Here is a 133,871-nt window from a genome sequence, read left to right as displayed (position 1 = left end):
ATTTTGAAAATTTCTTTTAGCTTTTCTATGAATTCTTCTTGGCCTTGTATCCAATTCACATTTTTTCTTTGAGGCTTTGCTTGTAGCTGTTTTGACTTCATTGTCTTCTGAGTTTGTGTCTTGATCTTCCATGTCTCCACAGTAGCTTTTTATGATCAGGTTCTTTTTTTAGTTTGTTCATTTTCCCACCATATTTCTTGATTTTGAAACTTTGTGTTAAAGATGGTCTTTATTTCTGGCATTTGACTTGGATAGCCACTGTCTCAAGTTTCAGGTTTTTTTTTTTTTCAATTGCTGTTTTCATAGCTTGTTCTGGAGTTTTAAAAGTTTTTGGTGTTTCCAAGGTGGTTGTGATCTGGTCTTTTCTAAGGAAGAGCCCCTGATCCCTTAGGATTACAACAGATATTGTTTGGTCCTCAGGGCTCCTGCTCACTCTTCACTGTTCCTCCCCACCCTTGAATTGTGACCTAGAAGTATGTAGAGGCAATGTCGTCGTCAAACAGTTGACCCTCAGGGCTCCCACTCTGTCTTGACTGAAAATGCTCCTCTTTGCCCTTGAACCATAATCCAGGAGTGGATATAGGCAATGGAGTTGCTAACAGTGACTAGTCCTGCATCCAAAGCTAGCACAAGGGTCCCCTATAGTCTCTTTCTGACCATTTCCCAGGTCCCCTTACCATCTCTGGCTTGAGAGCTCCTGAAGTTGCTGCTATTTCTGTTCTTATCACCTGGTCTTATCATTGTTATTCCAGCTATGTATGCTCCAGGCTTACCTCTACCCCCATGTCACAGATTCTTTTCTGACCTTTTAAGTTGTCTTTTGCTGGAAGAATATCTCTCTTTGGCCTTTCTTTGGCTCTGCTCCTCCAGAATTCAATTTGAGGAGTTATTTTAAAATCGTTTGGAGGGGAACATTAAAAGAGCTCTGCTGAGTGCTTTCTCTACTCCACCATCTTGGTTCATCCCCCAGAAGTCAAAATGAGTCTTTCTCTTAATGACCCATATCTGCGCTTTGCTCTCCCCTTGCAGTCCCCATTTGGGTTTTATTCCCTCTTCTGCTGTTACCCTAGAGAGTACCAATTAGAGAACATAGATTGCATTTTTATCAGTACTTCTACATGCTCCCCTCAGATGTTGTCAAATCCAACTCCTTCATTTTATAGATGAAGAAACAGAAACCAAAGGGAGTTCTGTTACTTGCTCAAGGTTATACAGACAGTAAGCACTAGGAGTTGATATAAAACCAGTCTTCTGACTCTAGGGTCAATAATTTTTCTTTTCATTGTACCATAATCAACTTGTCCCTAAGCTTTCAGTCTAGCTCAAACTTTGGCAGAGATATTTTTGGCATAATTTCTCCTTATAAGAAGTTTACTAGTGGCTGAGAATGAGAGAGGAAAAGCTTTGACTAATCTAGGAAAGAAACCATCTCTTCATATAATAGTCTCTCATTGATCTTGCTCTTGGTCCAGTCTCATCTCTCTTGCAATGGCTCCCCCAGTGCACTGCCCAGCAACCAGGAATCTATCACTGTATCCATATACCTCTACTATAATTTCCCAATTTTAAGAGTAAAGCAGCAAAATCTGACAATCTTTCTGTATTCCTTCTTCCTGGGCATAGTTTCTAGTGGTCTAATTTAGACGGTAGAATAGTAACAGAATCCTAAGTTTATAGATACACTGAAGATTTTTGTGGATTTATTTTGAATCGTGCTAATTACCAAACAAATTTTTGTCTCAATTAGTCTCTTTGCTAATTATCTAGGGATATTCTAGATAAAGCAATGAGTAGTCTGCAAACAGGACTAATTTCTTCCCCTCCACCTTTCATGACTTTACTCAGAAAGGACTCCAAGGTTGAAACATTCTAATGAGACATTATATATACATGTGTGTGTGTGAATGTCTATGTATATATGTACATACACATGTATATGTATATATACACATATGTATGTATATGTGTATAGATGCAAAGATGTATGTATATACACACGTATATATGCACATATATATTTTTAGTTATATTTTTTGAGTCTCACAACAGCATTGTGAAATAAGAAGTACAGGTGTTTTAGAGATTAAGGAACCATAAATCATAGAGTTGAAATGAATTACCCAAAGTCATACGGACAATACAAAGTAAAACTGGGATTTGACTCATGGTTCTCTAACAGCTCGTTCCATTCTATTACGCTGCCTCTTGAAGAGAATTCCTCACAACAATGCAATAAAGTGAAATTGATATTATACCCATTTGGCAGGTATCTGTAACTCAAAATGTCCAAAAAAGAACTCATTTATCTTTTCTTGAAATCTTCCCTACATCAAAAATCCCTAATTACTGTTGAGGGTATCAGTTACCTCAGTATGCAACTTTGTTTTATCCTTTACTGTGTGGTGACATTTGCCCTTCACATCCAATCAGTTGCCAGATCTTGTCATTTCTATCTTTACAATATAACTTTTCTATATTCCTTTCTCTCTATTCACCAAGAAAACACAGGTACTCCACCAGTCACCACCACACCATCCATACCTGGCTACAACAAATGGAGAAGTTTTGAATGCTGCGGATAAGTTCACTTACCTTGGTAGTGTACTTTCCAGGATATACATATTGACAATGAGGTTGCTGCCCACATTGCCAGAGTTAACTCAGTATTTGAGAGGCTCCAAAGAAAAGTATGGGAGAGAAGAGGTATTAGACTGACTACCAAACTGAAGGTCTACAGAGCCACTGTGCTGACCTTATTGTTGTATGCCTGTGAAATGTGAACAGTCTACCAGCGCCATGCCAGGAAACTGAATTGCTTCCATTTGAACTGTCTTAGGAAGATTCTGAGGATCACCTGGCAGGATAAGGTACCAGACACTGAGGCCCTTACTGGAACTAAGCTGCCAAGCATTCAAACTATGCTTCAGAGAATGTAACTCTGATGGGCTGGCCACGTTGTTTGAATGCAAAATGTACACTTGACAAAAAAGACTATTTTATAGAGAACTCACACGGGGCAGGTGATCATGGTGGTCAGAAGCAATACAAAGACACTCTCAAGGTCTCTCTCAAGAACTTTGGATTTTATTGTGTGACGTGGGAGACACTGGCACAGGACCTCTCAAGGACTACAGCCAACCAACCAACATAGTTCAGACCCATATCACTTTTAACCTGGTATCTTGTAGCAGCTTTGTAATTATTCTTTCTGCATTAATTCTCTTCATCTTTCCCCCTCCCCAAACTATTTTACAAACCACTGTCAATGTGATTTTCCTGGAGTGTAGTCTAACCATTTCACTGCTCTAATCAAAACCCAGTGGCTTCATATCACCTCGAAGGTTAAATATAAGTCCTTTATTTGTCATTTAAGGCTCTCCATAGCTAGACCCCCTCTTGTACTTTATTCTCTCCAGCACAGTCTAACTACACTGGACTACTTGCAGTTTCTTAAATAGGACATTCCAGCTCCTTACTCCATGTCTTTATGCTAGCTGTCTCTCAGCCTGAAGTGTTTTGCCTCCTCACTCCTGTCTCTCAGAATCTTTGACTTGGTTCAAGAATCATATCAAATGCCACTTTCTATAGGGCTTCCCAGTGGACCCCCTCCCTGCCAAAGCCTTTCCAAACTAATATTAACTTCTATCTATCTACTCATTATCCATCTTGTATTTAGATAGTTATTTATGTGTTATCTCTCCCATTAGAATGTCTGGTTCTTCAGGGCAGGGATGGCATTTTGACCTTTCCTTATCCCTCTGGTGTTTAGCATAGTGCCCTAATACTTGTTGGTTAACTGCCTGTGATGGACAGCTACAATGTTAATGGGAGTTAAAAGATCTTCTCCACTCATGAATGGGCCTCAGGTGAAGCCCATTAAGGGAGCTTGATTAGGGGAGGCTTACTTTGTAGGAAGGCTCAAACCTTTTGTTAATTTCTAATAAGACCCTGGGTCACCAGGGTCATGATGCCCTCTGGTTCTGAAAAGTGTATATATAATCTGAGGTAAGATTGTACTTTGGGGGTTTACTCTTTGGAAGAAGGTTTGTGTACCTGATGAGATTCTGGGTAGCCATTAAGGAGTCTCCCAGCTTTGAAAACCCAGATGGTGGTGCTTCTCTCTCTGATAACTATGTATGTATATGCTGATCAGACAGTTGGATCTGTCTGTTGATCTGTGATGTATGTATTGCTTATGGCCAGATAGAAGCCCTGTTTGTTGGTCTTTATTTCTCTGCTTGTATTTTCTCTTTTGGTACACGTGACTAAAGAGAATTGTTGTCCCTTCAAAAGTTGCTTTCCTTTTAGAAAAGCAGATCTAAGAACAAGTGTTAGCAGGTCATCCTGGTTGTGTCAGGATGTGCTAGAACAGCTGAGGACTGCCTATAAGGAAACTGAGACTGAGAGGCATTAGGCAATTTACCCACAGTCACACTCCTGGAAAAGTCAGAGTTATGATTTGAACCCATCATCTGATTTCATGTCCAGTACTCCTTCTGTAGACTAACTAAAATAAAGGGTAGACATTTGGGAATGTCAAAAAATAAGGCCAGGTGACCATTCTAAGATACAATTATGAAATGGCATGAAATATTTTCTTTTATACATAAAATTTGCTTTTATTCAAAAAATTTACCTCTATGCCTTCTGTTATAACACTCAGAGTTTGAAAAATCCTATGTTTCTTAAAGTTATAAATAATCTTCATTAGAACATGTCACTTTGTATTTAGGCTTAGAGGTCTCAAGAGAAAATTTGGTAAATTTTCTAAATTTTTCCCAAACCAGAAATGCAAATTGTAAGTGAAGAGGACTGTTGTGATTGAATAAAATGCCAATTATTATTTATTAAGAAAATCCTTCCTGATTCTCTTATTTTTTTCTTTTACAAACAGTGACTCAATTCAGTTTTTCAGATTTATTTAGATTGAAATAAGTATTAATTTGCATTTAATGTCATTTCAGAAGTTGCTTTATTGTTATTTTTGTTGTTAATCAAAGTGGATTGGTCTAACTTTCACAGTTCATTTCAGACTGGGGGAAAACAGATTGAACTGTGGTTTTGGCTGCCAGTTGATCTTAACTTGAAGGTATAAAGAAAACACATCATTCAAACTCACAATCCATGAATTAAGGTCTTTCTGTCACCAACCTCTTTTTTTCTTCCCTTCCTCATTGGGTCAAGCACCCCATGCCCTCTCTTTTCCTCCCTGGGGAACTTGGGAAAATAATTTCTTTTTTAAATGTTGTTCCTGAGCTACAAGCACCTGAATTTTCTCAGTGTCTATTTCCATCATGGCCTGTTTGCTTGTTCAAAAAATATTTCCTTAAGAAATTGAGAATTATTTGATTTCTCTGCCCCCAGGAGAAACTATGACATGGCATGGTTTGATCCTCTCTGTAAGACAGTTGGTATCAGAGTGGATTACTGAACTCTTCTAAAATGAGTGAATTCTAATGAAGATCACAAATGGTGACTGGTGTCTTTTGGATACTACTGGAATTATAGGTGTGAGATAGCAGGATCACAGCCCTGAGGATACATTTAGAATTTTTAGACGAATATGAATTAATCATAAATAAAACCAGACCATAGCATATTGGTGTGAATGGGGGGCAGTGAATGTAAATTCAGCTAAATGTATGACAAAAATCTTTGAAAGATTAAAAAAATCTTGTGCTTATCTCTTCATTTATATATAAAATTCTTAATTCCAATGAGAGTTAAAGTGCTTAAAATAAATAAGAAGTAGCAGTGTTTAAATTCATATACTCACTTATTCATTCATTGAACAAAGATATTTTAAGCTTCCAAGGAACAAAACTGATACAAAGGTGACGAGGATAACCAGAAAAATTTTCTTTTTAAAAAAATTTGATGTTTCTATAGCACTTCATTCTTTAAAAATATCTCATGCTATCATTAGAATGATCCTTTAGTGGGGAGAAAGATAGTTTAAACACCATCATCCCTGTTTTACAGATGAAGAAACTGAAATTTCAGAAGGGTGAAGGCTCTATTATATGGCTGTGTCACAGATAACTTGAACCTGAGGTGTATAATGCCAAATCTACTGTGTTTTTCATTACATTATGGTTGTAATTCTATGTGATAAGTGCCCTAAGAGGGGAGGGGGAAAAGGAATTTAATCTAGGGGGAGGGTGCCGGAAGCCAAACTCTTTCTACCACTCTTATTCAGATGCACTTCCATATTTGTTCCCTGCCTTATCCTATTCTGCCTTTGTTTTTCCTTTCTCTTCATTTTCTTAATTTCTTTTCCCCTTTTTATGCCAGCAGGGTGTCAGTGTGCCAGTCTAGTACCATTTAATTCAGTGGCTTGCATGTAAGTTTCCAAAAGTTGGTGACCCCAAAGACCTAAAATAATAACTACCTATAATTCTTTTGTTTGCTTTCTTATAATCTCATAACGAATAAATGATAAAAGTTCTAAGAATTCCTTTATAAATATAAAAAGTACTTTTCCCCCTAAGGAGAAAGAATTCTTGTCCATCCACCAAAATTTAACTCAGATGTCACCTTTTCCAGGAAGTCTTCCTTGATCCCCTCAAGAAAGTAATGATCTTTGCTTTTCATTCTTGAAATAACATTTTTTTGGCAACATGAATATACATCATAAATTCTGTGAATTATAGTTATCTCCTTGTTTCTATCTACCTTCTCACTTATAAACATATCCAAACTGCAGATTTTCTCCAATACGTAACACGATTCTCTACACACAATAGGATTCTTGCTGAATGAATGAATTCAGATGTGCTAATATTAGAAGAATTATAATGTGATTTCAAGTTTAAATTACCAAAAACATTTGCCCTTACTATCTTTCCAAAGGGGGGCAGGGGTAAAACCAGGGATAACTTAACAAAAGCTGAGAAAAATTTCTAGCTTTTTGTAAGGATGGAGAATATCATCCCTTCCATTTAGCTGGAGAGATGACTACAGGAACCATTCACTTCTTTAGATTGGCACACTCCCCACTGGCCAAAGGAGTCAGAAGACCAAGGTATGGGAGGGCAGCAGTATTCATGGAAACTTGAAACTGCAGTAACTCTCTTAGGCCACTAGGGCTCTATCCAGATTACTTAAGCTATTGAAAAGGTTAATAGCATTTCCAAAGGTGATTTTCTTAGGAAGCAGGAATAGTTTAGACACTGAAAATCTGGGATCATTAAACAATACTTGTGTTAAATGTACCACTAGAACACTATACATTAAGGTCTGGCAATCAGAGGATGAAAGATGTCTGCTTAAATTCATTTTAGTAGTATTGGACTGGAGATTTTTCTTTGCTCATCTTTCTATCACAGAGGGTAATCTCCCTGAAGACTTTACTGGCAGCCTCACCCTGCCAAAAGCATTTGCTGCCGGCAGAGCCCTTCACTCTTTTCCATGAGAAAGACAGTCCCGTGAGAAAGCACGTTCTCACTCTTTTTTTCTGTGGGAAACACCATGAAACTGAAGATTCCAAATTCTGCGAGAATGAGCAACTGGAACGAACACTAGCAGCTTCCTTGTTTATGTTATTCTTTGTGAAAATATTGGAAAACCAAAACAAGGCAGAAATATGTTGGGAGCTGAGTTATGACAGTACGAGCATTGGATTCAAAAGAATCTCTGGATTTATTTTAATAGCTGAGAACTCCGAAGACATGTGCAGTCTATTCCGGTTGTCAATTTATGATCTTTAAAAACATTTTTTAAATTGACTGATCCTTAAATACATCCCACCTCATCTTGTATGAGCCAAGTTTTACAGATGCCATCTTAAAAATCAATTCAAAGAGCAGCCATAAACTTGAAAGCTTCCTATTTGAAGTGTATATGGCAGAATGCAATTTTGTTTAATTTTAATTGACAGAGATGTCAGGCTAAGAGAATATTTTAGAATATTAGTAGGAACAGTAAACTTATGCCTTGACATTTTTATGGTATAATGGTATAATTCCCTGGGAAAAAAAAAATCTCTACTGTCAGGATTTACACTAAAGAGATACACGTATTACTTTTTTTTCCCTCCCCTTCAATAAAGGAGTGACAAATGTATTACTAATTACACAATTGCTTTATTATGTAGAGACTGGTGCTAAAAAAGTCTTTCCTTGGCTTGCCAGCAAATTTTAGTTTAGTCTAGTTTTTTTTTTCATTTTGTTTTATCCAACATGACTAATTCTAGCAAATGGGTCTGAGGTAAAATTTTGATTTTGGTTAAAATAAATAGCTTCCTACTACCCTTTAATAAGGGATACAGGGGCAAGGGAGGCTCAAAAAAAAAATGGAAAACATACTTAAGTGATAAATGAAGTTCAATATTAGTAGAACTGTTACTAACAAATGGCACTGAAAGGTTTGTCACTAACCAAGGATTAGCACTGCTTAAAAAGTGGTGGCAGGGGAATTTGGCTTCTAATACTAATGGGAAAGGACTAAGATAGGGGTGGGGAACTGGGTTCTTGAGGTCAAAGATAGCCTTCTAGGTCCTCAAGTGTGGTCCAGTTAAAGAACTGTACTTCAGGACCACAGGTTCCCCCACCCTCACCCCTGACTACTCTAAATAATATTGGCCAGATAGAATTAACCAGAGTGGGAAGTTTTCTATGACCATATCTACCATGGTAGCTCCTTTCCTCTAATTTAGGCAGTACAAGGAACCAACATGCCACATGTCTACTCTGTACCCTTCCCCACCTTTCCCCTAGAGATGTCAAGATTTCTAAAACCTCTCACCTAGTTGAAGCAACAACAAAAGCTATTGATATAAGAAATATTCGGGAAACTTCCTTAGGTAATCTCTTATTAACTTATGCTAAATATAACCAGATTTTTTTTATGTGCTCAAATAACTACAGGAATTAATTATGCAAAAGCATGACCACTGTGTCCGGCAAGAGAAAACCTGGGTTTGAATTCTAGGTGTCCTACTTATAAGTTGGTAAATCCCTAAACCTCTTTGGGACTGGGTTTCCTTATTGGTAAAATGATGTTGGGCTCTAGCCCATAGCTATCTATAGCCTCTAATGGTCTTTCCATTTCTAGATCAATGACCCTAGATGTAAAATATGCACTATTTTTATTTACTTAAACCAAATACAAATCAAACTTTTCAGAAAGGGATATTTAGAAAAGCATTATCTTTATTTTTCCCTAGTGTAACTGATAACGGCTATAGCCTGTTCACAACTTTTGGTTTAACCCAAGGGTGGGGAAACTGCAGCCTAGAGAATGTGTGATCTTCTAGGTCCTTGGGTGGGGCCTTTCCTGAGTCCAAGCTTTACAGAGCAAATCCTTCTTTTAAGGGAATTTGTTCTATGAAGTTTGGATTCATTCGAAGGGCTGCACTTGGGGACCTAGAAGACCACATATGGCCTTGAGGCCCCAGATTCCTCACCCCTGGTTTAATCACTTGGAAATGGCCTGTCTGTAAATTACACAGCTTAATAGCATTAAATATCTTTGGCTTATTTTTGAATTGGTTCCATTTGCCTGTACTGTGATTGGTCTAAACAATACAGTGTTCTCCTTGTAATAGTTTAGGAATTCTTCTGGCTTTACTTGAATTGACCTAAGCTTATCTAATAACATATGTTAAAATGATTTTTAAAATAATTTTGCTAATTTTTTTTCAGTTTCAATTCAAACTCTTATTTTATCTCCCTTTACCTTCCTCTTTTTGAGGGAAAAAAAAGAAAAAAAGCATTTTAACTGATATAGCTGGTCAAACAAAATCAAGTCCTACAATGGCATGTCCAAAACACATATGTCTAATTCTGCTTCTTCAAACTTCCTTCTCTTTGTCAGGAGGTGAAATTAATTGAATTAATCTATAAACAATACTTTCCACATTACATCCTAAGGTCTTATAATTTAAGATTGGTCAGTTATATTGCCCCATTTTAATCATCATATCCAGCATGATTCCTTGAAGTCTTGGGTAGATGATTCACACTGAACTTCAGGATATGAAAATCTGAATTAGCAGCAGATCTTATTGTAACGATTATAGGCATGAACATGAAAGTGAATGTCACTATAGTCACCAATCAGGAGAAGGGATATATTGAAGAGGAAAGAAAGATTTAGGTACCTTTTTTTTCTTCTTTATTTTAAAGTCTTTCATTTATTGAATCCAAGTCAATTTCAAGTATGTTATTTTCTTGAAACTCAGAATTCACTCATCACAAATACCACGTGTTTCTGAAGACTCCTTTCTCCATATGTTCATGGAGATTCTTTCCTTCCTTCCCCCTTTCAACTAACACAGCATTTAGAAAGCAAAAATAAAACCACATTCTCATGGGAAATATATTTTTACAAAAGTTGGAGGGAATTACCTTATCTCCCACTCATTCCTAGGCATACTCTACACCAGTCAGAGTATCCTTCTCACTTTCTCTCAGATACATAGACACCTGTCCAAAGAAGGTTTCCTAAATTGTAGAAACTCCTTCATGTTCTTGTCTTAGAAACTTATGAGTTCTACTGCTTTTAAGGTAAAGGAAATGGAAAATAATAAAAGTTTGCCAACTTTCCTAATCAAAATTATTGTTAAAATGTTGTACCAGTGGAGCCACTCAAGTAGGAATAAAGAGGTTTGCAGAAACTGCTGAGAAGATGGTAAAGTCATGATTAACATGTATAGTGTATAGAGTGTCAGACTTGTAGTCAGGAAGCCCATTTTCAAATCCCACCTGAGCAAATCACCTAACCATTCTGTCTCAGTTTCCTCATCTTTGGAATGAAGGAGTTAGATTTGATGGTCTCTAAGGTACTTTCTAGCTCTCAGCCTATGAATCTGCTTATCAAAGAGGCATGTAGTGGTATAAAAACCCAGAAATTGAGTTCTATGGGCAGGGATAGCCTAAAAGGGAATTAAAAAATTCAGGTAAAAATCCAAAGCTCTTTAAGGCTCAACTCTTATTATTGAAGACACTGACAAACTGTCTCTTTGCGTTTATTCTCTGAACATTCCCATTTATCATCAGTAAAATTCCGATTGTTCCATCCAGCAAGAGGAATGTGTGTGGGGGGTGAGGGCAAAGGAGAGGAAACCAAGGGCAGTGTGGCTGACGGTTTGTGATCTGGGAGCTTTTTAATTTTAGGTCAGCTAAATCAGGACACAAAGCCACAGCTGCTAAGCCACAAAGGCCCACATATAGTTTCCATGGCTCAATTGCTTTCAAGCCTAAAATCTGCTGAAGAGAGCCTTCCATGGGGGGAACCTTCTCCTTTCCCAATTAGAGTCTTTTCACAGCAGCAGGATGGAAAAGGTTTTACTCGGCAACATTACTGAGTATCAGTAATATGCAAAAGATCTTTGAAATCAATTCCCATTATTTCAAAAGACGTTGCATAGTAAAAATAATGCATAGGAAAAACACTGTAATGAAACTACTGCTTAATCTTCTGTGATTATCTAAGATGAACCAGCAACTGTTTTATCCTTATTCCTCAGCATCTGCTCAATGGTACATAAACTGTATGTAACACAGTATTACGGCATACTAGTGACGGCTGAAACTCCCAGGATTCATGGTTTGATGTGGATAGATGCTCATAGCACTTGAATTGTTAGCTAAAGCTGATTGAAACCCTTTGAGATCTCCTTGATCTTCCCTTTCCACTCTCACCTCTTCTATAGTTTTAATACGGTCACTCAGCTGCCTTTCTACCCGAAAAGGAAATACAAAATGAAACTAACAACGCAGGGCAAAAACAGTTCTTGAAAAGGCCATCAAGAACCTCATGTAAATGTGTTCTGTACCCTTCCCCCTGCCTTGCCTCTTGCTAATAACAATAAACCTTGTTTGGCTGAAGCTTGGCAAAACTCTCTGATAATTTTGCCGCTCTATATTTCAGCCATGACTTCTGTCATATTTTGAAGAGGAACCTGCACCTGTCCAACCAACCCAGATGCCAAGTTCTAGCCCACTGAGATTGAAAATGGATTTGAATTGATTGTCCTATGAAATTAAGATTTTATATAAAAGCCACTGCAGTAAAAGACATACCAAGGCCCACTGTATGGCTAAAAGTAAAAAGGGTATTGTAGTAAGTGACTCATGTGTGTGTACATGTGTGTGTGTGTGTGTGAATGTGCATGAGTGAGGAAGCTTTGAAAATATATTTCTTCCAATTATAAAAAGAATGGAAATAAATAGTGGTAGTTTAAATATAGAGGTGGCTTTGTTCAGTGTATAGAGAGCTGGCCTACAAGCCAGGAAAACCTGAGTTCAAGTCCCGCTTCTGACACATGTTTTCTTTGTGACCCTGGGTCAGTCACTCTGCTCCAGGCAACTTTCTAAGACTATATAAATCACATAGTAGGTACCTACCCATCACATTGGCAGGGGAAGCTTCCTCTTGGATCTCTTTACTTATGAAATCACTGGCCCAAGACCAGGCCCAAGCCCTAAAATGCCACATAGGAAAACAATTACCCTATTTTATTGGGAAGTTAAAACCTCAAATATACCAGATAAGTTTTTCTGTTTATGAATGAACTCTCAATCTAATTTGCTAAATAGACCATTAGCTATGGAAGTTTGTTACTGAATATTCACTTTGATTAAGAAATTCAATAAGGAAGGAATCTATGATGACAGTTTCATTAGTACTTTGCCATCCATACAACTACACACCTACCACTGTTCACTGTTGGTACTGTAATCTTATTAGACTGTCTTCATGTTGTAATGTCAATAGACATTCCATGAAAATTCCTGGCCAGTGTTAGCAGAAAAAGGCAGGGGATCTGGGAGACATGCCACCAAAACACTAAAATAGGGAATCTGATGTGTATGCTTGTACTGGATATGTATCCAGGGCCAGTATGGGTCTAATTAAATTTACGACTAGTCCAGAATTGTCTCAGTTACTCTTTGAAGACCTTTGATGACAAGTTTATTTTCTCCTTTTATTCTCAAGGTAGGAGTTGAAGGTATTTAGGGTTCAGATAAAGCTGAGCCTAAATTCTGACAAAAGGAAACTTGAAACCCTAGAAGATCCTGGAGACGAACAGAATTGCCTCAGGGTTATGTGTGGGTGTTGGGGAAAAGAGGATTGGGGAACAAACATTAATTAAGCACCTGATGATTAAACACCAGGGCTGTTTAAGTGCGTTACTAATATTATCTCATTGGATCCTCACAACGACCTTACCAGGTAGAGGATAGTATAATCTCCATTTTATTGTTGAGGAAACTGAGGTGGACAGAGGTTAAGCGATTTGCCCAGGATTATACAACTAGGAGGTATCTGAAGCTGGATTTGATCTCAGATCCTCTTGATTTCAGGCCCAGTTCTCAGTCTGTCATGCCACCAGCTACTTCTGGGTAGCCCAGACCTCTCAGTGTGATATAAAAGAAATGAGATGGTACAGTCAGGTACTCCTGGAAAATTCATTTTTTAAGTCAGGGCATCAAGAAATACTTTTATGCAGTCTAAGCACAGGCTTAAAATGTTGCTGCCACTGATGTCTTCAATTCCTTTCTCACTTGCTAACCCACTAAAAGACAGCTGACTCACTGAAATGTTCCAGAGGTTCTAGCAGGGAAGTTAGAAAGAAGATTTATCAGTATGATGAAAAATTCAACACCAAGGTACAAGAGAAGGAAAGCAATAGTTTCTGTGTCAGTTATTTAATTTGCAATCCTTTATAAAGCACCTATTACTGATAAGGGATAGGTAGGTGGCGGGGAGGGGCAATCAAAAAAAAAAAAATGAAAAACAGACCTTGACCAGAGCTCTGGGCCTGGAGTCAGGAAGACCTGGGTTCCAATTCTACCTTAGATTCTCACTAGCTGTGTGACCTTGGACAAGTCACTTAATCTATTTGCCTCAATTTTCTCAGCTATAAAATGGGAATATTAACAACATAATAATAGCCCCTCCACAAGGTTGTTATAAGCAGTAACTGACATAATATTTGCAAAGCACTTAGCACACTGCCTAGCACATGATGGGGCTATATAAATGTGGACTATTAGTATTAATATTGGTATAAGTACTATTGTGTAACTTCATTTTTCTGGGAAGTTCACCATCTACTACAATATATGTGGAAATACTCCAGGATGAACTTTGGCTTTTCAAATAGCACTGAGTCCAAGAACCCAAATTAGAAATTTTCTGATGGCTAGGCAGAGTGACTGCTTTTTAAAAAAAAATTCTAATTTTAGCCTACTGAAGAATCAAGGTCTTTTATCATCATTACCGTGGGCTACTAGCCACAGGCCTTAAGGCTATTCTTGCTCAGCGACTGTCATGTGCTGGTTAATTTATCAGAGATTGGTCTTCTCCACCTACATAGTCACTCTCTGGTTGTGGCTGACTTCTTAGCCACTGGTTCAAACCAACACTATCACTTGCTAGCTGTTTCTTTCTGACTTCTAGGTCAGGATAAGACTGAGAGTCCAGTGCCAATTAAAACTCTAATTCATCTTCTGACAGTGAAGGGCATAAAAAATGTTGAGTCTAATAGAGCTTCTGCCCACTGATTATAGAGCTTCTGCCCACTGATTTCTTCATTGAACTAAGCTACTTTCTAGCCAGAGGGAAGTTTTAAAACAAATGAAATTTTCATATTTAGGATGAAGTAATGTTGTTGTAACTTTAGTTCAGCATCAGATTAATACTTGTGAGGTAAGAGGTATTTGTCAGATTCATCTTCAAACATACACACACACACACACACACACACACACACACACAAAATGAAAGCCGACAAGGTGTATTTCTAATTCTAACATATATTTTGACGTCTATCCAGAATTAGTGGATATGGAATTAGCTATTATGAGATTTTAGAGGGAGGAAAGGGGGAAGAGACAGAAGGTCTTTTGATGTTTTCAACATTGTGAAATTTTGGAATCAGGGAAGTAAAGGAGGTAAATAGTAAAGTTCGAAAACTTGAGCATGACATGAAAGCAATATTTTCAAACAAAAGGCTACTTGAGGCAGGGCGATGCAATGGAAAGAGCTAAACTGGGAGTCAGAGACACTGGGTTTGAACTCCAGTTCTGCCATCTACTCACTCAGTGACATGGGACTGGTTACCACTTAGGTTTCAGTTTCCTTATTTGAAAAATGAAAGGATGTGGGCTACACGATCTCTAAAGTCCCTTCTAGCTATGAATGTATGATGATTCAAAATGAATATGATATATTATTACAAATTAACACATTCTAAAGAAATTTACAGAAAACCATCTTCCTGCTACATCTCATGCCATTCCCCCAAAGAGAAGTAAATAAAGGAACTAGAATAGCTAAAATATCAAAGTTTCCTTCCATATATATATGTGTATACATATATACACATATATATATGTAAATATATATGTGTGTGTATATATATACAGAGAGAGAAAGGGAGAGATCTATACACATCTATACATATCTATACATACATACACATACACAGACATATATACATATATATATATATATAGGCGGATCCTTGTATCATACCAGCTAAAGTGCAGTGTCCATGGGCAGAATCACCTTTTCATTAAATATTTTAATGGCTGTGTCCAGGATTCACAAACAAGCTTTCAGCTGGCCCATTCCTCCCCACCTGGGCCCCCTTTTTCTTGCACTATTTGTCTGTTCTGTTCTAAGAGTCAAATTAAAATGCCTTTTAAAAAATAAATGAATTCATTTTGGGGAATAAAGGAGGCAATGTATTTAGGCACTTTCTTTGATCATTTTACCAAACTTTTGTTTTGATATGCACAATTTCAAATTACTTACTTACCAATGTTTTTATATGTCACATTCTATATATATCCCCACTGAAAAATTAAGTTCAATGTGAAACAATGACATTAGAAGACTGATCATCAGAAATTATTCTAATGATATGAATACCACTGATATTTGTATAGTTTTAATTAGACATTCAGTGTCAGAGATCCCTGTTAAGCATCCAGAGCACTTCCTTGGTACATAAAAAAAATGAAGAACACCTGGAAAATGATTCTCCAAATGGCAAATACAAACACTTGCCCCTAAGCCTACACTGATGATATACACAATCTCAGCTGGTTTGATTAGGAGAGGGGCATATATTTCCAATCTGGAAACCAGGAACACAAATCAAAAGGATTTTTCTGTCTGATTGTCCTTCACCTCCCTTCTTTGGTTTAAAACAAGCAGTTAAAGAAATAAACATTCCCAAAAAAGCAACCCCAACCCCGGCATTATTAGGACTTCCAAAGTAAATAAAAAGTGCTAGAGCTGAGAGTGAATTGCTGTAGGAATCCCAGGGAGAATCCTGATTTTAGCACCACTGTACCAAATTTGTCATTTAGGAAAGCTCTTGTTCCCTTTATTGAGTTCCACTGTAGCGAACAATTTCTGCCTGCATCCCTCGTGTGTCCTTTTGGTTTATTATCTTTCACTGTGAATTGAGCCTCCACAATCAGTTTCCCAGGAAGCCTAATTTCACTCACTGCTTATACATATGATGAGGCACCCTCTTCCCCCCCTTCCTCTTCCCAATGTTCTTATCAAATGAAGAATTGTGGATAAGGGTTAGGTGCAGATAAACATGAGTGTAGCACTTCCAGAAAGGTCATGACCCCCCCATAAGGTGTTTCTTGTTATGCCTGACCTTCAGATTTTCATCATCAGCCCGCCTGACAACTTAATAATGCAGAGGTGCAGGATTCATTTCTCCCCTCTGAGAGAGCCAGCACGGGACGCCCTTTTCCCTGATTATTTCCCTGCACTCCCGGCTGCCCTTTATAAGCCAACCAGAACAACATCAATCATGCTCCTCTCTTTCCTCTCCTTCTCAGCCCCCAGTCCTTAGAGCTCTTAAGCTGCCGTGTGCCTTTTGTCTGGTGCTGGAATGTGTATACAAAAATACCCAAAAGGGGAAAGGGGAGGGGGGATGCCCTACCTTCAGCAAATAACAATTCACCTTATTTTCAAAGGAAAGAAACGTTCTTAAAAGTTTTCATCTCTGTTTTAATATTGCCATCCCCCTTGATAAGCTCAAAGCAGTGTTATAGCATAGAACTATTATGTCAGAGAGTGTCTTTATTTTTGGTGGTGGTCATTGGGGTTTTATTGTTCTAGAAGTAGTTATTGATGGAGAAAACTGTCTTTTTTTCCCACGGATGATGACTGAAGCATGTATAGATGGCTCAATATTTTCAGGATAATTATTTTGGTTTTATCAAAACAAAGTGGCAAGAAGTTTTGAAGGAAGAAAATAAGTGCTTTTGGAAGGGGAGGATATTGATTGGTATCAAATTTTAAAGGCTGTAATAAACCTGTTCTATAAAATATGTATTGACTTCACCCCTAGCCTTGCAAGTGTTTTCCAGTGAGTAAGAAAGTGATGCCTGGAGTGAGAGCCGGATGGGACCCACTGTAGGCATCGAACCACCATGAAGCACAGTATGCTTTGTGACAGAGTCGGGGCCAATGTCTTATGGCCTGTGGCAGCTGCCATTGCTATCCTGGAGAGGGAAAACATCTCCCTTAAGCCAATATCTCAGCTGGGTATGGGAACTACACTGTATCCAGCCAGCACACTTGGATCCCAGGCTGCCAGTGGCAGCAGGATAGAGGTCTGTGCCCAGCTGGATAGAGAAGTTAATGTGTTAGCCCAGCTCACATTAAGCGGCTGCACTGAATCAGACTTTTTTTTTTTTTTTAAGAGGGGGGTAATGCAGAGAGGAAGGAAGAAAAAAAGGAAATGAAAAAGAATTAGTTACAGGAGGCACAATAGAAGTACTTGTTTGTCTAATAACCCCAACAAAATAAGGAAGGTAGCCTAAGCCCTCTCCATGGAGAAGTAGGCTATCGGCTCCATATAAAAAATCCCTGCCAGCATATCTCATCAAAAATATAAATCCATTCTTTACTTTCCAATAGAAGTTCAAGCCCAGTTTATATTAAAACAACAAGAAGTCAAACCCACTCAGAGTTTTATTGCTTTGGAAAGAGATGGTGGGAATGGATGGAAGCCTCTGAATACTGTCTCCCAATCTGAATTTAATATTAGGTTTTAATTAATGTATTTGCATAAGACTGCCTCTTCTGTGAAGTGGAACCAAAGTTTGGAAGTATATTTTAGGGACAAAAGCACTGTCATGGAAGTAAGGCAATGAGTTCAAGTTCCAGCTCAGCTATCTAGCAACTGTGCAACCTTCTGAAAGTTATTGAATCTCACTAGGCCTGTTTCCTTATGTATAAAATGAATGGGTTGAACTGGATGACCTCTCCTGTTCCTCCCAACTGTAATATTCCATGCATTGCTTTAGATGCCACATTTTGGGAAAACTTTATCAATGCTATAAATATTACACTCCCCACATGCAATCCACAGTGACGATATGATTTGTACTTATAGGATTAAAAAATAAAGACTTCTGATGTTTATGCATCACGTTCTCTGACTATGACACTGAATTACTGACACTGACAAGGTAGGGCATTTACAACACCTTCAGAAATGAGTGAAAATATGCTGGGAGAAGAACAGGAATCACAGAACACAAGCTTCTTATAGAAATGTGGTACAAGAACAAACTAGATTTACCTTGAGGAAAGATTGGAGCTAAAATACAACACTGTTAAGGAACCAATATGGGAGATTTGGGGAATAGCCAATTCACTCACAAGGACAACAAACCTTTTTGTGTCTGACATGGCTGCAAAATTATCCCTAGAGTAAGGCAAATTGGGCAATCACCCAGAACCTCAGAATTTGAGTTACAAGAAATGGAAGAGACAACATAGTCCCAAACCCACTCTGATCCCTTCTACGGAATCCCTACCATCAATTACGGTTCCACTTATCACTCTGGGCCCTTGTTTTCCAAGAAAAAAGGGGCAGATAATTCCAGGCTTCTAAAATAAAATGAGCAGCAGCATATAGTAAATAAGTAAGGGGTGGCATGCTGTGGTGGATAGAGAGCAGGTCTCTAAGTCAGAATGACTCTATTTTCAAATCCCACTTCAAGACAATGGCTGTTTGACTCCAGACAAGTCACTTAACCTCTCATTGTTTTAGGTAATTTTTAAGTCTACAAGTTGTAAAGACAGTACCAATCTTCATTGGGAGAGGAATATTCTTCACCAAAGAGTTTCATATCCTTCTCCCATTTTTTTTAAGGATTAGTTCTCCCTATCTCACTCAGGTTGGAAATGAAGGGGTTACTCACAAGCCCCATCCCATAGCTAATGTGTGGAAGTTTTGATCTGGTCCATTTCTAAACTGGGCCAGCTGGCCCTTCCTTACTCCCCCAGCTCCCAGGGATGGAGGGTTTAGGGGGAGAGGGATAGGCTTATAATAATTCTAGAATTAGTTCAGATACCTCATAGGCTTAACCCACTGCAACTCAAAACTCCTGAGCACAAGAGATCCACCAGCATTAGCCCTTCTGGTAGCTGTGATCACAGGCAAGCACCAACATGCTCTATGGAGTTCCCTAACCCAAGGAAATCACAGGTCTAGTCTCTATCCCTATATGATATATAATTAACACCAGAAGACAAAATCACCCTGCTCTACTTTAAAATCCCTTGAATTGCTGCTTGCCTTTTTTGTGTTCCCCTCCAACTTCCCCACCACAGGGCAACATCTCTTCCCCATTGACTGTCATACCTAATGTTTATGCTCTAGGCTCTGTTGATCAAGGCTGCCCTCCACATTCATTTTAAGCAGCCATCACCTGTATAAAATATTAGACAGTGGCAGCAGGGTCTCATGTACTGTGATTTGCCCCAGGTCCTCAAACCCTCCAGGAATGACCCAGCATAGTAGACAGGATAAGTAGGTGGAATCTCAACAGCTGTGTCAAATCAAATCTGTCCTTTCTCTAAGGGGCAATCTGCCACTGATGGAGATGAACTTTTAGGGCAGCCAATTAGAGTTATTTGGGGGCAGGGCAGCCCAGGCTAGCAAGAGATGCAGAAGAACTGGGGAGAGGGAACAGGCTTTGCCTGCTACCCACCAGGAATGATTTAGACCCCTTAGGCAGTAATATAAAGTAGTCAACAGTGACCTTTGTGCAGTATGTCAATACTGTTATGTCCCTAGCCCCTAGCGTCCACCTAAAGATTTAGGTTCATTACTCTTCTATCAGTTTCCAGATAATTAACAGAATTTTTCTTAAAACAACTAGAAAAATTGTGTCTTCCTTCCCACTAGAGTTGCATGTCCTGTGTCACAGAATCTTTATTCAGATAGGTGTTTCTTGTGATAATTAGGCCTGCAGTATTTCTGCCAGAGAGAGGAAAAAAAGCTTCTCTGTCATACCAGAAATTTTTGGCTTTCTTGTTTTTCCTCTTAAGTGCCTTTTCTCCTCCATCTAAGGTAATGAAATCACATTTGCTCCAAGTTCAGGCTCAAGTCCAGGTCATTAGTTCAAGGATTTAAACCAAATCTAAAACTGGTTTGTTTTGCTCTCGCAGTGAACTAGCTGGTTGACGCACTTGGAGTCACATCAGGCCTTGATGGGTATTTAAAAAGAAATGAAAAGAAGTGTGTGAGTCCTACTCTCCCCTGTTCTTCATTCCCCTAGATTAAACTAAGGGAATCAGTTTCAACCCCTTCCCTCAGGCCTATCAATAAAGGAATGGATTTTAGATACTTGTCAGACTAAAGTTTAGACCACATAACGTGAAATAACTGGTTATTCAAGCAAATTAACCAAAGTGGGATGGGGGACAAGAACGATTTTTGTTTGTTCGTTTTCTTCAATTATATGGACGTTTCAGGCAGAAATAAGGATTTTTATTTGAATGCCCTGGTCACTGTGGCTATGTATGCAGCCTTGAGTATCCACCCTATTTAAATATATTTGCCCTTTTCTCCCCAAGCCAGAATTTATCCCATATATTGGATTTGGAGGTTTTCTATGCTATGGATTATGAATATAACACATGAAATCTGAAAGTGTCTTGTAATTTCTTTAATTCTGTTTTGGCTAATGTTTTCTTAGATGGGCATACTGCTATTAATGAGCATTTGTTTTAACTTAAATAGAAAAAGTTGCTAATATACTCATCATGTCCGGTTAAATGTACTAAAAGGCTTATTGGTATGCCTACAAAATTACAAGAAGGAATGCCCATGTTGAAAATTTAATAAAAATTACACTTGTGAGTTATTTTTATCTTTACTACTAATTGATTGATTTCTTCATAAATGTAGCAAGTAAATAAAAAAATGGAATATCTATTGATTATTTCTGATTGATTTATTATTGTAGGCAACTAGGTGTTGTAGTGAATAGAGAGATGAACTTGGAATCAGGAAGACCTAAATTCAAATTCTGCCTCTGTATGGCCCGGCAAGTCACTTAACCTCTCTGAGACTTAAATTTCCTCATCTGTAAAATGGGCACATTAATAATTCCTAACTACAAGACTATTGAGAGAATCAAATGAGAAAATATTCATAAAGCATTTTGCAAACTATAAAGATCTTTATAAATATTAATTAGCATTATTAACTATTTATAAGAAAGCTAGATTTGGAATGAGAAGAAATGGGTTTATATTCCAGCTCTGGGATCTAATAGTTTTGTAGCATTTAAGGGAAGTCACAAACTCTTTGAATACTAGTTTAGCTGGAAAATGAGGATGTGAACATGCTCAAATCCACATATACCTCAAAGAATTGTCAGGAAGATAAATAAAATGATATATTTGAAATCTCTTTGAAAAGTATAAAGTACTACAGGGATGTGTAATACTGTATTATAATTTTTTCAACTACTGTAACTTATTCCAACATAAATTTGATGTCTAGTTAGTGTAGTCCTTTGATTCTCTTGCTTCTGTGGGGATGGTGGGAGGGAGCAGACATTTAAAAGACACTATTGAATGAATCACATGTGGGATAGAAAATTCATTTTCCAGTCCCTCTCACAGCCAATGACAATACTTTTCATGCCAATCCATCTGCATATTACTGCCAGATTAATTTTCTTAAAGTATTATTTTCATTTCATAACAGCACCTACTTGCAGGGTTGTTGTGAAGATTAAATGAGATAATATTTGTAAAGTACTTAGCACAGTGCCTGAAACATAGCAAGTTCTATGTAAATGCTTTATTTCCTTTCCCCAACCCCATTTCAGATAGATTTTATTAATTTTTGTTTTTGTTTCTATACCAGATTTCCCCCCTCTATCCTTTTGCATCTCCTTTCAGGGAGCCATCCCTTATAATCAAGATTTATTTTAAAGAAAAACAAGAAAAGGGGGAAAATCAGTAAAAAAAAAAACAAACAAAAACAAAAAACACCTGACAACGCTGAGAAAAAACTACTACAGCCCCACTCCCTATGTCTGCAAAGGAGTGGTAGAGTAGGGGCTGAGGAGAATGTCTTTTCGTAACTCTTCTTTGGGACCAGGTCTGTTTTTAAACACTATTATCAGCATTACTTACTCATTACCTGCACGATGAATATCAAAATTCCTCACGTTGGCATTTAAAGCGCCCTGTAATCTGACCCCTATCTTCCTTTCTAAAACTATCTCCCAGTAGTGACCTTAATACATAAAGTTTTCCCTACAGTTGTATTGATAATGCAATTTTGCTTATTGTTAATGTAATTTTACTTCTTAATGGGAAGATCTTTCCCATCCATTAATAGACTCATGTGACCTGCTTAAGTCACATGGAAGCCTGAGTCACAAGAATCAAGTCACATGGAACAGGAAGAGTAGGAAAGAGGGAGCAGGAAGAGGCAGAGCTAGAGCAGAGCTGAGAGGAAGTTAGTCAGAGAGTTTGCCAGTCAGAGCTGGCAAAGGGAGTAATTAATGTGAGTGGGAGCCTGTTTGTGATTTGTTTAAGGGAGCTGGTTTGTAGGAAGCTTGACAGAGGCTTGGGGATGATGTTGCCCCCTGCATTGTTACTGTGTATCCATTTCTTTGTTACTATGATGGATTCGGCTTTCTTGGTGTCTGAGTAAATGTTTTGGTTCTGTCTTCCATGTGGAGAAGTTGCTGTATTTCATGACTCAGAACTGTGCTAGGATATTCATGGCCACTGCAGGTGCTGAGAATATCACATTGGTGCTACAACAGTCAGAGTAACTGGTGCATTAGCCCCCAAACATATCTATAATCCTACTTCTAAACTTTGTTTGTGCCATTTGTCATTCACTCCACCTAGAATTACCTTTCCCCTTCCTCTTTTTCTTTTTAGCTTCAATATTCTTCAAGATGAGTACAATTGCTACATCCTTCATGCAAGGACTTGTCCTTTGTGTCTTGGAAAGGTTCCATGAAGGAACCTTCTGTGGTCACTTCAATTCACATTGATCTCTCTTTCTTAAGAATTTGTAGCACTAGTATAGTCTGTACTCCTCATTAGATTGAGCTCCCGAAGGACAGGGACTGTCTTTAGTGTCTTTTTGTATCCTTAGAACTTAGTGCAGTGCTTAGCACATAGTAGGCACTTAATAAATGCTGATTCATATGCTAATCATTGTCTACTGTCCTTTGATGTATAATGAGTATCATTAATTTATACTGTTATTTAGCTCATACAGGAAAATCCTGATCCATTTCCCCTGTACATGCACATGAACACACACACACATACACGCACATACACACACACAAAATAGCTGGGTTCTCCTCTTCTCCCTATCCTCTGAGTTCATATTCCTTTTGTCATAGGATCTTCACTAGGAGGCACCACCAGTTGTACCACCCTAAAACAATTTGAGACCTAAATATACTGAAGGTGTCCTGTGAATCTCCTATGTGAGCTAGAGATGTTAAAGAAGCTAAGGCACAAGGAGAGGAGGCAGAGGGGTTTTATTTTGGGGTGACAGGAGAATGGAGTTATTACTGAAGTTGTGGGTTCATATGTAGAGGAAAGGAAAAACAGTTTGTGGAAGCTGACGCCAACCTCCTTATGAAGCAACCTTTCTTTTCCCAAAATATCTTCCTCCATTTTGCCTGAAATTTTTCACTGCATTTTGTCTCTATCTTAAAACTCACCAATTATTATTAATATAACATGTGTTAACAATTTATATTGCATTTAAAAATATAAATACTGAAGAGTTAATAGACTATCATACTTTAGTGTGATTTAGTTGAATGCCTTTTCCTTCAAGGCATCTGAGCAAAATCAACCACATTCAGGAAAGTGGAGTTTTTGTTGGGATGTGGGAAATCAGGGCTTTCAATTCAATTCATTGAGTACTGATTACGTGACTACTACGTACTAGGCACTGTGCACATCACGAGAATATAAAGAGAAAACAGAAACACCCTGCTTTCAAGAAGTTTTCATTCAACTGGAATTGGGGGGAAGGGAAGAAGGACAACACATATAGAGATAATTTAATAATTAATAGAAACAATCAGTTTTGGTGGGAGAAATGAAGAGGATTGACAGCAAAAGGTATTAAGAAGTACCTTAGAAGGTGGTTCTTGATCTGAGCTTTGAAGAGAGCTGGTTATTCTAGGCCTCCCGGCAGGATGAAAGGATAAAGGATCTAGAGTTAGGAAGCACCCTACAGGTCATTTAATTAAGCTTCCATTAACAAAGCAGCTACTCCAGGTTTTTGCATAGCAATGTAGTTAACATTTCTCTGGAAAAGGTTGGTTTGTTCATTCCCAATATTGGAAACTTTTCTTCCTACCTGTCCTCCATGCCTTTGATTTTTGCCTGGGTTCTTCAAAAAGATGAATACTCTTATATTGACTATTCTGTGAGAAAGGAAGGAACTTAGGGTCACTCCAACTCTGAAATGGTTAAGGGCTTTTGGATGCATGTGTATATTGCATGCATAAATACATAAATACACATATGTGTATATGTATGTACATGAACAATGGACTACTTATACATATCCATATATAAATAGATGATGTAGGTATGTGTATATATGTACATATATACATGCACATATGTCACGTGTTCAGTTCATGTTTGTTGAATCAATTAATTACTATAAAGGTACTCTTATACCTATAGCATTTCAGTGGCAGAGGAAAATCTGGTTTATTTTTTCTTCTTCTCTGTCATAAGTCTGGCTGGAGGTAAGGCAAAAGGATAAAGAGAATGAATGAAAAATGTAGAGGAGCTAGTCTTTTATCTGCCTGTTAAGAGTACACCTGGACTTTGAGGACAGAATTTACGTCAATATTTTTAAGCCTTAGATTGGTAGAAGCCTCTCTTTTTTCTTATTTCTTTTTCTTCCTTTTTTTTTTTCTTTAGTCTGGGAATCAATCAGTCAGATTGGATTAGGGTGCAAAATATTTACTTCAAATATATTTTAATGAAGAGTTCTTTTATATGCTGCAATACAGAAATGAATCAATGATTACCCTTTTAAAATAAATGCATTCTCATTATTGTGGAATTCATGTTATTTTGGTAACTCAAGCAGTATGACCTAATTAAAACTTGATATAAAAATTCAGCATGGCATATAGTACTTTACCTGTCCAAAGTAAACACAGACAACACAATTTATTTTACTGGAGCATCCCTTATGCAAAATTACTTGTGAGTACTTCACAACCAATTACAATCCACTGTATATGCAAATTATTACTTTTTCAATTATTTATAGGGTGTTATGAGTGTTCATAGCCCTTTATAGAGCACCAAACACACAAAAAAAGGCAAGAGGCCTGAATAAGCAAAACTCTAAGCAGGAAATTTTCACAGGCTTGTGGCATGGTTGAGAAACTAAAAACAGAATGGGAAAGAAGCTGGAGATTGGAAGGAGGTAATTCAAGACTCGGGTTTTATTGTTTTCTTGGGGACAATGTTAAGAATCAGGATCCAAATCAGCAGATGGAAATAACAATGACAATAAGGATGACAAAGATGGCAACAATAAAAATACTCTCCAAATGGGTTAGATCTGAACAGGAATAAATCAGGGAAATAGTTAGCATCAGTAAGGTTGAGTGGACTGAGATAGGGAGCTTCTATGATAGGGGTTATTAACCTTTTTTGTGTGTGTTATGAACCCCTTTGGCAGTCTGGTGAAGTTCATGGAACCCTTCCCAGAATAATGGTTTTAAATGTATAAAACAGGAATACAAAGGAAACCAGTTCTAATTTTAAATATATATATATGTGTGTGCATATATATGTATATACATATATATATACACAAACATATAATCAATTCTATATTATATCATATCATATTATAAATATATTATATATAACCTATCCCAATTATATATATGATATGTATATATTTTATACATAATTAGAATTGGTTTCCTTTGTAATTCCATCTATGCATTTAAAACCATTTTTCTCAGAAGGGGTCCATTATTCTGAGAAGGCTTCACCAGACTGCTAAAAGAGTCCATGACGCAACAATATATAATTATACATATATATGTATATAAAATCATTAATGTAATAATCCACAATATAATTACATATATAAATAAATGTGTGTGGCAGGTATATGTGTGTATATGTATAAAGTTTACAGACTACAGGTTATGAAACCCTACTCTAAAGGAAGGGGAAATGCATGGTTTGGAGGGAAAAAAATGAAAGGAATGAATAGTGCAATAGATGGAATAGAAATACAGATTTAATAAGAACTAACTATAGAGTACTATATAAAAGTGAAGCAATGATGACTGTAGAGATGGTGACAAAAGGGAGGTAACAAAAGACGTCACAATTGACAAAAAAAATTAAAGAACAGAAAGAGAAAGACTACAAAATGAAAAAAAACAAGGTATTCTTACTCGTGGGAATGTAGTCTGTTACTTCCACAAGGTCTTTTGAAGACCGTTATAAGGTCATACCTGCCCCGATATTTCTTCCCCCACCAGTCTGCAGTGGTACCACTCCTCTCTATAATCTATAAATATCCGTAAAGATATCTGTGTGTAGTGTGTGTGTGCGTGTATATATATATGTATATATAGATAGATCGATAGATAGATAGATAGATAGATAGATATAGATATATATAATCAATACATTTTTAGCACTAGATTAACTTTTCAGATCTAGATTACAAATGGAAGGATATTGTCTTCAGATGGCACTCTTAGGCATATCTTTTTCCTTTCTGGAAAATTGGCATGGTTTAATTTGATATTATCCAATTGTCACCTTTCAAAGTAGAGAGAAAACGGCCAGGGGGAGATGGCATTTCCCCCTCGAACCCCTATTGGTCCATCAAACTTGTCATTATAAAAACACACTGATTTCAGCAATTTACCCAAGAACCAAGTTCCTCCTAACTTTCCAGTTTTCTGAGTAAGGAAAAGATGTGCTTGTCTTTATATATTGAGTCTGAAGAGTTGTAATGTAGAAAACAAATACGATGTATTTTAATTAGCCTCAAAGGGTAGCTGCAGGACAAAAAGAACCATGTAGGCACACAATAATTTTTTTGTTGAATTATTGGTGATTGAATGGATTCTGGAACAGGGAAAGAGATTTTAGTTCACCATAAGGGGGAAAAAAATTCCCCATGTGATTGGAGCCAGATTAAAAATAGAATGGGCTGTCCCTGGGCATAGTGAGATTCCTAATATTCTAAGCCTTTCAAGCAGAGGATTCTTGGAATTTGAGCTGAAGGCAACCTCAGAGATCATCCAGGCGCTCTAAACTTTTCATTTTACAGATGAGAATACTGAGGTCATGATACTCCCAAAGGAGATCAAGAATCAGAATCCACATTTTCTGCCTTCAAGCCTAGTGCTTTTTTCCTTTCCTTCCTCAAAGACAGGAAGGCTCAAAACTCTATGGAACTGAGTTTTTATTACAATGTTATTTTAAGTCCTCATTGCCAAGCAAATTGTTTTACACACATATGCTTAACATTTTTTAAAAAAGAATGATCTTGAATACAATAATTTTTAGACACTATAAACTTCACCAAACTGAAATTTTTTTATATCCTTAACAGCTCACAGTCCCTCCAAGAAGTATGCATAGGCAAAGAGATCAGTAATTTTGCTTCTACTCTCTTACCTCTATAACCTTAAGAATTAAAGAGAAAATAAGAAAAGGGCAAATTACCTTCTTTCATTTGTTTAATAAAATGTTTCCAATTTATTTGCATTTTCTTCTTGTTTTCAAGGTAGATTTTTCTATAAAATTAATAAATTTTAATAAGATATATTTATATAATAAAATAAAATATTTAATAAAATAAAGATTTCCTTTAAGATGTTTCTGCCTATTCCTTCTCCCTTCTCCCTATTCCCCAGTCTTCATCCCTAAGAAAAGTCTCTTTGCTATTTGAATTGCTCAGCCCATGGTAAATCAAGTTTCTAGAACTGGCATCACTTCTCTCTTTCTCTCTCCTCTCACCTGCCTATTTCTTAGAAATTTTAATTGGATGCCCTAGCTCTGCCAGGATCTGTCTGTCATCTTCCAAGTCTTTGGCTGGTGGCATTGGCTTTTATCCCCAGTGAAGTACGGGGATAAGCTTTAAGGAATATGAGTGCGTAACCTAACCATGGTTTCACAGAACACTGTATTGATCATAAGATTAAGGTTTAGGAGCTGAAAACGATTCTTAGATTTTAGACTACATTTGAGAAACCTTAAAATTTTAGAAACAGGTCTTCTCCATTTGATATTTGAGGAATACTCTGGAGCCAGACCAAAGGACTATAGAAACATCCAAGACATTGCAAATTGACTTGGCAAGGGGAGATCCTCTAGAGGAGTGAAGAAAACCAGTGAGATGTCGCTTGTGGCAGTAAACACCATATGCTTGACTCAGCATCCGGTGCTAGTGAGGTGACAGAGCCAGAGATACTTACAGATCTGACAAGTAGGGTAATATAGAGTAAATCAAGACATAAACACCTTCTCTTCCTTCCCCAAGGAGTTCCCCAAGACAATGTGTGTGGCACAAAGCCTCACTGAAAACCAGAAGCTTCTGACATTGGAGTGGGGTTTTCCATATGGATTCTGAAATGAAATCTGGGATGTTACTAAAGCAAAGGTTGGATTTAAATTAATTATAAACTCAGCAGAGGAAGATTTTTACAAGGCATCTGAATAAATTGAGATTCATTTCTGTTCTTGAGAAAAGAAAAGAATGAGAAGAGAGGAAGGACAATTGCGTGTAGCCCATCATTGCCAGGAATTTAGAGGGTACAATATGAACTAAAAATAAATCATTGAGGACCAGTTAAAAATGCCCAATGAAATAAAAAACTGTATCTTAGAGAACTTGAGGAAAATAAAAAATAAAGGAAAAATGTTCCACTGAATCCTTAGTTCTAGAAAATAATTTTTAAAAGTGCATGAACTCCAGAAGAAAAGTAAGATTGGAGCTTCATGAGAATATTGATGAAGTAAAAGAGCTTAAGAAAATCCAACTTAAACCCTTCAGGTTCTAATGTAAACAAATATATGGTGATGTTCTCAATCAATCACAAATGTATTATGTCAAGCACTGAGATACACACTGTGTTAAATACATGAAAATGAAAACAGTTCTTGACCTTAGGAAGCTTACAGTCTATGTTGGTAATAGAGAGTTGTAGACAATTTTTACATCTATATGGTAATGCTGAAGCAAAGATAAAGACTAGTTTCTATACTAAGGATCACAGGGATCTAAAAAATAAACAATGAAAGTCCACATGTAAACAAATTACAGTTACTTTACTTAAGCTGGCTATTTTATATTATCTTTAAAAAAAAAAAAAAAGAGCAACATAAAGAAAATTCAAGTAACCAAATCGAAATCTAGGAAGAAAAAACTATCATATATACAACTTTCATATATATAAGTATAAATTATATGATATCATTTACTAATACTGATTAATTAATAATACAATGTATTAATTAATTTAGACTATGTAATTAATTAATATTTTAATAATATAAAATTTAATTAATAATTTAACAAATAAACATAAGCTCCACAATACTGCTTGTTAGTAGGAGGAGAAAAGAGAGAGAAAAAGGAGAAGAAACAGAAGTGAAAAGGAAAGAAAGGAGAAAGAAGAGAGGGGGAGATACATATAGAGGTAATAATAATAATAAAAAATACCATTTATGGAGTACTTTAAAGTTAACAAAGTGTTTTATAACCATTATCTCATTTAGTCCTTACCAGGGTTATGAATTTTAAACATTATCAACTTTTACTGTTATCCTTAAAAAGTACCCAAGTTTGGAACCTTGAAGCAGTCACTACTTCTCCTTCTACCTCTTCACCGTCCAGATCCAATCAGTCGAGTCTTATACATTCTTCTTTCACAATCTTTCAGAAGCTAGATGGAATGGTGGAATCAGGAAGACCCTGAGTATAAATCTGGCCTCAGACACTCACTAACTATGTGACCTTGGCCAAGTCACTTAATCTCTATGTACCTCAGTTTCTTCATTCTGGCATCATAATAACATCTACCTCCCAGAATTCTTAGGAGAATTAAATGAGAAATTTGTAAAGTGCTTTGCAAAACTTTAAGTATTCTATGAATGTTATCTATTATTGTTGGTGTCTATCCTTTGATGTCACTTCAAGCCTTTATCACTTCATGTTTATACTATTAGAATAGCCACGTAAGTCTTCTCTTTATAAACTCTATCTCTCTTGATTTCCAACCATTCTGCACCCTAGATTTTTTGAGAGGAATGAGGGTCCCAACCTATGATTTCATGAGTATAGGGTATTCCAATAAGGATTTCCCCTTTACCAATGCAGATTAGCACCTGTTCTGAAATTCATAGTCTTAGGGAGTTACCTCAAAGGAAAATCAATCTTCCTAAAATCCTTCTTTAATATTTATTGTTGTTGTGGTTACTGAATTCTATTAAATTTCATCATGTGACTTTCTGGCTTAAAGATCTATAGTATGAAGTTTCTATTATTTATAATCAATTAACAAGCATTTATTAAGCACTTACTATACCCTAAGTGATAGAGATACAAGGGCAAAGCTGAAATAGTCCCTCTCTTCAAGGACCTTAAACTCTAATAGAAGAGATATTCATATATAGGTATATATAAGTTATAAACAAAGTAGACAGACATAAGGCAACCTTTGATGGAAGCGCACCAGCTGGTGGGGAGACCAAGAAATTGTTTATGCAGAATTTGGCCCTTTGGCTGAGTCTTGAAGAAACCTCAGGATTCTGAGAGATGTTTTGAAGAGTAAGAACAATCCAGGCAACCAAGGCAAAGATAGAATACAGCCCATAATCCTTAACATGGTTTTCAAAGCCTTCCACAAATTTGGTCCCTCCCTATTTTTCTCCCATCAGCCCCCTACACAAACTTACCTCTCCATCAACACCAATCTATTTGTTATCCACTTTGTACTTTCTGATCTCTGATACACTTAGAATACCAATCCATCATGTCTCTTCTTATAGACATCCAGCCTTCCAAAGCTCAGTTCCACATTTTAGGGAATTTTCATAACTGGCAAATATCTGTCATCCTTAAAAAACTAAGGGGGGGGGGCAGAATAAAGGAGCTTTTTTTTTGTTTGCCATAATATACTGTTGACTCATATCAAACTTACACTTCACTACAATCCCCTGATCTGTCTGAGAAAAACATGTCTAGCCATACCAACCTCATCTTGTATTTCTGAAATTGAATTGTTTGAACCTAAATGTAAGACTTTATCTAGGACTGAACAAAGCATTTAACCAAGTGTCTTGTACTATTCTCATAGACAATATGGACATGTGAGCTAGGAGATAGTAGTCAACAGAACTGGCTGGACTCAAAGTCTTTCCTATGTGATGAGACAGGGTGGATACTTTGAGGTGATTACAGATCTTTCCAGGAGCCTCTAGAATATCTTAGAGCTTGATGCCATCAGCATAATGTCAACAAGAGCATCTGGAGGACCTCCCCATTCACACAAGGAATTCCTTTGTAGTCCGAATTTCTCTCTAGATCTGCTCTATCAAAGTGATGAATACCTTGGCAAACAACTCCTTGTTTTCTGCCTTAAATAGTATTTATTGTCAGAAGATCATCAAATAGGGTTATTTCATTTATCATTATATTTGTTCATTTTCTTCCCTCCAGTGCTTCTACATCTATTTTATGATGACTGTACTGCTCTCTTAACCTGAAACTTTCATAAATACCTAGGACCTTTTCCCTTAACTTAATATCTTCCTACCATGGCCTCCTCAGCATCTCTTAGGAGGCCTCCATTTTGGTGACAGATCTAGGGTGACCAGACTTTATTCCCCTTTCAGTTGTGCTTCTCACTGTATAGAGTTTGCCACCATGTCACAACATGGGTGTTCTCTATTCCCCAATCCACTGTTTTCAAGGTCCTGTCTGTATGTTCTTTGCCCCTATTAGAATCTAAGTTTCCTGAGATCAAAACTCTCTTTCATTTTGCTAGGACTTGTATTCCTAAGGCTTTGCACAATGCCTGGAATACAGGAAGAATCTGATAAATCTTTATTTACTTGTTCCATTATCCAATGAATGTATCTCATCTAACCAGTACGTAATGAAGAACCCATTCCTTTGACAAATCATTGCCTAGCTTTGTTTGAGATCCTCTATTGAGGGAGAACTCATTTTCTGTGATAGATCTGGAATTAGAGGACTTGTGCTTAAAAATCAGCTCCCCTGTTTATTTCCTGAAAGACAGTGACCATGTCACTTAACTTCTCTTGCCACAGTTTCTCCATGTGTCACATCAGGAGGGTGGGCTTAGATGGCTTTTGAAGTCTGATCTATATGTATGACAGCTCTACATGCTCAGAAATGTTTGTTTACATGAATCTAAAATCTGCCTCTATAACTTCCACATGTTTCTCCTGGTTCTACTGTCTGTGATCAAATAGAACAAGTTTAATTTCCCCTCCACATGACAATGCTTCAAAAATTTGAAGAGAAGCTATCAGGTCTGCCAAAGGCTGTCTTCCTTTAATTGATCCATGTATGGCATGTTTTTAGCTTCTTTGATCAGATCCCCACTGATCTGTGCTTGATACCGTATTGTTTAACATTCTTATGGACAGCTAAGACAAAATCATTATTAATGACTTGAATGGCCTGTCACAATCAACTTTGAAGATGATGCAAACCTGGAGGCATAACTAATATACTGAAGGGCAGTTAGGATTGATATAGATATGCATAAGCTATACCATTGCGTTGAATTAAATATGATAAAATTTAATAGGAATATGTAAGACTTTACACAGGTTCAGAAAACCAGATTGACATGAATAAACTGGGAAAAGCAAGACTAGATAGAATTTCAGAAAGAGACAGAAGCCAATCACTTGGACAGAATAGCAATAGCAAGTAGTGTAACTAGCATTTATATACTACTTACTGTGTACCAGGTACTGTGCTAAACACTTTATAATTATTTCATTTCATCCTCACAACAACTCTGGGAGATAGATGCTTTTATTACCCCCATTTTACAGATAACAGAAACTACGCCAAAACGAGGTTAAATGACTTGCCCAGGATGACATAGCTAGTAAGTATCTGAGGTTAAATTTGAACTAAGGTCTTCCTGACTTCTGGCCCAACTCTATCCACTACACCTAGGACAGAAGAGAAGAGTTAAAGAAACAGATCAAAAACCTAACTTGAAGTTATGATCCCGTCATAATGGGAGACTTCAAATATCCACATGTCACTGAAGCTTTCAGCCAAAAAAAAAAGTCTGGAAAAAATTCTTAACTCTTTCAATAATAATTTATTTCTTCTGAAGATGCAGGAAGCAACTAGGGACATGATTCTTCTGGATCTGCTTTTGACCAACAAAGAGGATCTCATTGCTGAAGTTGAAGTTATGAGATCTTTGGGAGAAAATGACCAACTTATGTTAAAATTTGTGATACACGAATAGAAAACTAAGTATAGTCTTAACATTTATCTGAGACTTTGGGGAGAGTAGATTTCAAAAGTTAAAAGAAAGGGTAGATAAGATTTTGTGAAGTTCTCCTGGGGATGTCCAGGAATGTTGGAAATAGCTCAAGAAAAGACTTTTCACAACACACACACACACACACACACACACACACACACACACACACACGATTACAGTTAGAAGAAGAAAAGGAGAATCTATGTGGACGCATAATAATTGACCAATTTGGATTAGATCATGTATAGAAAGTAAAAGCAAGAGCAGGTAGTGAAGGATGAAGGATGAAGATTTGGGTTCAAATCCTGTTTCTATGATCACACCCTATTTGATCATTTGTAAACTATATGACATTGCTGGGGACTCAGTTTCATAATTTGTAAAGAAAGATAACAAGAATTTATTATGCACCTACTATGTAGAAGGCATTGCTAATCTCTTTATAAATATTACCCCATTTGAGTTTTACAATAACCCTGTCAAGTAGGTGGTACTGTCCTCCTTTTACAGCAGAGGAAACTGACACAGAGAGAGGTTAAGTGACTTGTCTTGGGTCACCACAGCTCATGTGCATGAATGTCTTAGTCTGGATTTGAAATCAAGTCCTCTGGACCACTGTGCCAGCTAGCAAAAAATTAGATGGTAAATTCTAAGATCTGTTCTATATCCAAATCTACATTCTCTTTTTTCACAACAATCTTGTAAGGTAAGCACAAATAATTTTATCAGTATTTTACAATTGAGGGAATTGAGGTTTAGTGAGATTATGTGACCCGCTAATATATGCTTGTTTAAGCCTAGACTTGGACCCAAGCCTTTGGATTCCAAGGTTAGGATTCTTTTCATACCCTATTGCATTTTAAAATAAATAATAATGAAAAGAAACTATATTCTTATATTGATAAACTCTGTCATGAGTGCTAAATTTAAAGATATTTTAAAGTACATCTTTTTTAAAAATATCACATGGGACCCATTTTAAATCATGACTTTCAATTCAGACCTTTCTACTTATCTCCACTGCATTCCATTTGCGATTTCACATTATAATTTCTCTATGCCAAAGCAATAGGAAAATCTATATTTTTGCCATTGTATCATTTTAGTATTCATGTTAATGTTATAATATAAAAATTCTACTTTAATAAGAACATCCACAGCATAAATACCCTATAATAAGACATTTTAATTTCAGTAGCAAAATCTGTACTCCTGGAACACTCTAACAAGATAGATAAGAGCTCCCAAATTGGGTTTTTAAAGCAACCTCTGTACTACATTAGCAAAAATAAATATTAACTTATGAAATATATGATGGAAAATCTTTAGTACAATACCAAAAATTAATTCAAAAGGAGATATTGATCTTTAAGCCCCCTAAAATAAAATATATTAGGCAATTCCTAATGTCTTGATAGTCATAACCCTGTGCATTTCATACAATTTGGTTCATTATCAAGAAAAAGAAGACTTGTTACAAAGCTCAGATCCTAAACAATAGAAAAGAACCTCTTCATGATTTGTGTAGAAAATTGCATTCTATTTTATTTTCAACATCAGTTTCTAACACTAGTGCCTTGGAAATTTCATGCATAGTCTGGTATTCAGAGAAGGAAAGTGCATTACTCTTAATGGCTTTCAAGTTACCAGGCTTTCTCTTAAAAGACGTGAGGACTTGGAAAGGAGGGAGGAGAGTGTGCATGGCAGTTCCACTACTGAATGAGTGAGAAAAATTCTCATAAAATGTGCTATCAATTATTGTAGGCATATTTGAAAGAAATAGACAGTTGAAAGGGAATTTGGCCCTTTAAACTTGAATGTGGAGATAAAGAATACTTGGCCTTTCAGGAAATACGCAGTTTGAAGGTGAAAGGTCTAAGAGGAATTTAACACTGACATCCAATTAGCTCTGTCCAAAGTTATGACTCTCACAGAAGTTGTATTCCAGGGACTTTGTTTCCCCATAGTGCATCAAAATCCATCCTTTTAGTTTTAAACATGGCAATTAATTACACAAAATTGCCTGAATAACATTATAGGTGATTTCAAGGGCCCTACAAATTCCTAAATGCAGGTAACCCAATACAATTATTTCTTGAATTATGTGATAGAGATGGAACTGTAAAATCGTGCATATGTTACAACTTTGTAAACTATATCCTACTTTAAATGTGCCAGGAAAGTTCCTTATTTAAAAGAATCCAATGGATGATTTCCTAATTTTAAAAACTTCTTATTTAAAAGAATTTTATTAGAATGCCAACAATTGTCCCATAACTTGTTGAGAATTTTGTTGTTTAATTTTGTTTTTTACATTTTCTAAAATTATAAAGAAACTTGAGTTTGTATAGTACTTAAAGAAATACCAAACATTTTATTCACAACAACACTGAGCTAGGTAATGGTAAGAGTTGACATTTCTATGTAACTTTAATGGCTCTATTTTATATCTAAAGAAATTGGCACTCAAAAAAGCAAAATGACTTGTCCATAGTCACTCTGCCAGTGCTTAGAACTGACTCACATTTTATAGCCCAGTCCAGCTAGACTATTCATTGTCCTTCAAAAATGCTTTCTTCGTCCTCCTCTTTGAACCTTTTCTCAGCCTACTGTCCCTGCCTGGAAGGTCCTCTGAACTATTCTTTCCCTTCTAATTCCTTTTATTTTATTCCTAGGGGCTGATCAAGTCCTACAACATCCATAATATCTTTTCCAGCCTTCCAGTTCAGTTCAATTCATTCAATATAGTAATTGCTACTGTGTATATGTGCACATATGTGCACATGTTAGTATTCATAACTGTGTATGCATATGTGTTTGCATAGATAGTTACTATGTGTTAAATGAATTAAGCTGCCTTTGAGGGTTAGAAAAGACTTTATTGAACATAAAAGGATATAGTGGTAGTACAGCATAGTGTATATGCTTAGAGTCCAGCTTGGAGTCAAGAAGACCTGGGTTCAAGTCCTGTCTCTGACACATCCTGGCTGGCTGACACTGGGTAAATTACTTAGCCTTCTGTGCCTTGCGCAACAATCTAAGATGTTATATGCATCATAGTTGCTGACCTGCTTGGCAGAGGGAATTTAATCTCTGGGAAATGCTTACAAGAATTAAATTACAGGTTTGTATCTATATACAAAAGCTTGGAGCGAGAAAACAATCTATCAGTATCCATATCTATATCTCATATGTCTACCTCTATCGCTAGCCCTATTATATCTATCAATATGTACACCTACTGCTATACCTATGCCTATGTTGATGCTTCTGGGGCAGCTTGGTTGCCTAGTGGCTAGAGTATTAGGCCTGAAATCAGGAAAACAACTTCTGGAGTTCATATCTGGCCTCAAAGTCTTACTAACTGTGTGTCTCTGGACAAGTCACTTAACATCATATGCCTCATTTTCCTCATCTATAAAATGAGCTGGAGAAGGACATGGAAAATCACTGCAGTATCTTTGCAAGGAAAACTTGCAATGGGGTCATGAAGAGTCTACAAATGAAAAACCACTGAACAACAAAAAATAGGTATACTTATAGCAAAATCTATAGTTATAATGATCTTACCTATATATTTCTATATTTATATCTCTTATCTATGTCTATGTCAATGCCCATACATGTGTATTTAGATATTATATATGATATATACATATATGTACATACATATACTTTCTGTTTCTATACTATACACATATATACACAATGCACATGTATATTATATATGCATATGATATATGCATATATCATGTAACGTTACATTATTATTGGGGTGTAGGGTATGTTCAGAAAGGACGAATACCTTCTGGTGTGATGGCTGCCAAACCCTTTTCAGGACTCTTTCCACCCGTGGTGTCCACCTGTTCCACCTAACTCTCACCTGTGGCTCCAAGAAGCTGCAGCATGTGCAGTGGCCACACCCCAGTAAACTGTTTCGACAGACAGACCAAACCAGGTTGAGGGTAACCAAGAAGTCTCAAACCCATTGGTGAGTTAGGGGGATGTCTACCCCAAGCATGTGAAGACTTCATCTGGTGGAATGGGCAGATGAGAACAATTTGTTCCAACAGCCATGAAGGCAGATGAAGCAGGTAATGTGGGGTGCTTAGAGCTTGGTTAGACACTGAAGATGACAAGGTTATCCACTGCATCCTGAGCCATTGCTAGCCATCTTGACTCTGTCCTGCCACTGAACTATGATGGCTCTGGAGGAGAGAGCGAGACTGACAACTTCATGCAACTCTTCCTTACTTAAATCCAATTTACACACAAATCAAAAGACACCATTTCACTACCATTTCCCATACCATTTCACTATTATGCCTCAAAGCCCTGTGGTGAAAGGCAAGTGATGAAGCAGCAGGTGCAGACACACTGGGAGCTGTAGTCATAATCCTACACACAGGAGGCCCAGGCCATAGGGTCATTTCTCACTGGAAGCAGTAGTGGGACTTGGCAGCCCCCTGGGAGCCTGAGAAGCCTTTTAAAGATCACACTTCTCACCTCCTGATGTAAGAAAAGGGGCTAGAAAAGGTGCCCTAAACATTGTCTGCTTACCCAACCTGACCTGATTATCACAGTAGGTAGGGAAATTCACTATGTGGAGGAAACACAAAAAAATGTACAAAATGTATGAAAACATCTGAAAAGATGATTGCACTCACTATTAGCACATGGCACATGTGTACACTAATAGTACAAAATCCAGTAGACCTGAAAGAACTGCTCATATTGTAAGAGAACTCAACAGATATCACATCCAAATAGCAGCCCTGAGTGAAACAAGATTGGCAAATGAAGGCCAACTTACTGAAGCTGGAGCTGAATACACCTTTTTCTGGAGTGGGTGCAGTGAAGCTGGTGTGGGTTTTGCAATCAAAACTAATTTAATCAGCAAGCTGGTATGCCTGCCAAAAGGAGTGAATGACAGTCTCATTACAATGTAATTGCCACCAGCAGGAAAACCTGTGCCTGTGCTCCCATCATGACAAACCCTGATGAAGTCAAAGAAGAACTTTATGAAGACTTAGAGACCATTATCGTCAATGTGCCAAAAGAGGACAAGCTTATAATTCTGGGTGACTGTAATGCTAGAGTGGGCTTAGACTACCAGACTTGGCAAGGAGTCCTAGGGAGGAATGGAGCTGGAAACAGCAATAGCAATGGTCATTTACTGCTGAAGACTTGTGCATCAAATGACCTTCTCATCACTAACACTGTCTTCTATTTACCTAAACATAACAAAACTTCGTGGATGTACCCTCACAGCAAACATTGGCATCTAATAGGTGTGTGTTCTTCCTTCATTGCTGAAGAAGATCATGCCATAAGAGAAATGATGACATGACTTGCACTTGACTTTTGTTTTGAGTGAGGTAGGGCTGTGCAGGTCACCAGCCTCACTTCTCCTCCAGAGCCTTCTGAATCCAGTGACCAGATATTCATCAGGATGACTGGAGATGACACAGAATGAGGCAGAATGATTTGCCCAAGGTCACACAGATAGTGAGTCAAGTGTCTGAGGTGAGATTTGAAGTCAGGTCCTCCTGACTCCTGCACTGGTGCTCTATCTACTGCACCACCTAGCTGCCCCAGCATCTACTAGACTATGCTATTGTAAGAAGAAGACTTAGGCAAGATGTGAGAGTGACGAAGACATTGTGTGGTGCAGAGTGCTGGACTGATCATAGACTTATCCTTTCCAAGCTAAATATTCACATTCATCAAAAGCGCCACCCCAAAAGCTAAATGACTACCAGAAGAATTAATGTCAACAAATTAGATCTCTTCTATAGTATGAATAGTTTGCTGCTGACTTGGAGGAAAAGTTGAGCCAACACACAGTTGGCAACAGTGGAGCATAAAAGGAGTGGGCAGCTTTCAGAGATTTGGTGTATAGCACTGCATTTGCTCATCTGGGTCAGAACACTCACAAACACCAAGACTGGTTTGCTGAAAATGATGGGGAGATTCAGAAGCTGCTAAATGAAAAACAAGAACTCTACAGGATTTACCAGCAGGATAGTTTATTCACCTGTAAGAAGGCAGCATTTAATTCCATCAAAAGCAAAGTACAAGCAAAGCTTAGAGAGATGCAGGATTCCTGACTCAGTAAGAAGGCAGATGAAATTCAGTTTTATGCTGATAGTAACGATCCAAAGCACTTTTATGATACCCTGAAAGCTATTTATGGATCAAAAGCCTATGGTGCATCACAACTACTCAGTGCTGATGGAGTCACATTGGTTAGTGATAAGGACATGATCCTAGAGAGATGGGCTGAACACTTCCTTAGTGTTCTCAACAGACCATCATCAATCAATGCTAAGGTCCATTGACCATTTACCTCAAGTTGAAGTCAATCCCTTCTTAGCTGAACTTCCAACTGAAGAAGAGGTTTTGAGGGTCATTAGTCTCCTTTCATGTGGCAAAGCACTTGGTGCTGATTCTATTACAGCTGAGATGTACAAGGTAGGGGGACCATTGCTCATATAAAAGCTGACTGAAATTTTTCAGCTTATATGGCAAGAAGAGGTTATCCCCAGGAGTTCAAGGATGCCTCCATTGTCCATCTCTATAAAGGTAAAGGGAATAGATTGTCCTGTGACAATCACAGGGGGATCTCTCTCTTAATCATTGCTGGCAAAATTCTTGCTAGAGTCCTCCTTAATAGGCTGATCCTTCACCTGGAAGATGGTCATATACATGAGACCAAGTGTGGCTTCAGAAAGGGCTGAGGAACAGTCAATATGGTGTTTGCTGCCCAACAACTCCAGGAGAAATTCCATGAACAGAACAGAGGTCTGTACACAAAGTTTGTAGATCTGACCAAGGCCTTTGACACTGTTAATCATGAGGGCTTATGGAAAATTATGTCAAAATTTGGTTGCTTGGAGAAGTTCATCAATATTGTACATCAATTTCATGATGGCATGTTTGCCCGGGTTCTAGATAATGGACAATGCTCAGTGAAACAGGGCTGTATGCTTGCTCCCATGCTTTTTAGCATTATGTTTTCAGTCATGTTGAAAAATGCCTTCAGTGAGGATGAACATGGTATCAAGGTCAATTACCGTACTGATGGCAAGTTCTTCAGTTTGAAAAGGCTACAAGCCAAGACCAAAGTGGAGGGAGTGTTGGTGCATGATTTTCTGTTTGCAGATGATTATGCACTCAATGCAGCCTCTGAAGCTGAATTGCAACAAAGTGTAGATTAATTCTCTGCTGCCTGTTCTAATTTTATAATTTAATAAATATATAATTTAATAATTAACAACAAGAAAACACAGGTGTTCGGTCACCACCACACCATCTATATATGGAATCATTGGTTACAACAAATGGAGAACTTTTGAATGCTGCGGATAACTTCACTTACCTTGGTAGTATACTTTCCAGGGATGTACACACTGTCAATGATGTTGATGCATGCATTGCCAGAGCTAGCTCAGTGTTTGGGAGGCTCCAAAGAAAAGTTTGGGAGAGAAGAGGTATTAGGCTGACTACCAAACTGAAGGTCTACAGAGCCATTGTGCTGACCTCATTGTTATATGCTTGTGAAACATGGACAGTATACCGGCGCCATGCCAGAAAACTGAATCCCTTCCATTTGAATTGTCTTAGGAAGATTCTGAGGTTCACCTGGCAGGATAAGGTACTAGACACTGAAGTCCTTGCTCTAGCTGAACTGCTAAGTATTCAAACTGCTTCAGAGAGTACAACTCCAATGGGCTGGTCACATTGTTTGAATGCAAAATGTATGCTTGCCAAAAAGGCTATTTTATGGAGAACTTGCATGGGACAGGCGATCACATAGTGGCCAGAAGAAAAGACACAAGGACACTCTCAAGGTCTCTCTCAAGAACTTTGGATTTGACTGTGCAACATGGGAGACCACTAGCACAGGATCGCTCAGCATGGCATGTCCACATCAGAAAGGGTGCTGTGCTCTTTGAGCAAAGCAGAATTGAGACAGCACAAAGTGAACACAGGATGAGCAAATTTGGGATATCCACCCAAAATATTCAAATGAACTATCTGTGCCCAACCTGTGTTAGAGCATTCTGAGCTCATATTGGTCTAATCAGTCAAATCAGACACACTGAAATTTCACTTTATCATGGTGATGTCATTTTAGTCCTCTTTGAAGACGAAGGACAACAACCAACCATACACATGTATGCATGTATGTATGTAGATAGGGAAACAAATTTGTGTATGTGAATGTATGTCCCATAACCTGTGCTTTAATCATGTTGGAGGACTCCTAATGAAAAAACTATCTATAACAATACAACTTGCCTTTAAAATCCTCAAAGACAGGAATGATTTCATTTTGCTATTCCTGTCTGCAGTGTCTATAATAGTGCCTGCTACACAAGAGGTGTATACTGAGGGCTTGTGCTATGAAGTTCACACTTCAGAGTTTCCCAGGGCACTGACAGGCTCAGGAGCATGCATAGTTACTAAGTGCCCAAGGCAGAATCTTGGTCTCCTTGATTCTCTAGACACTTATCAGAGCTACTTGCTGAATGAATGAATGAATGAATGAATGAATGAATGAATGAATGCATGCATGCATGCATGCATAAATACACATTCCTTCCTCTTTCCACCCCCTTTCTGAATCTCTGAAAGTCTCTGCCTGATAGAGTGGGTAAAGAGCAATAAGCAGCCTTGTGGCCTCACTACCAAAATAATTATTCCTAAGCAAAGACCTAACCTGGTGACTTCCCTACCTAATTAACTCCAGGGACCTCCTATTGCCTCTAGGATAAAGTATAAGTGCCTCTGTCTAGCTTTTAATTCCTTCACAACCTGGTTTCAACCCATCTTTCCAGTCTCAATGGCTGTGCCTTCCTCCCCCAGCCATACTCTAAAATCCAACCAAATTGGCCCTCTATCTGTTCCTTGCGCACAACACTCATCTTCCACGTCTGTGCCTTTGTACTGGGTCTTATCATCCCATGTGCCCGAAATGACCTTTTCCTTCCCTTCACTTCATAGGGCTCTTTTCCTTTAAGATTCAAGTCAAGCACCATCTTCTGGATGAATCTTTCCCTGATCCTTTCAAAACTACCTTGTAGTTAACTGTTTTGCAGGTAAGTGTATTTAATCACTCTATTATATTCTACATAATTATACTCCTACTTTTCTCTCTTCCCCATTAGAATGTAAACTCCTTGACATTAGGGATTATTTAGTCCATTGTACCTATATTCTCAGCACTTAGCATCGTGTGTGGTCCATAGTATTTATAAAAACCTCTCGGTTGACTGATAACAGAGAAAGTTCGGGGCTTAGAATCAGGAGGAACTGTTTTCAAACTCTGCTTTCTATTATTTACTGGCTATAAGATATTTGGTACTTACCTAGGAATTATCATCATGCCTTTGTGTATATACCTGGCATTATATTAGTATGATATGACACAGATTCTCCCCTCAAGGAGCTGCTTTTCTAATGAGAGGAAGCTCATTTACAAAAATAACTATAACACAAAGGAGAAAGTTCTATGAGAAAGTTGAGGAAGAGGCATATCTAGGGGTATGTTGAAAAATTTTAGCAATCAGCTTTCCAGAAAGAAAAGAATTATAGAGAGAACAAATTTCTGAGTCTAATCTACTTTATAACGCTTTCCTTGATCTCTTCCTTAACTCTAGAGTCCCAGGGGTAGGGAACCTGTGGTCTGGAGGACACATGTGACACCAGTCAAAGAGCCACACTTGAGGCCTTGAGGGTCATATATGGCCTCCAATTTGCAGGTTACCCACTCCTGCTCTAGACTATTAGCAAAACAATAAATCAAGCCCTGATTGTACTATTTTTCTGATTTTCAAGGCCTAAAATTAACTCACACTGAAATTTTAATAAAGAGTTCTCAGGAATTGAAATTTGCTTGAGAACTCTCCTGGAATATCACTTTCATCTAGGGGTTGCAGGGAAGGTTTAATAAAATTCTTCAGCAAAGAAAAATGGAGAAGAGCAAGGAATGGAAAACCTCTCTGAGACCTGCTGAATGATGTGAACAAAATCAGAATTGGGAGATACCTAGATGAAATGGCATCAAAGAGTTTTGCTGAAACATAGATTATATATAGATTGGATAGTAGACAGAGTGGAGCCTCAGCAGTTATTTATGAAGTACCTACTATGTGCCTAATTGTTGGAAATACAAAGAACAGAAAATAACAAACAAAAACCAAAATCAAACAAACAAATAAAAGACAGTCCCCTGTTCTCAGGGAGCTCTAGTGGGGAGAGAAAACATGAAAACAACCATATACAAACCAGCTATGGACGAGATATATTGGAGATAATCTCAGAGGAAAGGCTTCAAGAATAAGGAGCACTGGGAAAGATTTCTTTGCAGAAGATAGGATTTTAGCCAAGACTTGAAGGAAACCAGGGAAGCCACAATTAGAGAGTTTTGATTGCCTAGAGAAAGAAAATTGTATTCAGTAGGCAGAGAAAAAACACTAAAGGTTTTTGAGTTGTAGAGTGAACTGATCAGACCAGTTCATTTGGGAGGCTGTAAAGCCACAATATGAATTAAAGATTGGAAAAGGGATAGACTGACTGGAGAATGTTACAACAGTGTACACTTGAGGAAATAAAGAGTTGAATTACAGGGACTACAATGGGAGCAGAAAGGTAAGAGATTGCAATGATAGAAATGATAAAATTTAACAGATATTTGCATATGAATTGCTCTCCCATGGAACTCTTTATTTGGGCTGCAAATTTGCTTCTTAGCAAATGATGTCTCATCTTGTTATTTATCATTTTATCTCTTTATTGTGTCTTCTCAACTAAATCCTAAACTCCATGAAGTCAAGATCATGTGGCACACCTTTCTGCATCTCCAGTGCCCTACATATAATAGGCCCTCAATAAATGTGTGCTATTTAAATAATAATAATAATATTTGACATATATTTATTATTTTAAGGTCTGCAAGGCAACTTACATACATTTTCATATTTGTACCTCACAAAAATATTTAAATAAATACCTGTGAAAAGAGCCATAATTAGTACTCACTGGCAGCATAAACCACACCTGAGCCAAGGGGCACAAAATGTATTTTCATATCGACCTTTTAGGAGAGAAACCTGCGTATCACGGTTAAGGAGTCTACCACATGAACAGGTGATTGAGTCTAGACAGAGCTGGGAGGAAATTGTCTGAAGCATGAGCTATGGCAGAGTTAGGAGGAAGGCTCCTATATTAAATAATGTTTTTCTGATTAAGTACAATAATCTATTGTTGCTACATTGCTGAAGTATTGGAAGCGTTTTCAGTGCTCTATAAATTTGACATCCAGGGGTAAAGTCTCAATTGCTTCTCCCTTTTTAGAACTATACCAGTGAGGTAGGCATCATAATTATTGTTCTCTCCAATTTATTCAAGGAGAAGCTGAGACTCAGAAGTGATTTGCCCATAGTCACACAGTAAGTTCCAGAGGAGGGTTTTCAATTCAGATCTCTGCTGACTCCAAATCCCAGACTCAATATATTGTATATGACCTATAATTTGTTCCTTAGGTATCTAATGATGATAATCAATAACCAAGGTCCTAGCAGACATGAAAGAGAGTAGAAAGTTATATTGTAAAAATTAGAAAGACATACTAATCTATTTATATTCATAATAGGTTTTTGGTCACCTTGGAGAGAAGTGGGATTAGGAACCCATGATCTGATTAAGTAGTAAAGAACTTGTGATTGACAACAGTAAATATAAATGTTTGCCTCCATTGATTCACAATATTTAAAATGTAGATGAAGATAATGATGTTTATCATACAGACAGACCATTCTGATAGTGGCCTGAGACCCTTCTCTAGTTACACAAGCAGTTTCATAGAATGCAGTCTAAAATAGAGAGCAATGTTTTTTTTTAATAAATCAGTTGATAAGATCACACAGGCTTCAAGTATTCCTGTGAAAGATAACCAGGGCTCAAGATGTAAACCTGAGTTTGGTTTGGGACTGTCTGTGGAAGAGACAACTTTTGTTCTTCCCGGGCTGGTGTCTCTTCACTTGTTTCTCATGCTAAGGACTGCTGATAACATTTATGTCAATCTTGTATCCATGTTATCAGGATTCCACACTTGTCTGCATCTGTGGCTTACAGATAAAGTTGGAATTTTTTTGAAATGAGTAGCTGTATCAATCAATTTGCTCCTCAAATAATCAGCCAATGTTTATTTTCTAAGCAAGGGTGCCATAGTAAGAACACATGTGCTTCCAGTTGGCTACAAAATGCATGGGCTCTTGAAAAGGTTAAAGAAACAGAAACAGGAGTATGGGTATGTCTGTAAGGAGTCTGGTTAAGTATCTGAGATTTTAAAATGTCAGCAATGAAGATAAAGTTGCTGTAAAATGGTGGTGTTAAGACAAATTTCAGTTTGGGTTAATGTTTTGGGAAATAGACTTACTTTCCTCTATTAATGTTCCATTAAAAATTCAAAAATAATAAAAAAAGTTACCAATGATAATATTGCCCTTGGAAATTAAAACAAAAATAAAACTAAAAACAACCATTGAAGTTTCAAGTGCAAAAATATAAAATGTTAAACTTATAATTACCTGTTAAGCCTGGGGGTAGAAAAAGAAAGACAAAGTGATAGAAACCACTCTTTTCCTCCATTTTTAAAGCCATTATTTGGCATTTCACAATTATTTTCAAAATGAATTTTACTCACTTTAGTCAAAGTCTGACTTACACAAGTCTTCTTTAAAATATGTTTCTTAAGATTGGTTAAGTCAATATGAAGATGACACAGAGAGTTGCCATTTCTGCTTTACCATCAATTTCCTTAAAATTTACCATAGTGATTGTTTGTCAGGCTTGTGGAAAGCATGTATGATCTCCTGAGTCTATCTTCCTTAGTGCTTATAGTGATAAAATCACAGACCAGTGGCTGTCTTTTATGGTATAACCCCCCACTGAAGACACAATAATTAAACTTGTAATCTGCTTACATACAAAGAAAGAAGAGATTGCCAAAGTTACTTATAAAGATGAAATCTTCAAATGGCACAACTTTTTTATTAGACATGCCTTAATTTTAAATTCATTTCACTCAATTAACTCAGTGTATTATTGAAGATACCTACCATGTTCAAGCACTAAGGTAAACACTAATGAGGAAAAGAGAAAAGTGAGACAATCCCTACCCTCAGGCACCTTATAGTCTACTTTTCATCATTGTAAACATTATTTTGTTTTGTTTATTATTTGGTCTTGATGGAAATTTTCCTCAGCATTTCTTTGGTTCTCCTTTAGCAAGCTGCTGACTCCCTTTTCAAGCTCTTCTATGACTTGAACCCATTTCATATTCATTTTAGAGGTACTGGAGTCAGAAGCCTTGAATTCCTCTGACAGTATGTCTTGTTCTTCCTCATCCAAAAGGACGGAAGGAGATGCTTGTTCACCAAGAAAGTAACCTTCTATGGTCTTATTTTTTTCCCTTTTTTGGGCATTTTCCCAGCCAGTTACTTGACTTCTGAATCCTTTGTCAAGAGGAGGGTCCTACTGCTACTCTCCCCCCTCCCCATGCATGCTCAAGGCTGTGATTCAGATCAGCTGCTCAATTCTCCCAGGGGCTTTAAGCTGAGCTGTCTGGACAATGGACCCAGGTTGCTTCCAAGGCAACTGCAGTCACCTTCTACTGCTGCCACCTCTGCTGGAGGGACCCTGCTCCCCTTTTGCCCCGCTGGAAAAGCCCTCCCACACTGACCTTTGGAGCTTTCTTTGTTGCTTGTGAGTTGAGGGATCTGGGACCCTTCCTGCTGGGAATTTTCTTCTGGAGGTCCGTTCAGGTCCTGTTTCTCCCAGTGCTGCATGACCAAGGCTGGTCGCTACTCCACTCAGCATCCCATAGACCTTTCCTGTCAGTCTTCCAGGTTACCTTTGGAAACCTCTTTCACTCTGCTGTTCTGTGGCTTCTACTGCTGTAGAGTTTGTTGAGAGTCATTTTTTACAAGTATTTTGTGGGCTGTGGGGGAAGTGCAAAAGTATATGAGTCTTTCTACTCTGCCATCTTGGCTCTGCCCCCCCCCCCCCCGATGGAAATTTTAAGTTGAGAAATAGCATAGCTAATAAAAGAATTACATTAGAGACAAGAAGATTTCAATTCAAATCCTGCCTCTGATTCATGCTAGCTGTCTTACCTGGTGCAAATCATTTAATTTTTCAGTGTTCTAGTCACTTAAGATTATAAGATGCAAATCAATTTTTCCACAACCAGTTCCCTACTCTGATGAAATCATAGGTCTAGACACCCCCTTGAGTCCTCCCTACAAAAACACCCACAAAACAAAGGCCAGACTAGGTTCTCGTTTTCCCACTCTTGTTTTTTAACCTTGAGAAAATCATTAGCACTAAATGGTTGCAAATGTTACATACACCCTCATTTGTAAAGGGACACAATTGAACCCACATGGTTGTTAAGGCAAAATGTTTGTGAGCTGGAGCTTAGGCAGAGGGTACAGTTGGGTTCAGAACACTCCAATTTTGCTGATTTGTAAGAGTTACAGCATGCTCAGGTACATGGAAACATTTGAAATAGGAATTATGTTTTCTGTTGTTGTTAAGTCATTTTCAGTCATGTCTAATTCTTTCTGACCCCATTTGGAGTTTTCTTAGCAAAGATCCTGGAGTGGTTTGCTATTTCATTCGGCATTTCGTTTTACAGATGAGGAAACTGAGGCAAACAGGGTTAAATAACTTGCCCAAGTTCACATAGTGAGTGTCTGAGGCTGAGTCTGAACTCAGGAAGATGAGTCTTCCTGACTCCAATCCTGGCACTCCATTCACTGCACCACTTAGCTGCATTGTCTGCTCCCTAAAATAAACATGACCTTGGACATCTTTTTCTAATACTAAGATGAGGCACTCTGTATATGGGATATGTGCATCCTTCAAAATAAAAGTGGCAGAAATACTCCTGCAGTCTTATTTTGACTGTTGTTATGTAAAATCCTAGTTAAGTTCACAAAAAAGAGGCATACTTATTCTCCTTTTGATATCCCTTCCCCTGAAATTTTGGAGGTATAATACAGATATAGATTTAGAGTCAGAAGAAGACTTAGAGGTCATAGAGTAAACTTTATTTGTAAAATGAGAAAATTGAAGCCTTAGAAAAACATAATAGGTGATTAATCCAGTCACACAGAGACAGAGTGTGTCAGAGATAGAATCTGAGTACAGATCTTTTAAGTCTAAACTCATTAATGTTTCCACTGCTGGTCATAGACCAAGCTTCACATCCCAGTTAGCCATACACTTTGACCGTTTTCTTGCCCTCCAAAAGATATGACTGCAACAACCTCCAGAAATGTTGTCCTGAGAGACTTTCCATTCAGCTTTGGAACTATGAGCCTATGGCAAAGATAACTTGATTGGTGGATGGGCAAGCACAGGGTCAAAGAGGCAACCCCACAATTTCTTGCTGTCCCCAGGCAATGTTTCATGTCCCATTCTACCATTCTTCTTCCATGCTTTCCCCTACCCCTGGTCTCCAACTTTTGTTTAAGTCAATACTGCACTGTTGGAAAGAGCATTTCATTCTCCTCTATATCCCTCATGTTTTCCCAGACCAAAACACCCTACCCTAGCTTGTGTTGTCTCTACCTACTAGAATACAAAATGTTTGAAGATAAGAATTGTTTCACTTCAGTACATGCATTCTGAGCACTCTTATTTGTATCTTTAGTAATCAAGCTGATTGTCTTGGTTCAGGGAAACACTATTTTCAAATACATTACCAACCAACATTTCTTAAAGTCCTTCCTACTGAATGTATTCAGTTCTATTGGTACTACCATACTGTTCCTTCTCCTTCCCCTCCTTTTTTCTCTTCTTCCTCCTATTAACACTACTATCATGCTTCTCCCTCTTCCTCCTCCTCCTCCTCTTCCTATCTAATACCTGTGTAGGGCTTTAACATTTGCAAAGTATTTTACAAATATTATCTCATTTTAAGTAAACATTGTCTCAGCATCCTCCTTCTAGCTCAATTCTAAGAAATAAAGTTTCAAAATATTCCTCAACTAGGTAATATTGTATTTGATAAGAATTAATTATACCTCACTACAATATGCCACATCTTTTTTATATGGGTCTCTAAAGGATTTCCCATTTATCAGACTCAATTCTGTAGCCAGAGGTATTAGGAAGTGCAAATTTAAGGACACAATTCATTGGACATGAAGTTGACCATGACACGGGGTTATTTTTAGCTTCAAATAGACAAGCACAGAAGTGAAAATTCACTTGGGTATTATGAGAGGCACTTCAGAAACCCACATCTAATAGATATTCCTAAATACTTTGGGCAGGAAAATTTTTCCAGGAACAGAGTTACCTATTAAAAGATTGTCTCTGTGCAATCTAATTAATCTCTCACAATCTGTCTTCATGAATAGAGTGTTTTAGATAAAAATGAGCAAAAGATAATATCAACTAGGGAACACTGCTCAGTTTATGGGAGTGCATTTTTAGTTTTACTCATCTATATTTAAGGATTTTCAAAATTAATTTCATATTCAATCTGGGGGAAAATGAAAATAATATGTCAATATCAATTCCTATATAAAACAAAAACAAACAAACAAACAAACAAAAAACACTTGAGGGGGGATAAAGGGCAACTCTACTTAATAATAAATAATTACTTTCTCAGAAAAAGAAACAGTTAAATTCAGTAAAAAAAAAAAGTAGTCATTTATTAAGAACTAACTGTTTTAAACATAACTGTCTAACTAATGAATCTAATTTTGTAAACATCTATCTCCGAGCACATATAGGGTTTATATAACAGTCACAATATTAAAGTAATCTAGTTCTCAACATTCTATGAATTTACAGGTATTTCTAAAAATAAGTGACACCCAAGAAGTCTCTATACTATTTTTGTAAATTCATGCCTGTCAGGTTCATAATTAAAGCCTCAACCCTGAGGGAAAAAAAAGCATTGTTTTCAAGTCCCCAGAAAACCAATTTGAGTTTGCAGTTGTCCTGAGTTCTTTGAACTTTCAGAAAGATGGAAGTACAGTCATAGAGAAGATGAACTACTTCCCCTAGAGTGGTCCAACACATATCTGTGCAGATTGATGCAGCCATAAGTCACTAAAAGCTAACCTGGGGACTGCCTGAGGAAAAGCCGCAAGCTAAAATCACTCCAGGTGGTCAGTAGAAGCAGAGAACCCTAGACATTCTCATAGGACGTTATAACTTCTGTTCAACCACAAGCCACATATAAATATGGTAGATTTATATGTTCAAAGCCTAAAGCTTCACCATAAAAATACATTTAGGTTTAGACTTTATGTAGTTAGTAAAGTACCCTGTTCATTCAAAGACTTCAATGAAGCCCCTAACCAATCAGAATCTTTGAATCACACTACATGACTAAAAGATGAAAGCAAAGAAATGATGTCCACATCTGGAAATAATGGATGTCCTCCAGCTGTGGGAAAGAGACCATTGCATTAAACTGATGCTATGCCTACAAAACAAAGTAATGAGGTGAATTTTTTATTTCAATGTTGACAAGTCATATAAACAAGAACTCAATCCAATATGGAACCCATATTATCCATATTTGCGCTATATTGATTGAATTAAGTTGATCACAGTGCAGTTTACAGTTTAGGATGCTCTCTGGTGAAATCTCAGAATGAAAATGCGATGTCTTTTGTTTGTCTGCTCACACTTCATTAAACTGTATGTACATAAGGCAAATATTTCCAAATGGTATCACATATTTTGGTTCCAAATGTTTCCTCTAGTGAAAGTGTGAACAATAAGGGAGGAAGTGAATCTGGCCACGCATGGGCAGAAGGTTTGGAGCGTAGAACATGCTTTCAAATCTCTGTAATGGCTTTTTTGTAATAGTTAATGTCTTCTTAAAATATTGTTTTTATAACAACATGACACAACTGTAAACACACAACTACAACTTTATATAAGAAGAAAAGTGGAGAATTATTGCAGATAAGTCAAAATGAAAAGTAAGTCATTTTTGTCTTGAAAGTGTATATGGTTTTCTTGGTCTGAGTAACCCAGGCAATTGTCTTGTCTTCCATTTTGTATATGTAGTTCAGGTGTAACTATTTTTTTCCCAACACGTTTTTAAAATAGTCCTATGTCCCAAAGTGTAATTTTGAGGGAAAATCATGATTAATAAACATCATAAGATGTAGATTTATTAATAAAGATTAACACAGAATAGATTTTTATTTTGGTTTGGTTTTGGCCATGCTATATTTGAATTACCAGAGCATAAATGGTAGCAACATTAATTAATCAAGAAAGCATTTATTAAATATCTATTATATGCTAGTTACAGTGCTGTACTTTAGGCTTGCAAATACAAAAATGAAACGTAAGAATGTAAGGAGCTTACACTCCAATAAAGAAGAAAGCAAGTACAAATATAAGAATCTTCACAATAAAGAGGACAAACTCAACTTAATGGAAACTAGATAAGTAAAAGATAGATATATATGTTTTAAAAAGACGTTAGTACTAGATTGGGAAGCTGGAAGACTGTGCTGTGGAACTGGTACTGCTATTTCCTTGCTTTTAGAGATTGATCAAGTTATTAAATGCCTTTGGGTCACATTTTCTTTTTCTAAAAAGTAAAGAGGTCAGATAATCTCTGAGGTCTCTTCAATGTATGATGTCAAAAAATAAGGTTACAAGGCAAAAATTAAATACCTTTTCAATGCCAATTAACCAGATGTTTTGTGGACCATGAAACATTTCAAGATGAGTAGGGGTCAAGGTTTGGGTTAAATTTCACTTGAATTATCCCACCTCTAAAAATATCTTCAAATTAATAGCACATATAAAATTAATTTGTGCTATCTTTTACTGTATATTATTTGCTTACCTCACCATTTGCACACACTTTTTTAACATCTAAAATAGATGAGCTCAAATTATTTTTCATTTGTCCTTACTTAACAATCACCAGGCTCAGGTTTTTAAAAACACATTTATCTAAAGCTCAAATTATGCGCATAAACATCCCCAGTGTATTTGCTATTAGATTGCATGACACCTTGTTCCTTTAAGTTTGGAGTCCTTGGACTGGGCTAGCAGTAGTCCCTACGTTCTGAGTAGGCTAGTTAAGATGTATCTTGCTGTTTCGCCATATCTTTAGTATGCAGGGAGCGCAGAGATGGAGATAAAAGGCAAAATGTCTATCTTTGAGTCCTCTGCAATACGGAATAAGTTATCAACCCACTAACATGCATGTCTGAATAGACTCCTTTGGCAACAGTGAGATGTTATCTGCCATGACATGTGAATTCCTCCCTCATGTCAATCCATGAAAGTACTAAAGAATAAACGCTCTAGTAAAATGAATGTGGCAATACTATTGGGACTTTGAGAGCATCATATTTTTCCCCAGCTCCTTTTTTTTTTTTAATTCTCTAGCTGAATCCTCAATATCCATATAAATTAGTCAGTCTGAAGAACTACTTGAAAATCTATTGCTTTAATCTCATAGGCTAGGGGAGGGTGGTATTCTCCACTTAATGCTTAGGAGTCCCTCCTCCCCCCCTTCTCCTCCAACTTTGCAGTGTTCCTTCACATTTAGCCCACACAGAAGTGACTAAGACACATTTTTCCTGGGAGTTTTGCAGCTGTGAAAGCCAAACGAGCAGGCTTCTGTTTTGTTCAATCCAGAAAGGCCTGAATTATAAGACAAGTAGCCAAAATAGGCTATCTAGCATCCACACAATGCATATTCATGCACTACTAAAAAAATGAGGACACTTTCCAGTGAATAAGGCACTGTCTAAATTGGGTTCTCTCTTATTTATGTTTGCATTTATCAATCAGTTCTTAAGTGTCACATGTTCCTTTTTATTCTTGAGCTAGGCCTGAGGTCAAAATAATATTATTTATACCCATTTTATAGATGAGGAAACTGAGGCTTCAAGAAGGCAAAGGCTTTGCATTTCTTACTTCATAAAAGATAAGTGATTTATTCATTTCATCTCCAGTGATAGAAAAGGGGAAAAATGACATTCAAGGAAAGCATTGAAAACTGAAAGAGAATTGATTTAGCAGGGGAAGGGGGACTTTATATGTGTGCTCAAAATGTGAGGAAGTTTTCACTTGTCCTGAATCACTCACTGTGCAAACATTTTGAATTATTCTTGGGATGTGAAGAAGGGGTTACCAATCATTTCTTAATACCCTCCTCCAAACCCCTCTCTTTGGAAAGTCCTAGTAATATGGAGAACAGGATTAACAGGGAGAACAGAATGACAATCCCAAGAGAAAGCAAATAGGGAAGGTACAGGATTTATAGACCATCATTTATATGCTATGAAAGTTCATTCTTCTGATGCTGGTCATTCTGTTTGGCATAAGAGAGTGAGATGGCTCCTGGGTGTGTTTGTGACTAACGCTGAGGTGGAGACTATGAAAGTAATTGTAACTCTGGGTTTTGATTACATGAGGAATAAGGAATAGTGCTCTGGAGAGGCATATGGATGCTGCTTGTGCAGCTAGCCTATGCCTAGGGTCCTAGTGCTAAGCCTCAAGAAACAACATCAGCTATTTAACAGCTAGCAGTTAGCATAGCCAAGTCCTGGCCAATGTATACATGGAACTGAAATTGTTCTATATCCTTAGTTCTCTCTACATCAAAAAGGAGAATGCCCATGGAAATGCCAATGGATTTAGAGCTTGTAAGTAGTTACAAATGGAAGGGACTTATCAGTTTGTATTTAGGTCTTTGGCAGTAGTAATGGTTCAGTGCAAAGGTTGCTGCATTTAGAGTCAGAGGACATAGGTTTGAATTCTAGTTCTGTACTTTAGTATTCACACATCTGTGGGCATGTCATTTAATTTATCTGAGCCTTCATTTTCTCATCTTTAAAATGAGTGAGTTGAAGTAGTTGACCTCTAAGGTCTCTTCCCTTTGTAAATCTATGGTCCTATGATCTTATGACTTAAGACTTACCTGCTTGGAATGAATATACTAGAAGTGACCATGGATGGGAGTAACAAGAGGAAATGTTGCATAGATATTTGAAAGAAGAGGAGTTGAATGCCTTGCATGTGAAACTGTGGGGTTTAATACAAAGAACTGAAAATTTTTTAAAAAGAGGAAAGCATCCAGCCTGCTTATTGGATTTTCTATGAAGGCTGTCTGAGAGCAGAGATAAGAACTACACATGATAAAAATAGAATGTGATCTATAGTAATAGAGAAGGAACACACATTGATGGCATTGTGGAGATGTAGAAGTGTTGATGTACACATCCCTATAACCCATGATTTCTTAGAGCTTTGTGTGAAGAATTCAGGAAATCCCCCAGGAATATCAGATGGAATCTCCACAAGACCTGGCGCATGATTTGTGTTTAGCATTTCTCAGTCCATAGTGTGACTTATGGTGATTCTTGGAAAAAAGAGGCTGGTGCAAGATTTTTAAAGGGGCACCACAGTCTTTGTTAGAATGGCTTGTTGCTATTGAAGAATGTTTTGGATAACCTATGCCACAATGTTAAAATTCCACTTATTCTGAGAATTCCATTGGTGGCTAGATAAGCTCTGAGTTTACAAACAAAACTCTTGTCCTGAAGTCACCTCTAGTGAGGGGACCATACTTATTTTATGTTAACTAATCAACTCCACTAGTCTGACATTTCAAACTTTTGTGTGCAGTTCTTTCTCACTAAACGAAAAATAACATTTCAAAAAGCTGAACTTTTATTTTATGGATCAAAGGATTTCCTATATTCCTACATATTAAGACTTTTCATTTCCAAATATTGAAAATTTCCGATTTCTCTCACAGTGGGAAAAGATGCATGATTAGGACATGGGATAGTAAAAGACATTAGTGGGGAACTTTCTGGAAAAAAAGAGAAAAAGCCAAATAAAAGAACCACTGGATTTCTCAAAATACCAACATTAAGATGAAATAGGAGAATAAACACATAAAAATTAAACAAAATAAATTAAAATGCAATATTTTAAATAGGATTTGATTGTCTCAAACTCAAATGACTGCTAGATACATAACACAACGTAGAGAATGTAAAGCATACAACAGTAATAGACAATAGTCCCCTGGAAGGACTTATAATCTAGTCCTATACAAAAGATGAACAAAATTTTCAATTACAGAAAATCAGTGTTAAGGAGAATAATGTTAAAAATACATATTCAACATGAGAACTGAAGAATCTGAAGATAGGGCATGATGAATAAAGGGTCAGATTTATCAGGAAACTGTTAGATGTCCAATCTCTGATGTATCTATAACTATAGCTACATACACAAAATACATATACCTACCACATATTATATATATATATATATACATATATATGCATATACATACATATACGTGTGTATGTGTGTGTGCAGAAAAATGAAGTTAATTATTACTGCAGCTCCCATGAAAAATCACAGCTGCCAACTTTACATATGAGTTTGAGCGTAGTTGTTTAAAATGTACAAATGTGCTATAAAATCAGCTACTGCTTTTTTCTAAGAATTCAGAATAAATATATTCATAATGGAACATAGAATTAACTAGGCTAAGTTTAAGCCATTGATCCAAGGTCATTATCAGCAGTGATTAATGCTGATGTGTTAAATAGAAAAGAACCCTCTTATCCACTATCTAATAATTTTTACTTTTTCTAAGAAGAGACATAAAATAGAATGTTATGTGAAGCACCATTGTTGAAATCCCAGGTAACATATCTATTTATTTATAACCTGTGTTTCCTGTGCCAATTTTAATACCTTGTAGGGTTCTCTGTGTCAGAGGAGTGCAGAGTCTGGCAGTTCTTACCAAACTAGATCAGCTTTGAGAATAAGCTATAAAGTGATAAGCTTAATAAACTGTTTGTAGTAAGAACCCTGATGTCCAGGAGGGTCTGCTGCACGGTTTCTTTGATCTGCTTTTCTAAAAAGAAAACAACTTTAAGAAGGGTAAACAGTCTTACTTTAATTGCATACACCCACAGAGAAAATACAAGCAGGACCAACAAACAGGGTTTCCAACTGTCTGACCACAGGAAATGCATACATCGTTACCAGAGAAAGAAGCACCAACATCTGAGTTTTCAAAGCCAGGGAACTTCTTAAAACAGCTGCACAGAATCTCATTTGTCACAGTAACCTTCTTCTGTCACCAGAGTGGTCAGAGGGCCTCCTCAGTCAGTCAGAGGGTAAAGGACTATCTGACCCCAGCAAATTTCAAAGATCATTTGTTATATCATAGAGGAATTATGACATGATAAAAATCATCATTCCTGAAAGCTCTGAAAAATACATACATAAGTATTTATGTGCATATGTATACATGTGTGTAGTTACACATGACGGGGTGGATATGGGCATCCTCTGAATTGTTGGATTTAGGCTTGACAGTCATGCTTTGATTCCGCCTCATGGGAGGTCCATTAGTCTAGTAGATTAAAGGATTTCTCTAGTCATTCACATACATCTGTGACTTAAATATGTCAATATTTTAATGCATCTGTGATTCTATTTATGTGTATGTTTCTAGCCTAGTGCAAAACAAATAATACAGCTAAACTTTCTCATGCAATGTAATACTTGTCCAACTATCTCTAGAAGATTTATTTAACACACTGAAAGACTTTCTGTAGATCTCTTGACATTAAGCGGTTACCAGTACAGTCTAGTTTCTACCCATCTGTTATCCCTTTCTCTCACTTACATGAGTGATCCACCTTTATTTCTGGTCATAACTCTCAGATCATATAACTTTGATAATGATTTTTGGTGCAATTTGTTATTAATGATCTATGTTTGCCCACTATATGTTTCTTCACTGATCTCTGAGCCTGTGATTCATAGAATTTTACAATACTAATATTAAAAATAAGATTTGGAACCAAATTGAAGTAAGTGGTAAAGTAGGAAATTAAAAAAAATATATATTGCATTTCACTGCCTATCAACTCAGAAAAAATGAGTAGATAAAGAATTTATCTCATCTGCCATATTTTAAAGGAATTTAGTCGATCCAAAATAATAACTCCTTTAAGAATTAAAAAGATCCCAGAAACCACCTTAACCAGCAAAGATTTGACATCTCTGCCAAGTGAAGAGACATGGCAACGAAAGACAGTACCAGTTTAGATTACAAGTTCATTTGAAGTACAACGGTAGAAGAGAATGGAAGGCCAAGCACAGTCCAACTCATGGAAAAGCTAAGAAGAGCTGAGAAGAAAATGAGTTTGCAGAAACCTTAGTAAAATGCACTCATCCAAGGAAAATGACCTCAAGAACATACGCATATTGTTAATATGGGCTCTAGGATGACCATACTAAGCTCTCAGAGTTACACAACAACTAGCTAATTAGAAAGACTTCTGAAGCCCCAAACTGCTTGACATATCAGTGATCCTTCATGAGTGAACCCTAGCTAAATTTGGAGATACCTATAGCAGCCCGACACTACAGAACCAGCCTTGACCAGCTCAAGGGTAGCCTTGAATAGCAGCTGCATACTCAAGATCTTGCTTGGGATTTTCTAAACAATTTGTTGCCTGGCTTATTGAGTCTACAGATGTCTTCTCTCTTAACCCGCAGGTTCCCACCCAAAAGCTTCTAGAAATTACATTATCTCACCCTATTCCCACTATCCTTTGAGTAGCAGAGAACTCTCTCTCTCTCTCTCTCTCTCTCTCTCTCTCTCTCTCTCTTTCTCTCTCTCTCTCTCTGTCTCTCTCTGTCTCTGTCTCTCTCTCTCTCTGTCTCTCTCTCTCTCTGTCTCTCTGTCTCTGTCTGTCTCTCTCTCTCTCTGTCCCTCTGTCTCTGTCTGTCTGTCTCTCTCTCTGCCCCCTTGCCAGTTTTCTTTTGTAAGCTCTTCTCAGACAACAAACACTTTGAATCAATCTGTGATCACAGTTTCATTTAGGGTCCCTTTTTGGGCCTGGAGTCTTCCTTTAACAATATGAAACCAGAAGAACAAGACACGTATCTGAAATAGAACAGATGATCTATTTTCATCAGCAAGGATAACAGATGCCATATTTGGATGTCTTGGTATTGGATTTTATATATGAGGAAGTGCTAAAAGCACTTAAAAAGTTGAAGTTAGGAATAGTGTCTAAATCTGACTGAGTATAAGACAAGTAATTTCTCTGATAGGAGACATAATATTAAAAGTATTAAGGGATTAATATCTCTAAGGGATGATTACAAAAGAGTCAGCTATAATGCTTATCCCTTCCACTTCCTTTATATAAAAAAACAAAGAGACCAAAAAATATCAGCTGTTCCTAGACTATATTTTCTTCTCTTTAAAAATCTTTATTAATATGATAATAAAGGGCATGTATACTTGATGAAAATAGAAGAGGCAAAATGATACAGTAGGAAAAGTACTAGATTTGGAATCTAAGGATTGGCTTCAAATCCTAGCTCACTTATTAACTTTAAACATCACTTATTTCTATGGGTTTCACCTTTTTTTTGGTCTTTAAATCATAGGTTAGAAGATTTGGATCAAATGGTATCTGAATTTCCTTCTGTCTCTAAGTCTATGATTCAGTGAAAGAGTACATGAGTAGAACACATCCCTTACTAATAAATATTTTAATGATTCTGTTGCATATACTGAATTTTCATTTTTGTACCATGAATATATTTAGGATTTTCCTGGAGTAACTACAGGTAAGTATAATAAGCCAAAGTGAAAAGTTGACCCTCTCTTTGGTCAGGACCCCAAACTGGACCAAGTCCAAATGAATCCAGAGTCTAAATCTTATAAGACTATATGCCATAAATGCTAGTATGCAAGTGACGGTGACTTTGCTCAGTGATCTATTATATATTGCCATCAAGGGAGTTTCATATGATCCTATATTTAGAACTAGAATGGAACTTAGAGGTCATTGAGTTCAACTTTTCATTTTAGAAGTGAAGAGGCACAGAAAGGTCAAGTGACTTTTCCGGGGTTACAAAAGTGAAGCAGAATTTGATCCCAGGTCTTCCTGACTCCAAGTACAATGCTCTGTCCTCTATCCTGGGTTTCATAAACTTTTTTCACTCATAACTCCCTCAATGCTTCTTAAAATGTGGGTTACAACCACATTGCGATCCACAGTTTAAGAACTGCTGAGTCTGTGCCATGTCTTCATGAGGAGACATAAGTTTCCTTGTGGTATTTATGAATATGATGGAGAGATTTTGTACAAAGTTCAAACAAAATTTTAAAAAATAAATGATAAGTTGTAGCCAAATTTTAGGTGACATTTAACTAACTACACTGAATTCTAGAATACTACAAAGTCTTTCAGTTAAATTCACAACAAAAAAAATCAGTCCATTTACAATAGAAAAACAAAGTGAATAAACAACAAAGACACTAGGCAAATAGTCTACACTTGGTTCACTGAGTTAGTTTAACCATAGGTAGCTTGGAAAGGTGCTTTAGATGGACAATGAACTTAGTTCCATATTAAGCAGAAAGAAGATTTCAGATTATATTATATCTGGTAAATTGAACAATGATGTCATTGTCTTCAAACTGTTATTTCAATAGATGATATCTTAAGTATCAATATTTTTTCTATTGATATTATATGAATGAGAACAATGAAACTTCTCAAAACCAAGTTCAAGTAATCCCAAACCAATGGTGGGTATGCTATCAATAATGACTACTGAATATTAATTACAATTCCTGGTGTGTAAAAAAATTGTTTAAAATAATTAACCAAGTGTGTGTGTTCATTCTTCATTGCCCAAAGATGACCATGCCATCAGAGAAATAATGACATGACTTGCACTTGACTTTGTTTTGAGTGAGGGAGGGCTGTGCAGGTCACCAGCCTCACTTCTCCTCCAGAGCCATCGGAATCCAGTGACCAGATATTCATCAGGATGACTGGAGGTGACCCAGAATGAGGCAATTGGGGTTAAGTGACTTGACCAAGGTCACACAGCTAGTGAGTGTCAAGTGTGTGAGGTGAGATTTGAACTCAAGTCCTCCTGACTCCTGCACTGGTGCTCTATCCACTGCACCACCTAGCTGCACAAGACAGGAACAACAAGAAAGACATGTGGTCTATCTTATAACCAAGACAAATAAATGGTCTCAAGAGGGGTGAATGAATGATAAAGCATTTATTAAGTATTTATTATGTGCCAGGAACTGTCATAAGTGCTGGAAATACAAAATGCAAGCAAAAGAGTCCTTATCCTCAAGGAATTTACCTTCCGGTGAGGAAAAATAACCCATCAATAAGAGCTAGAAAGTAGATTTGGGTCATTTGAAATCAGCTGTGAAGTGTTGTAGAAGCCTGATTGGACAAAACTAAGTGAAAGCTCACCTATTGGAACCCAGTGTCATGAGGACAGTCTGAGGTTCCATTGGGAGGGGCATGAGGAGGATAAGTGAAATAGCTGATGTGAGGGCTATAGAGTTCAGAAATGATCAGGAAGTTGCAAGACTTGTATACCTGGTATACCTGAAGTATTGGTAGAATAAGGAGAGGAAGTCTTCCAGTACCTTGGATGAATCCTTCAGAAAGAATTTATGGAAAGACTGACCAGAATTGCATAGGACAAGAAGGTATAGAGGAAGTGAGAACTCTATCAAAGGAATCTGATAAAATCATAGATTCACCAAAGTGTCAGTTTGTCAATAATATTATTATTATGCATCAGAATAGCACTTAACCATCCTTTACTTAACTGATACAGTTAAAGATTTTCATAAATTTGCTTTATTTCCTGGCATCTTGAATGACTTTGGTAAATTCTCATTGAAAAGGGAGATCAGACATGATAACCAAAGAAAAGGAAGGTGGACTTTAAGTGAAATGATATACCAGATCATCTCCTAGTTAAATAAGTTGCTAACACAGAGTATCAGTTGCCTGTACAGAAAAATTAGCACCGATTTGTAATGGTTTGTAATTCTGTTCTATTTGTCTGTGTCTTATTTCCCTACATATACTGCAGGCTATTTGTGACCTGGAAAGAATCCTGGAAAGATATCTTAATGTTCTTTTGCATTCTCTAAAGCTCTTAGAGGAATGCTAAGCATAGAGTAGTATTCTATAAATCCCTGATTGATTGATCAATCAGGTCACAGATTCAGCTAAGAACCAAAGGAATTAGCTCTATTCTCCAAGTTGCCACTGGCCCACCCATTGTTATCGATAGGACTTGCATGTACAATGTATGGCATACAGTTCAACTAGCCTCACTTAGGTGGAGACTGAGTTGAATTAGTGCCATCTGAACCTTCAGCAGTGATTTCTGTGACCTTGTATGTTATGAACCTTTTAAACTCTTTCAGTGATGGAAGCATTAAATTACCTCATTCTTCTTAATAGCAATTATGATTGTTTGAACTGAGAGGCACTCGCATTAATTGACCCCTAGACTTCAGTGAGCTCATTTTCAAACCTGAATTTTTTTTTTTTTTTACCCCATGCAAAAGTTCCCTGAGGGTGGCCCTCATCTAAGGTGACAGTATGATGTAATGATAGTGAGGTCACAATCTCACAAGCCATTGTCCAAAAATGATAACCCCATGTCCACCAATCTACCCTTGAATGCTGAGGTTAGTTTCAATGTGTTCAAATTGAATGTGGCTAGTTGGGCTCAGATATTTGCCCCAAACCATCCTCTCAAAGCTATTAAAGAAACCTGATCAGTATGAAAATCACAGAGCTGCAGACAGAGCTCGATGTGCTACCTTCCTGTGGAATCAATTTCTATTACAGTGACAATTTGTTTGGTATCTTCTGGAGTTGGATACTGCTACTGCTTTAAAAAAAAAAAAAAAGCTGTCACTTTTTTCCCTCCTTCTTCTCCCCTTCTCCCCCGCCCCCATGGGCCTCAGCTTGTGTCTGTGCGTAAGTCCTGGGGTCTTGGGTGTCAAATGTCAGGCCTTGTACTGAGCTGTCAAAGAGGAGAATAGTCTGAGATGATTGATGACTGGAAAGCCTGAAATCCAAACCTCCGCAGCAAATGCTTCTTTTACAAAAAAGCTGGGGCTACCCACAGTGGCTATATTCAAGGTCAGTTCGCATACCATTACACCCACTGCTTTAGGCTTCTAACAAGTCACAGCATTCACAGAAAGGACTTCTGCCCTTCTCAAGCCAGAGCATTCCCTCTGCTTTCCACTCCTTCCTTCACTCTCTACTGGAAACCCTTTGCCAAAATGCTTAAATACTTAATCCTGATTAAAGAAAAATCCACCCCTCCCAATATATACACACTTTCCTCCCCACCCCCACCCCCCCTTTTCTTCAGGCTACATTTGCTAAGAAGAGCCATGGACTGAAGCTTTCTGCTGCACAAGTCAGATGACAAGATTATTAATGGGAGCAGGGCAATGTCATATCTCATTTCATGCATATTCATGAAGGGAGTCACACAGCTGGGACCATGCACTGTGGAGAGAGGGGAAAATAAAGAATGTCTCCCTCCCCCACCCCCACCACTACCCCCATTGAAGGATGTCATTGTGGAAGTGAGGAGACCTACTGGCAAAGTTTAAGAAATTGGACTCTTTATTCTTTGTTTGTTTTGTTTTGTTTTTAAGGAAGGGGGTGGGGCTTTATTTAGAACTTGTGGACCAATGTTCTGCCCAAGGTCTTCTCTTTCTTCACCACTAAATCAGTCAGGAAGTGGAACATCGCAGTACACCCCATCTAGTTGCCACATTAACCAGAATGAGTTCTATAAGAAAACCTTAGCCAATGGTCACAGCGAAGGGTGAGAATGGTGAGAAAAGACAAGAAAAATCCCAACCCAAGTCAGAAAGAAGTCATTCCAATGGAAATATATGTATGAAAGAAAAAAAGAAAGGAAGGAAGGAAGGAACGAAAGAACGAAGGAAGGAAGGAAGGAAGGAAGGAAGGAAGGAAGGAAGGAAGGAAGGAAGGAAGGAAGGAAGGAAGGAAGGAAGAAGTGGAATATTTTCTCCATGAGAGATGGAAATATTATTTGAAGGCTCATCTGGGCAACACTAAAAGTAAACATCTGAAAGGAATAGTATTTGGGAACCATTACAAAATAGTTCAAATGACTTTTCAGTTACAACCAAATAATTTCTAGTCTAAGTTTTAAAATTCTATTTTTGTAAATTAGATATGACAAGATACTACCCAATAACCTTCCAGGGCACCATGTTGTAGTATTACCACAGATGTTCTAATCAATGTGACCCACGCCCCCCCCCCCCCCCGCCAAAATGCAAAGCTACAACAAGTAAAATGCCAATAGAACAGATCTGAGAGAAAACCAGCTAAGAAAGTTAGTCTGAAGAGAGAGTCCTGTACAACTCACAGGAAACAACAAGTCCTTCAGAGGGAGTGCACTTGATAGAGAACAACTGTTGTGAAACCGTTACCCAGCTGCTTGACACAGTTATGTAGAGCACTAGGAAGAAGCATGCCAACAGATGTCTCCAGCCAATAAAGTTGGGTACCTTCAGTATTTTTTCTCTTTTGTTTGCACCACAAATAAACCATTTCTTAGTTAAAATACACACTGCACTCTGGGCTTAAAAGAGGATCTTTCCAGTAGTTTTTATTCAAATATAACTAAAAACCATGCAACCATTGTTTTAATCCGAATGCCCTGAAAACTCCAACTTCTTTACAGATATCTCACATGTTTAAGAATGTGAAAGCAAGAAAAGGAAAAGAAAAGCAAGTATGTGCTAGTAGGATATGGTATTTTTCTTCATCATATCTCAATTCAGTAATAATTCTCCCCTACCCCAACCCCCATTCACCCATCATCTACACAGTTAGATGCCTTAAGATTCACTTTTCTTCAGAGGAAAGAGGTACTGATTCTCACTTCCCAATTAGTCTTCTCACAAAATTCCCCATACACTCTTTCTCATAAAAGGATGACTGGGGCCAAAGGGCTTGAGGGAAAGCAACCCCTCTCCAACCATCCTGCCATATTAATGTGGAGAGAAAGTCAGAGAAATCAGAAACTGATTGATGTTATAGTCTACTAATAATCTCCAAAGTGCAGAATATAGCATGACTCTAAGGGGTCTCAACCCAGGACAGGTTGGGTTGATGAGTTACAATCCCTACCCTTAACACCATAACCAATCACAGGGCTTGTCTCCAACACAACCACACCTACCTTTCATTAATTCTAGCCTAACACTTCTCCACTTCAAACTCCTTTGCTACTGTTCAAGCTCCTAAACTTCCCTTCTAAGCCAGCTGACCAATCCTTCTGGGAATCCAACTCAACTTGAGCACCTATAGTAGCAACTGAATAGTTGCTTTGGGGAGCATTCTCCATCCCTTGTCTCACTCCTGCTTTGTATATTCCCTGAGGTTGAGGGAAAAAGCATTAATAAAGGTGGTGGCACAATCAAACCATTTGGCTTAGACTAGAGAGTTTAGGAGATTAAGGGGATGTACAGAGATAAGAGACTTTCAAAAGCAATCCAATTTTTTTCTTTTTCCCAAATGGAGAATAGTTTGAGCAACGTGAAAGTAAATACATGCTTAGATAATGGCTTAGTTTCAGTGCCCAGAAAAGCATAAGAATTTAAAATAATCCTTCAGAACTCATACTTGGTCATGGGCAGCAACATATCGTAGATGCAAAAAGAAGAAGTATGTCATATGGATTTAGGTATGATTTAAGAGTCAGAGTAAGGTCAAGAAACATAATCAGGTAAGGAAGATGCATTCAATGAGTATAAAGGATAAGGGTGCAGTTAGCAATGGGTTAAAAACTAGGCAAGCCAGATAAATGTCAGAAGAAGATAAAATGCTGTCAAAGAATAAAGCAGGTGGTCAAAAGTCCAAGCAATATGAATCAAAAGAGATGGAGGAGATTGGAAGTAAAGGGCATAATTAATAGATGTAAGGTGCTAATAATAAGGAAAGACCTTGATAACAGACTCCAGTGAGGAAGTTGGGAATAAGAAAGACAACATGGTATAGTGGTTAGAGAGCCAGCCTCAGAATTAGAAAGACTCTAGCTGAAATCCTCACTGTGCTACATATGTGACTCTCATTAGGCTGCTTAACTTCTCAGTGCTTTAGGTAACTTTCTAAAGATAAAAGTTACCTTATATATCTCTCAACTCTTGTATGTCAAATCTTCTATTAAGTTCAGGTATTTTTAGCAAAATCCTGAAATCTGACAATTCATTAAATATCCCTATTTTTTATCCAGGATTATGCTTAGCTTTGCTGGGTATGATATTTTAAGTTGGAACCCCAGTTCTTTTGCTCTTCAATTTATAGTGTTCTTTGATCTGTGGTCTTTTAGTATAGCCAGCTGCTAGGTCTTGTATGATTCTAATTGTGGCACCATCATATTTAAATGTTTTTTCTTGTTGCTAATAATATTTTATCCTTGAGCCTGGGGTTTAAGAATTCAACTATGATATTCCTGTGAGTTTTCCTCATAGAATCTCTTTCAGATGGTAATCAGTGGATTTTTTTCTACTTCTACTTTCCTTTCTTGCTCTAATGCTTCAGGACAAGTTTCTTTAATTATTTCTTGTATTATTGTATCAAGAGTCTTTTTTTGATCATAGCTTTCAGATAGTCTGATTATTCTTATGATTTCTTTTGTTGATCTGTTCTCCAGATAAGTTGTTTTTCTTATGTGATGTTTCGCGTTCTCTTCTACTTTTTCATACATTATATTTTATTATTTCTTGGTCTCTTATGACTTTACTGGCTTTCCTTTGCCCACTCCTGATTTTTAAGGGGTTGTTTTCATCCTTAAGATTCTGAATCTCCAGGGGTAGAGCCAAGATGGAGGAGTAGAAAGACACACATACTCTAGCTCTTCCCTCACAACCCATAAAATACCTGTAAAAAATGACTCTCAACAAATTCTAGAGCAGCAGAAGCCACAGAACAACAGAGTGAAAGAGATTTCTAGCCCAAGGTAACCAGGAAGAACAACAGGAAAGGTCTATCGTACCAGACACAGAGTAGAGCGCAGTCCAGCTTTGACTGCACAGCACCAGGGGGAACAGGACCAGAACAGGTCTCAGAAAGGAATCCCCAATAGCAGTAGAGATTCTCAGATACCTCAATCCACAAATGCCAAAGGCAGCTTCAAATGTTAGTGTTTTTTTACTTCATTGACAAGGGAGCAGGGACCTCCCCTAGTCCTGGTCCCAGGTGGCAGGGGTGGTGACGGCAGTACCAGCAGCTGCGGAAGCGGCAGCAGTGTCCATTTGTGGATCTCTCAGTCTAAAGCCCCTGGGGGAATTGATCAGCTGATCTAAACCTCAGTCCTGAGCACGATCCTAGGACATGGTGTGCTGGAGGTGGTTGTGGAGAGGGAATTATACTACTTGCAGATTCTGAGGAGAAAAACTTTGGTAGCTCCCAGACCAGTGTACAGGCCCTTGATTGTGTTACCTTGGAGGAACTGAGAACTTACAGATCCCTAGAGTATACCCTCCTCCTGACAAAGGACTCAAAAATCAAATAACTGGTTGGGAAAATGCCCCAAAAGGGGGGAAAAGTAAGACTATAGAAGGTTAATTTCTTGGTGAATAGGTATTTTCTTCCACCCTTTCAGATGAGGAAGAACAATGCATACCTTCAGAGAAAGTCAAGGCTTCCATAACTCCAAAGTAAATATGCAATGGTCTCAGGCCATGGAAGAGCTCAAAAAGGATTTTGAAAAACAAATAAGAGAGGTGGAGGAAAAGTTAGGAAGAGAAATGAGAGAGGTGCAAGAAAATCATGAAAAGCAAATCAACAGCTTGCTAAAGGAGACACAAAAAATGCTGAAGAAAATAACTCCTTTAAAATAGGCCAACTCAATTGGCAAAAGAGATCCAAAAAGCCAACGAGGAGAAGAATGCTTCAAAAAGCATTCTTAGCCAAATGGAAAAGGGGGTTAAAAGCTCACTGAAGAAAATAGTTCTTTAAAAATGAGAATGGAGCAGGTGGAAGCTAGTGACTTTAGGAGAAACCAAGAAATTACAAAACAAAACCAAAAGAATGAAAAAATGGAAGATAATTGAAATATCTCACTGGAAAAACAACCGACCTGGAAAATAGATCCAGGAGAGACAATTTAAAAATTATGGGACTATCTGAAAACCATGATCAAAAGAAGAGCCTAGATATCATCTTTCATGAAATTATCAAGGAAAACTGCCCTGATATTCTAGAACCAGAGGGCAAAATAAATATTGAAAGAATCCACCAATCTTCTCCTGAAAGAGATCCCAAAAGGGAAACTCCTAGGAATATTGTAGTCAAATACATACATACATACATACATACATACATGCATACATACATGCATACATACATGCATACATACATACATATATATATATATATATATATATATATACAGAGCATAGGGTGAGTTGAATAGGAAGGGATCATACCTAAAAAATAAAATTAAGGGATGAGAGAAGAATATATTGAGAGGAGAAAGGGAGAAATGGAATCAGGTAAATTATCTCTCATAAAAGACGCAAGAAAAAGCTTTTTCAATGGAGGGGAAAAGGGGAGAGGTGAGAGGGAAAAAGTGAAGCTTACTCTCATCACATTTGGCTCAAGGAAAGAATAGCATGCACACTCAATTTGGTATGAAAACCTATTTTACACTACAGGAAAGTAGGGGAGAGTGGGATAAGCAGGGTAGGGAGGATGATGGAAGGGAGGGCAAATGGGAGAAGGGAGCAATCAGAAGTAAACACTCTTGGGGAGGGACAAGGTCAAAGAAGAGAACAGAAGAAATGGAGGGTCTGGATAAGATGGAGGGAAATATAGTTATTCTTACACAATATGACTATTATGGAAGTTATTTGCAAAACTACACATATGTAGCCTATATTGAATTGCTTGCCTCCTCAGTGGGGATAGGTGGGGAGGGAGGAAGGAAGAGAAGCTGGAACTCAAAGTTTTAGGAACAAATGTTGAGAATTGTTTTTGCATACAGCTGGGAAATAAGAAATACAGGTAATGGGTATAGAAATTTATCTTGCCCTACAAGACAAGAGAGAAGATGGTGATAAGGGAAGTGATAGAAGGGTTGGAAGGGTATGATAGAAGGGAGGGAAGACTGGTGTAAGGGGTAATCAGAATGCAAGGTGTTTTGGAGTGGGGGGAGGGGAGAGATGGGGAGAAAATTTGGAACTCAAAATTTTGTGGAAATGAATGTTGAAAACTAAAAATAAATAAATAAATAAAAAGATTCTGAATCTCCCTTTCTAATTGGTTGACTTTCTTTTCATAATCTTTTTTTATTGTTCCTATGTATTTATTTATCTGTTTGTTCATTCATTCATTTATTCACTTATTTATTTATCTATCTATTTATTTATTTATTTTTGTTTTTCCACAATCTCTTTCATTTAATTTTTAAAGTCTTTTTAAAGTAGACCAAGCTGCCTGAGTAGGGACCCAGCTAGCTGGGTAACACAGCTTATCCTCTCCCTTCTGTCTCCGTCTCCCCTTCCTTTGGGGCTTTGGAGTTTACTGGCTAGATGTCCTTCCTTCCCTCCTTCCCTTCTTTCCTCCTTCCTTTCCTCCTTCCTTTCTTCCTTCCTTCCTTCCTTCCTTCCTTCTTTCCTTCCTTCCTTCCTTCCTTCCTTCCTTCCTTCCTTCCTTCCTTCCTTCCTTCCTTCCTTCCTTCCTTCCTTCCTTCCTTCCTTTTCTCTCTGGTTCCCAAAACCTTAAACCCAGTGGACTGTGAAGTCCATGAGTTGGAAAACAATAGGTCCCTACCAAAGTTTCACTTAATGGCTGGCTTAGAGTGATTATCACTAGTAACGTTTTTTTCTTATGTTCATTAAAAGGGCCACTCCCTGACTACTTCTTAAAGGGACCATAGGCCTATTCAATGAGTGGGCGTTACCTTACCCTAAGTGAGTACCTGAATAAACCTTGGCCTAAAGGGACTAAGGTCTCCCAGTGCATCCTGGGTCATCTCCAGGCATCCTGATGAATATCTGGTCACTGGATTCAGATGGCTCTGGAGGAGAAGTGAGGCTGGTGACCTGCACTGCCCTCCCTCACTCAAAAGAAAGTCAAGTGCAAGTCATGTCATCATTTTTCTGTTATGGTCTTCTTCCAAAACACAAATCCAAAACTAAAAGAGGGATACTGACATCTCCTATTGTTGTATTTCTATGTCTTCTTGTACCTGACACTATGTTTTCTTTATGAATTTAGATGCTAGGGCATTTGCAGTAGATAATTTTATCACTGATGTTGATTTGTTTTTTTTTTGTCAGAAAACATGATTGAAATTCCTGCTTTTCTGGATTTTCTTGATGCAAAGTACATTGATTTTAATTCTATCATTTTTGTTTTGTGTATGTCTGTTTTTTAAATGTCTTTCTTGTAACCAACAGATTTTAGGGTTTTGTTTTCTCATCTAATTTGTCAATCTTTTAAATTTTATTGGATTATTTAACCACTTATATATAAAGTTATAGGAAGTAGATTTATATTTTCTTCCGTCATTCTCTTATATTGGGATTTTATTTCAAGTTTTGACTTTTTTTCTCCATCTTCTGTTAAAAACCTAGTACTATGTTCCCTCATTTACTTTACCTTAATCTTTATTAAGGTGGCCATGTTCCCAGTGGCTCTATTTTCCATGTCCCTGATCCCTTCCTCTCATTTGTAACCCTTTGAGGTTTTGCTTTTTAGTTCCTTTTTCTCTCCTGCTTACATAATCCCCACTACCACCTTTTCCCCTCTCAGTCAAGTAGATTCTTTCTTCTTCTTCTCCTTCCTTCTACTAGTTCTATTCATTAGGGTTTTTGTTTCTCGTCATTTATATCCCTTTCCAAAAAAGATTTCTGTCACTCCCTTCCTCATCCATCCTCTTTTTCTCTCTGCTCTACACCTTCATTTGCTCATTCATGTCCCCTGTAATCATTTGGTGTCTATCTCTTCTCTGTATTCCTTAGGTAATCAAAGCTTCCAAGGTATTCATTGTAGGATCTGTTCTCTAGGTGATTTCTGTAATTACCTTGTTCTATACAATACTCTTTTCCATTGTACCTCACACTCAGAACAATGCCAATTATTGCATGTGACTACTGACCTAGGCCCTGCCTTGGTTATATTTTTGTTTCCATTTGCCTCAAAATAACCTCCCTGGGTCCATGTTCTCTTACTCTCTAAGGTTTCAGATGCCCCCAGAAGCCCTCAGGAATCCCAACTACCCTGTCCTCAGGTAGAACAAATAAACTTTTCAAACACTAAATCCCCAGGGTACATCAAGCACAAGGTCCCCATCTCCTTTCACAGACCATCTCTCTTCATTGATAAGAGTATTATCAGTGGAAGCCTCTCCTACTACCAAAACAAGGCCTCTTTCCTTCCCTAACCCCATTTTCTAGTCTTCTCTCCCTCCTTTCCTACTCCCCTATGTTCTCTCTTTCTGAGAGTACATCACTTTCCCCTCCTTGTTAGCTTTTGATTTGACCCAGCACATCACACATTCCTTTCTGTCTCTGTGCTGTCCCCTCCCTTCAAGTATATTGTAATATAGTCCCACAAAAACTAACAAGAATAAAAAAAAAAAAAACCACTGATTCACCTGTAGGCAAGTGTGTTATCAGATTATATCCTTAAGGACCCTGGGCTTCCTCTTTACTGTTATTTCCACCAGATTTCTGCCTTCACTCATGTCTCCTTGTGTTTATGTAGAAAGAAGTCTCTTAGTAGTCTCTTCTGTGGTAACTTTGTTACTGTCACTATCCTTGGCATTTATTCACTCCTACATTTCTCTTGCTGGGGTGTTCAAAAACTAATAATCTCTTTAATTCTAATTTTCTTTCAAAAATGTTTTGAATGCCTCTTTATTGATGGGGTACAAGCTCTGGGAACCTCCTTAAACTCTCCTTGAATATTCCCACTTAATCTGGCATTTTCTGGAGTCCCAAAAGTTTTTCATTATCACTATGCCCAGATTTCTGTTATACTTCCCATCCTTGATCCTATCAATATCCCATTCTCCAGGATATTGACCACTGCCATCAAGACCAACCCTGGAATTCCCAGATTACTACACCACCCCAGATCCCTCTCACAGTTTTTCTCTATGTAAGATCCTTCTTGTCTCCATGAAGGTGCTCAGATTCAATCTAGCTCAGATTGTATCTGGTCAACTTGTTAATACAAGGGTCACAAATTGGGAGGCTTCTTAAAAGTCAACCCAACATGGCAAATTTTTAATAATAATAATGTTTTACTTTGGCTGAAAGAAGATTTGGGTCAAATTCATTGGAGCAGAACCCAGTGTGTCAGTATTTTGGGGTCCCTAGCAGGCCAAACCTCAACATTTGTGCTGAAAATCTGTCTTTTTTCATCTGTGGTTGAGCTCAGAAAGTCAGGGTTGGTCACTGTGAGTTGCATACTGAATTCTATTGCTGAAAGGAACATATCTTTCCATTCACATTTACATTTTCTGGGGTGCAGAATAATCTTGCATTATTCAAATTTCCTTTCCTTTGAGTTTGAAAGGTTTTCTCTTGATAACTTGCAGAACTTCCTGTTTTCTGAATTAAATTGTTAGATTTAACCACTGAGTGTCTTAAAGTCTGCAGTCTTACTTTTTGTTGTTGTTTTTCCTGGAAGTAATCTGAAAATCCTTTCAATTGATATTTCATTTTCTGTGTTCAGAAGTTCTCTTCTATTATTTCCTGCATGATAGGAAGTTCTTTTCCTGTCTTGTGCAAGGCCTATGATCCTTAGCTTTTCTCCATGCAACTTGGCATTGAGATCAGTATATTTTGCTTGCATAATGAGTATATCTTCTTTTAACGGTAGTGGTTTTTGGTTTTTCTTCTTTTAGATTTTCCTTCACTTCTATATATTTGCATCGAAAATAATCTGTTGTTCTCTTTTTTATCTCTTTCCCAACATTCGTTATTGCAGATTCCAGTTTTTCTATTCTGTCCATTATTTTGCTTGGCAGGCCATAAATTCTGCTCTTATAATTTTCACTTTTCTTTTGAGCCACTTAGAGACAGTGTGTTGTGGTTCCATACTTTCCTCATATTCCACAGGATCTTTTGTCTCATCAAATGTTGGATAATCGTCCCTTTTTCTACAATATTTAGTACTAGATGCCCACAAGGCAGCTAGATGGTACAGATAGAGCACCAGCCCTGGAGTCAGGAGGAGCTAAGTTCAAAACCAGCCTCAGACACTTACTAGCTGTGTGACTCTGGGCAAGTCACTTAACCCCATTGCTTCAAAAAAAAAAATAGATGCATGAACTCATTTACTAGATCTGTAGGCCATATTTCCTTCTGTTAACATTTTCCTAGTTGATTTATCTGCTTATGGTCAAGGTCTTTGAGTTTGCTTCTTTCTGAGACCTTTGGTCATTTTATTCTTTCCCCACAATGTAGCACCAATGTTATATTCACAGTGCCTATGGCAGCTACGAATATGCCAACATAATTCTGAATCACAAAATATAACAGACTCTCCACATGGAAGACAGAACCAAAACATTTATTTAAACATCAGAAAGCCAAATCCATCATAATAACAAAGACATCTATACAAAATAACAATGCAAGAGGCACCACCATCCCCCAGCCTTCTCCTTGCTAGGGCCTTCCCACAAATGAACACTCACAGATGGCTACCTGCTTCCTCTCTCTCCCTCAGCTCTAACTGCTGCGTCCAACTTCCTCTCAGCTCTGCTCTACCCTTTTCTGCTCTACCAGTTTGGCAAGTTCCTCCCACCAGAGACTCATGTGACTCAGGCTTCCACGTAACTCAAGCATGTCACGTGGGCCTATTAATGGATGGGAAAGATCTTCCCATTATGCAAAAATACATTAACAATTCCCCCTCCCCCACTTCTGATTTTCCCCTATTCCCTTTTTCACTCTGTCCCTTGGAGTGGTGTTTTTTTGTAGAGAGCTATATCTCAAGCATCTCATCTTCCTCCCATGCTGGGCAATTCATAGTTCACCAGCTTTGGTCTCTACTCTAAATGACCTTTGGGTAGTCAGAACTGGCCTCAGCTAGATACTGGTCTCTTCTAGATTTAGTGGAGGGTGATATGACACCCCCCACCCCAACACTCCAGTATTCTTGTGTCCTGCCCCACTTTTGTCCCTTGGTTCTCTGACCTCACAACATGTCTGTTCTCTTTCCACTATACTAAATGGCCTCTTTATATTCAGTACTCTCATAGAATTATCCACCTAAAGTATTCTTTACCTTTTTCAATTCCTATTTTTCATCTCAGAACACATATTCCAACCCTGATATTTACTAGTTATGTAACTATGGAATACTGGAAGGAGATATGGGTCCAGACATAGCTGTCCTCTTTTGTATCTTGGTGGCACTGTGCAAGTCACAATCTCTCTGAGGCTCCCTTTGGGTATCTCACCATGAGCTCCCTTCATTGTTCATGAGGCTCCAGGATTACTTCCCTCTAAGACACTTTTTCTGATTCTTTTCTGATTGTTGATTCCCCACTACTTTTCCCCAAATACATTTCACGTTTATTTATTGATGTATATGGGATTCCCCACCTCAATAATTAGCAATTTAAGCTCCTTCAGGGCACAAATTGTTTTATTTTCTACTCTATAACCCCAGCGCCTAGCACAATGACTGGAATATAGTAGGTGTCTAATAAATTTTTGTTGATTTGAACTGAATTGCATTTTTTTAAAAATTAAGTCAATAAGAGCAAATTAAGATTTGAATAAAAGGTCCCCTTAATATGAGCTAGTTCAGTCTTTATACTAATTTTTCTGGTATAGTATGGCAAGTAATATTAAATTAAGACACCATAACAAATAAAACAAACACACAAATAAAATCTTGTCATCATTTCTGCAGGGTCATTCATGTCATATCCTACTGTTTCATTAATAATTTTCATAATTATCCTGTTAGAGAATTAAAAACACTTTTTCATATTTATTCTGGTATTTCTTTTAGACAGGGAGTAAAAATAGAGTGGATATTAAATATTCTTTATGCTAAAAACTCAATCAATTACCATTTATTAAATGGCTATTGTATTCTAGGCATTGGATATGCAAAATCAAAACAAAAGAATCTCACTCTCAAGGACCTGAAATCTTTTGAAGGGGAATGAAAGGTAATATGTATTTGTAGAGTAACTATGATGAGCCAGGCACTCTACTATGTGCTTTACAAACTCAATTTTGAGGGACACAACATATGTATGTGTATGTGTATGTATTTATGTATGTATACAAATATGTGTATTATATATGTATGTGTGTGCATATATATGTATATGTGTGCATATATATGTATATGTATGTGTGTGTATGTATGTATGTATGTGTATATATATATATGTATATATATATATATAGGCACATACACACACAAACACATGGACCATACAGACATACAAAATAAATATTAGTTAAACACGAGGTAGTTAGGAAGGGAGAACACTAGCATCTGGTAGGTTCATGAAAAATTTAGGGACTCAAAAATTCATCATCTTAACCTTCAAATCATTTCCCTACCTCTGTTGGTGGTACCTGGGAATCATTTTTTACTATTCTTTCTCTCACTCCATCTCCTCCCCACAACCTAACATGATGACAGGAATGAGAGAGAGGAAGGCTTGAGCCTCCAAGGTAACTGTAGTCACTGGAGCTGGATGAGCTGTCTATGAGAGTTTACTGATCTTACATAATGGGTTGTTATAATAGAAAGTTAATAGAAAGTTATTTATATACTTTAAGGTGTTGTATAAACACAGAGTGATTTATTTTATAGTCACCCTCAAAGCCAGGATGACGAGGGTTCTAATCCCACCTGTGACAAACATTGGTTGTATTACCTTGGTCAAGTCATTTAACTTCTCAGTACTCTGGAAAATTCTCTAGGAGAAGAGTACTTAATGTGCATGTTTGTGTGTGTGTGTGTGTTTGTGATGGCAATCTGCTTAAGCCAAATAGTTGAAATTAAATACATGGTATTCTGAAGGAAACCAATTATGTTGAAGTACAGCTATAAATTTTTAAAAATTACAAATTCAGGGACTCTAATGTGAAGAACCTCTATTTAAGACTATAAATTGCAGAGAAGGTACTGACCCACATTGACATGGGGAGTTTCCTTATCTAGAAGTTCCCTATACTAATAAAATAACATGTCCAGTCCCTACCTCTATTTTAAAGTATTATGGAAAAGCATGCAATGTTTGTATATATGTGTACAAATTATATATATAGAAGGAATATTATTTTTGGAGTCAGAATACCTGAAATCCCAAAGCTAACCTCTCTACATGTTCAAGTAATCCCATTCCATCCTATTTCCTCCTACAGATTGCCCCCTCTCTCATCTCTGCTCTCACTTATTTTCCATCCTCTCTTCTCTACTGGCTCATGTCCTGCTGCTTACAAACTTACCCAGGCCTCCACTATTCTGGAGAAAACCCTTCATTTGATTCTTTCTTCTCTGTTCACTATCATTCTATTTCTCTTCTGCCCTTTGTAGCCAAACTCCTTGAAAAGCCATTTGCAATAGGTCTGCAGATAGGCTTGTTGGATAGGCCTGCAGATTTCATTTTTACAACATCTTTCTAATATTCTCCTTTTTCTCCTCTGATACTGACATGATTCCAGTACCAGCCCTCATCCCATCCCCTCATGCCTTGACTGTTGCAATAGTCTGATGGTCTGCTCAACAAACTCTGATGTCTTCCTAATGCTTCCATAAGAAAATATAAAATACTCTGTCTGGCAATTAAAACCCTCCATAATCTAGCTCTCTCCTATCTTTCAAGTCTTTTTATACCTTATTCCCCAGAATGTACTTTTCAGTCTAGTGACTCTGACCTCCTGGACTTTCCACAGACAGTCTCTCAGCTCCAGACATTTTCTCTGGCTGCCCCCCATGGCTGGAACCCTCTCCCCTCTCTGCTCTGACTCCTGATTTTCCTTTAAGTTCCACACTCTACAGATAGCTTTCCCTAACTCTTCTTTATTACAGTGCCTTCCCTCTGTTAATTATTTCTCTGTTTACCCTGTACATAACTTGCTTTGTATAAATTCGCTTGCATATTGCCTCCCCTACTATACTGTAAGCTCCTTGAGTGCAAGGACTGTCTTTGCCTCTTTTTGTATCCCCAGAACTTAGCACAATGCCTGGCACATAAAAGGTGCTTAATAAATGTTTATCATACTGTATTGTGCTCTTTTCCTCATCCCAACTCCAACACTTCTTAGCGACCCTCAGAAGGTCATAGAGAAGAACCTTTCTTTGACTAAGCTTCTCATTAGGGAAAGTGGATAATACTAGCAATTTGTTACAGGTTGTTGCAAGGAAAGTGCTTTGTAAGCCCTAATGAACTATATAAATGTGTTATTTTCTTATGATACTGATATAAAAGTGAAGGTCATTACGAATCTGAAACGTACTCAGATGCAAAGAATCTGAGTCATATGATTTTAGAGCATAACCATGTCGTCCAAACCATAGTTAAAAAAGAATCTGCCCATGGCTCTACAGCCAACAAGTGGTCATTTAGCAGCCTTAGCTTCAGAAATGACTGGGTGCAAATTCTGTAAATTCAACTCTGACAGGTTCCTTTCCCCTATATCCTGCTCCTTGTAATATATTCAAAACAGTCATATCAAACATTAAATTTTAAAATTATTAACCTGTAATGATTTGGTTCACATAAAATGAATGAGAGTTTAGTCCAATGTTCCCTCAGAGTCAGCAATGTGAAATTTGTGATATGCTCAATTTCTGAAGCATGGTTCTCAAGCATGAGCTTGATGATACTGCTAACTATAAAAACATATATTAATTCTCTGCATTTTAGATCACTGCATCATTTTAATAACCATTCAAGTAGTAGATAATTTAAAGCACTAAAGAATGCCATTTTTCTACCATAGATAAACCAAAGAAAAATCAAGTGCTAAAGATTAAAACTGAGGGAAGAACATGACAGTGATATCAGACAGAGGAAATAACATGTTAATGACATTCAATATTCTCCTTGTGTCAAGTCATCAGCATTTTTATTGCCACTATTTCTCAGCATACACTATTAGAATTTATTGAGTCAATCTGTCTCCATCACCTGTGATATAATATATTTTATTCAATAAGATATGGAATAATATTTATCTTTCAAATCCAATGGCTGGTTTTAAGGACAATACGTGCTTATCAACCAAGTATTATGAGGATGGTAGGAGTTGTATATTTTAATATCTGACCTAAGGGTAGCAATTTTAAAATTTCACATTATACATTAAGAAGAGTCCAGACTTTTGTGCAAGAGATTGCCAGGATTGAAAGGTTATACAAAAAATGATGTAAGCAACCCTGTCTTTTTGTGTTCCATCTTTCTGAGATAATTAAGTACAGTATTAGAAAGAGAGTATGGATAGAAAGACCTCTTAAAATAGCTTCCAGTACTACTGAAAATAGTCTATGAGCCTATGCAAGAACAGTTGGTGAAAGTCTAGCCCATTACTGATAGGTTTTACATTGTCTGGAATAGGGCAGCAAAGAGATGTAGTGGACCTGAAATCAGGAAAACTGAAGTTCAAACCTGATTGGGATACTAACTATCTTTGTGATCTTGGGCAAGTCACTTAGCTTCTGTCTGCTTCAGTTTCCTTGGCTGTAATATTAGGATATTAGGATAATCATAGCACTTAACTCCCAAGGTTGTTGTGAATCTAAAGTGATCCAGTATTTATAAAATTCTTTGCAAACCTTAAAGGGTTATGTAAATGTTAGCCATTATTATCAAATAATACTTTGGGATATTCTTTGAAAATGTCTCAAAGATTATTAGAAAATGATTAATTTAAAGTTATGAATCAATCTAAAGGTAGTAAGTGCTACAAATTTTACTAGTCCTTTGGCATCCCACAGCTCTAATCTGAAGGTAAATAATGCATCTGGGATGAATGTAGGTGTGTGGCAGGTATTATAACTTTCATTAACTTTGACAGTGTTATTAGCCGAGTTCTCAATTTTGGAACTCAAGTTCCTTTGTAACTTGGGAACTAAATGAAAGAGTTAATTTCCCCCCCTTTACGCTTGATGAATCATGTATTTTCTATGCCCCCCACGCCCGTCTAGTTCTTTCTTTCGATAGTTGCAGACAAAGTGCTGTCACAACATTACTGTGATTGAGTTGGTATTTGGTGGTTTCACCCCAGAGACAAAGGGGTCCAGAACTCCTGCTGGTAAAAAGCACTAATTCATTTGCAGTTAGCTTTGCTCACCAGGAAATCCCCTCTCCCAGCCTCTGAGAGCATCTAACTGTACATGAGCTACTTCCTGGCAGGCAGTTTATTGCTTGATGGTGTGAACTATTGCCGACCTGCATGAGTAGGCTGGGCAGCAGGTAAAATACAGAGAACAACATCTGCTTTCCAACAAACACATGTCACTTCAACATGCATCATGTTAAACCCAAGTGCACCCAGTCACATCCATCTAAAAACCAAGGGTTCTTAACCTCTTTTGTGTCATGGTCCCCTTCGGTAGTCTAATGAAACCTCTGGACTTCTCAGAATAATATTTTTAAAGCATAAAATTGCATAAGATTACAAATAAAATCAATTACATTGAAACATAGCTTGATCAAAACATTAAAAAAAACAGAATAAGTTCACAGTTCTGAGATACAGAATCATTGATGGTTAGTTGGTTGGTCACCCCTCCTTCTCCCACCCCCAACTTTAGGCTAATCTCTACTGTACTAACCAATACTGTAATACTAATCTATACCAACTATAAACATTTCTTTCTTCGTCTTTTACTCTTGACTGTCTTAGCAATTAGTTCCACATCTTTTGTAATGTGCTTCCTCTTTATAGGATTCTCTCAATTTATATTAGGCTCCTGAGTAGTGGTTTATTTATTATTACACAGGACAATGCAAAACTAGAGAAGGAAATGACAGCTGAAGATCATGCATTAGTCGCATCTGGGACTAATAAGTGTATGATTTTACAGAACCTAATTGCATCTTCTTAGAATCTCCTTTTTTTTTTTTTTTTTTAAAGAGCATGCCCCTTCTTTTCTTTGGCACCACAGAAAGGAGTAACCATTGGATTAGAAGGAATGGATTTGGTTTGGGGTTTGTCTTTAAACTTTGCTGAAGCCAAAGGAAGGTGTATTCTTGACTTAGAGAGAGAATGGCTGGTACATGGAAGCTCAGCCTCAAATTTCTGGCTGCTTCCCATAAATCTGAGATTGCTTTGCTGTGTGTGTGTGTGTGTGTGTGTGTGTGTGTGTGTGTGTGTGTGTGTGTGTGTGTGCATGCACATATGGACACATGGGCATTTGATCACACATGCAATGGTGCATGGAGATTGGGGGTAGGTTAAGTAACTAGGAAATAGATGTGTACTGTTTGGATCAGATTTCTCCTGCAAGTGGCCACTTGTATTGTCCACTAAGAGAGCAGCATGTACCTGGCTTGAAGGAAGAATCATAGACTGGGGTCAGGGGGTAATTACCCTCCCCAACCCTCTTGAACTCAAGAGGGAATAAAGCTCTTGTTCTTATGTGTGTTAAGAGGGAGAATCAGACTCAGCATATAGGCTACAATCAACTTTCAATTACCTGCCTGACCAGAAGGCTAAACAGTGGATAATTACGTGTGTGGATAGCTATACATGTATCGTTGACTTCAGAATACTTTTAAAACTGATATTTAAACACGGCTGTGACTGATGTATACATCCCCTTAATCAAAACTATAGGCCAGATGGAAAGAGTTAAAAGCTAACTTCCCCATCTCGACCCTCATTAATTCAGCCATTCTATTAATCAATCAATAAAAATTTATTGAGTTACCTTCTCTGTTCCAGACACTATGGGAAATACTTGGGAGAAAACTTTCAAAAAATTCTAGACCATCATCCCTGCATTCCTGCACTCAAGGAGTTTATAAGCTCATTGTAGGGGTGGTCAGGGGGTAAAGGAAAATACAAATGAAAATATAACTAACAATAGAAGCCAACACACAACAAGGGGCAAATGAATAATAATGTCACACTTTAAAAGAAGGAAGAACTTGTTTTAGCTGGGCTTTATGGAAGGCAGCAGGAATTAACCTGGGTCAAATGAGAGAATATTTGTAAAGCACTTAACTAAGTATCTGACTCATAATAAGAGCTTAATGAATGCTTATTCCTCTTTCCTTATTAAAGAAAAATGTAAGATTCAAATAAGTAGAAACAGAGCCAGGTATGTGCTGATAGTTTAGGCAGTTAGGTAGTATAGGGAATCTAATGCTAGACTTGGAGTTAGGAAAACATGAGTTCAAATCTTGCCTCAGAAAATTACCAGCTGTGTGACCCTGGGAAACTGCATATCTTTTCTGTGTCTCAGTTTCCTCATCTATAAATGAGGATAATAAAGCACCTTTCTCATAGGCTAGTTGTGAGATAATGTAAATGAGTCATATCAAATGAGATAATAAATGTTAAAACACTTCGTAAACCTTAAAGTGTTAAACAAATTAACTATTCTCATCAGAGGACAGTACAGGGTGGAAGATTTGTATAGGGAAATAGTCGAAGTGAATAGTGGAGTGATGGTTTGGGTCTATGTTGTGGAGGGCCTTGGAATAGAGGGCCTTAGACTTTGTATTCAATTCAGACCACTCGTTTTACTTTCTACTGGGGAAAACTTTCAGCAGGTTTTAGTTTCCCTGCATGTGATGCAGTAGTGTGGCACTCCAAAGGCAGTGACAGTTCATCTCAATGACCAGTCTACCACATGCACCTCAGAAATATGACTGTAAAAACTACTAGGAAGTGATCCTAACAAACCTCAATCAATCAATACACAAATAAGTAGATATGAATACACAGACAGATAATAATGAAAGAATTACAGAATAATGATGTGGCCTTATAACATTTCTATTTGAACTTTATTAAAATATGAAAAAATGATAAGCATGATGTCATATTTTTATAGTGCTTCAGATTTGCCTAGAAGACAGAGAGAATCATCAGAACCAAGAGACAGGTGTTAGTGGAACAATCCCTCAGAAACCTAACTGGAAGGAAGAAGTAGAGTGAGGGCATCAAAGGATCAGCCAGGAACTGGAAACAGAATCTACTGTTAGCTGTGTTGATCTCAGGGACTAAAGGGGCATAGGTTTGGGTGATTAGTCAAGTAAATAGATATAGATGGAATGGGAATTAGGCAGTCTTTTTTTTTTTGGTTGATAATTGATTTATACAAAAATTTCCTTTAAAAATCAGCCTGCTACAATCTTTCTAAGGTCTTTAAAGATATATGCCTCAAGAACCAGATAGCTCTGCCCAAATAATTCTCTACTAACTAGGTCTCACAGTGCCTTAATTACCATAATTAGGTATTTACAATTTTGAGTATTTTTATAAATCAAACATTCTGAGAGTAACATAGAATTTGGTCAATAATCCAAGACTGTTTAATTCCTACATTAGGGGGGAATTCTCAGGAATAGGGTATAAATGTTAGGTCACCAACATTTTATTATAAATTAATCAGATTTCTCTCCTTGAAAAGAGAGAGTAGATATGAGATCACCTGATGTCTTTGAACTTGGGGGAGAAGTGGATGTGAATGGAAAATTTGACACCTAAATAGATAGATGGGGGAATGGGGGTGACATGTGACTAGAGAATGGGAAAGATGGCTGAATATTGGAAAGAGAGAATATAGTTAGTGGCTGGGCATGGGGGGGGGGGGGACTAATGAAGACAAACTTTGCTTACTGCTTAGTATTACTAGGAACTGTTTTGTTTCATTTCTATCGCCAGATGAGAGTGTTACTAAAGTGTACTCACTAGTGTGGAGGATGACATTTTTTTTAGATAGAGAGTCAGTAAATAGCTAATAAACGCGTTTCTTTTCTCAAATTCTTGTCAAAGAGAAGGAGGTTAAGACTATCAATGGGATTTCTCTTAATATAAGGAAAGTCTAATAGTTATATGGTACTAGATGTATACATGCACATTTAATACATTTCCTTTCAACTTTTATTTTTGATTATGTAACAAATGGATCTTAATAAAACATAAATTGGAAAGAAATGAAGTGCTTTACTCAATGCAATCAACAGAGCTTTTAAACACAATAATTAAAGACTAACATTTTTGTTGTATTTGTTGATTTTAAATCTATAAAAAGGAAGAAAAGGTCGGAGGTACAAAACTTCCAAGTATTATGATTTCGTTAGCAAGGTTGACTATTGCCAATCAAATCAGGTCATCTGACTCCTTACAGGTCAGAAACAAAGGAGTAATTTATAGAGTTTATTTTTAAAATAACAGACAAGAGAAACTAAAAATTATACCAATCTTAGGAAACTTGTTTTGAACCTAATTCAATTGGAAAAGGCAAGTCATGTGACTTGTGGTTAGGGTAGGTACACCCTGAAGCACACTGAATGTGACCTGATGCTATTGCCAGCATTTGGAGGGCAGGCATATCAGGGGTGTAATGGGAAGTTTCTAGGGTGGAACAATATTGAATGTGATATTCTGTTGGATTAGGGCTCCTGTCTATCAACCCATCTGTCAAACTGAGATTGTCTTAAAAATCTTTGTCCTGCAGCTGTAGCATTTGCAATTAAAAGCTTTACTTTTAAAAGGACTTGTAGATTGACTAGCTTTTACTGGAAAAACACAGCTTTTACTGGAATGAAGGAACTTAACCTTCAGTTCTAGCAAAAAGGGGAACTTATCCTCTACAACTGGAAAGAAGAAATCACATTTAAAACATCTTATAATATTTAACTTAAATCCTATGCTTATTTTATTCCTATAAAGATATATGTATACTCCAAATTATTTATCAATAACTGGTGATTACTATTGGAGCCTTATCAATCTATTAATTTCTTCACATTAGGAAATAAAAAGAAGTAAAAATGATCATCACAATTTATGAAGTTCCTAGGATCAAAGAATTAAAATGGGAAGAACCTTAAAAAGAAGATGGTCCAATACTTTGATTTTAAAAATAAGGAGACTCATGCTTTGAGAACCGATGTGACTTCCTCAGGGTCATTTCTTAGTAAGTAGCAGAGCTAGAATTCAAATAGGGGTAAAATGACTCTAGATTAGGTATTCTTTATTGTATGTCAAAATGCTTCCTTATTTATCTGTTGAGCTATCAAAGTGGCAATCATACTCCAATGGTTCTGTAAGTTCATTAATATAGATATTCCCCAGAATGATAGAGAAAGAATTGACATCAATGAGATAACATATTTTTAAGTATTAGAGGATGATGAATACCATCTCCACATCAGTGGAGAAAAAGGAGGAGAATGGAAAGAGTGCTAAATTTGCAGTTAATTGTATCTTCTCAAAAATTGTATTCCACAAATGTAAAATATTATTCATAAAAACAAAAAACAATAAAATGGGCTATAATAGGTGATTAATGAGTAATGATGAATCTTATGTACTATGATATTCTTTTTTCTCCTTATGATATCAAAGTACTTTATAGATACCAACTCATGAACAATCCAAGTACTTCCATCCAGGTTATCATTCCATTTTCTAACAGAACATTAATCAAAGAAATTAGCTATAACAAGGACATGATACAACTGAGTAACTAAAGAAAATGGTTTTCCAGCATGCACGTCATTTGGGGGGGGGGGGGTCAATACTGTATTTGAATCAGCACATATAAGAAAATATCACTGGATTTTATTTTTTAATTTAATGTTAATGCTGACCTAGAATCCTTCTCATAAGTAGTAGAAAGATTTTTCCAGTATGCATGGATTTTTTTCAACCAAATGACAAGACAAATTTGAGTTATATCTGTTTATATATAGATAGATATACATAGATATATAGATACAGATATAGAACATATATGCATATTAACACTACATATGCACATATTATACACATATAAGGAATCATGGATTTGTTCTCAGATGACTAAAAAATTTGAGATAGGGATGTGTGTATATAGACATATACATACATACATATATGGGTGAAATATGCATATATACAAATGTATATAATAAATATAATTACACATACACATGGAGAGAAAAAGAGAAACATGAAGATACAGAGGAGACAGACAGAGAGAGGGAGAGAAGCAAGAGAGAGAGGAAAAAAGGGACACAGAAGGAGCAGGGAGAAGGAGGGAGGGACGGAGGGAGAGAGACAGAAAGAGAGAGACAGAGAGAGAGATTTATCTGACTGATTATTTTAATGATGTAGGTAACTTGTGATGAGTAAAGACCCTCTCTCAATGCAGATTCTACTTCTGTAATTTGTTGTCTTAAATTGTTGCCCAAGGACCCTACGAGTTAATAATTTATCCAGAGGCACAAAAACTCTGTAAGAGCTGTCGGATGAGGGACTTGAACCCACATCTTCCTAATTTCAAGGCTTGATCTCAATCCATTATTACAAGCTATCTCTGTTGGAATGATATAAGCATGACACATGACAGACAACACAAAATAGTTATATCAAGAGGAAAAAGTCAAATAAGACACTGTTAAAAAATCACCTGAATACAAGTAGGATGTTCATTATGTATATGAGATTAAGCTCAATTACCTTTATAAGCAATACAGATATTTCTGCAGTCTAGCAGTTGTGAAGCAGAAAACTCTACACTGTTTATTAGCTGCTCATCATAAACTGTTACTCAGACAGGGAGAGCAAACTGAGATTCTCCAGGCTGGATTCAATTTTGGGGCAAGTGTTTCACTGCTGCCCCCAATTATTAAATTTTTAAAAAATGACTGTAATACAACTAGTTGGTTTTTGAGAATCAGCCTTATAAGGCAGGTAATTTTCTTACTTATCCCTATTTTATCAGAATGAGTAGTAAAAGAATTAGCAACTTCTAGGTAAATATGTGGCCATTAGTAGTGCAAGAGCAAAAGGTTATCGGTTCCTACAGGTGCCAACTGGCACTAAGGCACCAGAAATTTCATAAATTTGATAATTTTTTTTCCAAAGATGCAAATTGCTAAGTCAATTCTAAAGCCCACTTAGTGGTTTCCCTTCAATGAAAAATCTTTAGATAGTATAGATACCTTAAGGAAGGGGGGAAAAATGATGGAAAAAAACCCGTACTCACCCCTCACACACATACACACACACACACACATTCACAAACCCTCCAATTTTTATAATAGGTTTTACTCTGAATCTCAGGTTTCTGCTTGAATTTCATTTCCAACATTGACTGTAACTTATCAGTTCATCCCCACTCCCTACTCCTATCTACCTAGTTAGTCATTAAAGAAGAAAATTTCATTAATAAGCCATAGCTATAAAACATGAAATCAGAGCTCAGCTCTTGAGGAGTAGAAGCCAAACATCACTTAAAAGGATTATTTTCTTTCACTGTCTAGAAATTTTTCATAGAAGACCTTGGCTGCCCTTTTGATATTAAAACTTCCTAACAAGTACTACATTGGAGTTTTAAATTAGAATTCGCTGTCATTGAGACAGTTATAAACTGTTAAATAGGCCTCTTTTATACTATGCTACTGTAAAATGCATGCTTGACCATGGTCCATGGTCTTTCCTGACAAGTAGCAAAATGATAGAGTGAAATTTGCTGAGTCTGTGGGCTATTGTTTGTATGTATGTGTATGGATGTGTGTGGCTTTGTGTGTGTGTGATGTGTATACACAAGTGGTATAGAGGATAGATCAGGGCTGAACTTGGAATCAATAACACCCAATTTCTAATCTTGTCTCAGCCACTTAGCGGCGTGACCCTAATACATCTCAACCTCAGTTTCTTCATCTATAAAATGGGGAAAATAACACCACCTACCTCGCAGGATTGTTGCTAGGATCAAATGAGATCATCTTTGTAAAGCATTTTGCAAACCATAAAGCACTGCTAGCTATTACTAGTAGTAGTAGTAGTAGTAGTAGTAGTAGTAGTAGTAGTAGTAGTAGTAGTAGTAGTAGTAGTATCTTTTTCTCTTCTCTGAATTTTATAACCCCCATTGAAAGATTATGGCCAAAACACTTAATTAATTTATCTGTTTTTTAAAATGATACCAGTCAAAAAAATCGTCATTTTCAAAATAATAAGCTTGAACAAACATTTTTACTCTTTACCCATTGTATTAATGCAACCATAGTATTTTTACATGTAAGGAAATTAAAACAAAAATCTTTCATTGTCTTTGACTTTTATCCTTCTGTTTCATAAATGTCTCTGCTTATGGATCAATTATCTTTATTCTTAATTCTTTTCCTTCTTGCATCTTCTTCCACAAGAATCAAACCCTCAATGTATCCAACCATTAGCTATATTTGACCAATTGCCCCCCATCACATTTTTTAAAGTAGGTATTTTGTTTATTTTATGTTGTTTTCTAAGAATAATAATACCTTTCAATAGCTTGTTCTGCTAGTCACATAATGGTTCTTGCTTTCAGTTATCTGACCAGCAGAGCCCATAATTAGTACTTAATTATAGTTTATTACGGTCACTTTGGTCAGGGAAAAAAGAGCTGCTTTGTTACAGTCAATGAAGTATTTAAAGTTATGTCCTGGGTAGGGATGGGTTTATTAAACACTTGGGTAAGCAATAATAAACTTACATTGATCTAGCAACTCGATAGCTTTCTTTTATGTGCTGTTCAAAAAAAAAATCCAGATAGAATTTAAAATAGCTTGGCAACACATGCAATATCCTAATGTGAGGCTATCATCAGACTATTATGGGTTTGCATTTTTATAACTCTTTCTCTTCAATAAAACACTATTTTCCCAAAGGCATGGCATATCAGTCTCATACCCTGAAAGGTCAGTAGGAAGGATACACCATTTCTCACATGAGCTATTTGGAACTACAACAAGGAAAGATGATGTTAAGTTTGTCAGTTTCCTGAACTGTGGATGCACATCCTTGGTGCAGACAAGAGAGGGAAGAATTGGCACAAAATCCCCTCACACTGGAATAGAAGTGCAAAGAAATGACTAAAATTATTGTATATTTTGATGATAAATACAGCATAAATAACCCACCATTTCCAATGAAAACAAAGTTAAAAAAGTCAAGCATGAGATTCACAGTGAATTTGTTCTGACTAAAAGTGAATGCAGTATACTAATTATTATGGTATACATAAACAAGATCAAATATTGGTGCATTAAAATGCACAAATAATTGTGCATTAAATCTCATTGTGGACATGATCTGTCAGTGACATACGCTCATGATACAGATGAGTTACGTTTCACATTGCTTGCTACATTTCAATATAAAGTGTGAAAAGTTGAACAATCTATGTGAATTAAGAGTGCGGTAATAGGAGTTATATTTCTCAATGTCATTCATTTTTGTAAGTAAAAGAAAATAAGTATCTTCCCAAAATGAACAAAATCCCTGCAAGCTATAAAAATAGAAATAACTCCAGAATAGTTAAAGATTATAATTTGAAATATTCAACAATTAAATATAAATGTGATTGTTTTAATTTTTATTTTCTGTACTATGTAAAAGCAAAATAATAGCTCTTTGTAATGGATAAAACTGGTTTGAAGAGAAATTCCACTGCAGTAGCTGAAACTAATATATACCAAGACAACAGAGTAAATTTAAGTAATAGAAATACAGAAACAAAAAAAAAATAAGGAGCCCATGTCTGGAATAACGATCTATTATATTTATCACTGAGGTTCAAAAGTACTCATTGATATGCAAGGAAACTGCATTTGTTTTATATGAATGTTTTAGCTGTTAATAGCATGAAACTCAGTCAATTGAAACATCTTGTTAGTATACCTATAGAGTTTAGCAAGAACAGATATTTTTCCAGAGAAAATTTGATGAGAAATTTAAAAATACTTCTCCAAAACCAAGTCTATGACATCAAAAGGATTACTTGCATCATGTATGGTTATTTATAGAATTGCTAAATGTAAAAAAAAAAATTCATTAGGAGAACTATTGGTGCCATCTGCAAGAACTGATAAATTGCAAATAATTTTTGGTAATTTTTTCAAAGTAGTTTCAAAAGGTTCCACCTGCAAAAAATATAGTGGGGAAGAAAAGAATCCCATGTTTGAAGACCACTGTGATCAATTACCTAAGAAGCTAAAATCTTTTTGTTTTGTATTGCATGCGGATGTAGCAAAAGATACAGCTAAAGAAGCTTATTTGTTTGTATACTTAGAATATGCTGTTGAAGCTGATTTTAGGGAAGATTTCTTACTTTGAAAACCTACTTATGGCGGTGACACATCAAGAAAAAATTTCAAAATAACTGATGGATTTTTTAATTAAAAGATATGTGGGAGAATTAAATTGCAGTCTACTATCAGCTGATATAATGACAAAACTCAAGGTCTACAAGCACCTATTATAAATGCAGTTTCTTTTACAATTTGATCTCATTGGATCCTTGACTATTATTTATATCAAGAAATGTGAATGAGGAGCTATACAGTTTTTGAAGTTATTATATGAGTAATCAACTTTATGAAAAACAGTCCATGAAAAGGAAGTGTTGTTTGTATGATGACATCAGGTGTAGAGCTGGGGACACTTCACTATTGCAAAATATTTTAGCTTCTTTTGCCAAAGTATTTTGAAGGATGTTTTAGCTAAAAGAAGAAATTGCCATTTTTTCTTAGTTTTGATAATGAAAATGAACAAGAACAGTTAAATTATTTGCCTTGTGATAATAAATTAAAACAAGAATTTGAATGTGAAAATCTTACTATTCTGTCTACAATTGATTAAGGCATTTTGTGGCTTATAATTTAATCAATCAACAGATGCATGTTAAATATCTATGATGTGTCAAATGCTGTGAGATCAAATACCAAAAAAGACCAAAAAAAAAAAAACAAACCCCAATTCCTATTGTCAGGGAGTTTCCTTTCTATCATGAGATAACGTATAAGTATATAATACATATGAAATAAATATATACAAAATAATTGAAAGATAAATACAAAGGAGGACACAATCATGACATATTTCATGGAAAAGTTGATGCCTGATCAGTATCTTTTTTAAATTTTATATTTTCATTGACCTCATTTATTTTCACTCTTTCCTACCTATATATTATTCCTTACACTATATTATTATATATACCCATTTTATAGTTGAGGAAAATGTACTTAATAAATGCTTGTTATTAATCAATGAAAGCATTGTTCAGTTTTCCAAATGTTGTGCGTCCTAATCTAGGAGAGAGGTGATTAGGTGATGCAGTGGATAAAGTTCCAGGCCTGGAGTCAGGAAGCCCTGAGTTCAATTACAGCCTTTGACACTTAATATCTCTGTGACCTTGAGCAAGTCACTTCACCCAATTTTCTTTAATTTCTTCATTTGCAAAATGAACTGGAGAAGGAAGCTGCAAATCACTCCAGCATCTCTGCCAAGAAAACCCCAAATGGTGTCACAAAGTCAGAGAGGACTGAAGTACCTGAACAATAACAAAAACTTGGAGAGAGTGTGAAATAAGAGAAAAATTACTGGCTCTGTAGTCTGAGATACTGGGTTCAGTTGCCATTTGTGATATGCCCTGTGTAACCTTGGACAAATCAAAGAATTGCTCTGGGCCCTAATTTCTTCATCAGTAAAAGGGAGAGCATGGATCAGATCATCACTGAGGTCCCCTCCACCTCCCATCTATATCTTATGGTCTCTTCCTATTCAGTTATAGCCCCTGGTCACTGCTGATCTTTAGTATTCATCCAACACACATACAGGTAGACATACACAACACACAGACACACACCCACACACACAGATGCATGCCTAACCGCATGCCATCATAATCTTAACAGTTTATATTTTCTTCCATCTTGTTTTTCCAGTTTAGATGATTAAACTGATTTCTTTCAAATTATTGTTAAGTGCACTAACAGACATTTATTTTACCATTCTACCACTTGCCAAAATAAGGATTATATTATAATTATGGGAATATATTATACTTTTGTGAGGGGAGGAGAGAAAGAGACTTCTGGCACTGTAGCACTCTGAAGTATTGAGAAAATTTGAATATAAAACAGGTGACAAGAGAGTTCTAATAGATTGAAGGAATTTTTTTTAGAAGCCTTTCAGACTCCATTTCTTAATCATCTACTATAATGAAAATCTAGATAAAAATCAAATATAGCAGAGCTCCCTAAAATCTAGGGAGGAAAGAATAGGATGTGAAGCCTGTGGTCATAGAACTTCAATATTAATCACAAAACTATCTTTCTTTTCCCAAGCTTATTGTATTTCACTTTCTTTCCCATCCTTTCTCCTACCCTTTTCCATGCTTCATTACTCTTTATTCTTTTTCTTTAGGAAAAATAATGTAATTTATTCTACATTTTCAAGATATGAGTAGAATCTCTTCTTTCAAGGTGAACTAACCTAAGTTAAGCCCTCTCGTTAAGAAAGGCTAGGGACCAAGATCTAGTAAAATACAGATAGATAGACAGACAGACAGATGGATGAATGGACAGACAGATGGATAGCTAGATAGATAGATAGACAGACAGACAGACGGATAGACTACTTACTACTATCATGCCAGCATATTTTGGTACATATACATATATATAATATTCTCATATATGTGCACATTTATATGTATATATATATATGTGTGTGTGTGTGTATACACATACACAAACATATATATAAATACATATATATGTATATATATATACGTATTCATGTTTGTGAATTTTGGATGGCTCTATTAAATAAAGACGCTATTCTGTAACATCATATCCTTCTTATTTAGTTGGAAAGAGCGTAGGCCCTGAAATCGGTAGTGACAATGTCTGATCAATTTGTTTCATTCGAAATTTTATTCTTTATCTGGATGAAGAATTGATCACATATCCACTGAAGTAAATAGCTAAACAGCAAGTTTGTTCACAATACTGGATTGAATGTTAATTATGCCTGACCTTTTCGATACACTTGGTTTAAGTAATTTATATCTAGTATTGTAGAAAGAATTGCTTTTAAGTAGAACTCTGCATTCAATTTAGTTCTCCTTTCACTCTTCCCAGTGTGGAAGTCATTTTGTTATCTACTATATGTGTAACACAGCAAAGTAGTATCACTCTATCTCAGAAAGAACCGAGGGAAATGGAATTTGCACAGGGATGCCTGGGCTGCATGCATAGGCGAATAGAATTGTCCATTATCATTTATATCTAATATGAACCATTCTACACAGCTCCCCTCTAATCCCCATGCTTGTTAAGGCGCTTAAGAGTAAAATTCGTTGATTTCTGGGCCTTTTGGAGTTCAAGGTCAAAGTGATTATTTCCTTTAAGAAAAAACTGAACATGGACTCATCACATTTCCAAAGTTCATTTCTTTTCTGTTTCCCTCATTAGAAGCCAGTCCAAAAGCTTATCTGGAAGCTTTTATACATGATATCAACCCTTTGCCCTCAGACCAATTATAGAAAAATGGTTTTTACATGTCTCTCTCCTTGAATATTGAATATTCATATATGCTCTCATGTTCCACCATGAAACCATACAAAGATAATATAAGCTTGTATTTTACATGGTAATGATGTGATCTCTATTTCAAATAGCAAAAGGAAAATGAATATATTCAAAGTTTATATACCTTAAATATATCATCAAGATATATATATATATATAAAATCCATTCACACATATGCTTGAGTGTGTCTCTGGTATGTAATGCTATCGAAGTCAAGTAGGAATGGATTTTTGAAGGTCACACATTGACTTAGAAAATCACAGATTAACATTATCCATGTTGTATTATATTTTTGTATATTAAACATTTCTCAGTTACATCTTTATCTAGTTCAGATCCTTTTGATCTTGTGTAGTGGATATAGTAATGGTTTTGGAATCATCAATTCTGGATTTACTTCCTACTTCAACCACCTACTAGCTGTGCGAGAATGAACACTTCTTATTCTCTGAGAATTTACTTCCTTAACTATACAAGAAAAATGTAAAAATTTGCATTATTTCACGGGATTACTGTGAGGAAATTGTTTGCAAACTTTACAACATGATATAAATGTGATATAAATAAATTATTATGAATATGCACATGGAGAGGCAACATGTCATGGTGGATAGAAGGCCAGTTTTGTAGTTAGGAAGACCTGGTTTCTAGTCTTACCTTTCTTTCATAGTTCTCTAGGAAATTTTCCGCAACTAAAATTGTCAAGAATTTCTGATCTGCACAAAACAAGGGAATTCACCTTAAGAGCTGACCACAACAATAAAATAATAGGCAAAAATGATTCAAACAAGTGTTTGCACACATTTGTTGTGAATACATGTGTAACTTTGTTCACAAAGAGAGAGTAATACAATCTGGAAGCTGAAAAATATCTTAAAATGTGTCTAGCTGCAACCCTTGTTTAAAAATGAGAAAACTGAAGTCTAGAGGGACTTTCACTTACTCCCTTTTTCTCTGTTTTTCTAAATCTCTCTATGTCTTTCTGTTCCTGTCTTTGTTTTTCTCTGTTTCCATACACAGAGACATACACATGGTGTCCAAAAGTCTTAATGAAGTTTTAGGTGCTAATAGTTTAAATAGCTAGACAGACAGATGTACAAATACTATGAACCTACAACCCATGTATTTATGTCTTTCTAGACGCTGTAACATTAGAGACTCAAAATCTTTAAACAGACAATTATTTTCCTTCAGATACCTTGTGGTATTTGAATTCTTTCCCCCCACAATGTGTGAATTTGGAGGGATATTTTGGAAATCTAATGTCCTTAGACTATGTCATTTAGAGACCCAATAAAGTTGCAGTAACATGGCAATTTTCTTTTCAAATGGCCTCACACCCAACTAAAGTTGCTACTAATCACTGATTAAGGTAGTAGTACTTAGTACTCCTGTTAACATCTAGTTTTGTTTTGTTTTTTTTAATAAGAGGAGACATATCATAAGAGAAAATTTGGTTCTCATATCCATCCTGAGAATCAAAGTAAATCCTGAAAGGCTAAAGGGGAGGTCAAACCATAATAATAAGATGATAATGTCAAAAACAAATTCTAAGAGTTTCTTTTTTTTAAAAAAGGACTAGACTTTCAAAAAAATAGATATCACATAGAAAACCTATTAAGAATTGAAATCCTATGATATGTGAGCCTATCCGCAGATCCACTTTTAAGAAAATCTGAAGTGTAACATTCTATGTACTGCTATTAACGGACTAATGTACAGGCATCTGCTACTTTCATAAGTCATTTTTCAGGAACTTACACTAGACAGGACACTTGAATCCTTTCCTTTAAAAGTTATAATGAAACTCTAATAAGCTTCTCCCATTAATTAGCACGGTAAGGGAGTTTGCAGAAGTCCTTTGATCTTTTGCTCTGGGCCTACTCTATCTAAGGGTATAAAGCACTGGTAATATGCGTTTTCTTCCTCACTTTAATACAAAGCATCCCATAGAAAGGGTTAAGGAAAGGGTGAAAGGGTCATACTTGACTATAATTCTGTACCGGTGCTGAAATATGTATCCAGGGCATATAATAGACTGAAATTCTCAGTTACCAAGCGTTGTACATTTCCCAGTGAAACTGTAAAGCCACACATTTTCAGGGAACTTTTGATGGGAGTTGTCAAGGTTATAAGGCTCACGTCTGACCCCTTTTTATCTCTATTTCACTGTAAAATCTGATATTCCTTGTAAAAACCAAATTTGAACATGGAATGTATTTAGGCAGTTTCCAAATTGGTGGCTTCAGCATAATCTTTGATACAGTGATCTTTCAATAAATGTTACAAGGATTTATATGATTAATTGTTACTCAGTAAGCATGCATTGAGTGCTTAGAAGTTCACTTTGGGGAAGATACAAAATTATTGGAAGATGGATACTTATAAGGATAATTCTTGGAGACACTCCATGAAAACAATCATTTTAAAGTTTTATTACTTTGCTACTTACACCACTATCACACTTCCACATGAGGTTTGTGTTCATGTATCCTTTGCCACTATTGCAAAGATTATTTTGTTTTATACTTCTCTAATGCGTTTTCTAATATGTATAGGCTGAAAATTCTAAAAACGCCCTACCCTATTGTCTCATATGTCATATTTCTTTTAGCTATGCCACTATATCACAAACTAAGGTAGTGTCAACCAATTTGTGAAAGCTTTGAGGAGGGTTCCAGTGCTAACCTATATCTATTTAGTTAGAACCAGGATAGGTAGGGAAAGGGTCATTGCCAGCTGTTGGCCATTATGTGGTCAGTTTTTTAATGGTGATAACAGATGAAACTAAGAAAGATTCACAATAACCCTCAGTCCTATGTGACTTCTTCATGACAATGATAAGATGGCAGAAGTGGGGGCAGAGGGTATGAAGAACCATGTAAATGTTAGCCTATCTATAAAAGAAATTTCAGTGTTGGCACTCCAAATATGGAAATCTTTTCTAATGACTAATGAGTTGATAAATAACTGTAGAAATAAAATCATGTATGTATAGATAGAGAGATAGGTATTTTTGCTCTAAATAAAACTAGAAGTGAAAATTAGAACAAATTTGAAGAATGATTCACAAGTCCTACATGGAAAGGCAAATAAAGGAATTTACAAAGTTGGCTTCATCATGAACCAAAAGGAAGCAAAAAAAGCATAAACTCATGGGATATATGGTTATCTCTTTTTATAATGATCATGATGAGCGAAGCAAAACCCACAATAACTGCAATTTAACCAACAACATCTGTTGCAGGGAATGAAGAGATGACAGAAGTCTTGGAAAACTCAGTAGATTTAGTCTTACGGTGGGTATTAGGACAATACAATGGAAAAATTTATTGGAAAAAAAGTTGAGAAATATGGTTCAGGATTAAAAAAAAGCCCCCAAACTTAAAGACCACTGTACATCATGAATACTTTTTTTGAAAAGATAGTTGGAAGTCACTGGACAGGGTGAGCAATAAAGAACATCACAGAAAATGGAACTGACCATACTTTAATATACTAAAAATGAATGGTTGCCATGTAGGAGTCATTTTTGAATCAGTTATCTGTGTGCAGTCAGACCATAGAGCAAAGATCAAATCAATTAGCAAATTAGCAGAATAAATATGAAAAAAATTCTGTCTGCAATTATAACAGCTTCAATGTAACATATTAAAATTATTTTCAAACCCATAAGCATTTTAAAGCAACTAGTATATGTGAAGCTTTTTGTTAGTAACTGGGTATGTGAATAGGCAAACTGATTCTGACTTCAAAAACATGCTAATCTGAGGAGGTAAAGAATCCTAGTAACTGGAAGGGCAATAAATGATATACGGAGAAATTGGCACCTGAGCTGAGTCTTAAAGGAAGTCCAGAATTATGAGATGTGTGAATGAGGTAGAAGTGCATTCCAGGCCTGGGGTGAATCTTGTAAGAATTCAAAGAGATAGAAGATGGAATGTGGAGATTTGGGAACAGTCAGTGTTGCATTGTCGCTGAAATACAGAATAAATGAAGATTAATAGAAATTGACTGGAAATATAGGTAGAAGGCAATTTGTGAAGGGTCTTGAACATCTAAGTAATTTCTATTTAATCTTATAGGTAATATTATAAATAAAAAAAGGCTTTTGAACTTTGTCAGAGGGTGGGATGTGGGGGAAAGGATATGGTCATATTTGTGCCTTAGGAACTTTATTTTGGTATCTATGAGATGAATGGATTGGAGAAAAACTGGTAGGATGTTATAAATATAGTCTAGACAAGTGGTGGTAAGGGCTTTAACTTGGGTGATGACCATTTGAATTGAAAGAAATAGATAAGAGATGTATTATAGGGATAGAATCAAGAAGACTGGACAGTTGATTGAATATTTGATGATAAGGGTAAGAGAAGAGCCAAAGGTGGCTCCACGGCTATGAAACTAATGGAGTAGAAGGTTGGTGATACATTCTTTTGAAATAGTGGACTTTGAAGACTAATTTATTTGACAACAGTTAATAATAATGCTCAGTGTAGGACTAGATCTTATTCAAGAGTTAAAATAGCTTTGGTTGCTGGTAAGAAGTTGAGAATATATTTAAGAACACATTTTTTCAAGTCCCAGAATTAATGTTAGCCATCATGCCAAATTTTCTATTTTCTATTAAAGATTAATTTTGGGGAAAGTACCAGAGTTTCTACCTTCCTTGCCCCATCAGCCCCCTCACTTCCTCTTTCCTTGGTATATGGATACTCACTTGCCTCAAAGTTGCTTTTTCTTTAGTAGCCTCAACAAGATATTGTACTTTGTTTTCTTCTTCAAAGTAACTCATTCCAACCAACAACATCTGTTCCAAAATATCTTAGTCTTTCAATTTTATATTTTGCCTGCATTCTAAATTTGACTCCCTCTCTCTTGTGGTCTATGATTCTGTACCAGTGGGGGGAAAATGTAAAAGTTAAGTGAGACAACATACCTTGATACTTATGCCATGGGAAATCATGGAAAATGTTTATCTTGTGATAATGGATGGCATACTAGACTCAGAGTTAGAAAGACCTTGACTCAAATTCTCTATTAGAAAATCACTATCTGTATGAATCTGGGAAAAGACATTGAAGTCTCAACTTTCATTTACTCATCTATAAAAACAGAGGGTAGTAATAACCATAATAACTACCTCATATGGTTAGTGTGATCAAATTAAGTAACCTATAGAAAGTGCTTTTGCAAACCCAAAGAGCTATACAAATGTGTGCTGTGATTTTTTTGGGTCCAAACTTAAAATTTCAACCATGTAAGGAACTCCCAGTATAGAAACTCCATCTACTAATGCAGATTGGCAACTCATCTGTAACTAATATTCATAGGGCTTCTGAGGGGTACTGAGAGGTTAATTAATGACTTGCCCAGAGGTCACATAGAAAGTTATGCATTAGAGACTGGAACTGTTGTTAATTCATTAATTATTTTCATAACTTGATATATTCAGTATGTTGGAGTTTTAGCTATAATGCCAGCACCTTCTCAATTTCAGTTTCTGTGACAGGACAAAATGAGGCACTTGTAAATCATTGAATATTTGACAAAGGAGGTTTACTTCACTCCTACAAAGCAATAAATACAACAAGAATACAGAGGCAGGGGGCAGAGCCAAGATGGCAAAGTAGAAAGACACACATACACATAGCTCCGAAACCACAAACCACAGAATGGCTAGAGGGGACCAACCCAGGGTGAATTCTGCACCCAGAGACCACGGAATATTGGAGCGAGGGAGATTTCTGTTCCAGAGAGACCTCCAAACCTCTCGCGGGGGGTCCTTCGCGCCGTGGACTGGGCGCCAGGACAGAGAGCAGAGGGCAGCCCTGCCACGGCCGCGACACCGTGAGGAAAAGATCCGAGCAGGCTACGGGGACGGGATCTCCAGCGGCCACACAGGCCCCTCCACCCACAGAGGGACCTGCAAACCTCTCGCAAAAGGTCCGTCGTGCTGCAGACGCGGAGCCCAGCCCAGACCTGCGGCGGCGGCCACGGCCGCAGCTCCGAGAGGTACAGATCCGAGAAGGCTCCAGAGACGGGATCTCCAGCAGCGGCACAAGCCCCCCCACCAACAGGTGATGGACGGGGGTAGGTGAGAGAGTCTCTTTGGCGGGTCGAGAGGGGAGTGGGGTGCCCCCATGGCTCGGGCCCCCCCAGGAGATAGAAGCTGAGAGGAGGCTGCAGACAGGGGCTCCCCAAACGGGCAGGAGCCTGGATCCATTGTGGAAGGTCTGTGCATAAACCCCCAGAGGGAACTGAGCCAGAGAGGCGGCCCTGCCCCTGACCACCTGAACTTAATTCTCACACTGAATAGCAGCCCTGCCCTGGCCAAAAATCCTAAGGCGGGAAGCAGCATTTGAATCTCAGTTCCCAAACACTGGCTGGGAGGACCAGGAGGCGAGGTGGGTGTGAGGAGAATATTCAAAGGCCAAGCCACTGGCTGGGGAGAATGCCAAGAAAAGGGAAAAGAAATAAAACTATTGAAGGGTACTTTATCGGAGAAAAGACACTTCCTCCCTTCCTTTCTGATGGGGAGGAACAATGCTTGCCATCAGGCAAAGACAGAAATCGAGGACTCTGTGTCCCAGCCCACCCAATGGGCTCGGGCCATGGAAGAGCTCAAGAGGAATTTTGAAAATCAAGTTAGAGAGGTGGAGGAAAGACTGGGAAGAGAAATGAGAGGGATGAGGGAGAAGCATGAAAAGCAGATCAGCTCCCTGCTAAAGGAGAACCAAAAAAATCTTGAAGAAATTGGCACCTTGAGAACTAGCCTAACTCTGTTGGCAAGGGAGGTGCAAGGGGCCAATGAGGAGAAGAATGCTTTCAAAAGCAGAATTAACCAAATGGAAAAGGAGATTTCAAAAGCTCACTGAAGAAAATAGATCTTTCAAAACTGGAATGGTACAGATGGACGCTAAGGACTTTATGAGAAAGACAGATATCTCAGAACATACCGCGCAGATTCGAAAAATGGAAGATAATGTGAAATATCTTATTGGAAAAACAACTGACCTGGAAAATAGAATCAGGAGAGACAATGTAAAAATTCTGGGACTACCTGAAAACCATGATCAAAAGAAGAGCCTAGACATCATCTTCCATGAAATTATCAAGGAAAACTGCCCTGAGATTCTAGAACCAGAGGGCAAAATAAATATTCAAGGAATCCACAGAACACCGCCTGAAAGAGATCCAAAAAGAGAAACTCCTAGGAGCATTGTGGTCAAAATCCAGAATTCCCAGGTGAAAGAGAAAATATTGCAAGCAGCTAGAAAGAAACAATTCAAGTATTGTGGAAATACAATCAGGATAACACAAGATCTAGCTCCCTCTACATTAAGGGATCAAAGGGAATGGAATAGGATATTCCAGAAGTCAAAGGAACTAGGACTAAAACCAAGAATCACCTACCCCGCAAAACTGAGTATAATACTTCAGGAGAAAAAAATGGTCTTTCAATGCAATAGAGGATTTTCAAATTTTCCTGATGAAAAGACAGAGCTAGAAAGAAAATTTGACTTTCAAACACAAGAATGAAGAGAACCATGAAAAGGTGAACATCAAAGAGAAGTCATAAGGGACTTACTAAAGTTGAACTGTTTACATTCCTACATGGAAAGACAATATTTGTAACTCTTGAAACATTTCAGTATCTGGGTACTGGGTGGGAGTACACACACACACACATGCACACACGCACACATACATAGAGACAGAGTGCACAGAGTGAATTGAAGAGGATGGGATCATATCTTAAAAAAAAATGAAATCAAGCAGTGAGAGAGAAATATTGGGAGGAGAAAGGGAGAAGTTATATGGGGCAAATTATCTCTCATAAAAGAGGCAAGCAAAAGACTTATTAGTGGTGGGATAAAGAGGGGAGGCAAGAGAAAAACATGAGGTCTACTCTCATCACATTCCACTAAAGGAAAGAATATAATGCACACTCATTTTGATAGGAAAACCTATCTCATAATACAGGAGAGTGGGGGACAGGGGCACAAGCAGGGTGGGGGGGAGGATGGAGGGGAGGGCATGGGGAGGAAAATGCAATACGAGGTCGACACTCATGGGGAGGGAAAGGACCATAAGAAAATAGAAGTAATGGGGGACAGGATAGGATGGAGGGAAATATAGTTAGTCCTATACAACACAACTAGTATGGAAATCATTTGCAAAACTAAACAGATATGGCCTATATTGAATTGCTTGTCTTCCAAGGGGAAGGGGTGGAGAGGGAGGGAGCTAAAGAAGTTGGAACTCAAAGTGTTAGGACCAAATGTAATGTTCTTACCACTGGGTAACAAGAAATACAGGTTAAGGGGTCAAGAAAGCTATCTGGCCCTACAGGACAAAAGAGAAGACAGAGACATGGACAGGGAGGGAGGATAGAGGAGAGAGCAGATTGGTCACAGGGGCAACTAGAATGCTTGGGTTTGGGGGGGGGGAATAAAAGGGGAGAAAATTTGTAACCCAAAATTTTGTGAAAATAAATGTTAAAAGTTAAATAAATAAAAAAAAATCATTAAATCATGGAATTTGAAAGTTGGAAGGTAAAAAAAAAAAAAAAAAAAAAGAATACAGAGGCACCTATCTTTCTGGATGTAGTTACCTGTTCTCCATGTGGAAAAGCCTCTGATCCACAGTCCATTGGGTATGGCAACTCACATGATCTTAGGTACCCAGCAAGTCCTTGTGACTGAGACTTTTTGTGTCCCTAGATGACCAGAAAACTGTATCATCAGACTTTTAAAAGACCTCTGTCTTTTAACTAAAGTTATAGTTACACGGGAAGAAGCCACAGTCTATGGTCCCAATTCATATTAATGAAAGGTATTTTCACTGGCTACCTCCTTCCTTTCATTCATGAAGAAAATGAAATTAGCCAGGTAGGGTCAAGTAAGGCACTGTAGAATTGCCAACTATTGGGACTGGGTGGGGGAATGAAGAACAGTAGGCAAAAGTAGTAGCAGTAAAGGCTTAGTGGAGTGGATCAAAGAATTCAGGAAAAGGTTAGTTTCTTCACTATGAGAATTCTGTATACAGTCTCTACAGATTCTCTCATTGACAAGATGATAGTCTATGAGATGGATAATGGTATAATAAAAAGAGTTTGGAATTCATTGCATGACTGAATCAAAGGGTAGTTATTAAAGAAACTAGAGGGAGGTCTCTGAAAGAGTACCACAAGACTCCATCATCGAATCTATGGTGCTAAATATATTAAATAGACCTCTTCAAATAAAGACACAGATTGAATATTTATTAAATCTATGAAAAACATGTAAATCCTTTCAGGAGTCATTGACAATGCATTAAACGTCATATCTAGAATCTGACAAGTGCAAAAAGAAGTAATCGAATAATGATCTTGGCAAATGTAGATTGAGTGTGTTGGGCTAAATGAACTCTGAGGTACCTTCCAGCTTTAATTTCTGATCCTCTTATTCTATGAAATTGAAATTCAATGGCAATAAACATGAAATTCTATACTTGTAGTAAAAATAAACTTCACAAGTTCAGACTACAGGAAATCTAGCTAGACAATAAAAGAAGAGAGAATTTAGGAAGGCATTTTCTTATTTTTCAGAATTAGCATTCAGGATGAAGACATATTGATTAGTCTTTCATTTTTTCTTCCATTTTGTTCTGTTTTGGTTTTTTTGGCTTGGATTTTTACTTTACAAGAATTGCAAAAGTATTATTCTTTACTACTATTTATTTTGAATTTGAGAAAACATGTAACAATATTTGTGGTGGCAAATTCCTCTTCTCCTCTTCCCCCCCAAAAAGAAGCTTTAAGCTTCTATCAGACTCAAACTGGTCCAGAACACTCATGGAGAAAAGTTTGCCATACTAGCATTGCCTCTCCAAAGTTCTGACTGTAACCTTGAGAATAGGTAATTCAACCAAGTCATCCATTAATTAAACCGCTTCCTTAGCACATGTCATCAGCTGTCAATTGCAAACTTCTCTAACCTAGTTCCCAATATCGAACTTCATAAATCTCTATTATTTTAAATTACCACTTTTGGCACAGAACCCTTTCATGTGCTATCACTTCCTGTATAATTTGGAAAGAGCACTGTACTTTATATCAGAAACTTTGGCTTGAGTACCACTTACAAGTTGAGTGACTTTGAGCAAGTAGCTAGCTTCTCTGAGGATTACAAACTTTTACTATGAGCCTTACAAACTGATCATGAGGAAAACACTTTGTAAGCCTCAAAATGATATACTCTAATGCCTCTTATACCAACAAACAGGTAACCTTGAGTTCTTGAAGATTATGCCTAAAGAAAACTAACTCTAGGAGGTACTTGTCAGCTAGAAAGGATATGGACATATTTGGACAACAAACTGAGTTCGCTATCTAGGAATCAGTCCTGCTAAATATAGAGAGGCACATCAACAGTAGATTGGCCACTAGGTGACAAATTTATGGGAATTCATATGAATGTGAACTACTAACACTAATCAAGAAATCTGAGATCTTTAGGATACTTTCATACACTTGTGGCATTGTGACTTTGGCATCTATTTCACATCCTCTTCCATCCCAGGGCTCACTACTCCTCAATTTCACTCCCTTGTGCTGGCGTATCCGAAATCAAACTAACAATGACATGCTGAACACACTGTTTTATATCATATGGAGATGGGGGTGGGGCAGCCCTGTGATTTTTTTGAGGGGGATATAGAGATTGCTAATAAGGAAGCTTCTTCTACCAAGAAAGATTAGCATCTGTTTTGCAACTTATATTTTTAGAAATGTGTTTAGCATATTGAGAGTTTAAGTGACTTGCCCAGATTCACACAATTATTATGTGTCGGAGGTCAGAGAGTGATTGTTTCATTTGCTCATTGCCTATTTCTAATTCCTTTAATTTCAGGTAAAGTTTGCTGATGATTTTAGATAAATATTACTTAACATTTAAATTGTACTTATTCCAATGCTCTCTAGTATTTTTAGGAGGAATGGGCGCTATTTTTTGGCAATGACTTTTTCTGTATCTACTAAGATAATTATATTATTTCTATTGGTTTTTGTTATTAATATGGTCAGTTATGCTGATAGCTTTCCTATTATTGAATCAGCCCTGCATTCCTGGTATAAATCCTACCTGGTCATAGTATATGATCATTGTGATATATTGCTGTAATCTCTTTACTAGCATTTTATTTAATTTTTTGCATCAATATTCATTAGTGATATTACTCTATATAATTTTCTTTCTCTGTTTTGGCTCTTTCTGGTTTGGGTATCAGCACCATATTTATGTCATAAAAGGAATCTGGTAGGTCTCCTTTAACACCTATTTGTCCACGTACTTTACATAGTACGAGGATTAATTGTGCTTTAAATGTTTGTGAATCCATCTGGTCTTAGGTTTTTTTTCTTAAGAAGTTCATTGATGACTTGTTCAATTTCTTTTTCTAAGATTCGGCTATTTATTTTATTTCTTCTTCTGTTACTCTTTTTAATTCATACTTTTATAGATATTCATCTATTTCATTTAGATTGTGAGATTTATTGGAATATAATTGGGGAAAATAGCTCCTAATAAATTGTTCTAAGTTTATGTTCATTGGTGATGACTCCATTTTTGATACTGGAAATTTAATTTTCTTTTTCCTTTTTGTAAATCAAATGCACCAATGGTTTATCTATTTTTTTCATAAACCAGCTCCTGGTATTGTTTATTAAATGGTTTTATTACTTAACAATTTTATTAACCACTCCTTTGATTTTCAGGATTCTCAATTTGTTCTTTTTCTTGATTTTTTTAGTTGCATGTCCAATTCATTGACCTGTTTTTTTCTCCATTTTGTTGACATAAGCATTTAGAGATATAAAACTTCTCCAAATTGCTGCTTTGGCTTCATCCCATTAAGTTTGGTTATGTTGTCTCATTATTGCCATTCTCTTTAAGAGAATAGTTTGTTATTTCTGTGATTTGTTCTTTGTTCTGCTCATTCTTTAGGATTACAAAGTAGTTTCCAATTAATTTTAAATCTAAATTTCCTCTTCCCTCTATTGAATATAATTTTTAATTGCATTGTGGTCTGAAAAAGAATGCATTTCATATTTCTGCTTGTCTTCTTTTGATTGTGAAGTTTTAATACCCCAACGCATGGTTGATTCTTGTGTAGGTATTATATATCACTGAGAAAAAGGTATATTCTTTTCTCTTCCCATTCATTTTTTTCCAGAGGTCTATCATATCTAAATTTTCCAAAATTTTATTTATCTCCTTAACTTCTTGTTTATGTCTTGTTTATGATTTACCTAGTTTTGAGAAGGGAAATTTGAGGTCCCTCATTAGGTAGTTTTATTGTCTATTTCTTCCTTTAATTAATATTTCCTTTTAAAGAACTTGGATGCTATGCTATTTGGTGCATATTATTTAGTGTTGGTATTACTTCAAAAGGTCCATTATACCTTTTAGCAAAATGTAATTTACCTGATTATCAAGGAACTGGTGGAAATTTAAAAGACAGAGACACAATAATAATAGGAAATATAACATTCTCTCAGAATTGAATAAATGAAATGAAAAAATAAATAAGATAGAAAATGTAGAGCTGAACAGAGCATTATAAAAATTATATTTGACTGAACTCAATTGTCTTTGAATGGGAATATTAAAGAGTTTATATGTTCATCTGCAAACCACGGTACAGTAGGATCATGTAAAGAAATAATAAACAAATACAAAAGGGAAACTATAATAATTATATCCTGTATAGACATAAGTTGACAAAAAAGAAATCAACAAATGAAATATAAACAAAAGATACAGAACTAAATGAATACTAAGCAATCATGTTCTGAATAATGAAGGGGTAAAAGAACAAATTGCAAAAGCAATAATAAATGTGTTAAATATAATAAAAATGAGACCATATCAAATGAGAATATCAAAACTCAGGTGACAAAGCTAATGCTATCCTAAGAAGGAAATTTGTACATGTGAAAACTTATGTTAAAAATGCAAAAATATATAAGCATGCAATATTTAATGCAGAAAATTAATATAAAATACAAATTAAGAAATCTTTAAAATTAGATGTGAAATATAGAAACAAAAGTTTTAAAAAATTCATTAATTATCTTAATCAAGAAAAATCTAAGACTAAGCTAAGAAATGTGACTTTATAACACACAGAAAACAAAAATTCTCAGAAATTTTTACACAATTAAATAACTATACGACTAAGAATTTAAAGTAAATTAGTGAGTCAATAAGAATGAAATACCCAAGCCAAAAAAGAAACAGATATTTTAGATTACCCAATCAAAAACTACTTTGACCATAAATGAATAGCCAAAGAACTCCATCACTAACCCTCATTCTAGATGGATTTTCAAATGAATTATATCAAATAGCTATTGAAAGACTTCTATCAAATTCCTTTTATGAGAGAAATATGGTCTTTCCATCTATGTATTTTACCTACTCAAATAGATGTTGTCATCCCTCACCCCTAACCCCAATAGAATGTGAGTACCTTGAAGCTAGGAATGCCTTTTCTTATTCTTTTTTTTTTTAATCTCTACCAATTAGTACATTGTCCACTACATGGTAAGTGCTTAGTTAATGCTTTTTGATTATCTGATACTCAAGTCAACGAATAGCAAAGCAAAGAACACTAGCCATAAACTCATCTCACTAATAGAATATCTCACTGATGTAAGAATGCTGACTACAGAAATATAACCAGAAAATAATTCTCTATTATCAAGGTAAAACTATACTAGTGATACAAGGATGTTCTAACATCAACTAGTCACACAATAATCATTTATTAAGTACCTATGCTATGCATAAAATTGGGTATGCAAGGACAAAAGATAAAAGGATAAAAGAACAATTGCTGTCAAGAAGTGAATGTTTGATTGGAGAGATAACATATACAATATATGCAGAACAGATACAAAATAATTAGGGCAAGACAGCATTAGTAGTATCAGGAAAAGCTATATTTAGAAGTTATACTACAGCTTGAAAGTGAGGGATTCGAGATATAGAGAGAATACATTATAGGAATGGAAGATGATACAGAGGTATGGAGAAGAGAAATGTAGCACAATGTGAGAGGGAAAAAAAGTGAAAAAAAAAGATCATAGATTTCAAGGAGAGGATAATGTGTAATGAGGTTGGAAAGACAAGTTGGGACCAGATTGTAAAAGATTTTTACAGTCAAATTTATGAGCTAAGGTTTTATCCTAGAAGAAGAAACAGGAAATCAATAGAAATCAATTAATGCAATTGACCATAAAAATGACCAAAAAAATTAAGCTATATGATTATTTTAAAGGACTTTGGCATAATATAGCACTCATTCATGTTCAAAAACATAAAAAGCATATTTTTAAAACCCAGAGATACAATTATTTTTTATAAAGAAACACTAGAAGTGACCCCAATACAAACAGGGGTAAAGCATGCATGCTCTCTCCACTACTGTTTGACACAGTCCTGCAAACTCTAGCTGTAGCAATAAAACAAGAGAACCATATTAAAATGTATAAACATTTGCAAAAAGTAAAAAAAAAATTATCCCTATTTGCAGATGATATAATGGTGTACATAGAAAATCCCAGGGAGTCACCAAAGAAATTAAATGAGATAGTTACTAGATATAGTTAAGTAGCTAAATATAAAATAAATTCATAAAAATATTGATATTCATAGATAATACTACCAAAAAGGAGGGGGAAATGACAATAAGAGAAACTGCAATCAAAGTAAATTAAAATGCTTGAATCATCAGCACTATTTATTATTGATTAAAAAGTAATTTATTATCAATTGGGGAAATGGCTGAATAAATTATGGTGTACGAATGTAATGGAATACTATTACACCATAAGAAATGATGAACAAGAAGACTTCAGAGAGGCCTGGAAGGACTTATATGATCTAATGCTGAGCAAAAGGAGCAGAACCAGGAGAACTTTGTGCACAGCAACGACCACAGTGTGTGAGAGTTTTTTCTGGTAGACTTGGATCTTCATAGCAATGCAAGGACATATAAAAAAAAAAATTCCCAATGGTCATCTAAGGCAAAATGCCTTCCACATTCAGAAAAAGAACTATGGAATTCAATTGCAGAATGTAGTAGATCATTTTTGTGTGTGTGCATGTATTATGCTTTGGTTTATTATATGATATCTCCCATTTATTTTAGTTTTTCTACACAGCATGACCAAAGTGAAAATGTATTCAATAGGAATGTATGTATAGATCCTATGTAGAAGTGTATGCCATCTTGGGGAGAGAAGGGGGTGAGGGGGGTAGGTAGGGGAAAAATTTAAGTTGTATAGTAGTTATTGTAGAACATTTAAAATAAAAAATAAAAATTTTAAAAATAATAATAAAAGTAATTTATTGTTTAATGAAATTGATCTAGTAAAATCTAGACACAATTGAACATAGTGGGGCAAAATTCAATAAATTTGGCGATACCAATTACTGAGGTAGGAATTTCCTATGTATATTTTATCTATATCAAGAACAAAATAAATGGGTTATCCTGAGGACCCACCAACATTTATAAAAAATATTTCTAGGATCCCCTAGAAATAGTTAATTTATATATTGATTGTGTCAATTGCATAAAATATCATAATAGTGACAACTACCACTCATCAATAATAAAATATATTAATGCAATAGGTTGTGTATGTTGATACTTTAACTCCTGTTCTCAATAAATAACAAGAAGGAAGACAATAAATATAGTACTGGACTTGGAATTAGGAAGGTCTGGGTTCAAAACTTGCTTCTAACTTTAATAGAGTTATATGACAATGGGCAAGTCACTTAATCTGAGTCTTGGTTCATTTGGAAAATGGGGAATTGTTCTGCTATTACATATCTGTCAGGATTACAGAGGGGTTAAAATAGAATATTATATGTAAAGTATGTTACAAACTTTAAAGTGCAGTTTAAATAACTACTGCTATTGTCATTACTATTAACACATCCAAGTTTTGTCTCCCTGTTTGTCTTCTTTTAACCATGGCATTTAGGTTTTCTCTTACTCTTAGTTTCCAGAAAGTGATTTTTATATTCTAAAAGCTTCTTTTAAGGACAACAACCATTCATTCAACAAATAGTCTGGTTGGAAGAGAAAACAGTTTGCAGCTTAGGGATTGGAGGTTTTACTTCTCAAAAGAATAATCAGTGAGAACTTTTGAATCACAGGCTTAGATCAGACATGGGGAACCTGCAGCCTCAAGGCCACATGTGGCCCTCTAGGTCCTCAAGTGTAGCCCTTTGACTGCCTCCAAACTTCAAAGAACAAATCCCCTCAGTAAAAGAATTTGCTCTGTAAAACTTGGACTCAGTCAAAAGGCCGTGTCCAAGGACCTAGCAGGCCACATGTGGCCTCGAGGCTGTAGGTTCCCTACTCCTGGCTTAGACTATATATGTTAACATATATTTAAGCTTTATAAAGTACTTGTAATGAAGAGAGGTGGTAACTTTCTCTCTTGTACTTAGTCATTTTGCAGATATGACATACAATAGCTACATTTCCCAACTGAATTTCAGCTGAGAATTTATTGGGTCACACTCACCCATTTCCACTAATGTGTAACACAGTGCCGGTGCTGACAGAAGACATAAAGAAAAAACCTCAGTCTCCCAGTTCCATGCCAGCTCAGTTCCTTGGGGAGAAGGAATGCTGCTGCCACTGGCATCCAAACAACCTGGCAGCGCTTCAGTGTTTCTATTAGAAAGGTAGGTAAGCAAAAAGGGATAAGAGATATATCATGTTTCTGGCCAAAACCCATCCCAACCTGGAATGTGGTTCAGGAATCATATTGGGGACACAAATAAATAAGCTGAGATTTTCCCATTTGAAGAAGAGTGAATAAAAAAAGGCTGTATATTCCTCTTAGCCACTATGACTACTAGTGCAGTTTAAAAAAAAAAGATCACTAGGCATCATTATGGAACTAAGCCATTCTCCGACTCCATTTCTCTCAGAGGGTGAATGCAGACAACTTTGTCAGGGCTATATAAGGCAAATTTGTAAAAATTGGGTATTTAATGAACCAGAACACCTTGGTTCATAGCACCGTGAGATTTGGAACAGCACCCTTCTGTATGTTCTTCCATGTACATTCCTTTCTCTCATTCTCCTTCATATTGTACCCATCAGCCTAAAATAAATTTGGAGAAATATCAAAAGTAACAATAAAGTAGCTTTCAAGAGCCACATTTTAAAAAACATAAGCGTTAGTGGGAAGTTTGGGCATATCACAGTTTAGAAAGCAATCATACCAGCTTATTGACAACATGTCTTTGTTTTTGTTTATACTATTATTCTGCCATGCTGACAGTAACAGGAACGCAGAAGAGATATAAAAATGGGGCCCTGACTTTCTTTCCCCATGCCCTTAAAACTATAGTTATACTACTAAATATGACTGTGTCAGCACTAATGTGATCAGACCTGAAGCTTCTTTAAGTCAGAAACTGTCTTGTGCTAACTAGGCATCCTTAAAATTCCGTACATGGTAGACTAATGAAGAGAGAGCCTTCAGCATCAGGAAAATCTGATTTCAAGTAAATCCTACCTCTGACATATACTAATTGTGTGAATCTGGGCAAGTCACTTAAGCTTTCAGTATCCTAAACAAATTTATAGTAATACAAGTTGCAAAACGGATGCTAATCATCATTGGTAAAAGAAGTTTACTTGTCAACGGTCCCTACATCACTCTCCCAAAAATCACAGGGCTGCCCCCACTCCCATCTCCATATGACATAAAACAGTATACTCAATACATAAGTGTTAGTTTTATTTCTGATATGCCAGCACAAGGGAGTGAATCTGAGGAATAGTGAGTCCTGGGATGCTCACCGGAGGAATGAGAGTGACTAGATTTGTAATGAAGTAGAATGAGTGAGAGGTGAGGGACCAGACTAAGAATTAGAATGGGTTGGGTAGGGGGACAATGGACTAACCCATCAAGAGTAACAGAGAGAGTGCGTGATTAAATTTAAAAATAAGAATAATATACAATAAAGGGAAGAAGTGATAAAGGAAAGAGGAGAATTGTGTAGGAGACCTCCAGTGAAGGGTTAGTATCTTTAGAGGAATTGTCAGAAGGAAGAATCCAGGATTGGTTTGTTATAACAGAGGACATCTGTTTGCCTTAGTCTGTAAATACAATGATTTAGTTATTTTCTTATCATTTCAAAATTCAAATTCTTTTCTTGCCTTTTTGGTATGAATTTTATTAACTCAGCTGGCTGATATTTCTCTCATTTTTCAATCAGTTTGTTGGACTTGGTATAAACATAGCCTCTGATGAGCCACCATAAGCCAACACACATTTTGCTGTTAAAGGACAGCGTGGTTAAAAATGGCTTCTTCATCAAGCTATTAGACAACATTAAAAATAGTCACTTCCAAAACAGAGCCAAATTCCCAGGTGAAGCTTTTGCGTGTCAAGCTTCACAAGTAATCTGCTCCTTTCAGAAGGACAGAGATTAGGAAAGGGCTTGATCAAGGGGCAGCAGAGGGCACTCCAGGCCAGATCAGGTTAAGTTGTGGTCACTTTATCTCTTGTTGTTGACGCAAAGCTCTGAGGCCATGGCCCAGGGTTTTCCTGCAGAATGTGTTTACAAGCAGGTCAAGGACTTGTAGACAGATAACCATTAGCAAAACAACTTTTCTATTGACAAAGGAGCAAAGAAAGGTGTGTTTGCAGATGAATTATCTCCTGCTTCTTAAAAAAAAAAAAAAAAGCAAACCAAAACACTAAATCCCAGCAGTCTGTCCATAGGGGCATTTTTTGGCCACAAAGATGAACTTCTGCCTTCTCAGAATCCCAATTAGGGTGGACAGTTCTGCTACACTATGTTGATTACACACAAACCCTCACTGGAATTTACCAGTGGACAGCCAGCCCTGGAAAACTGCCCATTTCACTTTGGCTGAACTAAAGAAGCCTTCCGATGCCAAACTTAGAAAAAAGCTTGGCTAAAATGTTGAAATAGTCCTTAAGTACTTTTAACACTGTCACCAAGTGTAGGGACAACCAAGTAGATTCTTGGCAAAATTTGCTTCATCTTCCCTGAGAATCTAGGCAGCAGTCTGTCTGATAACACTGTGGTCTCTGAGTCCTGACCTTTGTTGCAAAGACATTTTGGGCTCGACCATAAATTTACAAAGGCTTAGGGCAGAGGCTCAGAATCCCCAAAGTGTATATACACAAAGGAGGAAGAGCTGTGAAGTGAGTTAGCAAAGAAAATCAAATACAGCTATCAGAAGCAACATTAATAAGATGCTTAACTAATGAGTGGCTTTAAAGCTTAGAAAACAGCAGCCTACTTTTCAGCTCACTGTGACTGAACACTTGCATACAAGCAGTGCGGACAAGACTGGCATAGTATGTTCAGTCTTATGCAAAAGAAGGGTACTCACATTTTCAATGAAAGAGAAAAAACCTGAAACCTGGGAATCTGCACATGGGGAAAATATGAGCTGTCTCGTTAGAAGTATAGTTCTCAATTAGTTTTCTTTTTATCCCCCCTTTTCTTTCTTTCTTTCAGCCCCCTTACACACACCCACACATACACACACAGCTCTTTGCACTTGTGAAGGGTCAGAGAGGTTCTTGTGGACTTCTCTCCATAGAAGTCCTGACAATGTGACATGTGCAGTCCCGACAATGACATGCCACTCAAAACCTCTCCCTTCAGATTGTCCCCCCTTTTTAAGGAGACAGCCAATGTGAATGAAACACTTTTTTTCCCTCTTCCAGGGAAAGTCTGACTTGCCTTTTATTAACCGAGATACAAAGTGCTACTCACATGCCTAGGACAGTAGAATTCTTTATTCTCTTAACTAGCGATTTGTGTGACCCTCCGTAATAGTAGGAAAACTCGATAGTGTTCCATCCTTTTTTATTTTATATTCCTATTACAATGTGAGACATTCCAAAAAAAAACATTGTCATAAATCGTAAACTCTCCCTATTAAAAGGACATTTTAAGAGGCTTCATTTTAACATGGTTCTGTCACTCAAAGTGAGAAACTTTCTGCTAGTTTCCTTCCAAGCTGTTAAAGATTAGCTTGATGTAGATAAGACTATTCCCCAAACTCATTATCTGTCTTCCAAATGCACCTTAAGGACTACTTAATAAAGTCAAGGTTATGTGAAGAGTATTTTACTGAAAACCAGTGAATGACTATTAATAAATCTGCATTACAGATTGGTTATTTTGTCTGTGTCTTTCATCTTAGGGATAGATACTCCCTCCCTTTCTTTAAAACCACAAGTATGTGTAGCCATGTGTCATAGGGCACCAATGAATCTGGTATCAATTGAGGGAAGGAGTAACAAAATATCATTTCATGTAATTTACAATGCAAGCTATGCATTCAAATGAACACTACACACACACACACACACATACACACATACACACACACACACATACACACACACACACACACACACATACACGAAAGTGTATTGCATCTCTGAACTATCCACCTATCCCCTTTACCCCCCCACACCCCCAAATGAAAACTTCACCCTTCCATCTCCACTCATGCAAGTATATTTTAAAATAATTGTTGTTTAGAAGAAAATTCTGATTTATTAAGCGACTAAGAAGTTGTTCTAGGCCTAAATATAGCCACATTTATTGCCCCAGCTATTCGAGCCCTAGTATAAGGTTCGGTGGGTGGGTGGGGATAAGAAGAAACTTTAACATGTAGCCAAGTAATTAATAGTTGAGAATCTAATAACAGGGTGGACCTTCCTGCTGCCCCATCCCCTCTTCCAAAAAACAAACAAACAAACCCGAAACACTATTAAAGGAATCTGTTCTTAAATTGCATCCTCTTCCCTACCAAAGCCACATGCAATTCTTTTCATGCTGGCTATGTGATCAAAGATCACTCTTTTTTTAATACATTGTACCATATCTAAAACCTTCTTACTTAAAAAATTTTAATGGGAAATTTTGCAAAAGCTGATCTCCCTCTGTGATTACCATACCTTTCTGGTTGAAGGTAGATTAAAAAAAAAAAAATACAAGGCATGTGCCTTGCTTGCCTTGTACTATTGATAATGCTGGTCGCCACCAAAATCAGAATGTGCAGACATATAATCACCATAATAACAGTATGTGGAGGATGAGACAAAAGAACATGTAAGTAGAGGATGTACCACCTTGACTCCTATGAATTATACCAAAAGGCATAATCATGTTACTAAGACTGCAGCTCACTACCACCTCCAATGCAGGATCATAAATGGGTTAACACTGTAAAAATAAAGAATGAGTTGTAAAAAGAGTCATAGAATAATGTAAATATTATATATAATATACAAATATATAAAAACATATGTCATAAAATAATAGGACTGAGCATTAATGAGGTCACAAACCCTAGAAAGAAGCAAGAGAGTCTGCTGTTTGGCATACTTAAAAAAATTGTGGAAACTATTGATAGTACTGATTTGCTAAGAAGGGTAGAAAATAAAAGGTTACTTTGGCAGTGGGTCAGAAAACTATGCAAAGCTGGAGACTCATCGAAGCAGAGTCAGTTATTAGGGGCAATATTTTAGTTAGCTAACGTAGGATATGAATTTAGACTGTGAGGGACTTAATATGTTATCTGGTCCAGCCACTTATTTTACAGATGAGGAAACTGAGGCATATAGAAATGAAATCACTTACCTGAGGCTCTGCAGGTAGTAAGTGGCAGAGCTAGGATCTGAGTTCAAATCTTTGAGATGCCAAATCTAGCCTTCTTTAAATTGAATCATTGATTGTCAACTATTTTGTTAAATGGTACTTTCAAATACTTACCACAAGGTATTTTAATCTTAGTATCAGGTAATTAGAATGTCCTAGGCTAGTACCCATATTGTTAAAAATGGTGTGATTGAAGCTAAGATGATGATCATCAAAAGCAACTTTGTCTTTGCGTGTAGTTAACCTTCTCCATATACAATGGCATCCAGAAATCATCTGGACATTTTACAGTGTCCCTTGTTCTGAACACAAAATGGTCAAGAGAGTTACTATTTGGGGGGGAAAAGTACTTTTTCCCCTAATTTAATAAAATTATAAATTTTTACCACTATTTGAAAAGCAAAACATTTGGCATGTCTAACAATCAATTAGTAACACATCACCCAATAAAACCAAAATAAGTTGAGAATAGTACATGTGCATAATTAATAGACTAAAACCATAATGCTATATAAGAACCTTTCTTTTAATGAACTGAAAGGCTTCTTAAACATATCTCCCTAATAATCACAAGGTTCTCAATTTTATTTTTAAAACTTTTCCCTCAAAGACAACGAATGTTGAATATTTTGCAAACCTTAAAGTGCTAGGTAAATAATGGTTATAATTAATATTAATAAACAGAATTTTCTGTCAATTTTTTACTTCGTTTCAGAAAATTCAACAATTCAAATAAAATTAAAACTAATGGTCCTCCCCTTCAATTTTTCTTCCTCACTTTAATTTTTTCTCAGTATTTTCCTTTTTTCTTAATTAGTCTTCATTTGTAATTTTATAAAAAAAAATGTTTCCCACAATATTTTAATAATTCTTTTCCACTCATTTTTTTTTAAAATTTGAACTTACTCATTAAGACAAACACTTATAAAATGTCTATTATGTGTTAGGGGGAACAAAGACCTTTGGCAAGCAATAAAAAAAAATTTTTTAATGACCTCAGAAATTTATTTCATTAAACTTGCATAGAAGAGGTCATATTATAAGATGCTGAGATGGAATGATTGGGTGGTAAGGGAGAAAAGGAACCTATTCTTTTCTGGATGTTTAACAATGAAGGAGAGGGGAGAATAAAATAACTCCAAAGTATGTCAGAATGAAGAGAAGTCTCTTAATTCATTGGTTAGGTTTGTTTTTTCCTTAAGAGGAGGATCCTGAACATATGACTTATGCAGGGAAGGAGCAAGTACAGAAGAAAATAAAGATAATACCAAAAGCTATCTAATATGTGTATATATATATATATATATATATATATATATATATATATATATATATATTATGTTAAGATTTATGAAATACTTTGCATACATTATTTTATTTGATGTATTAAATAGCCAAGATGATTGATGGGGAAATCTCATGGAAGGGATCAAAGGGGATGGGACTGAAGATATAAATAGGGTAGAGGAGTTAGTCTTACCAATAAGGAAGACTTCATATTCCTCCCAAACTGTAAATGAGGAGGTGAAGGGTGAGGACACTGAGAGGGCTAGAAAGATGGTGGAAAAAAGTTGAGGTAGTTGATATTGGATGGACACATCTCAAGAAAGTGGGTTATCTCATTTGAGTAGGAAGAAGGCAGAGGCTATAGAAGGATAGAAAAGTTAAAACAATGGTTAGAAAGTTTGTGCAAACATTGTAGGAGGGAATATGATAAAGAGTCAGTTAGAGAAAAGTAAAGGACTGCCATAAACAGTAAGAACCCAGTTGAGATAAGGGGGCAAAAATTTGTAATACATACAGTTAGCACTAAGAGATTGGGATGTAGTTTTTATAGCCTTTCCACATTCAAAATATTCCTATCACTCATCTATCCATCTGGCTATGTCTTGGTGTATACATACATATATATGTATGTGGTTGTGTATGTGCACACATACACATATATACATGTACCTATAGTTATATGGATCTGTAGATACATATGTAAGCATACATGTGTATATGTGTGAATGCATATACATACATATATAATTTGATAGAGACCTAGAATTTCATCAGTGTGAAGAATAGTCCCCAATGATGGAAATATTCAGCTTATCTGAAATTTATCATGTTAGATTGGCATTTAAGGTACTGAAGGATTAATTCCATGGTAGATCGTCCTATACATATAGATAGATAGATATAGATATAGATATGTCTATATCTGTATCTATATATATATATGTATCACTGTGCAGCCTCTCTAGTATCACTTGACATTTATATAGCATACAAAACATTTCATATACGTGAACTCATTTGAGACAACTCTTTGAGGCAGAATCCAAACTGAGGCCCGGAAAGAAGTGACTTGTTCAAGGTCAATCAGTCAACAACTATGTGCCAAGTACGGTGCTTCTGACTCCAAGGCAAGCTGTCTATCCACCACAATATGCTGTTTCTCTATTAGAGCCATTTCATTAACATTCTATGTTAGAAATAAGGGCATGAATCAAGTATCACCTTTTACTAGTAGGGGAAGAGCCCTACATGTAAGGGATTTTCTCCATTGTTTTACTATTTACAATATCATAGAACTTATAATTAATGACAATTGAACCAAATGTTAGCAACTGTTGATTTTTTAAAAGATAATCTGCATCTTTGGCTAAGGGGAAATTTTTAGAATCATTGGAAATCATTAGACTAAGGTCACACAGTACCTCAATGGTGGAGTTGGGACTTGATTCTAGACCCCTGACTGGGGGCTGAGGCACAGAGGTTCAGGACCTGACCTCTCTGACTGTGCACACCCATCTCTGCCACCATCCCTGAACCCTAATCATGAACCATAGGAATCTCAAAGTCCAAAGATTTGTGGAAGACAGTTCCCTGCCCAATCAATGGGTGACCTCTATACAGAAGTAAAATTTCTGTAGGTGGGCCCAAAATTTCACCCTAGAAAGGCACAATTTGATATTTGTTGGTATTGACAAGAGATCTCTAGTGGTACTGGATTAAAAGGAGAGCAGTAGAGCTTGTGAGGCAGGCCTGCATTAGCTCCTTGGGTCTGCATTGCACATTGCAGAAAGAACATTTCCTTTGCCTATTCCTGGCTCACCTTTGACTGAGATGTCATCCAATAGGACAGGCCAGAAACCATGCCCAGAACAGTTTTTAGCCATTCAGGATATCACCAAGCACAATAACAAACACCCATTGCCTGTGCTTCAGGCTGATGAATTCACTCAGACCCATGAGCAGGTGGACCTAGACTTAGTGGGGCCTCTGGGAGACTCTCAAAATGGCTTCCAGTTCATCCTTTTGTCAAGTGGATGCCTATTCATGATGGGCCAGGGTTTTATCAATAAAGAAAAAAAAGCTCTTATGGAAGTGGCCAGGACCCTCAAGGCTCTGATCGTTCCTCAATTTGGTCACCCAATGCTGGTCCCATTCATGGTCACCAGTCTTAGGGATTTATTTTGAGCCATATGAATCAGAGCTTTCTTTGGCTGCTCCAGGGCTTGGATGTGTCCCTTGGCAAACCAGACATTGTCAAGTCATCTTTCTAGCCAAAGATTACTATTATCCTGTTCTCAATATGTACCAGCTTTAGAAAGGTCATTTCCTTCCCATTTTGATGTGGTTGCAGCAGAGAGACCTTGCAAGATACAGTGGAAGAAATACCTGTCTGTGTGTTCTTCCTTCATTTTTGAAAAAGATCATGACATCAGAGAAATGATGACATGACTTGCACTTGACTTTGTTTTGAATGAGGAAGGGCTGTGCAAGGTCATCAACCTCACTTTCTCCTCCTGAGCCGTCTGGATCCAGTGGCCAGATATTCATCAGGATGACTGGAGATGGCCTAGGATGCAATGGGGCACCTTGGCCTTTTAGGTTAAGGCCTTTCCAGGTACTCACTTAGGAGATAATGTCCATTGACTGAAAAGGCTTCTTTAAGAAGTAGTCAGGGAATGGCCCTTTTAATAAACAAAAGAAAAAATAACTAAATTAACTGAGCCCATTGAGACAGCTGTAACTATAGAACACATTTGATAATATGCCAACTCATGGGACTATCCAAGCCAGAATGCACAGAATGGCCCATGCTGAAACCAGGTGACAGCCCAGGCCAGAACCCATGCAGTTGTCTTTTTTGCCTACCAAGGATGAACTCTTCCACCTGTGATTATCGCCCCGTCTCTTTCCATGTACTCTGTGATGTTACTTCATTGACTATCATTCTCTCCAGTTCCTAATCTCCATGCCTCTGCCCTACAGAAGATGCTTGAACATCCCCTCCTCCCCCCATCCTAAAACCAATTAATAACAAAAACAATGGTCTTGGTAGTGTCACCCTCTCATCCATCCTTCTACCTCTTTTCTCCTTCGATTCTAAATTTCCAGAAAGATTCATCTGGAATCTTGACCTGTACTTCAAATAAAGCTCTCACTCCTTAATCCTCTCAAATCCTTTCCTACTTACCCCTCCTCTCCCCACCAAAACCCAAAACAAAACAAAAAACTCAACCACACTGGAATCTGTTTTTTGAAACCACTGTTTACAAGGTCACTAATGACGTGAGATTACCACTCTGATGGCCTTTTGTCAGTTCTCTTCTTCTTTGACCACCCCCTCCTTCCTGATACTTTCTCTTAATTTCCATGACAGGGCTCTCTCCTGACTCTTCATCTACTTTTGACCACTTATCTCTGATCACTTCTTATCTTTGGTTTGTCTTCCTGATCACATACACCAGAAAACATGATTTCACCCTTTTCAGAAATTCCTACCGTATTTTAGATCTTTTTATTTTGCTTAACAAACTCTACCTGAAATCACATTTATTTGTGCATATGTCTCAAAGTTCTCACGTTATATTGTAAATTCTTTGAGGACAAGTACTAGGATGGTTTTCACTTCTGTAACACCAGCACCCAACACAGACCCTGGTATGCAGTAAGTATTTCATAAGTGTTTGTTGAATTTAATTGAATTTTTTTTTTATCTCAAGTGTGGGTATCTCCAAGTTTTCTGCTAGACCTTGGCCGCTTTAGTCTCTACACACTCTCTCTTCCTTGGCAATCTCATCTGCTCTTATTGCCAATTATTTTATTCATGCAGACAATTTTTATCTTTAGTCCAAAGCACTAACCTTAACTTCATTACCACATTTCTAACTTCCTTTGGGGCAGCTACACAAAAATGTTCATTCAACACTTCAAATTTAACATATCGCAAGCTGAATACAATCTCTTAGTCCCTAAAACATGCCCCCACTTTCTCATGTTTTTATTTCTGCTGATGGCATTGCCCTAGTTCCCTAAGATCAAAACAATGTAGTCCTCTTCCATCTCCCCCATCCCATCCTCACATATCTAACTACCTACTGAATCCTGACAATTATACCTTAGTCCGATCTCTTGCACCCTTACCCATCTTCCTGTCCTTCCCATTGCCACTCCCTCAGGTCTCAGGTTCTCACTGCCACCACACTAGCTCAAGCCTTCATCACCTCTTACATACGATAATCTCCTCATTGACCTTTCTTCCAACACCTCTGATCTTTATACAATTACCAAAGTAAGATGTAGTGTTTTTGCCACTTTCCTACTCAAAAATTTCCATGGCTCTCTTTTGCCAATGGTATAAGATAGAAACTCTTTATCCTGGCATGTAATGCCACTCAAATTTAGCTCCAGCCTGCCTATACAAACTTCTTTTGCTCTAGCCCTCTTCAGATTAGACAACTAGTCACCAAATTGCCTTACTATCTTCTATCTTTGTCCATTTGTGTACACTATCCCCAGTGCTTGGAATTATTTCTCCCTGAAAGAAACAATTATGTTTCTATTATTAATAACCAAGTATTAAACTAGGACTGAGGTTTTTTCCCTTAATTTCCTTATTCTGAGATCAGCCTGTGTAGGCCAGACATTCTCTGAAGGACAGGGCAAATGATAAGATTGGCCTAACCATTCCAAAATGGTGTCCTCAATTTTAGCAGGACCCCACGGAACTAGGAGATTTTATTTCTGATTAAAGTAAAAAGAGAATCTAATCTAGGTGAATTCCAGCCCTAAAAAGCATTAAGCTAACACCCTAGAAACCCCCACATTGTTCAACCTAAGTGTTCTGGGTGGAGATGGATTCTTTTATCCAGATAGCTGGAGGCAGCTGACTCTCATGATCAAGTTTTCAGCCCACCTCCTGGTCCACCTCCTCATTGATTGTTCACCAATCAGAACTGATCTCCTTCCTGTCAGGGGAACCTACTTTTCCAAAAGTATTTAAGCATTTGATGCTCTCCATGGTCTGTCTTTGGTTAGGTGAGAGAGCACTGACCCTCAATTTATTGATTGTTTGCTAGCCTAATTATTAATTACTCAGATATTCTGTCTCTTTGGCGTTTTATTCATTTCATCCCCAAATTTCTACTCATTGAAAGTCTACTTCTTCTTTGGTTCTAGGCTCAAGTACCAATTCCTCCATAAAACCACCCTTACTGAATTCTACATAGCCTCTACCAACCACAAAGAATTCTCTCTCCTGAAATTTAGCCTGCCACTCTGGTCTCTCCTACACAATTAATCATATTCTTACTTGTATTATCATTTTTCATGTAGAAATCTCCTTAAAGACAAGGACATTGTTTTAAATTTGTAATGTCCTCTCAGTGCCAAATGCACTGCCTTACACATAGTAAGCCCTTAATATATGCTTGCTGAATTTAATAAAATGATAGCACAGAAAAAGTTTGATGAATTAATTCTCAAAGGTTTCAGTTTTTTTTTAAATGGGTTAGAACCAACAAAAAAAAAATACTTCCCTTCAATATGGCCCAAAATTATTTGACCTTTTAACATTGTCGAATCTGAATATCACATGAAGATTAACTGTTGTGGGGGAAAAAAAAGAAAAACAGTAATCCATCAAGGCGATTGATGGAAATATGTATTAGATACCAGGTCTTTATAAGAAATGCACTTTTGAAATGGGGCTTAGGGGAAGACAAAATCACATAATATAAAGTCCCTTACTTTGAAATATGTAGGCAATGCAGCAAGAAATAGCTTTACTTCACACTTGTCAAGAGACAGAACTTTTATTACCAAGGAATTTTACTTTTGCCGCTTATTCTTAACACAGTGACCAGCCATGGGACTGAGAGGATTTGCTGATCTAATATAGATAATGATTTCTTAGGTTTGTTCAGATTTATATAGACAGCATCTGGGAATCAGGAATTACATTTAAAATGTAATAAAATGTTCTTGTGCACTTTAACTTACAAATACTGTACTTAAAAAAGTAAACATCAAATAATCTCAGGTATCTTTCAAGAAAATGTTGACATAGCTCAAGGAGCTCACACAGATATCTCTGAATAGTTTCTAAGTAAACTTAATAAACTCATTTTCTTATTCTGTCACTGTACTGTAAACTATCATAGCTGGGAAAAGAAGGGATCCTGAACCATATGTTGTCATTTTCTTCAAAGTATGTATTTTCAGGTTTAAAAATGGAATATTTTTTTAAAAGTATAAAGAAGCCCATTCCAAACAAAATGTGAGCATATATATGAGTATCTGTTACAAGAGATAGTAAATGACAATACTGGTAATGGCTCATAAAAATACCAACTACAGTGACTAGGTAACCCTACATTAACTTAAAATATGTTCTCTAAAATATGAAACTCTTAAAAGATCTGCTCTTCCAGAGTCCTAAAACCTTATATAAAAAACAGTGGACTTGGAAGTCAGTAGACATAGGCTCAACCATTTATTAGCCTTTTGACCTCAGGAAATCACTTAAATTCTTTGAGCCTCAATTTTCTCATCTGTAGAATGGGAATTAAAATGCTATTTAAATGTCATCTGTTCTAAAGAACAAAGGGAAAAGTGTGCATAAAAGTACTCTGCAAACTATAAAGTGATATGTAAATGTAAACTACAGTCATTCATAAAATACAATATTTTATCTTACATTTTCCCACTCCTTTGCAGAGGCAGGAAGTCCACGAATGTAGAGCATTGCCGACATTTTCAGACTTTTGCTGGTTGCGCTGGGTTTTTTTTCTTCTTCTTCCTCTTTGAATTTTTTTTTTCTTGAAAAAATATTTTTTGTTACATAGGATGGCTCTCATCAGGGAGGGAGGAAGCATCTGAGAGCAATAATGGGAAAAATTTTGTCAATGTAAAAACAAAAGATGCGAATACAATTTATTTTTAAAACAATATTTTGCATTAAAAATATAATATTGACTATATGACTAGTAAAATGTCAAATTAGTCACTTTTTGCAAATTCTTCAACCCTCCAACCCTAAAAGAAGGACATTAGGTACCAGACATAGAGTAATTATAGCTGAATCCACAGGAGAGGATGACAAATTGTACCTCAACTCTTAACCCCATTTTCACCTGGAAAAGCAAAAATCTTATGAATTAATTCTTTCATATTTAAAAGTGTCATTCTGTATCCCTTCCTCAACGGGCTTTAATCGTTTGCACCAGCAAATTGACAGGTAAGGACTCTTACCACTGCAACCGTTTCTGGCCAGAAACCACCAAAACTTCTGTCCTGCAAGAAGCAAATGATATTGCCATTGATTTTAACTAACTATGAAAGAGAGAGGAAGCAGAGGGGCTAAAGTTTTTCTGGTATGGGTCCTAATTGGTCCTAATGGAAATGGAAGCAGAAATTCAATTTGGGGAAGAACTAACTCTATCCCCAGAGTTAAATTGATTTCTTTTCTCTTCTCTTTTCTTTTCTCTCTTTTCTTTCTTTCCCTCCCTCCTTCCCTCATTCCTTCCTTCCTTCCTTCTTTCCTTCTTTCTTTCCTTCCTGACTGGGTTTCCCTATCTATCCTGTCTACCTCAGGTTGGAAGTTCAATACTCATTCACAGACCTGATCCTGCTACTGAGGATTTTAACTTGTTATGTTTCTAACCTGGGTTGGTTTGCCTCTTATTAGGAAACCTAATGGCACTCTGATCCAAAGTATGCAAAATATTTGTGCTGCTCTTAGTTCAGGCATCTCCTTGGCCTACTGTAATTCAGAACTGTTGAGCTCAAAAAATCTGCCAGCCTTAGACTCCCAGATAGCAGGAAATAAAAGGATAAACCACCACTACAAGCAACTCAAGATGGTCTGTTCATGACAACGACTCCCCTTGGCTCTAGTGATCTTATCTTATACCCTCCATCCTACAAGAAGTGCCAGACATTCATTACCTGCCCAATCACGTGGAGAAATGAAAAACAGTAGAGGACAAATTAGGAGGGCCAAAAACATGCTGTCATAATGAGAGGGAATAAAAATGGAGGGGATGGCATTAAGAAGGAAGGGTCTTATCCCAAGGGGACGAAGGGCTCCTACTGAAGAACATTTCATTGTGAGCAGAAGTTGTATATCTGAGGTGGGACACAGGAACTTCTTGGTGGTTTTAGTCTGAAAGAAACCAAATTTGTAGCTTGGAGGTTACCATCTTCAAGAGAGAGTTATGTTTTTATGACTGGAATTCTGATACAGGAGAAGAGATAAATGAGTTCTTCATGGCAATCAACACCTAGAGAAGATTGGTGTAGTAGTGACTAACCTTGCTTTCATCATTCACGTATAGTTTTTGGAATGAGGCAAAGAAAACAACAGTCACAAAGTGAAATAGTTCAATATTGATAAAGGAATAACATGGAGATCGTATGGAAAGACTTCAAACCTTACACTTCAGAAGTTATAACAATATGAAGAGTGTTAAGAAAATAAAGTGTATATATACACATGTATCCTATAAATCAGATGATAATATGAAGAATAGACTATAAGGCAAAAGAAATTATAAGATTCACAAAGAAAGACTTCTTAGAAAAAGAGAGAGAAAAAGAAAATTGCTAGATAAGGAAAAAGGAAAACGATTTTGAAATAAAATTCCTTTTATAACTGTTGGACAGTAAACTACTTTTCAAATTCTTCATCTTCATACTTTGACAAAATATTCAAAGAGGAAATAATTAAATGTAAGAATTACTGTTTTTCAAAGTTTTTACTCATGAATGAACAGTTAGAACCCTCGCTCCAATACTCACGTCCAGACATCAAACAGTCACATGGTAATTAACACTATTCCAAGGTACCTGTGAAGAAGTCCCTGGCATGGAAATTTAAAGTAAGTACATCTATGCCTTTCCTTCCCACTATGATAGCTCTTAAGAAAGTCAGAAAATTGTAGTCCAGTTCCTTTAACTTGCTACATGGTGTCATTTAGAAGCACAATCTGTGAAGTTTGCTATTATTTTGTACATTCAAGCTTATAGAGTGAGCTCTTAAAACAAAGTAATTCCCTTCTCCTAACTACTTAACTAAATAATGTGATATAAGCTTTGTTTATGCATCCCTCTGCTCAATGTCATATAGATGCATAATGATATATTTTCTATACTTTATTTATTCAAAATATAACTCATTTAAAATAGACAGACTAGGAGCACTTTATTAAATATTTTATAACTTTCAATGAGTAAAGTTGCCAGGAACTGTAACAAGCACTTAGATGAGAAGATGAGTGAAACACTCTCTACCCTTAAGAAGTTTAAATTCCTAATGGTATTTCCTCAACTTTTAATAATCTGGCTTTGTCCATTACTACTCTACTAAAATTGATGTCTTTAAAGTCTTCTAATGGCCACCTAATCACTAACTTCAGTGTGTTTCTTCAGTCCTCATCTTCCTGAACTTCTATGCAGTTTTTTACACTAGTGGACACCCCTTCCTGATGGATATTTTCTCTTCCTTCAGCTGTAGAGTCAGCAAATTTTTCTGGTTTGCCTCCTTCATCCTCTTAATCGTTCTCCTAACTTCCATGGTTTCACTTCCTCTTCATTAAGGTAGGTATCCTTGGTCCACTTCCCTTTATTTTCTACACCCTCAGTTCTCTCATTCTCTCTTTTAGCTTCAACTACCATACCATTTAAGAAGTGTGTGATCTTGGACAGCTTACTTAACCCCTCTGGCCTTCATTTGTGTCTTCTGTAAAATAAGAAAGTTGAACGTGATTATATCAACTAGCGTTTTAAATGTCAACTGAAATTAATGAAATTATTCAAATAGGATTTATTGTAGCCTGTGTTCCAGGTACTATACTAAGTGCCATACAAAGAAAGACAAAATAAACAAACAATCAACAACAGATACCAGTTCCTGCTTTCAAGGAGCTCACAGTTGGATGGGGAAGACAACCTGCAAACAGCACTGCAGTGATAGCAGCGTCAGAGGAGAGAAGAGGGCATGTACCAGGAGATGTTACAAAGGTAGAAACAACAAAACCTAGCAGTTGATTGGATGTGAGACATGATACAGTGAGGGAGCAAGGATGACACCTAAGCTGTGAGCCTGGCTAACAGAGAGAATGGTGCTAAGCTCAACCATAGTAGGGAATTTCAGAAGAGGGGAGGGTGTGGGAGAAAGATAAGAAGTTTAGTTGTGGACACGTTGGGTTTAAAATGTCTATGAGATATTTAGTTTGATATATCGAACAGTTTTAGTTGAATGATGATGTTTGAAGGCAGACTATGAAGATATGAGAGAGAGAGAGAGAGAGAGAGAGAGAGAGAGAGAGAGAGAGAGAGAAAAGAAATTGAGGTACCTACTGTATGTTGACAATCTTCTCAAGGAATCCAAATAACTAGTAAGTAGAAGAGCAAGGATGTTGAACCCAGAGATTTTTTTTTTCCCACTCTAAGAGGATATATAGATATAGATATAGATATAGATATAGATATAGATATAGATATAGATATAGATATAGATATAGATATATAATTGACTTTATGAACAGATTGCCCCTAGTTTGGAGGGAGAGAAGACAAGATTTTCTGAGACAGATAAACTCCTGCTGAAGATCTTGTTCTGTTTCTCTAAGGTGAATCCGGTCTTCTGCACCTTTCATTCTAAGTAGAACTATAACAGTATTATTTTATGTGATAGGATACCTGCAGTGATGCAGGGGCAAACAAACAAGCTTGGTTATATTCTAGGAGGGGCTAATTCAAAGGTGGAATGTGGTATCTCAAATGAGATCTTAAATAGAATCTGTACAAATCTAATGACAGCATAATTTATACCTCTACATAAAGTGTTTTTTACAGATGTGAACTTGTCCAGAGACGACATGGGGAAGGAAGTGAGGGAATCAGCACATGGTTGAAAGATGGATGGAGACCAGGGATAGAGAAACCTGAGCAGGATGAAGAACCCACTGGGCCAGAGCCAGTCTCCTGGGGGCCTGACCACAATGGAAAAGGGGCACACTGGAGGAGGAGGGAGCAAACGTGTTGGGGCAGCACACAGGAGAGGACAGGTGACAAATGGGAGCTGGGCACAGACAGTCCCCGAATGTGGAGGGAGAGAAGACAGACAGATGGAGTCACACACACACACACACACACACACACACACACACACACAGGTGAGCAGAGCAGATCATCAAAAGATTTCTCTCTTGGCTGTGAGGCCAAGACCTCAATCTGGTAGAGTCAGAGGTCTCTAGGTGCATCATGGTGGTCTCTAGGTACATTGTTCTTCTGCTTTCCCTTGAAGGCTTTTTATTTTTTGTTTTTCTTTTTGGTCGGGGTGGGGGTGGTCTGTGGAGCACTGAAAGAGGAGGGTCGGGAATGTAGAGAGAATCCGCAGTGTTGTATGGTAAAGTCGAAATAAGTGTTTTTAGGGAATGCTGATGTTTTTCAGAATTTGTTTATGTAAAGAGAGAACTACTTGCGATTTCTTCCCTCTTAAAATATTATGCGTTATTCTTTGAAGGATTCCATTAGTTTGTTTGGTTTTATAAAGTGGACAGAGTAAATGTCACCGGAATAACAATAACTTACATTTATATATAGCTTTAAGCCTCACTAAGCTCTGCGTGTATTATCTCACCGGATTTTCATAACCACCTTGTGCTCGTCATTTCTTATAGCACTATGGTATTACATCATAGTCATATACCATAACTTGTTCAGCCACTGCCCAGTCTCTTTACCACCACAATTTTGTTGTACATATAGGTCCTTTTCCTTTCTTTTTGGTCTCTTTGGGATACAGACCTGGTAATAGTGGTCTTGCACATTTTCATAGGTACTCATTGAACCGAAATGGACACTTTTACTGGCACTATATTACCATGTTATACTAGGTTAAGTCTGAATGTCTTGACATAGCATTCAAGACCCTGCTGGATGTACTTCAAACCCACCCATTCAGCCTTATCTCCTACTATTACCTTTCACGCATCTTCTGTTTTCTAGTCAAAAGTACTTCTTGTTATTTTCCAAATAGTCTACATTTGCCTTCCTCCGTGTCTTTATTGCAATGAAATTAAATGCAATTAAACAAGCACTTATTATAAGTCTATTAAGTTCAAAATACTGAACTAGTCACTAGAAACACAAAGATAAAAATTAAACAGTCCTTGCCATCAAGGGACTTACATTTTATAGTCAGGAAATAACTCATATGTAGGTAAGTAAATATAAAATATATATGAAGAAAATAAAAATAAATTCTGTTTAGGGAAGAACACTTAACCTGTGAAACCTGTGAAAATCAGAAAAGACCCACATAGGAGGTAGAACTTGAAAGCTAGGTATTCTAGGAGGTAAAAGCGAGGGGAGAGAACATTCCAAGCATGGGAAACAACACATGAAAAGGCATATATATATATACACAAGCAAATATACATATATGTGAGTGTGCATATGTATGTATGTACATATATATGTATAAAGGTGTATATATATATATATATATATATATATATATATATATACATATATATATGTAGGTGAGAGATGAAATGTAACATATAAGAAGTAGGTCAGTTATTTAATTATAGGTGATATGACCAGAAGGGATACTTAACATACTAGATGACATCATCAGGATCTAAAAGACTCTATCTACCATATCCATATGGGCTAAATCTAAAGTGATAAAATTTAAGAAAATTATGTTCTCTCTATCTAGCATGCCTCTGCCTACTTCCATCTCTGCCAATCAAAGTTATAATCAACCTTCCATACCCTCTTTAAAAATTACCATATCCATGAAGGATTTATTCTTCTTCAATACCCCCAGACTGAAATCATTTGACCCATCTCTAAGCTCTAGTAACTTTTTTGAAGATTGGTGCAGACAGGAAGTGTAGCACAGAGGAAGGATGATTACCTTTGAGCCAGAAGGACAGAGTTCAATTCCCAGGAATAAAGGTTTGTGACTTTGCACAGACTTGCGTCACTTACATCCAATTCACTTACAAGTCATGACATCACCTTCCTGATGTCATGGTCCCCTTCAAGAATGAAGGACAAACAACAGTAAAGTTTACTAGCTGTCTGACAATAAGCAAAATCGTTTCCTTGCCTTTAAAACAGGACTAACAAAATTTAAACTAGCTACCTCATAGGATCATTGTGGGGGAGAAACATTTTATAAAGTACTGTAAAAATATGACCTAGTACCTAGATTATGAAACATCACTTTAAGCCTTCTATGCATGTCTTGTCTCTCCTACTAGATTATAAACTCTTTAAGATCAAGAACTATGTCTTATTTATCTTCATATTTACCAGAATGTTCAGTAGAATATCTTACCTAAAAGTTACATATTAAATGATTTAGGAATGAATAAATGAAATTATCTTTAAGTAAATAAATGTTGATGAAATAGCACCTAGATTAAATTTCATATATATAATCCATATCTATCTATCTATCTATCTATCTATCTATTTATCTATCTATCTATCTATCTATCTACGTATAGTCACTATTGAAATCATTGTACCATAGCAATTGCAAGCATAGATTGGGTCATAAAACCTTTTCAACTTTGTTCTTTAACTTATGGAAGCAAATTGATTAAGACTGAAAATTAGAAGGCTTCATTGGAAAAGTATGGATCATACACAAGTATGATCCAACATACAATTCTAAAGACTGAATGCCTAAAATTAGCATGAATTCCAAGGAAACAGACTTAAAACACAAGTAAATGATGCACAGGATCACATGGGAAAAAAACACTAAGAAATTCAGCAGAGAAAGAATACTGGGTAAAAGGAAAATGTATTATGTTATACAACAAAGAAGACAAAACCTAGAACTTCATAATGAAGGTGGTAGTCAGGAATTGCTTTGAATTACCTGAAACAAACCATTCCCAATCTCAATCTTGTTGCTTCAACCAGAATGTATGCCTACCTGGTTGGCAGCATTTGGTGCTGGTAGTGATATAATGTTATTAGATAATGTTTAGTATAGGGAGTAATGTAGGAAAGAAATTTTTAAAAAGTTTCTTTATCTGCAAAGATGGAGGTGATAAATTAGGTGCTAAATAACCACGAGAATACTCCTACTAAAAGCTAAACATATATGACTTAGAATGCAATATGCTGATGCAGCTACACCATTGCTAAGCCAATACTCTCAAATTATCAAAGAAATTGAAAAAGGACCTCTATGTAGAAAATGTTTTCAGAATCTCTTTTTGTGGTAGCAAAGGATTAGAAACTAAGAGGTACCCATCAATGTAGGAAGGGCTGAATAAATTGTGGTATAGGAATGTGATGCAACGCTATAATGGTATAAGAAATAAGCAAAAATATATAGTTTCAAAGAGAAATGGAAAGATGTATATGAACTGAAAGGTATTATTATGAAAGATTTAAGAATTCTAATGTTCTAAATGATCAACCATTATTCCAGAGACTGTATAAAGAACGCTACTTATTTCATAATAGAAAGATCATGCGTTAATATGTAGAATAAACATTTTTTTAACTAAACAATGTGGAGATTTATTTTTCTTGAATGTATATTTATGTAGTACAGTGGATTTAGATTTCTTTCTTTTGTTTCTGTTTTTTACTGAATGGGAAGAAGTGGGAGGGAGAGAAATGAATGCTTCATACCAGTTGGTCAGTTTTGCTGTACTGCTTTGTATTCTGTTAATAAAAAAGTATTATAATTGTTACAAAGAAAGACTTTTGTTACAAACTGTTGCAAAGAGGGGAAGGAGAAATTTAAAACTATGATTTTAAGCAAAAGGTATCAATAAAATATTTTTAAAGTCTCAAGCGGTAGCAAGTGATACTGATGCCTTTCAAAGGTATCAATTAAATTTTTAGAAAAGAATTAGGAAGTAAGATAGGCAACAAGGAGGTGTATGGTATTTAATACCACTCAAAGAAATAAAGACAAAGATAAGGATCAAACCAAATTTAAATCAAAATTGTGTAGTCTAGAAACAAAATGGAGTGGAATGATTCAAGGGATCAGAACTAGATTCTAGCTTTACATCTTTCAATACCTAGGTGTGTGATTTTTGTTAAACCACAACCTTCCTGGTCCAAAGTTTCCACATCTGTAGAACGAGGGGATTGTTCTATATTGTTAAGGTCTCAAATTCTATGATTCTAAGTTTGTCAGTAAACATCCTTTGTCATTACTCTCTATGTTCTTCCCACACTCAAGAAACCAACTCAAGTGACCAAGGAGCTCTTTTCTTCTCAGCCCCTGTCAAAACTTGTCTTTTTGGAATAGATTCACAGTTTATGAGCAACAAAGCTGCATAAAGGCCATCACTGCTAGGGATATCTGAATTCTAACAGGATATTTTAACACTAATTTTGGAATTGGAAGAACCAACCAGCTGACCTAGTATTCCTCAAATCATACCACCATGTTGTTGCCTAAACCATCTATGCATAAATCCAGCCCTAATGAAAGCTCTTCAATTCACATTAATTCTGTAAAACATTTCAATTTCAGAAAACTTAGCAATGTTAAAGAGGTGAAAAGAATAACTTGTTTTTTTCAAGAGGGGAAACTGATAAGATTTTAATTCCAGCTTGTCTATTCAGTTTTCAAAATAAAGTTCCCGCAATTGTATTCTCACATCTATTTATGATCTGTGATTCAAATAAAAATAGTTATGGAAACTTGTCAGAAGATAGTCCAAGACCTAGTACATATATTGCCAATGACTTCTTTCCAACTCTTTTTGGCTCAGAAAAGAGAAAGCTAATGTAGATTTGGCTTCAGGGCACTTTCTCAAGGTCACATAATAGCACAACTGTTACTAACTAAGGAAATAAACAAGTAAATAACTGGAACTTTCTAAGTCTTGGCTTTTAATTCTGCACTGCCCATTGCTGGAATATGTCACTTTGCTTAACATATTCTCATAGAGTTCTCTACGCGAACATTAACATATGTAAGGGTTTTCTGGAGAGTGAATTAGCGTCTAGGTTAACCATACCTGCTCAGTCTTTATACTGGAATTGAATTTCTAAGACTACAATTTATGAGCTTTTTCTTGTGCTGGGTTTCCCCTTTACCAAGGTGGCAGAGGAATATTTTACTCAGGCCTGTGGTTGAGTTTTGCCACAGAATTAAACAAAGACCTCAAAAAAAGGGCCAGCCAGGAAGTTCAAACAGACTGGGAAAAGCCTCACAAAACACGCCTCCCTCTTTTCTTTCCAAGTTAATTAATAACTCTGTAAATGTTGTAACTAATCTAACTTGGACTTACAAGAGTACTTGGCTTCTATCCCTTAATTGGTATCTTTACTGTTGTGGAGATGACTGTAAATTATCAAAGAGACCTTTAATAAGGAACGGGGACAAAGTGAAGGTTTGTTATGTCTGTGCTACCTTCCAACATTTAAGATTAAATATTTGGGAGAGGGGGAGTTATGTCAACAAGACATAAGTGGATAAAGCAAATTTTAATGGTGTCAGGCCGGGCCTAAGAACTGTTGATCGTACATCTTTAAGAAAAAAGCTGAGGAGAAATGTAGCTTGGATGCTACATTCCTTTCAGATGTTGCTGGCTCCAGCTGTTATTTAAGAAAAAAAGAAATAATTCCAATAAGAATAGATAGTGCAAGAATAAATTAAAGTATTTATAATAACCAGTATTTATACAGCATTTTACAGCTTGCAAAAGGCTGTATACATATGTTATGTCATACGTTTGTCATAGTAACACCGTGAAGTAGATGCTGTTATCCCCATTTTACAGACAAGGAAACTGAGGATTAGTTTAAGTGAATTGCCTAGAGTCACAGCTAGTAAGTATCTAGGCTGGAATCTGATCTCAAGTCTTTCTGACTCCAGTCTTACCCATGATGTCATTTAGTTTCCTATTTTTATTTAAAAGGTAAATTTAAAACATCTCTTTGTCTAGGTCTCATGTTTATGGCTTCATCACACCGAGCTGCTATCAGTTATCAGCTATCATAAAACACATACATGTAGTGAATATCAAGTGCTCATGATCAATAGATTTTGAGGTCATTAGGATTATAAGTTTCTCCTGTGTGTTCCTTAAGTTTTTCACGTTAGCTTTTGACTCATACATTTAGACAAGAGATGTCAAACACTCAGCATGTAGCCCACAACATTCCTGAGTGCTGCTGAACCAGTTTAAAATGTAGCTCCTATCTGATGTTAATGTATTGATGCATTAATAATAAAAAAAAAATGTATAAACATGTGCAGTTTTCTAAGTCAATATATGGGCTGCAAGTATCCCTGGGTATGGTTTAGTGGTCCCTGTTTCTGATTCAGTTTGTCCCCATTGATCTAGACTTTTTGGGCCAGAGGTTCTATATTATAATTGATTCAAAACACAGTCATCTGAAAACTTAGAAGGAAGCACAGAAAAGCAGGGTAGCCTTGAAAACAATGTGCAATATTTATTGTAGGTTCTTTTAAGTAAACAATGTGAAATGAAATTCATTTTTTTTATTGAATCCTCTTTTTTATGTTGTGCTATGTATGTGAAAATGTTCTCTTTTTTGTCTTTTTGTATTTAAGTTCAAAATGAATATATATATATACGTATATACATATACGTATATATATGTATGTATTTAAAGACAATCATCCCTGACCTTGTAAAGTAATTTCTGATGTACCTGATTGGCTGAGACACTCCCAGGACTTACTGTATGTTTCAATAAAAAGTTGTAAAAGTACTTATTTTCTATGTGCATGACTCTATAAAAAATTCCTGTTGGGATCTAGTAACCAAAGTTAAAACTTTTATAGGAATTACATTCATAGAATTTTAGAGATGGAAGGGATATTAGGGGAGTCAGTCTCAAGGCCCTTAAGTCATAAGCTGCCTGCAAAAGACTCATGCTCCTGAACAAGATTAAAAAAGGAACTGGAAAATGTTTCACAAAATACTTTAAAATATAATACAACATAGATAATGCTAATTTGTGGGTTTCTGAATCAATATGCAGTCTGCAGATATCTGTTTCTTTTGTTTTGATACCATTGATGAACTATGACCTCCTTTACCTTAAACATGATGAAATTGTGACCCTGGCATGTAAAATTACTTGTCCAAGATCACACATCTATTCTCTCTAGTTCTTTGTCCTTTTTTTTTAAATTATTCTATTTTAAATTGGCTATTTACTCACAAGGGATAATAGATGTTAGTGGCCTGAACTGTCTATAAGCTATATGATATCCCAACTGTAAAGTAAGGTTACTTCATATTTTCCCATAGTTTAATGAGAAATTATTATGTAAACTTATAACACATAGTGCTCCTATCTAATGGTAGAGCTGTCTGCTTTTTTATAGGTTTTCAGTATTCCTCAAAAAATAAGTGGTCAAGGGATATGAACAGGCAGTTAAAAAATATTACAAACCACCACTAAAAAAATAAAAGTTCCAGATCACTAATAATAAGAAAAATGCAAGTAAAAATA

The 133,871-nt window shown here is 36.7% G+C and overlaps 1 long non-coding RNA gene across 1 annotated transcript; it reads right to left on the bottom strand.

Annotated features, from left to right (window-relative positions):
* Window positions 1–39,863: 39,863 nt before the first annotated feature.
* On the bottom strand, window positions 39,864–115,327 carry LOC140509585 (uncharacterized). The gene is made up of 3 exons (XR_011968828.1): window positions 108,944–115,327; window positions 47,593–47,850; window positions 39,864–41,036 (listed from the first exon to the last, which is right to left on the bottom strand). It is a non-coding gene; the product is annotated as an uncharacterized lncRNA (long non-coding RNA).
* Between the last annotated feature and the right edge of the window lie 18,544 nt (window positions 115,328–133,871).

This window comes from Notamacropus eugenii, chromosome 1 (genome assembly GCF_028372415.1).
Source record: "Notamacropus eugenii isolate mMacEug1 chromosome 1, mMacEug1.pri_v2, whole genome shotgun sequence".
Classification (NCBI taxonomy): Eukaryota; Metazoa; Chordata; class Mammalia; order Diprotodontia; family Macropodidae; genus Notamacropus; species Notamacropus eugenii.
The sequence above is the reverse complement of the archived record's forward strand: the minus strand, read 5'-3'. Positions and strand labels throughout refer to the sequence as shown.